Consider the following 112,699-nt stretch of genomic DNA (forward strand, 5'->3'; position numbering starts at 1 on the left):
TTGCTTTGACGGTGGTTGAAGGTTGTCACAAGAAATTGTAGGCGTAAACCCGGGAATCTTTTTTCGACCAATCCCGCCGAAGTGGGGCAAAATCGACAATGTAAGAAACTATGATTTGAACAGTCGGAATTGGCTCAATTAGGAGCGGCGTTTCTAGAAGGTATCCTTTTCGGCGGTTTTATCTATTCGTAGAATTCCATTGTCGGCGGGACCCATGGGCACGTGCTATCTATGAGTCGTCACTCGATGACAGTGCGCCTATCTAAACGTAGACGAGGTTCAGTGGCGATATTCAGCAACGATGCAACTCCCTTGGCAAGGCAAAAGCTGGGAAGTCTACCGGGCCGCGTAGGTAACTAAACTTGGAACCGTTGAGATCAAGGTGGCTTTAGAGTAGTGGGGGATTCACGGTGGGCAGGTGGGCGTTCGAGGCTACAGACAAGAGGAAGACCAGGTTAAAGCAAATGATGCCACTCGCGATCCAGAACACAGTAAAATATGAGACCGAGTAGACCATAGGGAGAGACATGTATATAAAGAGAGTGAATGAGAACCAGCATGCAAAAATACCCCCAAAACGACCGACAGAAAGGAAATATGACACCGTGCCCAAAAAACCCCATGTAGAACGACAAAAGTAAAAAGTAAAAAGGATATACAAGTGCCCCAAGGCGAGTGTAATAAATGATTGTAGGGAAAAGACACATGAGTAGATACAGCACGATCATTCCTCATTCGTTATTGATGGGGGGTGAGGATACAAAGTTGTTTCACCAGAAATGAGAAGACAAGGTCCAAGCACGCTCGGAAAAGAAATCAAGCGACGGACGCATCCCTTAAATATCAGAGAAACCGGCCCCTTTCCGAGGGATGTATCGGTAGTGGTGGCTCCATGGTCCGTATTTCAGGTACCGCATTGACTGCGTATGAGACACCGTCATCCGAAAGATATGACGGTGGTCTTGGTGACATCGCCATTGATCTCCGAGAGCCAGTGTGCGGTGATGTTGGGGTTAATGCTTGCCCGGAACTTTGCCGTCGTATCCAATAGAACTCATTGGGATTAACCCGAACACTATATAGACAGTCTGGTCAGCTTCATGCATTCGCCCAGTGGATTTCATGGTCACATACGAGCATCTCCACAGCCCATAAACTGGCGGTGGCTCCTTCATCCCTGGGATGATATCTGGTGCCTGGGTATTGACTCGTATGGGCTCGCGAGGCATCGCATAGCCCCCGGGACCAGCTATGGACGGTATCCGCGAGAAGTCTGTTGATCCTCTCCTCCGGTCCGAGTCACCACCGCCGGTAAGATCCAAGCACAGCCTGACCAACGAATGGCAGAAAAACATCGTCGTCACAAGAATGATCAATACTAGGAGCACATGCCACTCTTGCTTCAGTTGCAGTTGCTTTGAGAGAGCCAGCCCAAGATCTTTCCAGCATCAGCGTTGAATCGCCATCGTTTCAGGAAGGGGTGTACCCACATACTGATAGTACGATCACGCACATCGTGCACGCAATCATCACCGTAACCAATCGGTTCTGAACACCCTTCCACCGAGGTTTCTGCCACCACCACTTTTTCCGCGGCGACACAGGCTCCCGCTGCTGTGCTTCTGCGTCTGGAATCCGTGTCTCCTCAAGATGTCCGCTTTGCAGCCTTTGTACTGAATAGCGTATTTGCTCCATGGCCTGTGAACTTCGATGCCCTGGTTCCTGTTGTAACGTAGGCGTGCCATGGGTAGTGAAATATCCCGTCGTCCTCGGCGATACCGGAGTGCTCGGGCTAGTCACAAACAATCCACTTGAGCGGTTCGACATCGAGCTTGCCAATGGCGTTCCGACCAGCACGGCCTCGATGCGCCCCATCTCTTGAGTTTGGGGCAGAACCGGTGTTTTGGGCCCACTTCCTGTACTACTCAGAGAATCTCCGCGTATCCGACCATCAAGCCAGGGTCTCATCCCACTCGCACTCTGACCACCGGTCATTTCTATTGGCGCATTGAAGTTGTGGGCCATATCTGGGGGCTGCTGGGTTGTGATCCGGGGAACTTGTGGAGGCGCCATTGTGCCGTGTTGATAAAGAGTACAAAAAACGGATCTGTCGCGCGGAAAAACAGAAGGGCAATGTGAAGATTATTCTGCTGCTTTGCCCGGCCCAGAGATATTCCCCACTCCTGCCCCCGTGAGCTCGGATCCTTTCAAGGTTGTAACTAAGCGCGCCCACTGCAGGTCGAGATGTATGTGTGATGGGTAGCTGCAAGGCCGTTGTGTACGTACGTGTGGGCCAATGACGATGCGAAGGGGGTGCTGACAGCGCGTATCAACGATTCGATGGAGATCGGGTTGTGAGGCGGCGACGAGGACGACGACGGATAAACGAAGGTATCAACTAATCAGCAAAAGCAATTTCACTCCGTCCGGAACACTCGGATACAATTCCGGCAAGCTGTGGTGCTGAAATCGAGATGTATCTCTAGTTGTCGATTACGAAGAAGCAGTTATTCTTCACAAGAGCGCCGTCCGGTGGAGACTCGCTCCCAGAGGATGCAAGTGCGTGTGATTTGATGTAAGAAGAAGAAGAAGAAGAAGAAGCGCCAGTTCTAACATCCAAGGTCCACCGTCCGGGGCGTGTGGGTATGTATTGTTCCTGGGCTGGGTAATCCGGATAAACGGTGTAATGCTGCGCGATTGAAGGAAGGATTTTTGGTATGTGTGCTTCGAGCACGGAAATGAGTGAGAGGTCGGACACCTGGTGTCAACAAAAAAGAGAGAGAACAGACGACGACGACGCTCGAGAAGGAGCGGGGTGATGGTCGAGGAGGTGGTGGACGACGAATGACGGACGTCGGAAGAAGGTGTTTTGGATGTCACAGACAGGCATGGATGAGGTATGCATACAGAAACATGTTAGGGATCTTCAGGGGCAAGTTCTTCTCTGACTGTTTCACACTACTCTGAGGACTTACGCAGGTACGGCGGGCTAGACTCTAGACAACCTTCAACCCGTCAGAATCTGGATGGTCACCTGGAGCTGCTGGAAGACTGGAAGGCAAATTAATGGCATCATCTGGGATATTCCGACATTCTCTCCCCTCACAAAAGTCTTCACGGGTAACGACGAGAACCGCCGCCGGAAAGGGCATGCAGGCATAAGTGCACATAGCCGCAGTATATACCCCTTTTGTCCGCAGCCTTTACACTTCAAACCCTCAGAAAATGCCTAGCCGTAGCACCGGCGTTCAGTTGTTTCACATTGTAGGGGCATCTGTACATAATACAAGAGACGCACCAAGGGACCTTCTAACTAATGTCAACACACAGAATGCTTCAAGAACACATCTGGAGGTAAGCGACTTCCTGCGTTCCATAGCTTCATCCGCTCAACCATACGCGAACCATGGATCAAATCGCCGGCATGCATCGATCCCGCCCGCTAGAAACAAGCTTCTCCTCCTTTCGCTATTTACCCAGCTCGCCAAGAATCAAGCTCTTGTCCGATGATGCCGAGACGACTATAGGAAAGGTGTATCAGCATCAGGTCGGAGATGGGGCGCTAATAAATATGCACTTACTAATAGGTTCCGACACAACTGGCGAGAATCGCATGTCGTTGACTGTGCCTCTGTGGCCGGGCAGCTTGTACAGCAGCTTCTTGGACTCAACATCCCACACCGCCACGCTGCCGTCCGCACCTCCAGCCCCAATCTTTTCACCATTGGGTGACCAACTGGCACGAATCAGATTTTTCTCAATTCCAGCCGGCGCTCCTTCGTATCTGAATCGCAGTTAGAAAGAGGTTCGACGAGGAAACAAAACAATCCGTCTTACGTGTTGATGTTGCGTGTTGAGGCGGCAAACGGGCGGATGTCCCAGGTCTTGACAGTGCTGTCCATGGAATTGGAGAGAAGCGATTGACCGTCCGGTGATACGCCAAGAGACGTGATTGTGTCTTGGTGGCCCCGTAACGTGTACGATATAGCCTTTTTGCGCAAATCCCAAACCTGTGAGACGGTTAGCCTAGCCCTTTGGCGGCACTTCGAGGGGCGGGTAAAGCTACTTTTATATCATTGTCTATTCCACCGCTGAAGATCTCATTCCCTGCCTCGCTCATTGTCAATGCCGTGACAGGAAAGCCGGTCTCGATGTAGTCCACCGACTCTTTCTGCCGAGGATCCCATATCTATGCCACTGGTCAGCAACGGCGTTGAGAGGGGCGCTGCTAGAGAATTGATTACCCCAATAGTTCCGTCATCGCTCCCACTGATCATCACCTCGGGCCCTCGTCGGGCGACATCCATCACATTGATAACATCTTCATGACCCACGTATCTCCGGACCCTGATGCCGCCTTCTATGTCCCAAGATGCCAACAGAGTATCCGCCGACGCCGAGAAAACTATACGGGAGTCTCTTGACCAGTGTAGATCGAGAATAGCTCCTTTATGGCCATTAAGTTCCAGATAATTCGCGCAATCGCCATAGGTTTTCCAAAGCACTGAAAAGCTGGCGCATCAGCATCCGATTGCCGCGTCATATAGGAAGGAAAAAGCGTACGGATTGCACGATCAAAGCCGGCGGATGCGATGTTTTGACCGGTGGGATCGAAGCGCACGGCAAAGACCTCTTTCTACAACCCCATTAACTTGCATTCCAAACACGCAAGACAAAACAAGCGAGCCACAATTACGGAGGAAGACATACCCCGTGTCCCGTGAGCTCCATAATGGGAGCCTGCAGCCCGGATGTCCGAGGAACCTGTAGACGCGCAAGTCAGATTCACTCTCTACGGGCCTGTATTCACGCGATGGGCTGCAACATACCGCTTGAATGAGCGCGCCACCGCTCGCCGACTGGTTGACTACTGATACGGCGGACGAGCTGCTTGGAACAGCATCAGGCCTGGTGCGCTTGACGAGCTGAGATGTGCCGAAGTGTTCGGGCGCCTTGCGCTTATCGACCGACATGACAGCGATCTAGGGTACGCGGTATCTGGGCGATTCAGAAATGCGACGTGGTGGAGGAAGGTTCGCTGCTGGTGATGCAATTCCGACGTGTAGGCGAAAGCTTGTATGCGTGAGGTGAGGCGCGAACGCGGATTTCAGGCGTGTTGGTGAAGAGCGCCTGATGGTCACGCTAAAGCCTATGTTGGACTAGCGTCCGGTCACACTCTCATCGGGTCCTCCTGCACGCCTATTCCAACGTATTATCTATCGCATCCAACTCCATCTCCCTCCAAGTGCCCCCACCTCCCCCCACATTACATCGCCTCCTTGGGGCTCAGAGTTGCTCGACATGTCGTCCACGAAAGCAGCCCGCATCGGCGAAGAGTGAGTTCTACCTTTCCCCGTCGGCTGCTACAGCTGTTCACAGTTAACGAGTTCAAAGGGTTTGGAAGACTAGAATCGACAAAGTGGTTCGTTCGACCCGTCGCATTCCATCCAGCCGTACTGCTTTTCGGTAGCTAAAGCTTTTCCGATTCACAGAACGCCGAGCTGGTCACACTCACCTACGGATCCATCGTTGCGCAGCTATGCAAGGACTTCGAAGGCGACTACATGGAGGTCAACAAGCAGTTAGACAAGATGGGCTACAACATCGGTTTACGTCTGATTGAGGATTTTCTGGCGAAGACAAACACCGGGAGGTGCGCAAACTTCAGAGAGACAGCCGAGACCATCTCGAAGGTATGCACTCATACGCCCACCAGAACAGTTGCATTTAGAGGTCCAGTAGCTACCTCTTGAGCTTCATCTCGCACACACGGATGTGGAAGATGCGGCGAAACCGCTGTTTACCAGTTCAGATGAAGTTCACCTAAAATATGACGACTAACTCTGGTGCTATCAGATCGGATTTAAAGTGTTTCTGAACATCACTCCTACGGTTACAAATTGGACGTCGGATAACAAACAATTCTCTCTGATATTCGACGAGAATCCTCTAGCAGACTTTGTCGAGCTACCGGATGATGGAAGGGCACAGAACGAGCTTTGGTACTCGAACATCCTTTGTGGTGTTTTGAGGGGATCATTGGAGATGGTCGGTACCCCCATGCGCTTGTGTAGCTGACCGCGACCGCAATGTCATTGTCGATTTCAATCACACATGACATGTTGCGCAACCGTCCAGCAACCCCGATACATTTAGCTGACCGTTGTGCTGGTAAATACGAATAGGTTCAGATGCAGGTCGACACACACTTCGCGAGCGACGTGCTGCGGGGCAACGATTCTACAGAGATGAGGGTATCTCTCATCAGGATCATAGACGATGAGTTGCCTCCAGGAGAGGATTGAGCAATTGTCGTTGTTTTGTTGTTGCCGAATCGAATACCGCCAATGAATACCAGTATCATACGAGCTCGGGGGCCACGGGTGAATGCATTCTATTCGTGACTATGATTCGTTCAGACCCATCCGTCTCTCCTACCCAATACGGCCGTGAAGCTTTCAACTGAGGTGCAAACGTTGGGACGACCACTTTACAAGGGAACCCCCAGATAACTCGACGGACGCAGGCTGTAGTTAGCTATGTCGTACATACCGGTAGTGTTGACTTGTGGGGAAACGCGAGACGACGGTCGTCAAAATAAACCCAAGCCCAAGATCGTCCATCGTTGCTTGCCGGCTGACTGCTGCGCCTCGCACCTGATGATTTCCGGCTCCCGAGAGCAGCCCTGAAGTGCCTGCGGGAGCTTGTAGCAGGCTAAAGACATCCGAGGAAGCCCACAGCTCCACGACCACACGCTTACTTGACGATCCGTACGGTGTTGCAAAGCGGGACAGATTCAACCATGTATCTTTCCTAGTGTATCTAGAGTACTACCTCTCAGGAGCAATCATCGGAACGGCAGCGCCCCGCCCTGCTCCGAAAACACCAAACGCACACGGCCGCCACGAAGGTTCGGTTCGGAGCTGTTGAGCTCTGGCCCCTTTCTTGTCATTAACTATTAGATTCTGGGCTTACTTCCCATGTACCTGGATTGTTTACCTGTTCCTGATTCGTTGCAATTGGGATGCTCCTCCATCCTCCGATAACCCACTTACACGTCGTACACGTCTTTTTTTCTTTTCTTTTCGCGTTAAAAACTCAGAGCCAACGATTGTGCGGATGAACAACGAGGACAGCTCTTCCTTCGCGGCCTGTTCCACTCCAGATATCACGCCCACGATTTATGCGTCTCCTCCTCCTTACACGGAGGACTTTCCCCGAGGAGTAGCACGACAAGTGACGAGGATCGAATGTGTGGTGGCATTATGTATTTCCCTGATTTTGTGCTGGCACGTCGTTCCTCTCTCTCTCTATCTCGATCTCATGTGAGCTCCTCATGATCAGTCCAATTGGGGGGTTGGGTCGGTGAAAAAAATTCTTACTCCTACGTGCGCTGCATTCTCACAACCCTAACCCACGACCACCCTCCACCCTCCCACCTCGAGCTCTTCCCCCCCAGGACTCCAGGAGGCTTGCCGGTGCCCTTCGCCTTCTCTCCCCGTTGCACCCCAGCCCGATATCTCCGGATACCTCCCCATCCCATTGACCCAGAACGCGTGGTCGAGAGCAATGTCTCTCCTCTGCGCGCGCTCCCTTGGATGCCGATGCTTCGTCTCCTGCTGCTGCTGCTTCCCTTCCCCCTTCCTTTCTTCTCTTCCCCTTCGATCCGGGTGAACATGGCCACTCCGGTCTCCGGTATATTGTTATTATTCCGCACTAGTCTCGTAGTGAAGTAGAGTACTTAAGCAATAAGTTGTGCCTGTCGTTCCCAGTTAGGGGATGGATGGACGATGGCAGCAGGGTGGATGGTTCGCCCCGTCAAGACAACAACGAAGCGCGCAGCTGGCAGTAGGGAACGTCAACCCAACTCCACTGTTTTACCCACCAGCGGTAAGGCGGTACCGTTACCAATAGTTGACGAAGGCTCCAAGCCCGGAGCCGTCAAAGTCTGAGGAGGCACTCACCTGCGCTCTCACTCTCTCTCTGTCTCTGTCTCTGTCTCTGTCTCTGTCTCTGTCTCTGTCTCTGTCTCTGTCTCTGTGTCTCTGTCTCTTTCTCTCTCTTTCTCTCTGCATCTAGAACGCATCAATTGGCATCGCCCCGTGTGAAGTTTAACCTAACCGTCCGCACTCGAGGCCCACCGACATCAGCAGGAGTAAGAAGCATGTATGATATGTACCGGTAGCATCAGATGCGCCATCTTCTCGCGGGACCGTGGCCACGCACGCAACTACTGTACATACATACAGCGAGGCGTCGTCTTTTCTCCTTCTCTTTGCGCTTTTGTATTTGTTCTCGAAGCCTTGCGCCTGGATTGAACCAGACGAACAACTGCAAGACCCTGAAGAATAATATCAGAAATAATCAAAAGTAATGCGGATTTTCGGTATTTGTGCTGGATTTACCCTGTCTGCTCCACAACCAGACCATACACCCTTTCCCTTTTTCCCCCTTCCCCTAAAGAGTAGTGACGGGGCGCGGATTCAACTTGATCTCTCTCTCGCTCTCTCTCTTTCTCTCTTTCTGACTGAGCGAAGGATCCTACATACACCTGTGAGAGGTACCATACCAGACTCTATGCTCCCCCCAGCCCCTCTAAACACGAGAGTTGCTTGAGCTCTTCCTGGAGTCTCTCTCTTCCTCCTACTGCCTGCCTGTCTGCCTGCCTGCCTACTCCTCCTCTTCCCTCCTCCTCCCTCACACACACACACACACACACACACACACCCTACCCACTGCTGCTGCTGCTGCTGCTGCTGCCACTACTACTACTACCTACTACTACTACTACTACTACTATTACTACTACTACAGCCCCCCAAGTAACCACCCACCAACTACTACCTTACCAACCCGCACCACCAACCCGCCGCTCCCCCCCCCCCATCCCCCGTCCCCCGTCCGTTCACCACCCCCCACTCCTTCCGCCCCCAGGGCCCTTTTCTCCGAACCACAGACAGACGAACAAGCACAGGAAAAAAGAACGCCAGAAGAAGAAGAAGAACATCAGGAAGAAGAAAAAGAAGAACACGAAGAAGAAAGAAGTGAAGATCCAGAGCTGGAACAAGAAGAAGAAGTGACCCGGCGATTATCCTGCCACCTTCCACTATCCCTTCGCCTAGTCTGTCGCCTGCTCTATACCCAGCTCGTTTCTCTCTTGAGAAATCAATATCCAGTACATACAGAGTGTCCCCCATACATACTTCCTCCGCTGTATGAGTACCTGCCTGCTGGTCTCCCATACGAACTACGACTCCCAGAAACGACCTTCCACACTGCCCTTCCTCACGTTGCCTTCTGCTTCTCAGGCAGCAACCAGCAACCACACACCCCATCGCAAACCTTCCCCCCTCCGCAGCAACTACCACAACCCACCCAACCACACCCAAAACTAAAACCAACCACCCGCCATAACTATCCCTCCACTCACACTCCCCTCCCCCCCGGCAACCCTACTCTTCCACCGACCGCGCGGGCGAACTCCCACCTACTCCCACCCCTCGGTCGCTTCAAGCTCGCCAACCCCCTCGGCATTCTCAACCGGTTATTCTGGACGTCTGCTCATCCGTTTCTTGACGCTCCATCGCGACCGGTTCCACCAAGTACCCCCCTCCGTCGGTCGATCGCTTCAATCATCTAATCCGTCCCGACCCTGCCGACTTACACGCTCCCTCCCAACTATACCGCCCAAAAGTAAAAAAAAAACGCACCTTCGTTGTCGGTTCGGTGGCGAAAACTGGCTAACTAAACAGTCCTCTCGCCGAACTCGCGTGCTCCTTTCCGCCAGGACCCTTCGTGGTGTAGCAGCTGCTTACTTCGCGCGACGTTACCGTGCGGTTGCCGCCTGTCCACGTTTCTTTCCCTCGCTGGGATAGGCTCAATTTGCATCCGATCAACGCCTGCATCTGGGTCCTCTGCCTCCTTGTCCTCCTCTTTCTCCGAGCAGCAGTCGCTTGCCGTTCACATCGAGGGCGGCAAACTCGAAATCACGGGCGCCACAGGCGTCGGCTACGTTATCAGTTCGAATTTCCTCTCTCGGTCACCATGAGCCAACCGGATCAGAAACCTCCACAAACTGGCCCGAACATGAACATGAACCTAAACAATATCGGGGGGGTCGTCGGCGGAGCACCAGGCATGGACCACGGCGCGGCTCGCGGTAATACAGGCGCCGGTTTCGACGGACGACAAATGCTGAATACATACATTTACGACTATTTTTGCAAGAACGATATGTTCGACTGCGCGAACGCGTTATTGAAGGCGCCGGATGCGGAAGTCCAGGTGGACGCCAACTTTCGACCCAGTCCATCGCGTAGGCCGCAAAAACACGAAAATGATGGCAATGTCATGAACGGCATCGACGAAGAACCGATGGACGGTGACGGTCAAAGGCAAGACGACGGCGACGAGGCCAAAAACATCAAAGATCTACCACCAGCAAAGGTGCCTACATCTATTTCAGGGTCATTCTTACTGGAGTGGTGGTGTTGCTTTATGGATATCTATTGGGCGCGCACCAAGGGCAACGCATCCATTGCGGCAAACGCCTATGTGAATCAGACGCAGGTTTGTGATCCAAAGCTGGGGAGTGAGGGGAGATGAGGTGGGAGGGAAGGGGGCGTACTTGCAGGATATTCGGATTAACACGATGGTCAGACCCAACAACGGTTTCGGAACGAGCAATTCATGCGGATGAACCCGAACAACCAGGCAGCTCTCATGGGCCAGCAGATAAACTATCCCGCTCGGATGATGCCCGGAGGGATAAATGGTGTGCACGCTGGCCAGGAAGGGACGGGCAGTCCTGGCGACATGGCGCATAAACCGGGTCAACAAGGGCAGCTACAGCGCTCTGTGTTGCAGAAAATGACTGCGGCGGGGAGGTAATTGGAATCTTAAATCCTTCGTGCAGTACATGAATGTCGATCTAACGAATGGGGTTTCGCCCGATGCAGAGGACCACACCAGATGACGCCCCTCGGTCGCCCACAACTGATGCAGCACATGGCCAGCCGGGATGAAATCAATGAGATGAACGGGCAACAAAGACCTCAATCACCGGCGGCTGCAGTTGCAGCTGCGTCGCCTGGCAACAAGCGAGTACGCTTAGAAAATGGACAATATGAGCAAGTCGGGAATGGAAGAGGCGGTACACCCCAAGGCGTTCCCCCAGGCGCCGCGGCACAGAGCGCCACTGTCAATGCGGCCCAGCAGATGTTGATCGCGAACGGCATTAACCCCAACACACTGTCCGCGAACCAGTTTGCGGCCTTTCAAGGTCAGCCTCCTCATTCTCAGCAGCGTTCGATGCAGATGTATGCTCAAAACATGGCTGCAGCTACGGGCAAGAACATCGCGCAGTTGCAGGGTGGGCCCAAGGGAATGCCGCAGAATTCAGGACAAGCAGGATCACCAATGATGCCGCAGACATCAGAAGGCGGCCTTGGTGGAAGCATGAATGAATTCTACGCTGCTCCTGGCGGTGGAATGCGCGCTGGTGGTTTGGGTGGAGCCGGAAACCATGCTCTGCAGGACTATCAGATGCAGCTGATGCTGCTTGAGCAACAAAACAAGAAGAGGTTGATGATGGCGAGGCAGGAGCAGGACAACATTGCCACCCATAACGATGCGAACCGGCCCGGCTATCACCCGAGCATGTCACCCAACAGCCGAGCGGTGCCCTCACCAGGGCCCGGTGGGAAAGCTAGTGGCATGGCGGGAACGCCCAAGATGCCGAATCAAGTTCCTGGCTCACCACTACCCGACGGCCAGATGGGCGGGCGGTTGCAACAAGGGAACTCGCCCGCAGCTGCGGGTTTCAACGGTCCGATGGCGGAAGGCAACCATCCAATGATGTACAGTCAGATGGCCAACAACGGTGCTGGTGTACCCAACGGTGTAGGCATGATGCGACCGCCTGGCTTCGAGGGTCAGATGCAGCCGGGGATGGCCGCGCAGATGAACCCGAACATGCGGGCGCAACAGGCTGGTCGAGGGCAGCCGGCAGGTGGCATGTGGCACCCGCAGCAGCAGCAGATGCAGCAGCAGCAACAACAAGCACAGCAGCAAGCGCAGCAGCAAGCACAGCAGCAAGCGCAGCAGCAAGCGCAGCAGCAAGCGCAGCAGCAAGCACAGCAGCAGGCGCAGCAACAAGCGCAGCAGCAGCCACAGTCCCAGCAGCCCAGCCAGCAGCAGCCCAACCAGCCTCCCCAGCAAGCCGGTACACCGCAGCCTCGCCAGCAGACCCTACCACACACGGCTATGCCTCCTCCTCAAGCACCTGCCAATCCTCCCGGTGCAGGCCGACCAGCGCCGGCTTCTCCGCAGGTGAACAACCAGCCTCCCACCCCTACCCAGACGAACAAGGCAAATCCGAAGGGAAAGAACGCCCCGCAAACCAAAAAGGTATCATTGCGTGTTTGTTCGTTTTGTCTGTTGAGCGCTAATTCTAAAATAGCAGCGACCAAAGAAGGGCGCCGCTCCGCCCACCGCGCCAAGCGTCGTTACGCCAACGACATCAGAGCCGCCGACACCGACAACACCGACGATCCCGCAACACCCTCACTCGTTCAACGGTCCCAACAACGGTCGACCAAATTTCACATCGGGCGGGCCAAATCCATCGGGAAACACTTCTGCTGGACAGTCTGTACAACAGCCCACACCGAACCCCGCGCCTGCGGCGCCACCAGTACCGAACGACCCGATCCAGCCCGCTTCCACTTTTGCTGGCATAGACATGAATGTGGATTTCTCGGGAGACTTTGGCAACGGCGAATCGGATCTTTTGGACAACTTCGATTTTGATTCATTCTTGAATACCACGGAGGATAGCTCTGGCGGACTTGGGTTTGGGGATAACCTGCAATGGGCAGACGGTGGTGAGGTTGCAGGAGACTCGTAATGGGGGGCTACTGGCCCAGGTGTTATGTTTTTGGGCTTTTCCTTTTTTACGTGCTTTATTCTCTTCTTCATTCTCGGAGGCGGCTTTAACTCCTTGGTTCGTTTTCTTATTCTGCATTTAACTTTTTTTTACATGTTCCTTGCCGGACGATATATAAAGTGGCTGGTCTTCTGGGAAAGGTTTTTGCTTTTTGTCTGATTGCTGCTGTTCTTTGCTCAAGTGGTTGCCTCTCTATCTTATCGATTTTTCTTTTTACCCTCAAATGTTCGATTATTTTTTGATTTCCCTCCTCCTCATCCTCCCTCCGCATTTTCTCACCGCGGATGGGTTTATGAGGGGAGGGTGTGAGGGGTGCTTTGTGTGGATTGAAGAACAACCTACCAAACCCTTCGTAGTTGTTTGTGTTTGTGTTTGTGTTGCCGCTTTTTTTTCTTTTTTCCTTGTCTTTTCCACAAAAAAAGTAGGCTTTTATGAGGGAGGGTCATGCTTTTTTTCTTCTTCTTCTTTTTGTGCTTATCTCGCGTGCGTTTGTGATTTTGGCGAGTGAGTGAGGTGGGGTGTATGGCAATTCCTACTGTTGGTGATGTGTATGCTGTTTTGCTGCTTGGGGATCGTGTTTGGGATCGTTCGTCACTGTCACGGGGTTGTCACGGGGCTGTCACGGGGCTGTCACGGGACCAGTCACGGGACCAGTCATGTCCTGTCCTGTCTAAGTCCAGTCCAGTCCACACACGTAAACACGTAAAGTGACTCGGCGGCGGCGGTCTGGTGGCAGAGGTTTGGGGGGTGGTGGAAACTTCGTAGTTACTTTCGTATGGATGGATGGGTGGGGGAATGCAATACCTTTTTATTTTACTTTGCTACATCGGAGAAGGGTAGGTGAGCTATGGCTATGGATGGCTATGGATTTCCGGTCGGTTCGTCTGTAGTACTGGTGGTGCTAGTGTTTTCATTTCATTTCATTTTATTTTTTTTGCTTTTTTGTGTACCATTCGCTCGCCTTTTTTTTCTTCCTTCATTTCCTTGCTTTCTATTGTGGGATAATTCTTCGTTTTATTTTCTCTTCTTTTTTACCTTCTTCATCATCATGTTCTTCTTCTTCTTCTTCATTGACTGTTGCATCGATTGTTGCATACTACGTTGCATTCTACGTTGCGTGCTACCATATCATATCATACCTATCATACCTCACACTTCACTCTGTTTTGCTATGATACTTATCATATCGAGGTTTTGATATGCTGTTCTACCTATACTGTTCCACCTACCTATGGCCCTGTGTGGGCAGATTTGTTGGTGGATTATGTTGCGACTGAGAATGGGAATAAACCTATTCACTGAACCCTCTTATACTCTTTGAAAATCGAGCCATTCCGTTCCTTTATTTGTAGCTTTAGCTCTGGCTTTGGTTTACCTTCTTGGGTTTTGGCTTAAGTTTTGGCTTTGGTTGATGTTTTTGGGCTTGCTTGCTTTTTTGGGGCGGCCGTTGGGAACAGAACACGGCCGTTGGAGAAAACGGGTTGAGATGCGGATGGGATGGGATGATGTGCGGAGGAGGCTAGAAGACCGTGCGGAGAAAGAAGGGTTGTTTGTGTACCGTACCTAGTATGAACCTACTCGGTGCTTGCTGCAACCCGGTTGATGACAGGACACTTGAATTGGTACATACATTATAGGGCACTTCGCCATTGCGTCCTGGAACGTGCTGTTACACATATCTAGTAGATACGGTAGGCAAGATGATGAATGGCGGGTAGACCGTAGATGAGTCGACATATTCATTACGCAGCACTCGCTGGTCACGGGATCTGGTGCAAATGTACCTAGCACCTGCCATGCATCCACTGACAGGTCACAGGAGAAGGGCATAAATCCTTATGTACGTTGGGTTAAACCTAAAAAATAGCATGTACCTTATACTTGGTAGTAATATGCAGAAATGAGAAAGAAAAATGTAAAGAAGAAACAAAATCGTTTGATCGAAACGGTGCTCGTATGATACATGAATGCCTGAATTTAGCTGCTTTATCCTCTCCGGAATATTACTTGCCAGCTAGATGGTTTCAATTCTTGTACTGAAGACGGTCCTAGTCCTCCTGTGCAGCTCTCTTCATCTTCCCACGGCGTTGGCGGGTAGTCCGCCAGCGCTGGACAATTGTTGGATGTGGTTGTTGCAGTCACGCAGCGCGCTCGGAAAGCCATCGTTATTTTTGCTGTCAGCCTTGCATTGCAAGTACGATGGCCAGGGCGCAAGTGCGCAAGTGGCAGCGCCGGGGCCGGGGCCGCCATGTTTCCGGATCCTCAAAACCTGTCTCGACGTCCCGTACCTACTCCAGTGCCAAACGTCATTTCGCGACCCGACCCCGTATAGCCTGGCACGCACGGGTGTGTAGCCCGCTCAGCCTCAAGCCCTGCCGGCTTCTCTGTCGCGTTTAACTATGATAGCCTTGATATGTAGGGAGGGGCCAGGTACTACGTCAGTCTGTGTACCTTAACGTGTTGTAACTTGTCGTTGCAGGGTAAAAGCGACAAACCTCTACGTCATACATCCCCAAGTGCCAAGCCCAGAGCTAAACCCTGGCAGGAGACCTGGCGGAAGACCCTGAGTTCACGATACAGGACGTCATCGATTGCGGACCCTGAAGTGCCTGAAGTGACGGGAAGCATTGACAGCTGTATAAAGAGGTCGTGAATCCCCTCCCCCCCCTCTCTCTCTCTCTCCATCCACACAACCACACAACTATATCCTCTATCTGCACCCAACTACCACACACAAACAACACAAAACTCACAAACAAACAACACAATCACCATGTCCGACACTTTCCGCAAGTCCTTCTCCGACCGCGCCGAGGAGAAGATCACGCCCGACTCTTCCAAGTCGACCATGGACAAGGCCAAGGAGAACGTTACTACCACTGCTGACAGTACGTCCCCCCTCCGAGGATGAATGAATGAATGCTGATGATGCAACAACAGAAGTCGCCGGTGAACTCCAGACCGATTCCTCCAAGAGCACCTCCCAGGCGGGCTTCGATAAGGGCCGCCGCGAGAAGGAGACCGTTGTTGACAAGGTATGTGCTTTCCACTCTTCTTCTTCTTATACTTCTTCTTCGAAGGAAACATAGTACTGACAATCGAAAAGCTCAAGGACGCTGTCGGTCTCGGTGACAAGCACACCACCACTTCGACTACCAATACCAACACTAGCATCTAGACACGATGCGGTGGATGATTGATGATCGATTGATTGATGGAGATACCTGGAGTCTTGTTTTCTTTCTTTTACATTTTTCGTGCCTGCGGCGTAGCCAGTTTTGGGAATTGATTCTGGCCCACTCCTACACGCATCACATACCAGTACTTGGAGGGATTTGTGACTTTGTAAATTGTCGGACGTGAATCAAAAAAAACAATTCGGTTTTCGGGTTTCTGACGGTTGTTGGTTCTCGTCCCGTGCAAATGGCCGTCCAACCGAACCCAACGGAGCCCTGCCAGCCCTGCCCTGCCAGTCCTGCCAGTCAACCCGTATCTCCGGCCCTCGGCCAGAAACGTACTTCCAACCCCGACCCCGCAAGTTGTAAGTTGCAACGCCCCTGCATCTCCAAAGCAAATGGGATATACCAGTAGGGAGACAGGAACGGAGTCCGGACGAACCTTCGTCGGGATTCGGGATTCGGGATTCGGGCGGCCTTCGTTTCCCGGCCGGATCGCCGTGCGTGCGTGGACAGCCACAGATATCGCCACCGCCACTGCCACAGATAACCCCCGCCACAGATAGAGTACCGCCACAGATACCGCTCAGATCGCGCACGGAACGGTGGCCTGGATTCGTTCTTCTCTTCTCCTTCGAGAGGGATATACTTGTTTCCCGCGAGCCCCCCTCGAACTCTAAGGGGTCCATACCTCCCACTCTACTACCTACCGTAGTAGTTGCAGACGCCACCCAAGTTCCAACTACGCTCCGCCCCTTGATCGTCGTGATCGTCGTGACTCGTGAGTGCGCAGCGAATCCTCACCTCCCACCATCTTACCCCCCCCCCCCCCCTCCCGGGCCCGGGCCCCGGAATGCGCAGGCGCAGTATGCTACGACAATTCCGCCCAGACGCGCAGTCATCCTTCTCACTTGTCGCCATATCTAAGATGTACGTGCTATAGAGTGCGTAAGTGGGTAGACGGCGAACTTCCTTCCTTCCTTCCTTCCCTGGCTGGAATCCTGTACTCTATGTAAGTACAATATATATCGCACTCCATTTCATCCAACTTGTCTAACGCGGGTGTCTTGAAGCTTGGACGTGCTCTACATGAATAAGTTGTATGTAGAGCTATTTTAGCCCCCTCCCCCCGCACGCGCACGCGATAGATAAACAAGGAGCGCATGATCCATATCACAGTCTCCAGTCCCCATGAACGTGGAATGAAAGTAGTAAAAAGTAGCGAGCGCGGCACAAGTGAACTCCATGCAATGTATTCACACCCTTCCCATCCCCCCTCCCTCCCACTCCCAAATCCCTTTCCCTTTCCCTCTCCCTTTCCCTCTCCCAACCAAAATCTCTTTTCCTGCCCGCAGCAAAAAATAAATGAAAAAATAAATAAAAAAAACACAGACGCCGAACAGAGAACAACAGAGAACAAGAACAATCATTACAAACTACCGTAGAAGTCCGATAGATAGATAAAAATCAAATTTTTTTTGCTGGAAGAATCATCGTCACACGGGAGTATAGAGTATAGGTAGTAGAAGGTTGGTGGGCGGGTGGTGGGTGGTGCTGGATGGTGGATTAGGCGTGGATGAGAACGTCGACGCCGCCGCTCTTGTGCCATAACGCCAGCGGCACCGCACAGTTTCCGCACGAGTGCTGCACGTCCTTGAACGATTTGACGACGTAGGGGACGCACGGCGCGCACAGGAGGCAGCAGAAGATTAGGGCCCAGAGACTGGTGTGCGTTGGTTAGCATCGCGCCAAACAAACAGACAAACAAGCAAACAAACAAGCGAGCAATAGTAGATTGGGAGCGTACTGGGCGTTATCACCGCTCTGATACGAGCAAGCGGTCAGCGCCCTCGCACCACACGACGGACAATCGACGGGCGCAGGACTCCTCGAGAGCGAAGCGAGCGGCATGGCGGTAAGGAATTGATGTCCCTGGGCGCCGGTCTGCTGCGGCTGCAGGTGGTAGTCGGGCGCCTTCTCGCCGTACATGGGCGCCGGAGTCTGCGATACTGGCATCGGCTGCGATGGGTCGTGCACGTATTGCTGCTGCTGCTGCGCGTTCGGGTCGTGCTGCATGTACGTCTGCTGGTTGGGATCGTGAACGTAGCCTTGCTGGTTGGGGTCTTGGACGTAGGACTGCTGGTTGGGGTCTTGGACGTAGGGCTGCTGGTTGGGGTCGTGTGCGTACGCCTGCTGATTGGGGTCTTGCACGTAGGCCATTGTGATGGGTTGGTTTGGGGGGTTGTTTGGATGGTTGTTTGGGGGTTTTTGTTGGTGGGTGGAGGTGAGTGATGGCTTATGCGTGCGTGTGAAGGGGGTGGGAAGGGGAGAGGAGGCAGAGGGAGAAGGGAGGAGAACACGGAGGCTTTATTGATTCTGCTTGCAGGTGCGGCTGAGCTCGCTGTGCAGCAGGTGCTAGGTACGAGACTTGCATACACGCTCATGCTTTTTTCTTGTGTGTGTGTGTCACATAGACATACACATTGCCATGATTCCGTGGGTGGAAGGGGGTGACTGAACTGGGGGGGGTGCCAATTCGTTGCTTGTCCTCATCCCTCCCGGCGGCCAGCAAATGTCCCTACCAATTCTCCACAGCGCCTGGCGAGAGACAGCGCTTTACGCTTTACTCTGCTCTAGCCCACTCTGTGTCTCGCTTGTTTTGGGTGGTAGGTGGTACCGCATTAACTAATGTCAATACGAGGGGTGTGTTGGAAACGCTGGGGTTGTTGTTGGAGGTAGGAAGTCCGGTGGACGGGTGCCTGGAGCCTGGAGGGTGGGTGGGATCGGGGGGCTCGGGTGTGGCTGGGGCTGCTGCTGTCTGCCTTCCATCGAGTGCGGATACCACATTAGTCAGTTGTCGGTGGTCGGTGGTCGGCGCTCTATGTAGAGTATGATGCTTGATGCAGGCATTGGGTGATCGAAATAGAAACCTCCCCGAATGATGAGTCCACTTCCCCGCCGATCCTGATTCCTACATACCTACAGAACTAGCACTGCAATGACTGCTCTCACCAGACGATTAGTTAATGATCACCTCCAACCCACTCAACGCAAGCAATGCACCTAACTTCCTTACCTCATACCCACCAGACTCACAGAGTACCTGCTTTTCATTTAAGGCTATCTGCACGGCGTATCATAGATGCAAACCCACCCCGCTGCAACACCCGGTGAGGAGCGGAACTGAGCTGCCGAAGTAACCCCCGACAGGGCAAATATTTCATCACGTGACGCGGTGTTCGCGAGATGCCGTTTGGGCTGGCAGTGCACGTATGTAGGACGATTCGTGTGGCGAGAGTGAAGTCATCGGCGGGGTCGGCGTCGTAACTGCTGTCGTACAGGTCCTGTGGCAACTTGCAAGGACGGAGGCGCGGCGTACCGTATCGACGAAACCATCACTCCGCCGCAGGCCCGGCGTTCCCATTCCAGGGGCTCACGTGTTGCACAATCAAGTGCAACATAACCGGAGTACAGACGACTACTATACACTTCTGCTCAGGGCACTGTCCTGGCTGTGCACTCGGCGTCTGTCGCGGTTGGCGCAGCTTAGTTGGTTAACTCAGCCTTCTGCTCGACCGTTAAGCTTAACTTCGCGCTGACTGCAGCCTGCTTAGCATTGTGGTAGCGATCATTACGAGGCCCCCTCGTTGAGGGTCCATGCTGAATTCTTCAACAACTACACTCTTGGCGGGTTCTGACATGCATGCGGTTCGGTTTCTTGGCGACAACTAAACGTGTGCTTGGGATTGAGAAGCTTGGAATTGCGGAGGGAGGTCGGTACTCTAGTTCTGTGAGTCGTCTGCGACCGTCGCGGATTATGGATGCATATTACCACCGAATGATCCCGAATGGATATGAGACCCGTCAAAGCTCGTCCGACGTAGATATATACGATAGTCATAGCGATGTTTTATGGCTTAGCTTGCGATTCTCCAGGAGCCCAAGTTTTCGGCTGAACAGGGTACCAGAACCTATGCGCAGGCTCACATGATTCGCTTTTATATTCCTCCTGATGGTGCATAGATGGAGAGCCTTCCCCACCCCACTGTTCAAATGACTAACCTCTCTATCTCTACTCATAGATGTTTTTACATAGCAGTACGCACCCACCCGCATTCCGCTCTCGCGTAAAGTGTCGACTACGGAACTGCCAGTCTCCGGAATGAACGGGAACGTCGTTGAAGGATCAGTGTATACCAGGTGGTTCTTTATGATTGCCGTGCCACTTGTGATGGTGGTCGTGCTGGCGCTGTGGTGCGGATTTGGGTATGTATGGGGGGATAGGAATACCAAGGCGATTTCGAGTGACATGTTCCATTGCGAACGGGCTGTCATATCATGGAAGTATGTGTGTAAACGATGAATTCGGGTACTTGCTCTATAATCCGAACTTACTCGTGAAGTCATATGAACAGTGATTCTTCGTCCTGAATTGGGTGCTCCAGGGTGAATGAAACGCACAAGCCTGGCTCAAGACAAGTGGTTGTCGATTATTTGGCCATGAATGGAGGCCTCGAGACCTGGATCGAAAAAGCTCTCGATTTCCCATTCTCGCTGGTGCAACTCCATCATATTTAGCGCCTCGTAGAACGGATTGCCGAATTTCTGTATCTCACCGTTGACGGAAACACTGTGGCCCTGAGCCAGACGGAGAGGAGACCACTGACGTCCACCAACAAGCAGTCCTACGCATCACGCTAAAATCCGCGTCTCTACCCCAGACGGAACATCCCGGCAACACCCACCGTCGGCCATGACCACGTTGACAACCTCCCCTTAACCCCTCCAACACCATGCCCAGCACCTCCCACCCATCTACCCCAAACCCGAGGAAGCAGACAATAATCTTCCTAGGAGCCCCTATCCTCGACCGGATTAACCTTGAGGAAAGCAACCTCGAAGACGTCGATACGACCAATCCACGGCGCCCATTATTGACGGCTCCAGACAGCACCAGCGCGCCCAAATGGCGGGTCCTCCACGCCTCGAAGCGGCTCAAAACCGGGTACACGCAATCGTTCACGGCGGACTCGCCGTCCGCCAGCGCGGCCAGCGCAGAACCAGAGCACTCCTACGGCCACACCCAGCGCGGCGACGCCTCGGACGCAGGCGATGATGACTCGGCCTTCCTCTCGACCGCCTCCTCGACCTTCTCGTCATACCTGGACGCCTCCACGATCCTCCCCACCCCCAGCGCGGATCTACCGCTCCCCCCGCTCCCCCCGCTAGATTCCCTAACATCCCTCGACTCCCTCCCGCCCGCCCGCCTCATCTCCCCCGCCAGCCGCGTCACCCTCCTAGTCGGCATCATCGCCATCACGCCCACGCGCACCATCACCACGCGCTACCGCAAAAAGGCCACGGTGACGACCCTGACCGTGGGCGATTTCACGCTCGCGCCCTTCCGTATCGACATCTGGCTCCCGTGCCACCCACAGACCGTGGACGAGATGGAGCTGCGCGCGGTGGTGCAGGAGCTTAGGGTGCTGGATGTCGTAGTGGTGAAGCACTGTCGGTTGGGCGTGTTCAAGGAGCAGATTTTTGGCACGGCGGGCAGTAAGGGCGTGGGTGGGAGCGAGATCTGGGTGCTCCATAGGATTAGGTGCGTTGATACGCAAGAGAGGAGAAGGTGGAAGTGGAGGTGGGGGGAGGGGCTGGTGGAAAGAAGGTTGCAGAGGACGGCGGAATGGGTTACGGAGTTTGGTGGGGGGCCAGAGGTGATGATCGGTGGGAGGGGGAAGGAGGAGGAGATGCCGCAAGATACCCCGGGGAATGTCAGTTTTTGACATGAAGACAGCCAGGCACAGGCTGGCACTCGATTTTCAACGCGAAGAGGGCCCAAGAATGTACTAGTACGTGATCCAATTACCATCCACCATACTTGATACAATAGGTATTACCAAACCAAAACAGAACAGAACAGACGAACGCCCATAATACCAAGTACATTATCTCCTGCCCACACCTATCTACCATGATGCGAACCACACCAAATTCCCAGAAGAAGAAGCAGTAGCGATCTATCAATCCCGATATAAAGCGCGCCCAAAAAGAAAAAATCAAACCAAACCAGTACCAGTGCGAGCAAGAGAGATTAAAACGTAGTAGCTCTCGCAATGGTTCCCTTCCTCTCGTCGAGGTCCCTTTGACGGTGGCTATTCAACTCGGCATCTTTCCAATCCCCCTCACGCCTGACTTCCACCAACCCCGCCTTCTCGAGCCTCTTGCGCTTCACGCCCCAGTCGATCAAGATGGGCAGAAACCGCCAGATATCAAACTGCGGCCAGAGACAGTCGATGAACACGATCTCGGTATCCTTATGGCACTGCCACAGCATGAAATCGCTCAGCCTGCGCACGCCACTAGTGCGCACGACGAGGTCGAGCGGAGGACACCCAGCGGTGAACAGGTGGTCTTCGAGCGTTTGCTGCGTGATGGACTCGAAATCGGTCAGGCCGGGCGTCGCGGTCTTTTCCGACGACGTCGAGGAGTCGCTGAGCCCCGGGGAGCCGGGCGCTGCCGCGTGCACGGACGTGCTGAGCGCTACTACGTCCCGGATCGATGAGGCGATCTCGTGCCGCGAGGTGTACGGGAAGCACACGTTCAGGATCGAGCTGTCGCTGTGTCAGCGCGCACTTTTCCCCCCTCCTACCCTTCACGCAAGACGAGGGCGCTGTGTATGTACATACCGGTCGTTGTTTTTCGTCAACTCGACGGCCTCGTCTATCACCTCCAAGACATCGGGGCGCACCAGTTCCCGCTCGCCGAGGATCCGCAGACTGGCACCGTACCGCTCCAGCAGATCCCCGTGTTGACACAGCTGCAGCAGCTTGATCTTGGCAATCTCCATGAGCGCATTCACCTCGTGCATCGGCCGCTTGAAGTTCTCTATGCTGAACGCGTAGACCGTTACCACTTTCACGCCGGACTTGTAGCACACTTCGAGAATCTATCCTCCCTCCCTCCCGAGGCTCAGTTAACATGCGAACGAACGCAAGGGGGAGGGGGACGGGAAGAAGTGGGGCGGAAAAGGAAAAGGAGAAACCAACCTTCGCGAGAGCTTCAAAGCCCATATTGTGTCCCTCGGCGGTTTCGATGTGGTTCTTGCGCGCGAACCGGCGGTTGCCGTCCATGACGAAGGCGATGTGCTGCGGCACGGGCCCCTGACGCACAGAGTGGATAAAGAGCTCCTTGAGCTGTGTAGACGCCCATTCGATCGGCGGGCTGGAAAGCATCCAGCGGCGCATTCGCGCGGTGGGGAGATCGGACGGCATCGTGCGAGGAGGAGTTGTGTTGTGCTGTGCTGCTGTGTGTGTGTGTGTGTGTGTTGGGGAGCGGAGGTGGTGGTGATGGTGGTGATGGTGGTGATGGTGGTGGTGGTCAGGACAGCTATACACTTTTGTAAAGTATGTGAGCTGCGGACTTGATGTAGGTTGGTGATGGTGGTTTGAGGTGGTACCTACGGGGGAGTGTACACGAGTCGTGCTACGAACGCCAAGGGAGGCGCTGTTCATACATCACATGAAAAACTTCTGACGGAACTCTACGACGGAAGTGGCTTTGCGATTCACTACGTGTCCACGAATCATGGTTGAAGAGAAGGTTGTTCACGGTGATGCAAAAGTCAATCAAGCACGGATTTATTGTCTATGTGTCTAGATAAAGTGCGTGTTGACACGTCTTGCCACCTGGTCGCAACGTCTCCATGTGAAGTGCAATTGCAGGGCCACTCTCAACAGGGCTGACGGGCACTTTCAGGACCGTGTCAGCCGAGCCCCGGAGCCGGTCTCGGTGCAGAGAGTGGCATACATCACAGCCGAGCATTGCCAAATGCCATGGTGCCTCGTGAAGAACTTGAGGAAAATCTGCAAAGCTTCTCAACACGTCAGTGACAGGCCTTTCGACAAACAGCGCGCGTGGGAATTGGGTATTAAAAGAGCAAGCGGTGAAGAGTCAGGGTATCAAAACTAAGGAACATCAAGACGACATTGCTGCCGTTAAGATCGAGGAATTCCATTTTCTCTAGTTTGATTTCATCATAAAAGCCGGGGGAGGAAGGTGACGTGAAGTTTGGAGTTGTGCTGTGCTGCCGGAGGAGGAGTGTATCATACCTTTGACGGGTTGGGTTCCCTAGCCGAACGGACATCGTCAGCCATTCGTGGCCATCATGCGGTGAAACGCAGGTGCTGGGTGGTGAGAAGGAGAAAAGGTCGTGAAGTCCGAAAGGCAAATGAAGGGGAAGAAGCCGGAAGAAACAGTCACTGCGGAAAAAGTGCAAGAAAAGCCCCACCGATCCATGGCCACTAACTAACCCGGAACCGGCCGGTAGATGCCGCTGCTAAACTTAGCCCGGCCGAGTTGACTGTTGAACGGTAAACCCCACCCTGCGAGTACGAGCCGCAACCAGCCATGCTCTACCCCATGGCTGAGAGCATCCATCTCGGACTCGTGCTTTGCTGTCTTTGCGGCTGGGTCCTCAACACGGTACACGGTACATCTCTATCGGAAATCCCCACCGCAGCCGCAAATAGAATCCAAAAATAAGCACCGAGAGTTCCCTCCACTGCCTCCAGTGTCCACTGTCCAGGAGTCCAGGTAGGCATACAGGTACCGTACCTTCTCCGCACTCACAACCCGAGGACTGACTGAAGCCGCAGACCTCAAGTTCCCACTGGGTTACAACCTTTCTACCCACCATCAGCTGCGCCTGGCATCCCGCATCTCGTTCATTATTTTAGGCTCGCCCTATCAAGATGCTGGATCACAACAAGTCATTTCCAGCCTGGCCATGGGGCAGAGAAACAATCAAAACAAAAGAACAAAAAGAGCCTGCCTGCCTGTCGTTCTCTTCATTCTTTACGCCCCGTCGGAATGCCTAACCTTATTTACATTACACGCGAGACCGACGTTAAGGGGTCTGACAACAACAAGTGATATTCTAACCTGACGCCTTCCACTTTGTCTTTGTCTTCTACCTACTTCACTCAGGGCTCGGTCTGTCTCAAGAGCCCACGGTACCATACATGCTGCCGATATCAACCCGCACGATGCCCAGCGTCATCGGTATCCTATTCTGTCTGTTGTTCGTTACTGCGGCCAGAGCGCAGGACATCCTCCTCTTTGGTGACAACGGTCTTCCGGATTGCGCACATGCCTGTGAGGATCTCTACTCGGCACAATATGATTGCCAGAATGTCGTGAACAGCGTAGCTTGCTTTTGTGAGAGCAGCTTTATCACCACGAAGTCGAAGGATTGGAGATGCGATGAGGCTTGCACCATGGAGAGCGAGAGGGAGAAGGTTGTCACCTTTCTGGCGGCAACATGTGGAGGTTGGGAGGGTGTTGAGGTCGAGGAAACTGTCGACAGCAAGGTTGAGGATATTGTCGATCGGAAGGACAATGGCACAGCTGTACCCAGCGGTACAAACTCCACCACGACCGCTACTCCAACTACTACTACTACTACTACTACTACTACTACTACTACTCCCGTCGCTCCCGCCGACGAGCAAGCCGGGAATGAACCAGAAATCCCGAAGGCAACGAACTGGTACTTCCCTATAAGCTCCTCTATAGATCAATCCAAGTGCTAACCTCCCACAGGCCGCGCAAAAACTGGCCTTACTTCCTCGCCATCTTCCTCCTCGTTGCCTTCACAGCCTTGGCCTTCGTCTTCGCTGGGCCAGTACGAAAGTACGCTCGCCACCAGATCGCCAAACACCACACACATAAATCTGGAGAGGGTACCTCACCTTATTGGGAGGCGTCGACGTCCCACCTCTCCAGATTCTCTAGCGAATACCCTCCTACCCGGCACTCGGCTGCACCATCATCACGCGGCGGCAATGCAGCGGTGAGAGCACCTCTACGAGGAGGGAAGGATATCGAGAGGCAACGGCTCTATGAAACCATGAGGCCACAGACTATCGGGGTTTCCACTCCACCGCCTATACGCACGCTATTTGCAACACGAGCGGCGTCGGAGAGCAGTAGGACACACGAAAGCTGGGTGCAGAGAGTGCGGAGGAGATATGAGGAAGGAATGAGATTTTCTGAGAAAGGGTCGAGACTGGCGTTCTGGAGGCGGAGCGGTAGCGAAAAGAACGCCTCGAGCGATGTTGTGTGATTGATGTGTTTCCTGGGTTGGGTTGGTGTTATGGGATGTTTCTCCTTTCAGCGAGGGTGTTCTTGGTTTCTGGGGTATAGTTATACTGGGACTCACACCTATGGTGGGATCTTACGGGTGATATATCATGCTATGCATAGCTAGAAGCTGTTGAATAAAGATCGCCTTTGCGCATGTGGGACAATTTATTTATGCAAGGCATTTGCACACTCCATGTGCCGTCACTCCATGCGATGGTGATTGTGGCAAGCGGGTAATTCACCGCACGCCCAAAAGCAGACAAAGTCAACCCCCCAAGTCCGCCAACCTTGCAGCTAACTACCGCCATTGTAGTTAGAGTCCATTCTAGTTCAGTACTGGTCCTCTGGAGTCTGGATCCTTTCTCAGCCTCAACGCCAAAATTTCTCCCACCAAAATTTTAGACGCGCTTTCCACGCTCGTCACTCAATCCCACTCCCTCCACTCCTACTGGCCCGCTGAACTCAATTTCTCCCCTGATTGATGTATCACGCCCGCCTTCCAAATGCGCCTCCAAGTCCATGTCTACCCCACCTCTGCTGCGCAGCAGTCACGGGCAGCCTGCAGCTTCCTCGAGATTGCAGCGCCCCACTTGACTCTTGAGCAACTGAGTCTGTCGATCTGTCGACGGTACAGAAGGCTGTATCCACACCGCGCGTCGGTCCCCTCCACCCTTCCCCCCACCCGCTTCCATCTTCATCCCTGGCTAACGCCCGGGAAGAGAATTACAAATCCACAAACTCCAGGATAGCGAATGCAACGACCTGGACCTGTCGTACACAGTGTCGGATGTGTTCTCGGACAAGTCGGCAAACAAGGTCGATTCCGTCGTGCGCGTGATCCAGGCCAGCAACCTGCGCGAGTCGAGCATCCCGCCGGAGTCCGCGCTGCGACCGAACTCCTCATGGAAGAGTCACACTGCGTATAAGGGCTCGGTTCTGGGGCCGCTGGACGAGGAGGACCTACTCGACGAGCAGGAGCCGCATGAACAGCGCTCCAGTAAGAGGCAGAAACTGCAGGAGAAGGAGATGGTGGAGGACTCGTTGGAGGAACGCGATGAGCAGGATGGTCCTAATGGGGTGGGCGCGGAACGCTGGTTGGGAGACGATGAGGACGAGGCCGAGCATGATGATGACGATGATGACGATGATGACGATGATGACGATGATGACGATGATGAGCATTCGGTGCTGGAGGATACTTTTCTGCGGATGCATAGTCCTGAGCTGGGCGAAGGGATCAATGGGCTCGCATCGGCTAGGTTCTCACTACCCACCCCCGCCGGCGATGATATCGAGATCGTCAGTGCCTCACAAACGTTCGTTTCCTCCATGCAGCAATCGAACAGCATGAACGGTGGACCTCCAGCCGAGTTGGAGATCAAAGACGAAACCCAATCATCACCTATGTTCCGACGCATAATGGATCCAGTGAGCGCCGGCATAGAATCTCAATCACTGCCGCCCCTGCCACAGATCGAAGTTCCCTCCTCGCAATCGACAAACCGTTTACGCTACAGACCTTCTCCGGTCCCCGCGCAGTCTTCACGCCTCCACAGGAACTTCGCTTTCACCACCAGTAACGGGGCAAAACGGAAGGGCCGCGATATCTATGATTTCCCTTCCACCGACGACGATGTCGAAGAGAATGAAACCCCGCGTCCGCGTATAGGACGCGGAAAGAAGGTCAATAGTGCTAAGCCTACGAAAGCTGTTCCCGAATCACCGTCTGTGCAGCTGGAACACGAGCATCTCACCTCTAGCCAAAAGAAAACAGGTAATGGGAGCGCTCGCAAAGCGCGGATGAGAAGGCCGGCCGCGCAACTTGCTGAGGAGGATCATGTTGAGAAGGGGACAGCCGAGAGGGAGGAGACTGAAGCTATTGCTACCGCTGCCGCTGCCGCCGCCAAGGAACAGGAGCGCCAACAGAAGGAAGCAGCAGAGGCCAGACAGAGAGCTCTTCAAGCTGCCGAAGAGCGCGAGCGTCGGCAAAAAGCTGAGCAGGCGAGATTGGCGAAGGAGGAGGAGGAACGGCTTGCGAAAGAAGAGGCCGAGAAGGTGCGCCTGGCTAAAGAAGAGGCCGAGAAGCAACGTCTAGCGAAACAGAAGGACGAAGAGGCAAAACGGAAAGCCCAAGAGGAGGAGAAGGACCGTCTGGCGGCAGAGGCGGCTGCCGAGGAGGAACCCTTGGTGAAGGAGAAGGCCGAACAAGAACGTTTGGACCAAGAAAAGGAACGTCTTGCAAAAGAAAAGGCTGAAAAGGAACATTTGGCCAACGAGAAGCCTGCCGCGGAACCTGTTGCGGAAAGGAGGGCTGAGGACGGGCGATCAACGATAGAGAATGAAGAGCGGGAACGCCTAGAAAAGGAAAAGCAGGAAGCAGCCGAGGAGTCTGGAACTGATGCCATAAAGAAGCTACAAAACGAGTTGAGGAAGAAGAAGGCTGCTGGGAAAAAGGAGAAGACTCCGAAGGCAAAGGACCGGAAGGCCAACGAGCTCGAAGAGCAGAAGGCGAAGGAGCTCGAAGAGCAGAAGGCCAAGAAGACGAAGGAGCTCGAAGAGCAGAAGGCCAAGAAGACGAAGGAGCGCGAGGAACAGAAGGCCAAGAAGACGCAGGAGCGAGAAGAACAGAAGGCCAAGAGGACAAAGGAGCTCGAAGAGCAGAAGGCTAAGAAGACAAAGGGGCTCGAAGAGCAGAAAACAAAAGAGACAGTTCAGAAAGCTAAGGATCACGAGCAGCAGAAAGCGAAGGGAAAACATGTGAAAGATGAAGTCACCCCAACAGCTACCAAGTCTGAAGCTATGACTGTCAAACCAGAAGTTACGGCAACGAAAAAGCGTGCTAGAAAGGACAGCCTGCCTACTGGGGATGGCAAGATATCTCCGGATGCGAAGGTCTCCAATAAGAAAGTACGGACGCATTCACCCGTAGCTGTACGCCAAAGCCAGTCATCTTCTACACCCTCAGCCGAACGAGATATGGGTCCTCCTCCAGTTCCGAACTCCGCCATGAAACGAAGCAACCTTAAGAAGGAGCTATCTTCCCAAGAGCCCCTGTCAGCCAGCAAAAAGAGAAATTCCGTTTCCTTTGCCGAAAACATGCCCAGCAGTCAAGGGTTTCCTGGTTCCTCGGCTCCAACCATGAGCTCAACCCCTACTCCGATTGCTCGTCCCTTAAAGCGGACACCCATTGTATGTCCATTGCCCGCCGCAACCCCAATGTCCTCTATAAACCCTTCGCTCCGAACTGTCACACCAATTCTCCCTCCCGGCTCTGTCAGACCTTCTGAAAAGAAGGAGGTTGTGACAGCGAGAAAACCGCCGACCCACAAGCCCGAATCTAGTTCTGAATCGGAATCCGAATCAGGATCGGGCAGTGAATCTGAAAACGAGGCAGTTCCCAGGGCGTTGCTGTCAGCCAAAGTCGCCGCTCCTACTAAGCCAAAGGTAAGCAGAAAGCTGCTGGTGGTCGAATCCAACCTAAAGGCCTCCACCAAGAAGGCAAATACTCCTACAGCGGGCTCTGCACCGGTCCCAACAAATAACAACGGTTCCGATGTCGAAATGCAGGATGCTCCTCCTCCTTCCACCGCCCCAGTCTCTTTGAAAGCGACGAGACCAAAGACGCCCTCTGCTACCGCTAGGGTCTCACATGCTGCCCCGGTTGCCAAAAGTGCGCCTCACGTCGTTTCTAGTGACTCGGAATCAGAAGACGACGACGAGATGAAGCCACCTCCGTCAGCGCAGATTTCCAAGTCCGAGCCGCCGCAGAGCTCGCAAGCCTCTAAGTTGGTTGGCGCCAAAAAGCCAGTGGCTGCCACTGTGGCGGATGACTCGGACTCGGGTTCAGACACCGGCTCAGAATCCGATGACCACGATGATGAACCGACTAGCACTAACAAGGCAGCTTCTGCGCTGAATTCCCTTCTTGGAAAAGCCAAATCCACCGCACAGTCGCTCGTCAAGTCGAAAGCGATTTCTCCAGCAATGACCAAGAAGCTCAGCTCCCTTGGAGACCTAGAGAGCCGAGTGAAGTTTGACGTCCGAGAAATTCACCCATCTCAACAGGTAACGCAGCAAGCATCGCAATCCACTCCAAGTTCCCAATCGACAGCCAAAAACGTCAACTCTGTAACGAAACGAGTCATCGAGCCGGAGTCGGAGTCGGAGTCTGGGTCGGAGTCGGAGTCAGCCTCAGATTCTGACAGTGATGCCGACTCAAAATCGAAGGCAGCGATCCCGGACCACAAGAAGGCTGGTTCCAACAAAAAGAAGCCGGCGGGTGCAATGGGATTCGGACGAATATTTTCGGGGGTATGAAGACAATCAATCTCCACAGTCCATAGTGACTGACCCAATACTGCGGAAAGTTATTTGAAGTCCTGTTTCGCTCCTTTGTGTGAACATCTGTGGGGAATGGAGCGTGCATCAAAAGTACTATGTTTTTTTCTCTTCTTCTTTCTTGATTTCTCTTTCCTTTCTGTTTTTCTGTGTGTGTGTCCATTGTGTATTTCTTAATGTGACATTGGAGGCGAAGTGGGCGTCTTTTCTTCCCAGCGGGTTGCTGCTGTAGCTTGAGGCGTACGAAGGAAGTGGGGTTTGCATGCAGGGTGAGTACGAAGATAATGTACCTAGAGTATCTACCAGATAAGGGGTGATGGTTGAACGAAAGTGGCTAGGAACCCGATCGCTCTTCCCTTCATACCTCGATGAGTGATGCCACGTGATGTCAATGTAACAGCTTTCACTTCTGCTTGATCAGAACGCTGGACAGTCACGAGACAATTCATTGTGAGCCTGTGTCTCCTGACTCCGGCCCCTTCCCGGATCATGATGTGGATCTTATTTTGTCTTCATTCCATCCTGTCATGTTTCAAATGGCATTCCTGTGCCACCCGATGTCTCAGCCCGCCTGACGGGGGACGCCCGGGAGATCAATTCTGACAGACACATGCCGGCTAGTAGCTATGATCGATGGCGGGAAATCACTCGGTCCGTGTTTATTTATGTCTTACTGTTGCGTTGTGTTGGAAAGTATGAACAAATATTGTAGATATTGAGACTCGAGAGTCTGAAGGTCTCGAGAGAAGACAGAAAAGAGAAGTGGTAGGCGGCCAGTGCTTCCCGCTGTCATGACTGAGTAACCGACTAAAGAACGAAAGACTAAGAAACGGACGCCTAAGAAACGGACGCCTAAGAAACGGACGCCTAAGGAGCGAACGACTCGATATTTCAACACGTTGCTTGCCGAGTGGCCCGAGTCATTGCCCATGAATGCTTCCGGCCGAAGGGGCGTTATTTGGACATGTCTCCTCGATGTTTCTGGACACCTTATGGAGTATCTGTACTTCCCATACATCCCAAGCTACTGGTAGCTATGGTGGCGAGACCACATCGTGTAAATACTTCTTCGGCCTCAGTTCCTTCCAAATGCCTCACTTACCCAGATCTTTGTTTGTCCCCTGCCGCTCCAATACAGATGATCTGCACAGTGGCAGTATAGAATACAGCACATGTAAGTATGAACCGGCACTCTATCTATATACCATTCTTCACTTTTCCTCTGCCAGGGGTCGAGCAGCTTTCGTGTAACGTGATTTGACATGCAAAATCCGCTGCAATGTTGGGAATCTCTATCCATTCATCCATAGATCTCGGGCATTCCCCTTCACCCCTCTCATCTGTTGTCCCCTCGCCTCATCCCCCCACCCCACCCCCCCGCATACATCTCTGAAAGTCCTCTGTATTCGCATTACTTACCTCTTCTTCACCACCCAGCTCGGAAATCCGCCTGCACCCGCAGAGCAAAGACCTCCACCCGCACGCGAACGTCATTGCTTAGGGTTCCTTGTCCGTCTTGGGCCGTTACCTGAACAGGCGAAACTAGCTCGCTCGCGGGCAACGCTACTCTTAATTGCAACTGCTCCCACCCTCCATTTTTCGCCTCCCTGAGCGCTTTGGCTTGTTCTCCCTCCCCTCCTGCTACACGCACTTCTGTCCTGTCATCTGGACACTCAACTCCAACACCCCCCAGCAGTTGCCGTCGCAGTACCAATCGCGTCTTTCAGTCTCACTGAACCTCGCTACCCTTCCCGCAAGCCGTCTGTTCGCTTTACGAGAGCCAACTCGAGCTCTCAATTGAGTTTGCCAGCCGTTCTTGAACATACCGAAAAGACTAGACACGTCGTTGAGATCGAGCACTATCCGCATCCATCGAATATATATCTGCGGATGCGATTGTCCGATATCGACTCCTTAACCTGGGAACAGTAAGCAAGAACACTTCACACAATTCATTCACACCCGCAAAGTCGTCATGGTGCGCAATAAACACATATCTGACGAAGGTACCTCGAATTCTCGTAGAGAATCGTCGTATCGAGGTCGTGGCCGAGGCCGTGGACGGGGGAGGTACTCTAAGAACTACCGGGGCAACTACCACAATAGCAGCGACCAGTCGGATTACCCCCAGCAGCATTACAAGTCAAAAAATTACGCGGATAACAGATCGTACCCGGAAGACGAGGATCAATACGAGGAACAAATAACTGCCAGAGGTGAAAGCATGGAAGACCTCTACGACGATAGACCTAACCAAGACAACATGGAAGGCGTCAACGAGGGTCGCTCTCTGCAGGATCGCATTTCCATGCCCAAGAACGACCACTATTCTGGTCACGAGGGTGCAGATGATCATGCAATGGTATCGTCTATCTGATATCCCCGTTATCGCGTGACGCGGAGCTCTGATCTGACCCTGTGCGACGTTTGAGCAGGATGATGCGTCGAGGTATGAGAACACTGTTGAGAGCGAGTACCGCACCGGACAACTGCCGCCGGCTCGCGATGATGGTACTGGAGGCGCCAACAAGGAATCCGGCGCCTCGAAGAAAGAAGCAAACCCTGAGGAATTGAGGCAGAAAGTTCTGGAATCGTTGGCAGAGAAGAAAAAGAAAGCAGCAGAGTTCATGAACATGGAGAAGGAAGGAGCATCCATACACAAGGACCAGCCTACTGTCAACAAGGCCACTGGCAGCAATTCCGGTGAGGGCAACGGAGAACCGATCAATCCCGAGAGAGACGCTGCTGTTGATGCACTCTTGGCCACTTTCGGACCGGGCAAGGACAAGAACGGTGCAGGAGAAACCGCCAGCAGGAAGAATTCCGGCACAGATGCTGCACCGATTCACATCTCAGACACAGCGGATGCCCAACAGTCGAAGCATGAACAATACAAATTGGATGAGCCTAGGCCGTCTTCTCGTGGCGATAAAAAACAGGGATCTAGACGGGCCTCGGACTATGGCCACAAATACGATGACCATGACAGACACAGAGACAGTCGAGAGACTCATGGCAGATCCAGAGATCCGTCACTTTCATCCGGCAGACACGACCAACGTGGAGAGGGTCGAAAGCCGTTTGGGTACGACGATGATGAGAGAAGGGGTGGCGGTGGCGGTGGCGGTGGCGGTGGCGGAGGAAGACACGACCCGCGCTACCGCTACGATCGTGACAGATTTGAGGACGCAAATTACTCAAAGGAAACCAAAGGTCCAGGCAGTTCGAGCGGCCGTAAAGCTGTGATTGATCGCTATCAACCCGTCACCGACGATCGCAGGGACCCAAGAGATCCGCGAAATATCAGAGACCCCGCAGGCACCCGCGAAATGGTACCCTTCAGGGGCCCCGAGGGTTCTAGAGTCGATCACTCCAAGGGTGCTTACGGTGCAATGAAGCCTCCACGGTATCCAACTGATCCGAATGTGCAAGATGTTGAGTACAACGGCATAGGCCGGGAGTATCCTCCTGTCTATCCAAGTGCTGCTCCGCGTTATCCCCCACGCGATGACCCCCGGTACGCACCAACGGCGGTGCCTCGCCCTGCCGAGACGGATTATGCGGTCATGTACTACAGAGACCTTACTGAATGGCTTGAAATCACTGGTTACCACGATTACGCTTATCGGCAAATGCACCTTCAGCGCAATCGCGAAGCGCGTGCGCTTGAGGAAAGCCGTTACGCTTTGGAACCTGGATATCCCCCTCGAATCGGTAGGGTTGAGGAATCAGGACTACGAAGCTCTATGTACGCTATGCCTCCTCCCCCGCTCACACCCGGCACCTGGGATGACAGAGAGGCTGCCGCCAAACGAGGTCTTCCTGCAATTCCTCCTATCCGATCGGGTTACCCACCAATGCCTGATGATCGGGGAAGCTACCGTGGAGACGAATTGCTCTCCGGAGGAAAACCAGGTGTGCTTAAGAGGCGCCCTAGAGAAGAAGAATTTGGAGAGCCACCGCATTCTGCCAAATCAGCGCGTCACAATTACGAAAGCTCTCACCGATACGGGGCAGATGGTGGTTCCAGACAAGGAGATGATGCTGGTGACGAAACCGAAGCAGTGCGTCAAGTTCTGTCTCGAAGGATCGCCTCTGCTCGCGATCGAGATGCATCTCCCAGCGCTGCCGATCGAGCTCGGAGGCGTAGCATGAGTCCCCGGGGAGCTTCATATGACGACCACCAGAGGGACTTCTTCAAAGGCAATAGAAGTCCTAATCCATCTCCGAGGTTTGAGCATGGAAGGGGCCGGGCTACTCCAAAATACACGCCCCGGGATGATTTCAAAAAGCCATTCCGTCCGAGGCGCGATTCGCTAGGCGAGTCGTCGGCCCCCTTTGAGAGAAAACCGTATGGCCGTGGCAGGGGAAGGGGCATGTACAAGGACCACATGCAGTACGATAGGAATGAACACCACTTTTACGACAGGAGAAACAACCAGAACATGGGAGAGCTTATGGAGATAGACAGACCTTCCGGATTCCCAGGTGGTGAGCTACACTCTCAAATTTAGTTGGATTCAGCAATAGACACGCAAGTATGGACGCTTACCATCATGCCAGAATCAACGAGGAACTCGGAAATTAGATACTTCATGATCAAGAGCTTCAATCAGGATAACGTCAAGATGGCTCAGCAAGATGTAATGAATTTTCTCAAAGCCGTCTCCGTTATCTCTCATGCTGACCAATGGCTTGCTTTTCACTGGAATAGAACATCTGGGCCACTCAACAGAAGAATGCCGAAGTTCTTGAACAAGCCTTCAAGGAATCCCGTGATGTCCTTCTATTCTTCTCCATCAACAAGAGCGGGAAATTCCAGGGCTACGTGCGTATCCTGTCTAGGTCTCTACCTCGCGAATGAACCGTACTAACTCTACTGATCCAGGCACGTATGGAAGGACTGCCTGGATCGGCACCTGTTCCTATGTGGGCTAAGAACCTGCTTTGGGAATCATCTGGACCGTTCCGCATCAAATGGATATCCATCACTGACATCAGCTTCCATCGTGTGGCCCATCTCAAGAACCGTCTCAACGAGAATCAACCCGTGTTGATTGGACGTGATGGTCAGGAGATCGATCCGGACTGTGGAGCCGCTTTGTGCAAGACCATTGATGAGGCGTCAGCATTCAGGAAGCTCCACGGGGGCAACAATCATAAAAACAACGACGAATAATTTCAGGAGAACAAGGAGCAAGCTCAACGTCACGCTGCATGAAATTACTCCACGTCACTTTTAAATGTCAACAAGTTGTTGCAACAGAAGGGAAATACATTCGGAAGGTATAACTTCGAACTTGTAAGATCATGGTTTTAGGGACTCTTTACCCTCCCAATCGATATGGCGGAAATCGATCGTTTTTGCAGGAGGTTTTATGCCCGGCATCTACTCAATTTACCGCGGTTGGGCGTTCTCCTTTTCATGGAACCAAAGAAAACGGATGGATGGATAGAGTGATTGAGGGAGCGAGCGAGAGCTTCCTTCATTCAGATACTTGTACCGCGAATTTCGCCTCTTGCTTGCTTTCGTTTGGGTTTTGTTTTTTAGTTGTAGTTTCACGTTGTAATTCATCTTTTTTTTTCCTTGCATTTTTTTCTAGGGTCTTGCGATCGCTTCTTGCTTGAATGTACTTTTCTACGGGGCATCGAACTGTTTCGGTGTCATGGTGCGTACCGGTAAGTACGATAATTTACTCGATTCCATTACTTGTAGTAGTTTTGATCGATCACTTACTTACATACTTCTTAATTATTGATGCCGTGTGCTTGAGGTTTGATTGTCAGACGGCTGGAAAAACGAACACTTGCTTTGGTGGGTGACCGTGTGCAGAGCGCAGGACGCAGATGGTTCTTGCTACCCCGTAATACCTGAAGGAGGGCATTGAACCAACGGCCGATCTGCTCTATCGGCTCGCATATGTACCGGCGATCCACACTCAACGAACGGACGAGTGAGGCCAGCGGCTAGCGGCCAACCAAGCCCTCCGAGTCTGACGCACTTGATGCATTTTTTTTTGATTAGACTGTATGTACCCGATCATGAATCATGATATGTAGCCCCAAGTGCAACAAATACTGTCTCCCTCAGGCAGAGTCAGGCCGGGCAAAGGCGGTTGGTCTGTCCGATGGGGTTACCTCATCCTCATCCCCGGCACCCGCAACAACAGAAGGAAAGAAAGATACCTAGGTGAAGGTAATGACGCAAGGGAAGTCGCACAGTTTGCCCTTGACGGCTGGCGCATCTGTTGGGCATCCGCAGCTGCATCCGCATCCGCGTCCTCGCCGCCCTCGCCGTTCTCCCTTCGTATTGTACTTATGTACGGACCTACGGACCTTCCGACCTCCGTCCGTACTCCTCAACAGTTCTGGTACCTAGTTCTGGTACAATTAGAGTTTGGGCTGCATCTTCCGTTCACGAGTCACGGCGATCTTGATTATCTAGACACTTCCACTTCCACGGGCTTCAAGCTTTTTTGGGTTTTTGTTTAATCATTGATTGCATGCGACCTAGTTACTATAGAGTAAATCGTGGCACAATATGCAAAACGCCCTTCAATTTTCAAAGCCTCCCATCCATCTATCCACAACGTGTCACCCGTTGAACCGAGTGACATAATGTGTAAACAAAACTTCCCCCCCCAACCTGACCCCCGGGGTTTTGGTAATGGTAATCATGGGTGATGTCCCCAACAGTGTGCCTATACATATGTCAGCTATTTGAGGCTCTCGTGATGCCGTCTTAGTGGAACTTGGGCTCGGGACCTCGGGTACGGCATCCTGACTACCTACCTGTGTACCAATCATGCATTCCCGTACCGAGCCCCGACGGTACATATAAAATACTGCTCTGCTGATAGTTATGGCAAGATCAAGATACTACCCAGTTTTATCCATCGTCTGGTCGGGACGGCCGTCCGGGCGGGACAGACGGCCAAAACGCCGTCCCGTCCGAGCCTGGGACGGACGGTTGCAAAAGTTGTCCGTCCGGTCCGAGGCGGTGCCGGACGGGGCCGGTTCCCATCCGACGGTAGAGGACGACCGTCCAAGTCAGGTGAATATGATTCAACTGATTGATGATTTCTTAGCACCGATATCCTTCACACCACCGCGTCAGTTCATCCCTCGCCGCTCCAGAAGCTGTGAAAAGTAGCAATATTTAGGCTCGGACGGACGGGACAAAAGTAGTCTGTCCCTTATATCCGCCAACTTGCTGGACGGGACGGGATTAGACTGTAGTCCGTCCCGTCCGACCTTACTGGTGGACTACCTACCGGTAGTCCGTCCACCAGACACCTCCGGAGTCCGGACGGACTGGATGTACCATGTTTGCAGTCCAGTCCCGTCCGTGGGTCCGGACGGACTGGACCGGACTAGGTATGTAGAACACCGCATGCAGGAACACTTTTTGACCTTTGGTGCCGCTGGCTATGGTTCGGGAGAGAGGGGGGGCAGGTTGGGCCCTGTCACGGGCTCGATCGTGCACGCTTTCCAAGTCTAAGTGACTGCTACATACATATCACCGTCGGGGGGCTTCGACTGAGCAAAAGCCGCCACTCTTATAGCATACATAGCCACAACGAAGAGTTCTGGCAGCAGCAGTCTGCACGGAGCGGCCCGGTAGGCAGCGACTTGATGATACATACCTGTAGACTGCGTTCTGTCGAGCACGCACGCAGATTTTGTCACCGGACTGGACTGGACTGGATTGGACTGGATTGGACTGGGCGTCTGATGGGCGGTGAATGATCATTGATACCCCGTGATGAGCCAGACACGGCACAGTATAATACAGCAACCGGTTGGTCGGCCTGCTGAGCACTAACACGGTTTGTACACTCGGGAGGGGGTTGGTCCTCTCATACCCCGCGGAATCCCGAAGAACCGGCTTTTACCAGTTCCATTCCAAGTTCTTCGGTCCTGGAAGCGATCGCCTATCAGCACATGCTATGGGGTAATCTGATAGGTATAGATAGGGCCTAATCTTCCGCTGTCATGCCCCGGATACCGTATCTGCTTCCGCCGAAGCTGTGGACGGCCTGTTGTGTTGTCAGGGCACCCGGTACTTCGCTTTCACCCCGCCCCGCCGGAATCGGACTGATAGGTAGCTCCAAACTTCAATCATTTCGAAACGTAGACCGCCGCGTAGGTATCTGGGAATTAACTTTGAGGACCGCCGATCCAGACCTACATTGGGAATATGGGGGAACCATCTGAGCAAACGTCCTCAACAGCCATCACGCCTTCGCACGCCCACAGCGCCGTCGCCGTCGCCCTCGGGAGATGGAAGCAGCAGCAGCAGCGTTTGTGCCGAGCATCCTTCGTATCCAGATTCGACGGCGACGGCGGCAGCAAAACATTGAAAGTTGAAACCGCCGATGCCGCGAGATCCCCTCCCTCCCCGCAGCGATAAATGCACATTGCACATTGCAGGGCGGATCTGCCAATGAACGTCCGTCGCCTTCGCCAGAAGTCAGCAGCATCAGCAACAGCAGCAGCAGCAGCCGGAAGGGATTGTGTTGTCTGCCATCCACATCCACATCCACATCCACCCACATACATACGGGTCCGCGTCACTGACGGAAGGTATGATAGGTAGGCATCTCTGCCGGTACCGGAAACCACGGAAACCACGGAAGAAGCAAAGACGTCGAGATACCGCCCGGTGTAAATTCCGACGCGTGTACTGGTACATGTCACTTTACAACCTATACGCCTCACAGCGAACTCCTGCTTCCTTTCGGTCCGAAGAGAGCATTCTATCGTACATATGACGGGGGAGAATAGAGGTATTTATGCAGAACCCTCAGCCCCCATCCCGCAGAAGAAGAAGGAGAAGAAGAAGCCAGCTTTGCAAAGGTTCGCAGCGGTGGACACTGATGCACAGAAGTGGATTATGGGATACATCAGACATACATATCATACATACTTCTTCATACATACTTGGTTGTGGGGTCAGGGTGGCCACTAACTAACCATATCTCGCCTGCATCCATGATGACCCATCCCCGCCGCGCAGCAGGTTAAAACTTAACGCTGTCCGCGGACCCGATTCGAGCCCCCCCCCATCACACCCTCTCCTCACACCCTCTCCCCACAGTGCACACCTTCACACCCTCTCCCCACAGTTCAATTCCGCACGTCTATGTATGACATGTAACTAAAGCTTCGGCAGTGCTGTGACTACGGATCGGACACGAGACGACACGAGTCCTCCCTCCCTCCCTCCCTAGCAGTGGCAGGCAGCCTGCCTGTCTTTCCACTACGCTATGTACCCCAAACCTTTCCCCGCAGGGCCGCGCACCGCCGCGCAGCGCAGCACATTGCAGGATTCCGGTCCGTTTTGTGTGTGTAGGCCTGCAGCTACTCCACATACATACGCACACCTACTCTACCACCTCTCCCTCCGTCGCTCCCTCCGTCGCTCCTTCCCCTGTGCCTCCCTCCCTCGCCCCACGCGCTCTAGCCTCAACAGTCCGGTTTGCACTGGACTGCAGATGGGGTGCATGTCCGCATGTCCGCATCTAGCTGTAAGTGCCACTCCCAGAGTCCCCACCGTCCCGGAGCGCGAGATCATCCGCCGCTCGCTCGGCGCTCGCTCGCCACTGGCGCTAGCCCAACTAACCCAGCTATATGTAGATAATGTACAGATCTGGAGATCTTCTCCGGTTCGCCCGCCCGCCGCCTCCCGCTGCCGACAGTGGACGTGGAATTGGAGTGCACTGCCAGTGGATTGCGCTTCCGCACGTCCGTGTGGCCCGTGTTGGGAGGAGGGGGGAGGGGGCATTCCAAAGCTCATCCAAAGCTCATCCATCCAAAGCTCATCCATCCAAAGCTCATCCATCCAAACGCGGGGACTCACGAGTCGTGGACGTGCGGCGGCGGCGGTGAGTGGATGAGGTGAGTGAGGTGAGTGCATGCATACATACCCACTCAAACACATACGACGTACGGAAGTGCTGAAGTGCTGAAGTGCTGCAGCTCGACTCTCGACTCTCGAGGTTGCCGCGGGTGGAAGCCAAAAGGCCAAGTAAGGGGGAGTCGCTGCGATTGATCCTGGAAAACGGTGAGTTGGTGACCACTGACGGCCATTGGCAGCACGTTGGGAGCACGCTGGGAACTTGGGAGCAAGAGCGGACCTCCGTGGATGTATGTTTGTACACACAGCAGACAGACAGATGGCTTCACGATGTCGCTGCGATTGGTTCTGGAAAACGGTGGTCACTGAAGGCCGTTGGCGGCACGTTGGGAGTAAGAGCGGACCTCCGTGGACGTACACACAGCAGACAGATGGATTCACGATAGATTCACGATGGATGGCTTCACGATGGATGGCTTCACGATGGATGGCTTCACGATGGATGGCTTCACGATTGATAGATGGCGATGGGGTGGGGTGTGCTGTAGACAAGTGTTTATTCCACGATGCTATGTACCTAGACTACCGTACCTAGCTACACAACTACCGTGAAGTGTACCTACATACAGCTGTAGCTACTCCCCAGCTCTCTGCAGCTGTAGCAAGCAACAGCAACAGCAACAGCTACCGCACAGCTTAAAGTAGTTTCATTAGACAGATACCTAAACCCCCTATCGATAGAGCGTATGTGCAATGCTCACCCGGCGCTAAACGTCTGTGACCCCAATATGTAATTAATCTACTTATGTAAGAACATGTAGGAAGACCTAGGCAAAGTATCTAAAGTAAACTCCTGCCCCGCTGCCTCCGGTGGGGCGGTGGGACGGTCATGTGGCGAGTGATGAAACATGCGGAAGGAAACCTCGACACATAGATTCACTCATCGGGATGCGCCATGGCGTGCTACTATAACTACATGTGCGGACGTGCGGACCCTGCCCCAGAGCCCAAACGCTTGATGCCTTCGATAGTTGGGCTCGATGGTATGGGGTTATCTTACGTGGCATATCATACACGATGGGGTGTTTCCTGCCTCAAACAGATGGACTGGCGGCGAGAGATCCTGATCCTAATCCTGATCCCGATTCATGTCCGGCGGAGTGGGGCCAGCGCGAGGCAGCGAGGAATATAGCGTTGTTAAGTAGTTACGAGCATGACAGCGATTCAATTCCAGGCAGCAGTTGAGTTTGGCGTGCAGAATAGTTAGGTACGGTAACCAAGTAGGTACCCTCGATGAGCGGATAACCAGTGCTGATCGCAGAATCTTAAACCCAAAAATCCTGCCGTTTGTTGTAGAATATGCATGTACCGGTGCTTGTTGCCGGGTGTGAGTTGTCGGGTCAAAATCGGTTTCACCCATGAGATGAGCTGTGCCGCAGACGATCACCGAATTCCCGTGCGATCGGCCGGCACACGTCTGCTTGACGGGACGACGAAATCGAGAGGATTAATCACGCCAAGTCGGAAGCTCCAAAGATGCAGAAGCACAGAGGTCTAACTCTGTTGCACGTTGACATCATCCGGCAATCTGACGGGGCTGGCTGCGGCGTGTGTGATCGATCCCCATTGCTGAAGCGATTCTTCTTCTTCTCCATCGCCATCATTTTCTTCTTCCACCGTCCGGCAATCGCTTGGCCGCCGCCGCCGCGCGGTACGAGAGTCATGCGTCGTTCGGACCCCGGATGACTACCTTGATGGGGATAAACAGGAGAGCGAGGGCGGGCTTCGTATGTGCCTATGTATCGCTTGCAACACGTAGCATCGGAGAGGAAGGGCAGGGTCCAGACTCCGGCGGAACTCGCTGGGCCGTAGAACGGCACATGGGGTGTGCATATTGCGGGGGAAACAGGCCTAAGCACCAGAGAGGCGGGCGGCGTGCTCTTGTGTCTGGTCTTGTGTTTTGTCTCTCTCGTGTCTTGTCTTGTCTTGTCTCGGTGCTAGGTGCGGGTGGGTCACTTCCCGTGGGTATGTGCGGTGGTGACCTGGGGACACCTTGCCCTTAGCTGAAGGTGCAAGCGGCAGAGCGGTCCTCGGAGAAAGAACGAAAGGAATTGATGAATTTGACCCGGGGGTCTGGTTGGTGTGGTCGGTTTGTGGTTGGCGTTATGTAAAAGCCCTAAGCATTTAGGCCTGCACGTTTGGCTGCATTCGGCACCGATGCTCGCTCGCGCCGCACTTTCTTTTTTCTCTCGCTCGAATCCGCCTCCTTGTATGTAGCCGCAACGTCGGTCGGTTCGTTCAGCCTCCACAGACATCAGCTGACAATGGGACACACACATCACACACATCACACACGCATCACACACACACAACAACACCATTCCCTCCATCGGACGACGACCGGATTGGTTGGTTGGACAATGCGATGGGGCGATGGAGACGGGGGGAATGGAAGGATGGATGGATGGATGAATATGGAATATGGTGGAATCCATTAGCTCACAGGAATTTGATTGGCACCATGGCTGTTGCGAGCTTCCGTGCTGTCCGTACCCTAAGGGAAGGTCGAACGAAAGAAAGAAAGGTGCTGCTTTTGCTCTGCTGGCCACGAGCAGCCGTGTGAAAGCGAAGGCATCCGTAGTCGTGCCGCGCAAACGAGCGAGCGAGCGATGGGGGCGGGTGGCGGGGCGAGTGTCCGACGGTGGGAGGGTGGGTCGTGGCGACTGTCGTCCGCCTGTTCTTGCGCGGCCGTGGCCGGTCCGTCGTCGTGTCGTGATCATTCGTCGTCGTCGGGGTGTGTGCGCGTGCGGTGGTTGGGCTGGACAGTCGACGTCGACACGGGAACGAAGCGAAGCGAAGCATAGCATTCTTTGGCGAGCGTGGCTCTCTTTCTTTTATACATGCGCGAACTGCGGGGGTTCTCCCTATCGACGGGCTACGAATTCCCTATCGCAAGCAGAGCTGTGAGCTGCGAAGGAGACAATTCGGCGACCTCTGCGATAAGAAATTCCAGAATCGATCCAAGCAATCCGCACCCGCGTTCGCCGCAGCCAGAGCGGCGACGATGACGGAAACTGTGTAACGGCGGAAGGAAGCCGAAGTGCGCGGTGGCTGTCCATCCTTCCAGGCCTTACATAACTAGAGTATCGAGATCAGGGAGAGATGCTGGGTTTTTTTGCCGAAAGGGCTCGGGCTGCAACGCTACCTACTCTAACCTTGATTGAAAAAAGCAAATGTAGGGTTGGCGCTAAGTATGGGAGATCGGTGCCGAGAAGGCGGGCAGGGTCTGGCCTGAGGAAAGTCATGTGGAGAAGCTGTGACCTGGCCATGCCGGCTGATTGGCTGCCTCAGACCCCGCCACGGCTACTCTGCTTTGCGAGTAGCTACGCACTCTAGAGTGCTCTAGCAGCAGCAACAGCAACAGCAACAGCAGCATCGCCCAACGAGAGAGCAAGCGTCGACGGCTCCTTGTAGTCCTCATCTGAGGGCCCCAGCCCCAACCAGCCAGCCCAACCAAGCCACGCCATCGGCCAATTGGTCGGAAACGTGCAAGCAGATGCGCCGGTCTGTCGGGGCGAGGCGGCGGCGGTGAGCGTTCGGAGAGTGGGATCGACTTTTGCCTTTCTGGGGGACTCGTCTCTGTTCTTTGTCCTCGTCTCGCGTCACGAGCCCATTCGATTGGAAGATCTCATAATACCATCAGCATCAGCATCAGCATCAGCAATCTCGCTCAATTCATCACACATGCGTGCGTGCGGATGCTCAATGCTCTGCTATGTACCGGTAGTACCATCGACTCACAATGCCTTCTCTCCGCTGCCCCAAAACCCTGCCTTGCAGATCCGTGCCGCCGCCGTCGAGCAGGGTGGGTCGACCGTTCCTCGTTCTGCGATCCACGTGCGGCGTCTGGCGGATTTCCATTAGTCACTGTTATGTAGAAGCGCTTTCGAGGAGGGCGATGCGAAGGGTTGAACCGGTGACGAGTACTACGCAGCCTATGCTTTCAGCTAGGGGATTGGCATGGAGTCAATCCAGATCCGCGTGGTGTCTGCTAGATGCTTTTCAGCAGGAGATCGTTTATTTTCTGCCGTCGTGGTTTCCTTTTCTTCTTTTCTTTTCCTTTTTTTCTCCTTCCTTTTTTTTTCCTTTTTTTTCCTTGGTGCTAGCTGGCAGAGATGGCGTTGAGCCTAACCTACCTTACATGAGTGCGAGTAGAACAGACTCTTGATTTTCCCAGTTCCGGACATGGGGTTTGTGATGGTGGGTTGAGCTTGAACGAGCGCGGAGGAAGACTCTCAGACAGAAAGGGTTTGCATGGGCAGCATAGCGGCATGATGGTTGATGACTGACTGACGGCTGTGTCCGCGATGGCGAACTCGGTGCCTTTCTATTGGACCTTGCTGGACCTGCCATCGGGAGCCGGGTCCCAACGAGCAGCGTCATTGTAAAGGCATTTTTCTTTCTCTGCCTTGGGCTGTCTGTCCATTTCAACGGTGACCGCCTGTGGCCAAACTCACCCCCAAAACCAACTCCTTCTCGCCCCACCCTCCCACGGACTGACACAATCTCCCCAGATCCAACACGAAAACCCCCATACCTGCCACACACCTTTCATCTTCAGCATCTTGCATCAAATCATCGTGCTTACCTTGTAGTTGGAACTACCACTGTTCACGGGACCCACACATCCACACACACATCCACACACACATCCACACACATCCACACACGGCCCTCCCCCCCACACACGCTTTCACACCTTGATCGCTACCTTGAACTTTGATCCAAAACCTACATCTATTAAAGAACCCCCCCCACCGTCCGCCACCATGCTTCCAAACACCCTTCATCAGCATCACCACTTACAAGAAGACGACTCTTCCGGAATCCTACAATCCCTTCAGTCTACCGCTCCCGAACCACCTTCACCGAACACCCTCGACAAACACTTCGTGTTCCCACTCGAAAAACTTCCGCGTAACACTTCCTACCCGCTCAGCATGCCCGTCCACGAGTCTCACATCGCAAAGACCCGGGTGGCTGCCCCAATTGAACGTTTGCCGGTTGAGATCTTTGGTATGTTGTGGGGATCCGCTGCTTTGGTGTCTGGGATCCATACTGACTGGCTCCGACAGATCAAATCATCCCCTACCTCGCCGTTGAAACTCCCACGAATGGTTACACACCGCGAAACCGAGACCTTGCGTCGTGCCTACTTGTGTCTCGCACCTTCTACAATATGACTCTGTCGACTTTGTATGCGCGAGTTACCTTCCCACACTCGTCGATATTCTCCAAGTTCCTTGCTCACATCACCAAGTATCCTGAGTTGGGCCAGCTAGTACGGCGGCTGGACTTTGCTCAGTTTACAGCGGTTGGGCTTGGACGGACGAGGAAGGCGCAGTTTGAGATCAACAACCTCACCCAGGAGACATTGCTGCGGTGCTTGAGCTTGACTCCGAGACTTAGAGAGTTTCTGGCTGTGGAGTCTATGGACATGGACGTCAACGCTGCTGTGATGGAGAAGTTGTTCTTCGATCTGCCCATGCTCCAAGCTGTCGACTTCTGCGGATCCGGCATCACTTCGAGCTTCGTGAAGGATATGACTGCCGTGCTTTCTTCCAACAACCCACGCATGCCTGATGTCATCGGATTGAAGCGGGTTGGGTTCCACGGGTGTAACATCCTGCCCCCGTCGGTGTTTGCTTCGCTCGTGCCGCGTCTTGGAAACGTCACCCACCTGGACCTGACGCATACTGCTGTTACGGACGGCACTCTCCATGCTCTGCCCCACACTGCGAGACTTACCCACCTCTCGTTGTCTAAGTGCAACAGACTTCGCGGACCAGCAGTCGTTGACTTCATCGTCAACCACCCTGCGCTGAAGAATCTCATCTACCTGAATCTTCATTTCGATACTAGCAGATATCGGCTTCTGTCGGTTGCGGACGTGGATGAGCTGCTGCCACGCTTGCCCAAGTCTCTTCGTTCGCTCAACCTCTCCGGCGCGAAGATCAACTCTTCGCACATCCCCGAATTGCGACGTCTGGCCGAGCACCTCGAGGAACTTTCCATTGGCGGTGCTGACCTCACGCTCACGCAAATAAATGTTCTGTTCGAGAAGGGCGAAGAGGATGAGCAGCGTCTGCGCGGCGGACCTCGCCAGTCCACCCTGCGCTACCTTGACCTCACTGGTGTCGCGTCAGTGACACCCGTGGGAATCATCTTAGCGGGCAGCAATGAATCACTCCTCCGTCGTGATACATTCCCGCTTCAAGTTCTCGAACTGAGCGAGAAGGTTACCGATGGACTCAAGGAGCGCTCGGTCTCCGGCAATCGGATGGGCTGGGTGGTGAAGTCTGACAGTCGTCGCCAGTGGTACGTCCGTAGGAGCCCGGGAGTGGCTGCGGGCGGAGACCAATTGGCCAAGGCCATCGGCGAGGATGATGGCAGTAGGCCCTGGAAGATGGGTGGAAAGTGGTGGGGTGCTCGCAAGATTGGAATGGCTGAGGCCGAGCCTACCGGACTCTACGGATACTACTCTTACGGAAAGTGATTTCGCCCGCCTGGATTCATTCTCGTGTTCGGCTGTACAATACCTATCGACTTTTACATACGGGACTGGTCACTTGATCCCTCGGTTTATTTTTCCCCAACCGGTTTTTCTTTTTCATTTGTCGTTTTTGTCTCTTTGCATTGGCCATGAGTTTGCCCGTCGGTTCTGATTGGAGTTCCTGAGGTGTATTGTTTACGTATTTGCTTTCTTGTCGTGATTGCTTTCACCTGCTGATCGGGTGCGCAACATACGTCATTTTTGGTCTCTTTCGGCTTTTCATGGCGGGGGATCGGTAAGGCAGGGCGCATCGGGTTTATTGGATATTTGCTTTTTCTGTTTCTTCGATTTACTTTTTTGTGTTTCAATGGTGGACTCGGAGTTGAGTGTTTCCGCAAATTGAACTGGATGCACCAATCTGGGGTGGTGATTTGCTTTTTACTCTTTGCTTTTTTTTTCGAACTCCAGAGTGTATCGTTTTCGATCACCTGTGAGTGCGTGGGTCATATTATTATTTCTTGTGGTCGTCTGTCTATAGCGAACCGTCGCGAGCGAAATCTAAGTACATATTTTACCTGATGGTCATTGGGCGCATGCGCGTGAGGTGAGGTGGGATGGGATTCGAATAGGCGCAGTGAAGAGCGGGCAAGCCACTCGGTATGATTGGTGGCAATTGTCGGTGGTCGAACGGTGACGCCGGTCCGTCCGTCGTGGCAAGACAGGTAACGGTGCTCAATGCTGGGCTGACGTTTTGTGCGGTTGCGATGGAGTCACGGCGGTTCACACCGGCCTGGAGGCTGGGATTGTTTGTTGCACCGGAATGTCCGCAGGCGCTGAGCGCTCAGTGGACCATTCCTTCCACAGCAACGTCGGTCTCACCCGTCTCACGCATCTGCCTTGATCATCCCGGCCGGGTCGAGTGACCGCACAAGTCCGGAGTCCGGAGGTTATGATACACCCCCCTGGCTGCCATGCTGTTAACTCCGTTCTCTGTGACACCGTTCGCGGATCTGATTAGCAACGCACTGCCAAATTCCGTCCGCAACGCAAGGCAGCCCCACCCTCCCTTCCTCCGTCTGAACACGTAGATACTCCGGAGTTTGCGTCGGAGCTTGTGTCGTATGTAACCGTGTCTTATGTACATACATACGAGGTGGATATTACGGCATTCGGATATAGAATTTAGGGGGGTGTCCGTCCGTGGGCCGTGCCGGTCGGTCGGTGGGTACTTAAGCTCAGCGCAGCTCTGCTCAGCTCTGAAGCGACAATTCGACATCAGATAACTCTCCCTCCGCTACCTACCTGCCTACTTCGTTACCGCATACCAACCCCACCCCACCACACCCCACCCCACCAAACGTCGCATCACACACACACACACACGCACACGTGCACACACACACAATGCCGTTGGCAGCACTCAAGCGTCTCGGCAGCTCACTGCTCACGCCGCGGTCGCAATCGCCCACCGACGGGGCGTCCAAGGTGACGAAGGAGACGCTGTTCCCCCCGATCCCTTCGGACGACGACTGCAACCACGACTGCGCCGCCTGTCCCGTATCCGATGGCACGGGCTCCGGCTACGGCCGCGCATTCGACAAGATCGGCACGGACAGCTCCGACCCGCTATGGGGGCAGGTGAAGGCGTACGGGACGCACGCGATCGTGGCGACGGGGAAGACCGACTGGATCCGCGATGTTGAAGACATCAAGGGCAGTGTTATGGCCGCCCTGGCGGCGAAGAAGAAAGCCGTCGACAACGGCCGCTTGATGATTTCTGCCAGCAATCTGCCGCCGCCGCAGGAGTATTTCGAAGCGCATGGGGGCGAGGGCAGGGACGCCCCGACGGATGTTATCTTATTGCCGGCGTTTACGGTTCTGGAGGGAGTCACGCCCGCGGATGCGGACGAGATTGTCAGGTGCTATATCAACCCCGGGCCGACGAGTAGTACTCTGCTGCCGCCGCCGCCACCTCTAGCCGAGGAGCCCGCCGTCGCGGAGGACACCCCCGCCGCCGACCCAGCGGAAATCGCACCCACCAGCGCCCCCTCCACGACCGCCGAAACCGCGCTCAGCACCACCCTCCCTACCACCCTCAAATCGCACCCGTACCCACACGCATTCCTGATCCTAATCTGTTCTCACCGGCACCGCGACGCGCGGTGCGGTATCAGCGCACCGATCCTCTCGAAAGAGTTTGAGAAGCACCTTCGTTCGGTGCACCTATGGCGCGACCATTCTGACCGGCGCCCCGGCGGCGCCAGCGTCGTCTTCATCAACCATGTCGGCGGACATAAGTACAGTGCCAACGTTATCATCTACCGCAAGGAGGATGGGCAAGGGATTTGGTTGGCAAGGGTCGCGCCCAGACATGTCGAGGGCATTGTTAAGCATACTATCGTGGAGGGAAGGGTTAATACTGAGATGGTTAGGGGCGGGTTTAATAGGAGGACGGGGGCGACGAGTTGGTAGTGTATGTAGTGCTGCAATGGGAGGGGAAGGGAAGGGATAGATAGAATAGATGGGGATGAATTGTGGGAATATGTATAATAAAGATGTCAAAACAGCTTCCAACGGGGGCCGCTACCGAGTGCTCGCCAATGACCCTCATAATCCCTCCTCCCCCTCCCCCCATCAGCACGCACTTTCGATTGATTGATTGACTGACTGACTGGTTGATTGATTGTTCATTCATTACACATTCATCATCTCATAGTAATTTCCTCCTCTCCAGGAGATCTCTCCATCTCTCCGTCCTTCCTTCCTTCATTCCTTCTTTCCTTCGTTCCTTCTTCTCCGGCAGTGGGCGGCGGCGGGGGGGTCATAAACCATCATGTATAGCAGTTAACAGCAAAAACAAAAGCAAAGAGCAGAAAAAAAACAGGCAGAAAAACTCATCGAAGAAGAAAAAACTCATCGAAGAAAAGAAACGAAAAGAAACGAAAAGAAAAAGAAAAGAAAAAAACGCCATAGTTATCACACCCACTCATCACACCCATTTCTACAACCCCACAAGTCAAGTTACAACCCCACAAAAAGTCCCCAGAATCCAGTCCAGGTCATCCATCCATCGCACTATCCCCCTGTTTCCCCCACACTTATTGAGCACAACGCCCAACACACAATTCTTTACATCTGGGAAGAAAAGAAGAAAGGAAGAAAAAAAAGAACACCACCGCATGCAGAATGCAAAGTTTGTCATGCTGATGAAGTCGAAGTCAATGTTTGTTTTAAAAAGAAAAAAACGACGAGAAAAAATTGGATGTCAAAGAGGCCTGTACACTACTCTCGTCTCGCAACCCCAAGATAAAAAAAAACCCGCACAAAAAAACGAAGAAAAAAAAGGGAAGGGGGGATGGGGGTAAAAAAGGAACAAGGAAACAGAAAACGAGTGCGGGGGGTAGTAGTTATAACTCGTAGAACAAAGAAACAAAAAAAAGTAAGCGGCATGGTGGTTGTGCGTTGGATGTGTAGATACATATCCTATTAGTATTCCCATCCGCCCACCAATCCAGGGCTATTCTCTCTGTGTCCGTTCCCCAGATCCAGTCCGAGGCCGAGCTCTAGTTTCGGCGGTGCATCATCCTTCTTCTTCTTGGCCTTGATGGGGCTGGCAGGACGACTGTGTTCGATCCGGGGACCGAAGCGGACGTCGCCAACGTACCACTCGTCCTCGGATGCCGCACGCACCCACGTCTTGAGACCCTCGTGGACAGAGCTGTGAAGCTTCTCCTTGCACGTGCGGAGAGCACCGCCCATAGCACGCTCCCAGCCAGAGTTCTTGAGATCCATGCGGAGATCGTTGCGTTCCTCACGGGTAGCAAGGGATGCAACACAGCCGTTGAGGAGATCCATGTGTACGGCGAGGTAAGACGTTGCCTCCCACTCGACACCACCGACGTGGGCAGCTGCTGGTACTGGTGGCCTTTCCTGCGGAAAGTTGCGCTCCGTGTATGACACCGACTTTGAGATCGGGGGGTTCACAGGTATGATGTTGGAGCCGTGGAGGAAGATCCAGAACACCTCCTTGGTGACGTTGACTACCTCCTTGCACCATCTTCGATACGGTCTGTTGACGTGCGCAACCTCGATAAAGTCCAGCGGACGCTTTTTGGGGTCGGGCTTCTTATCGGCAAGGTAAGAGAGGATCCTTCGCGTGCGGAGGGGTCGCTGCGATGCTGGGGAAGTCTGGAGATGGACGTAAAGAAGCGAAATGATGATTCCTCGGGTGGTAAACTCCGAGGGGCCTTTCTTTTCCTCATCGAAGAGCGAATCGAGCAGCCGTGGAAAGATGATGGAGCCCATTTCAGCCAGTTTCTGCAGGGCCAATGACGCTGTGCACTGTCCCTTCAAACAGAGCAGAAGTTCGTGTAGGATGTTGTCCTCGTGCTCTTCCCTCCATTCCACGCCGAGTACTCGCTCGACCATAGACCAGATAGCCTCCATACCGCCTTGCTTCGTGAACGATTCGACCCATCGTAGCGTCTCGTTACGGAGCACTAGCCGGAGCTTGTGCAAAACCGCAACCTCGACATCTTGCATGTGCTTTTCGTATTGGGGCATCTCTGTATTCTCCGCAAACAACCCATGTCCAAAATTCCTCCTCTTTCCCGCCTCCTTGAGCCACTTTACCCACTCGTCCGGTTGGAGGGTTGCAATCGTGGTCGGTGATGGCGGTCCATGGCCGGGAATGGCAGAGGTACTGGTTGGCGGAAACAAGTTCTTGCCCTTCGCAAACGGATCCTCGGCACCGCCCTTTTGTCGTTTCGTGGGCGAAGACGGCGCCGGAACCACATCTTTATCCTTGCTAGAACCGAATGTCCTGCTCCGGGGCCGTGACCTCTTGCTCGGACTCGCATCGGCGCTATCCTTGCCCTTGGACTTTGGCCGGACGTCCGTGCTCGACCCCGCCGTCTTTGGCCGCTTCCCGAAGATGCCCAGCCCGGAGGATATGACTGAAACGACTGGCGCCTCCTTGGGAGGTTTCTCCATCTGTTTCTCTTTGTGAATGAACTCCTGTTTTACCCGTACATCCAGCCCCCTCATCTTGTCTCTCATGTTTTCCGGTACTCCTCGCGAGTCCTAGTCAAAGGGGGTCAGCGGATGTCTACGAGTGATAAATTGTGAGTACCCACGAGCAGCTTTTCGAAGGCCCTATCGATACCTTCCAAGTCCAGCCCCGCAGACTGCTTGCCGCTGCCTTTGCTCGAGTGCGATCCAGCCGGAGATTCCTGTGCCTTTTTCGGTGGATCCGGAAGTAGCTTTTCCTCCGTGCTTCGGTGTTCGTTACTTTTCCTAGGCGCTCCGATCGAGAAACGATTGGACGTCGCCGAGGGGAAATATGCGCTCTTGGGCCGTGGCTTGGATTCTCGGCCCTTCGAGCTGTCTCTCTCCCTCTGACTTTCGCGTTCGGAAGGCTTGATCAATGCAGGCTCAGCCATGGTGCCACCGGCGCCAAAGTTCCTCTGACTCTTGGGAGTATATTCCGTCGGCGTGTACCTCTTCATGAGCTCTTCCGTCTCCCGTCTCCGCGAGCTCATGTACCGCTCCTCGGACGACATCGACGTCCGTGGCGGGGTTATCAGATGGATTGACGAGTCCGAGTCGTGTGGTGTGAGTCTGGGCCTCCCGTTTCCAGAAGGGTGGAATTTCGGCGGAGCGAACGATGGTTGTTCGGCTGGGGGTCTTCCTCGGTGATCGATGGCATCCCGTGAGACCAACCCGTGTATACTCCTCGGCGAGAGAGGGGTAAGAGGTTCCCTCGGCTGTCTATTCTCCTTGTTGTCCTTGATAAACGACTCCGCCACGTCATTCCTGTCCTGCTTCCTCCGCAACAGGTTGATGTCGATCGCACTCTTGCTCTTGGACGGTTTCTTCGAGTGTGTCGGTTTCTGCGGACTCGTCGATAAAACCTCGGTTTGCGTGCGGTTCGGCGTCATGAGGTCCCTCAACGCGCCAGAGAGGTCGAAGCTGCCCCTCGACGGCGAAGCCGGCGTACTCGGTGACGCATCTCTCTCTCTGTTCCTATCCTCCTTCCGCGACATCATGGACGAGAGGGATATCGACGACATCGACTTCTTGTGCATGCGTTTCTTTCTGTCTTCGCGAGCGAACGGGGCTGACGGCGGTTCCAGGTCGAGCGGAGGCAGGAGCGGTAGCGACGGGTCGATTGGAGGCAGCTGCGGCGCCGCGCTTCCATTGAACATGTAGGTGTTGAGCGGATTGGACGCGGCAACGTCTTCGGGGGAAATGGACGCGGACTTCTTGTGGCCCTTGTGCGGCGACACAATTGCCCTCAGTATTGCCGTCTTCGAGCGTTTGTGTCCCTGTGTGTATGGCGTCGAGGACATCGCAGGCGAATCGTCGGCGGCCATGGTGTGCTAGCTGTTTGGGGGTGTGGGGGGGTGTTCCAGCGTGGAGTCGGGCTGTGGTGTTAAGCGGCGACAGGTTTCGCGAAGAAGGAGAGTGGAAGGTGATATGACAGGCTTTTTTTTGTTATGACTGCGAGTGCGAGCAGGAGATGTTCGAGTAGGAGGCAGGAAAGTTGGAAGTTGGTTCTTCCGTGGTCGGTTGGTAGCGATGGCGGGAAGGAGGGTGGGGAGCTGACGGGGGGGGACCAGAGCTTGCTCGCTCTCAGCCCTCACTCTCAATTGGCAGAGGACAGACGGGGGTTCGGGGGGTGGAAAATGTGAGGATCGAATGGATTGCGAGAAGGAAAACGACAGAACAGAGTGCCACGCCTCCTGTCTCCCTTTCGCGCGCGTTTTTTGGCGAGGAAGCGTGTAGCGAGCGAGACGGATGGACTGGCGAGGATTTTGGCGAAGGAGAAGGGAAGCTCTGTCGATCAGCAGAAGAGGAGGGAGCGTGCTTGCCTGGGCAGCGAGTACGCGGGTATTCGAAATGCAGTTATTACTTGGGCATTGCAATTTGCGTTTGCATCTGCATTTGCTTTTGCATTTGCCTTTGCATTGTTTACGATGCCAGCGAAGCGCCAAAGACACGAGTCGCCGGGGCAACGAAGGCGAGCGGAATGGGAGTGATGCAACGTTGGAATACATAACAACACCCATGTCAGGGACTCAGGATACCTCACGCCCGATGCACACGGCGACCGGCTAAGTATGCGGTGAAGAGGGACAAACGTGCTAGTGATTAGTAGTTGCACTGGACTGGCATACGGATGGTTTACACAGCACCAACGAAGCGGATGCTGGGGAAAACAGGCATGAAAGCGATCTTACGATGTCACCTCTGTGCGGGAAGGTGGTAACTGCGGCCATCAGCCACTCGGGAGCCACACTCCTGCACGCGTCATCACTCGCCCGAACAGGAGAGCCGCTGACCGCATCATCCCGCTGGAGTGTCCGCGTCGCATGCAATTGATGATTAAACAAAAACAAAGCGAAATGCTGGAGTCACGAGTGTCAGTGTTGGTTCCAGCGAAACACGTCATTCCGTATATCCGTGGAATGCCGTACGGCTCCCTGCGGACTGGTTCTTCTGCTGCCTGACACTCGCGCGGGAGTCTGTCGATTGCCCGCAGTGCTGACATTTTTAGCCGATTTGGCCGGCATAATCGCCGACAAGGGAACCCGTATGGATGGAGTAACTGTAATAATAGGCTTCCCTCCGTCTCCTTCGAAACGGGCCAGATGGTCAGCCGTGAGGATACTTCTCCTCAGTCTCCTTCGAAGCGGGCCATCAGTCGATCAGCTATGAAGATACTTCTCCCAGTCTCCTTCTCGAGACTAGCCAGTCAGCCATGAAGACAGTTACTTCTCCCCCCACGCACCTCTGGCTCCACTCGACACCGCTCCCCTCTCCTGTTCTGTGACGACACGGGAAGGCATGACACCGCCGTACCATGAAGCCCCGCCACGACCGCCTCTGATAGGTCATATGCCGGTCCTAGCCCCAGCACTCGCACCCCCTTCCAGACCTTCCCACATTCATTCGTCGATCGTGAGGTGTCAAGTCAAGTCAGAGCCAGCGGCCAACGGCCAACGGCCAACGAACTAGTCGCCGCTCACCCGCATCCGACGACGCCGACGCCGACCGCTACATACGCCGACCACCCCGACCACCCCGCTCAGCCCAGCCATCCGCGATTCCACCTCCACCTCCACCACTCACAACAAAGTCGCCAGCCATCCCTTACCGTTCATCGCGCTAGGCTCAACGCATCGCTTCCCGTCCGTCGTGTCTCACAACTATTTACCTACACCTTACTTATCATAGTTGTCCTACATACAAAATAAAACACTGAACAGCTCGTGAATATCCTACCTGCTTTCCTACTCGTGGCCTAACATGTGCAGCGTCGTGATCGGAGTCTCCCGCTTCCAACGAACTCCGGCATTGAAGTGACAAGTGACAGTACATACAAAACCACCTAGCAGACAGCTCCCACCTCCACCAGCCCACCTCCGCATCCCGCAATCAAGGAAGCGCGCGATACAAAGTATATACATACAGCGTCTTCAGGTCCCTGGCTAGCATACATATTGGGCGAGACGGTTGACAGATCGACGCCTAGGATATCGTCGACCGGACGAGACGTCAATGCCGCCGCCGCTGCCGCCGCTGCTGTTTCACGCCAACCATTATTCCGGTCCCGCTCCACCCCCCACCCACAACTGACAGCAGAAGTAGGAAGTATGTAGGCAGGGCACGACAGAGCAGGACAGGGCAGGGCAGGGCAGGACAGGGCAACAGGCCGAAATGGATTATGGCGCAGTTGGCGCCGAATAGAAACACCTCAAATGTACAAAGGCCAGCGCCGCTGAGAGCATGTGTACAAGACTGCTCCTCCCAGCCCTTCGATTTCACCTCTCCAGTAGCGCACCCTTCTCCTCCTCCCCATTCATGAAACAAACACATCAGCCGTGCGTGCCAGTGCATACTTACCCAGGTATCGCAGCTACCTACCGGCGTACAATTGGAAACCTGTATTGCATCTGGTTCCGACGGACGTCGTGACATCCATCCGACATTGACATCAAACCGTTAGATATGTGCGAATAATCCATGGTGAGGTAAGCGCCGAGCTTGCATGCGTAAGTACGATATTGCTACCCCCCGCCCTCCCGTCTCGAAATCCGTAGTCGAGTGGGCGGTTGCTGGCAATTCGCATTGCCGTCCGGATCGCCTGTGTAGTTATGTGGAGGCAAGTGGTAGTTAGCCCCAAGTATTAGGAGGCTACGATATTCACCCTTGACTCGACTCGACTCGGCGATAAACGTGGATCCTCGTTTTGCTATTGTCGCTGGAGTTCGTAATTGAAAATCATCTCATGCGGGCACCACCATAATTCTGGCAGCAGCTCTGTACATAGGTCCATCCGTTCTACGTGAGCTCGGTATCTGGCAACGACATCGATATGTTGATCATACGTTTTTAGGAGGAATCCGAAGATTCCGAACGAGGAGTCTATACTCTACAGCACTCGTGCCCGCCGCTTCCTATTCTACAAAATTGAGGTCACATGTGGAACGCGATATATGTAACAATGAAGTCAAATCCAACTGAAATTCACACCCAAACGCCCCCTCCCTCCCTCCCCAGCCCATCTAACTCGCCACTTTCCACCCACCTCTACCCCTCACCATCCACCCACCTCTACCCCCACCATCCACTCTCCGGAACCCCTCAGGGTCCCCCCCTCTCCGGGGCCCGCAGGCCCCCTACGGGACCCGTTAGGGTCCCCACCTCCGGGATCTCACGATCCCCCCCCCCCCCTAGGACACCACCCCAGGCCCACAAGGGTTCAAAGGCTAAGCCTTCTCGCCCTTGTAGAGGACCTTCTTGATGACGACTGGAGAGGTGCCCGCCTTGGGAGGCGAGGCACCTTCCAGGTTACCAAACTTGTCAAGGGCCACAGGGCCCTTGGCAAGCCGGCTGCCATCAATTCTGGCCAGCCTGGCCTGGGTAGGTGAATGCGTTTCCGCATCGGAGCCGTTTCCGGACTCCAAGGGGGCCCCCCACCGCACGCCTCTCTTCGGCGGTGTCGGCTCCTTCGGCACGAAGCCGGAGCTAGGGCTTTCGCCCGGACCAAGCTCTACTCCTGTCTCCAGGAGATGGGCCTTGCGCTTCCGCCGCCCATCGGCGGCGGCTTTCGTCTGCAATGCAGCCGTGGGGGAGGGAGGCCGAGCAATCGGCTTCCTCTCCACCTGCCGCTTATGCGGCGTCGGCATGCAGTTGAGGTTGGTGTTTTTCTTCACCAACTCCTTCCGCTCCCTCTCCAGCATGGTTTCCCACGTTAGTGGGCCCGCAGGTCTCGGAGCGGCAGGTGCCAACGAGATGGTTGGCGGCCTTACAGCCGCACGACCACTTCGCCGGACGCCCTCTGTGGCTTGTTTTTTCGCAAGCCCGCCAGAGGGGTCCTCGGCACTGCGTTTCCTCGTCCTGGGACTTGCCCAGGGGCTGGAGGGGGGCACTGCAGACGCGTCGGATACCAACGGCGAAAACGGTGTCGGAGCTCCCTCCACGGGCGGCAAGTAGACAGCCTCAGGAACCTTTCGTTCGTTTGGTGCCTTTACCATTGCCCTTGGGATCTATTTTTCCAGTGTCAGCTATTAATCTTCTAAATTCGTCGGGTAAGAGTGTATACCTTGCTCGTCATCGCCGCCTTTGGTATCGGAAGTGACGACTTGGGAGCGATTCTGGTTTTCTCATCATGTTTCCTGATGAAACTGTCCAGAACTCCCGAGCCCGTCATCTTCGAGGGCTCCTCACGGAGCGCCTCGGTATGCTTCCGTACCAGGTATCCGCGCGCTAAGGCCCGTAGGCGGTCCATGGCCGCTTCTGCGGCCATATGGGCGAGCTCGATGCTCGCCCTCCGTCCATATCTCCTCCGGGTGAGGGAATCCGGCGCCTCCTCGACGTTCGCCTTCAATCGCTTCTCTGGAGGAGTGGACGGACCGTCCACTCCTGCCAGCGGGACATCGACGTAGCTGAGTCTCCGCTTCGGCGATTTACCAGGCGATGTCGAGGAAACGTTCTCCTCGAAGGGACTTGAGGACTCGAGATCACCCACCGACTGCTGCTCCGGGGTCCCCGGAGGCGAGTTGGCGGGTGCCGGTCTAATCCGAGCCTTCATGGGGCTCGAGGACACGAGACCATCCACCGACTGCTGCTCCGGGGTCCCCGGAGGCGAGCTGGTGGGTGTCGGTCCAATCCGAGCCCTCATGGGAGTTGGATTCTGCGGCCGCTCAAGAGCGGCCGCACTAACCGGGGGACTCGATGGAATATCTATTCCATACCCCCCAGCGCCTCTGGCCGGGCTCGAGATCGCGATCCTAGGGGATCCATCTTGGGAGAACAGCCGCGAGGCATGTCTCATCGGACTCGATCCGATAAATCTCCCCATCACTTCGGGCCTCAGGCCCGAAGTCTTGATTGGGGAGAAATCCATGGAATTCCCCGTGATCCGCGACTCATCCCCCGGCCCCCGGGTCTCCTCGTCGCTTTCAAACCCCCCTTCCCAGTCTTTTACGAACCCGGGTTCGACAGCAGCTTGATGTGCTGGGCTTGAAGATCTTCGCTTCACCGGGCTAGACTGGGAAGAGGGGAGCGAAACCGGCGGGAGGAAGGTCGCCGGGCTGGACGGAATTTCCGTCGCGCGTGGTTTCAGCGGACTGAAAACAGGCGACGGAAGAGCAGCCAAATCGACCGAGGGACTCGAAGCTTGCCCAGTCTGTCGCTTGGGAGCGGATGCTCCCGCGACCGGAGTCGCAAACAACAGACTGAACCCGTCTGACGATATCTCGTCATAGGGTCGCTTACGAGGACCCAACGGCGATGACATTGCCTGACCCGGCCCCGGGGCCTGTTTCACAGGACTGCGACCTTTGCCGGCAACCAGCTTACTGGTTGCCGGCGACAGCACCGATAATCGGTGTCCATCTTCCACGACCGAAGATCCCTTCGGAATGGCCAAGATGGATTTCACCGATTTCGATGATCCGCCGGTCGCAGGACTGAACACCTTGATGGGTGTACTGGGCTTCGCCGGTGACTTGACCGGAGAATCCGAACCCATAATGGTGTTCAGTGCCAAGGGACTCCCAAAAGTAGCGTACGGGGTCACCATAGTGACCCCCGCGGGAGTAGACGCTACGATCGGGGTCCCTAATAGGGGATCACTGGCCCAGACAGACCGAGGCCGGCTTGGAGTGGCAAGTGGCAGGGGAGCGTCTGCTCCGCTGACAATGCCGTCCACAGCCGGCCTTGGTAACTTGACCGGGGAAGATCCAGTGTCCTCTCCTCCGTCTTCAAACGAAGACGGGAAGATCTCGTTGTAATTCAACGAGTTGTCCTGCGATGCGATTAGTGTTTGCCAACAATTTACAGATCTATGGGATACTTACAGCAACATGCTGACTGACCCCAATGGTATTCTCGCTAGGAGACCGAGGAACCACAGCGGGCGCCTGATCGGTCAGGCGCCCTTCAGCCGGAGTTGTCACTACCAACTCCGGCTCCACCGCTTCCGGCTCTGCCACGTCTGCTGGCTCCACCGGTTGTGGCTCTGCCACGTCCGGGTTTGCCACTTCCGGCTCCACGGTCTCCACCGCTGGTTCCACGGTCTCTGTCTCCGACTCCGCCGGCACATCAGCCTCGGCCAGTGGTTCTGGCTGAGGCTCCACCTCCTCCGGCTTACTTGGCTCTTCCTCGGGGGCCCCGATCGCCTCGGCCGGTTCCGGCTCCTCCAGTTCAACTTCTGGTTCCGGTTCGTTGGTTGGTGCCTTCTTCGCAGGCGACGCAACCACCACTTCGAATTTCGGGTCCGTTGACCCATCATCCATTTGGATGTCCTCTTCCGGTTCGGGCTCCGGCTGCTTCTTTCCTCTCGCAGCTCTCCCCTTCTTCGCCGGAATATCAGCATTGCGTGGTCCCTTCTTCGTAGGAGTCCTTGAACCTACCACTTTCTTCGCAATGACTTGCTTCGTCACGCCCTTCTTGGCCCCTCGGCCCTTCCCTTTGAGGGCCGCTCCAATTGCTCTCGCATCTTCATCTGAAATCTCCTCATCGTCTTCGCCGGCAACGGTATCTGCAGTCCGTGCGGGAGCAACCTTCTTCGTCAAACGACGTGGTGGTGGAGTCGGCGGCGGCGCAGGGGTAGCACTCTTCGTAGAGCGCATTGAGCGACATGGTGTTGGTGGTGCTGTTGCCGGAGTCGGAGCTCTGATATCGACTCCTGCCTCTTGATCTTGTCCCTCCTCGTTCTTTTCAGTCTTAGATCCTCGGTCCTTCTTCGCACAAGGTCTCGTAGTTGTAACCGGAGTAGCAGCTCTCTTAGCTCTCCCTTTGGTCTTCGACCCTTTAACATTCTGTAGGTCCTCCGCCTCCTTCTCTTCTTCAATTTGGGGTTCAATCTGGTCTTCTTCGTCGACCGGCGCTGCAGTATTCTTCTTCGTCCGAGGTTTCCGCGCTTTACTCGCAGTCTTTGTAGTATCTGTACTCGGAGTAGCCGTAGCCGTACTCGTAGCCGTACTCGTAATTGTAGATGTAGTCTTCTTCTTCGAAGCTTTCGTCGTTCTCGTAGCAGCCATAGCTGTGGCCGTAGCCGTCGTCATAGCCGTAGCCGTAATCGTGGCCGTAGCCGTAGCTGCCGTAGCAGTAGTTCGAGTCGCACGCTTCTGACGCGTCGTCTTCGTCTTCGTCACCGGTTTCTGAATCTGGATATCTTCCTCCGCCTCCTTCTCTTGTTCAATTTGGGTTTCAATTCGGTCTTCTTCATCGACCGGCGCTGCAGCAATCTTCTTCGCACGGGGTTTCCGCGGTTTACTCGCAGTCTTTGTATCTGTACTCGTACTCGTAGTTGTAGCCGGAGCAGCAGCTTTCTTAGCTCTCCCTTTAGTGTTCGACCCTTTAACATTCTGTGGGTTCTCCGCCTCTTTCTCTTCTTCAATTTCAATTTGGGTCTGAATCTGGTCTTCTTCCTCGACCGGCGCTGCAGTATTCTTCTTCGCCCGGGGTTTCCGTGCTTTACTCGCAGTCTTCGTAGTATCTGTACTCGTGGTCATTCTATCGGTACTCGTAATTGTAGATGCCTTCTTCTTGTTCGAAGCTTTCGTCGTTCTCGTAGCAGCTGTAGCCGTACTCGTAATCGTAGTGGCCGTAGCCGTAGCTATATTCGTGGCCGTAGCCGTATCTGCCATAGCAGTAGTTCGAGTCGCTCGAGTCGCTCGTTTCTGACGCGTCGTCTTCATTGTCGTCATCGGTTCTTGAATCTGGATATCCTCTGTCTCCGCCTCTGTCTCGGCCGCAGGCGCCTTCCGTGTGGAGCGGCGAGTTCCCTCCATTGCACGCGGGTCTTGCTCTCTCTCTGGGGGTGAGGGGTATCAGAACTGTCGGGGATTCTCTGATGCGATGCGATTGCGAATTGCGATTGCGATTGCGATTGAGGTATCGAGTGGGCACTCTAGGCGTGGGTATACTTCTCGTGGATGTATGCGATTGTATCGTACTTTGACAATTGTGTGTTGGCGATGAGTTGCTAACAGTGGGTGCTTGTCGAAGTGTCGAAGTGCAGGTGCGGGGAGTGGTGAGGAGCGGGAGTGGGAGTGGGTTGGTGGGTTGTGTGGTGTGTGGTGTGTGGGCGTGGCAGTCGCGATCGTGGTGCGCGTTGTAAACAATCGCGCCAAGACCCGTGATCCAACTGATAGACTCGCGCCAAGACCCGTGATCACCCAGCGGATCGACCCGCGTCGACAGCGCACGCGAGCGAGCGAGCGACGCGCACTTCACATAATTATTACGCGGGTCCAGTGATCGTTCTTTGTGCAAATAGTATCTAGGAGCCAACTGCTCGTATAATCCCTTCACTCGTCTCAACTTTTTTTACCCGTAATGTACAACGAAGACAATGTTGAAAGCAGACAGCATCAGAGCACCGCAATTCGAGCAAGGAGTAAGCAGCCCATAATGAAAAGAGGAAGAAGGAGAGGAAGAAATGACGTTATTCCAAAGAAAAAGAAAGAAAGAAAACCACCCATTTCATCCAAGCAGCCATCCAGCCAGGTCCCATCTCATGAATCTGCCCATACCCATTCCTTCGTTCCAGACATCAAAAACCTATCGGCACACACTCAGACTCACGTACGTCTCTACAAATACTTCTTCGGCGAGCTGTTTCGTCTCTTCTTGTAAATTACGTATGCCACAGCCAACCCTACCTGGACCAACACAACAATCGTCACCATCATGCCGATCTTGGGTCCTCCCGTCGCCAGAACCTGGGTAACACTGTCAGGCACTGAGTAGAGCAGGTTCATGTGATGCTCCTTAAGGGTGTTTCGGAGCTCCTCAAAGTGCTGGGTGTAGTCCTTCGAAGTCATCGCCTGTGCAATCTGCATCGAGATGTTCTCGATGACCTCGAGCCGTGCCTCCAGCTTGTTGATCTGTTCGCGAGGAACATTGGACCCCCGGCTTTCATCTCGCCACTGGTCTTCCTTGTGATGAAGGGTGTCGATTGTGTCGTAGATCATTCCGAGCTGGGTTTGGATTGCGGCAAGGTGGTGAGTCAGGCCCTGCAAGCGGTTGTGAAGATTTGTGAACTGTTCTTCGGCGGATTTGTAATACATGGCTTCGTGATCCTCCTCTCCGGGCTCCGAAAGCCATTCCTCGAAAACTTGTTCATGGGGCGCCTTCTTGGATCCTTTTCCGGATTGCGGCTGCTGCTGTTGCTGTTGTTGCTGCTGAGGCTTTCCCTGTTGCTGCTGCGGCTTGCCCTGTTGCTGGTATTGCTGTTGGTGCTGATCCTTGGGCACTTCGTATCCTCCATGGGGAGCGCCGACAAGGAAGTTGAAAAGCTCGAAGCTGTCGGGAATCTGCGACGTCGCCGCAGTGAGACCGAAGAAGTAACCCTTGGGAAGTCGGATCTTGTCGGTCTGGAAGCACATTTTTCCGTCCACCTCGACTTTGAAGAGGTTGGTATTCTGAGTGACCTTGATCTGAGAAAGCGAACCCTTATTCCGGTAGTCGAAATCGCAGTGTCCAAAGGCAAGAGATGTGGGGTTGTGATGCTTCGAGTAATCCGTCCTCCCATCGTTCAGGTAACCCCTCACTTGCGGGGCGCCTGTGTGCGTATCGACGACCAGAGCCAATCCATCCCAAGGCGGACTGGTGTATATCGTGTCCTGACCCGTTCCGGACCCACTCTTGGAACCCCGCGATGTGTACCACAGGTGAAGAGTACCGCCTGCGCGCTCGCCTCCGGACACTCGGAAATCGGTGGTCAGTATCCACTCGTCGTGGACGTTTGACATCTTGCCCCATACACCCACGCGTTGGTTTCCAGAGACTGGAGGTGTGAGGATCACTCTGTCGCCGAAGAGTTGAGGTGTGCCAAATATCTCGAAGTTCTGGATATTGCGCCGGTCGTCGGATATCCTAGGAGCTGCATGTCAACACATGACCACGGTATAGCAGAGAATCGAACGTACGGATGCCGCGATCCTATAGAGAAATCGGAGTCCACTTCGTATGGTCTATCATCCGCCAGCGCAAAAGCAGCTGCAACAGCAGCCAGCAAGCTCCATTGTAGCTTCATGTTGTGTGGTGGGAGATGGATCGCAACACAAGGAAACAAAGACTAGCACTTGGAATGGGAGAACTGCAGCCGGTGCAGCGGGGACTGGCAGGAGGCAGTAAATCGAGTTGAAGGCACTTCTTCGTGGAAGTTTGAGGTTGTTTCTTGCGGGGTAGTTAGTGGGAGTGGGTGGGACGGTACAAGTATCGCTCGTGGCCTCGCGTTTCGACAGGTGTCCTTAGAGCTTTGGTGGCTGTTCCACACACCAGACGCAATTGACGGGTCGAAATCCCTGCCGTCAATCAGATATGCGAGTCATTGAATACCTAAGTCAGGATTTACCCGGTCTTTGAATGGGTCCCTGCAGCATACCGAGGCAAGAGCTGTGTACTTTACGTACTCCAGTCTCTGAGCATCATTGCAATCCAAATGGCTTGCAACTGCTCAGTCGAAGTGTTTCATCAGTTCCACAGTTGAGAGGATCTTACGGCCGGGCCATAAAGTCAATCGAGCCGAAGCCAAAAACGCCCACATAAGCCAAAACCGACAATGTCAACCTAGGAATATCGGACTAGCATATGGCATGTATGTAGGGTATGTGTACGGCATCTACTCTAATTTGTGGAAGCGGCCTATGCAACGGCCCGACGGCGCCGACACGGATAACATCCCTAGTGAAAAAGGAAGAACCCGAACCACTACCACTACTATACTCGACAATCGATCATCAGAGTGAATGGAAATGAAAGACTTTAGGCTGCTACATAGCTCGAGAAAAGACACTATGACGACTCAACGATTTTAGCCCAGAACATGCGCGCAAAACCCCACCCTCACCAGCAAGAAGGGTTGTTGCTTCGGTCGATGGGACTAGCGCTGTCACCCGGTCAACCACTAATAATCACTCGTCATGCGAAGTCACCCTAGCCCGGTTCTGATAATTTGACAGGAAAGGTCGGGTTTGTGGTCGCCATAGTCTAGCAAGGCCGTATACATACGACAATGAATTGATTCTCTCACGCATAATATGTAGCTTAAAAGAGCGAATTGTAAGCCTGCTGAAAATTACCTGTGACGTGGGACGATAAGCTGCACCAAGCAGTGGAGTGATAGAGTGACGACAGTTGAGCGCTATACACAGTTCGGAATGAATCCGACATTTCATACCATCCGTTTTCAGCATCAGCTGCGGAGTCCTTCCAAGAAAATCAGGTGGTTGATGATTGGCCGTCAACACGTGCTGGCACAATTCATTACAGGCCTCTCTTGCACTGACGTTGGGTTTCGTCTCCGATCGGATCACTCGCCGAAAACCAAACTAGAGGCATTCGACGGCGTTCTGGAAGCGGCTTATCACTGTCTCGCTGGGTTCTATGTCATCACTCGCAAGTCCGAATTCCTGCCGTGGCAGCCGGGGGCGGGCACCAAAAAGGAGCCTACCCGCCGCACCCGGACTGTACTCTAGCTCGCTGCAGATGTATGGGGGAAAGCCCGGGCGTATGTACTCCCTCGTATACATGCGTCTTTGAAATGAGGCTACCAGCGGCATGGACGGCGAGTCACGATCTGTCGGAACACCGGTGAGCAAAAGGGCATATTACCAGCTGCAACTCTTTGGAACAGAATTTACTTCACTTGTAGTTTCAGGATAGCTGAATCTTTGTCCCGGAGCGCAGGGCTTGGAAGTTCGACCAATATCCCGAGACTTGCACGTTTGAATGCTGTGCTTAGCGGATTATCCGTCCGTTCGTCATTCCAAGTCTCGAATGTGTGGATTTCGCTCGGCTTGGATGAAAGACCACCCACATTCCTGGTTTCCGATGACCCATTCGGTTTTCTCGATTGGCTAGAATTGCACCGAGCTGATATCCTGCCATACGCTCTACCGAGAGCGGGCGGGCGCCAGAAAAGCAGGTGAACTGTTCTTTCGCGAAGATTGGCGAGTCACATCCGTGCTTCCGGTAAGGGAATGGTACTAGTAGATGGGGAGGAGGAGGAGGATGAGGCGAAGGAGGCGAAGGAGACGGAGGAGACGGAGGATGCGGAGGAGGCGGAGGAGGAGCAGGAGGCAGGTTAGGGTAGATGTTGATGCAACTCTCAGAGGATGAAAAGAGCACATGACATGCACATCTTTCCATATTAGTCCATTTGTACATATCTTTACTCATTCGCCTCAAATTTGCAAACTCCCATGATCGCTACATACGTGCATGATTACGACCGTGCTCGCGGCTGTCTATCTTCCTAGCTCGAGCCACGCAATGCTCACGTTCCAATGCGCGACATGCTTCCGATTCCGTGGCTTCGTGCTCACCACTATTTCTACATATCGAGTGGATCATGATCAACCACCAGGGCAGCCAGGCTCCAGCGCTGCGGAGACGGAAATAACCAGACGGAGCTCTACTAGAGCAGCAGGTACAAACCTATCATGATTGATGGGAACAATGCTGACGCAAGGAGATCGGTGGTAGAGTAGTCCCTGGCAACCACGTCCCTGGCCATCACTAGTCCTCATTGGGGCCTGTCTCCATTGTGGATTCTCCAGGATCGTTCCTCTGAAAGCGACTGTCCGGTGAATTCTGCACGACCACCACGATATAGGCCGAGAGAACTTCACGGACGATCACCTGGTTTGAGAAAACCCACCGCTGTCCGCCTCCGCAGCCACGGTTCCTGAGCTCATGTGGGCACCTGGGGAGATGGGGGTTTTCTTTGTCTGAGCTGGAGGGGTTCGCCGGAAGTGGTGGCTGCTGCGAACGGGGGGACAATTACTATGATCATACATAGGAGCATACCGTACATATGCTGGCGCACGACGCACGTAGGTGTCCATCCTACGCATCAGCACGGGGGCGGAATTCTTGTCGGCTGAAATTGAGTACCTGATAGGGACGGACGGGAAATGAGGCTAAGCGAACGTACATGAGTGACAAGTGTTCCTGCAGTGACTTTTCAGTTCCGTACCTGCATGAGCTTGTTGCGTTTTCTGCAGTGCAGACGCCACAATTTCGTGATGGAGTAGTAACATACTCTTGGTATGTAGATCGTGTCGGGCAGTGAAACGAAGCCTCAAGAAAGTGCAGATGCCGGTCCCCTGGGGCTATGAGTAAAGTTGCGGGCTCTTTCGCAGCGCCGCACATCGCACAGCGGATGTGCATGCAGCTCAGGTCTGTGTGGTTCTTCCGACGAGCCATCACATTTGCACTTGGGCTTGCGCCCATTGCGCGCTCCGAACGACCGTTAGCTGAGCTCCGGTAGTTCGAATTGCAACTAAGGATTGGGCATGTACCGTGGATAAATCGCTACAGCACATCCGCTCTCGGAGCGCAGTTCGATTGGTGGGGCTTTCTGCGTATTGACTCGGGATCATCCCTCACCAATGAAGGGCGCACCATTTGTGATACATCGTCCGGTCTTTGTCTGTTCCCTCGCCACAGACATTTTTGTTTTCAGAAACCCCATTTAATGGTGTATCGGACGGGCCAACTGGTCTGGAAGCGCGCCATCCGTCGGTGCGATATAGGCAGTATCATAGCATGTTGTTCAAAAAACCGGGCAACGGTTGGCATGTCGCGGAATACCCAAGTAGAGTACCTATCGGTGCAAGCCTGAATGATGCAGACGCTGCGCCTCCGCCCTCGTGGAACGGGGGTCGACCTGCCGCGCCGCCGCTATGGGATTTCCGAGTTAGACTTCAGACATCCACGTGCGACCCAAACGATCCTGACTACTCGGTGTCAGCATCCATGCTCCATCGGCCCAAGCACCCAACTCTGTCTCTGACTCTCCCTTTTTTTTGTTAGGAGCAAAGCTAAGGAGGCTCTCAGGGACCGACCGGATCTCAACGGCGGGATGCTACTACTAGGTGTAGCTAGGTGCGGACTAGGAAAGATCGGCGCTGTTCGCCTCCTTCGGTCCCAAAGATGTTCAAGCTTGGCGGAGAAGAGCGGCGGCTGAGGGAGAGAGGTACGTGGGCTGCCAGAAGCGCTGCAGGAGAATCCGGTCACTGATGCGATTAGGTAGGTACACACAGCACACATACGGCCAGAGCCTTGGGCTTCGAAAAGGGCTCTCGACGAAACGGTTGGATGAGGTGAGAAACCCCGTCCCCACAAAAGGTGTCGAAACGGCAGTTGCCGTAGATGCACACACCCGTCATCATCTTCCCCTTCGATGTGATGATCAAGCCTTGGACGGGGGACCTGTCCAGCACTCCAGCGTCCAGCACTTCAGGACCCAGGCGGGCTATGCTATTCCTGGCAGTTTCGTGCATCGAGCCGAAACAGCCTGGTCGTCCAGCAGCCCCATCCATCTCCACTCCACTGGCAGCCGCGACTCCGGGCTACGTGATACCGAATGATGCGAACCGGAAAGGGCCTCTCGCTTCAGTAGAGTACTTATCGCCGGATCAGCACGGATTCCGAGAATTGGACGGCCTCGCGTGGTATTCGTTCCACAATCGTCGCACTCCGGCATATCCATTGCGGGCCTGCTGGCCCACATGGATACGTATACGACACTCGTCTCTCTGTCTCTCTCTCTCCCCGGTCCCATCGCGGGTACCTGCTGCCATAAGGTGCATTCCTCGTACCAAGGAGAGTCTAATGTTCCCGGAGATGGAACCGGCTGCAAGCCAATGCAAGGCTCCAAATACAGGCCTAAACACACTTGAGTCCTAGCCCCCTCGCCCGCCCATATTAACTGGCCGGTAACCGCTCGTTGAGAGAGAGAGGGAGTGTGAACACGTCGGTGGCTCGCTGATAATCGTACCAACGCTCAAATAAGTAATATCGTCCATTACGACCTCCGAGACTCGAGGCCCGACCACGCAATATTCTTCACCTTTACAGAGTCCTTCTCCGTTTCGCCTCACATCTTCGAAACTTCCTCAGACAAAACAGCGCCCGTCGAAAACACCGCGCACATTCCGGACGGATTCCCATCAAGCCACTCCGTGGATCTAGTCTTAATATCCGGAATTGTCCCGATATCCACGCTTTGCTACGCAACACCAACGGTACCGTACCTATCCATCGTCCAATCTTCACTGCCGCCGCCGCCGCCCCGTCTCCCCGGTTGGTCAATCTGAACGGGCACGCTTCGTATCATACAAACATATATTCTCCAGCAAGCAATTAGACGCTGCCAGCAAGCTATCCCCCTTGACGTGTCGACATCCTGTCGGAAACACGTGGTCAAACAGCGAGACATTCGGCACTGAACTTTCTTCGGTGGTGTCGTCCGGAAATAGGGTAGTCGTTTTAGCTGCAAGCCACAATGCTCTTCGACTCGAACTTTTCGTTTGCTCCGAAACTGTCTCCACCCCGCGAACGGGAGCCTGCTAGCATGCGAACCGTCCGATATGGGGAAATTGTTGGGAGCGGCGATGGCAACATTAGCAGCAGCAGCAGCAACAGCATTAGCCATGATCTTCCACTATCCCCACATTCGATGGCTATCGCGTCTCCCGGATCTCGGAGTCGTTCACGGGCCACGTTTTCCACTGGAGGTATTAAGCAGTTGCATGAGCACCCTGTTCTCCTTTCATCATCCTGCTCGATAACATCAAATTCTTCTACGGCACTGTCAACATTTGACGACTCAAATCCTACAACACCGATCCCAACCTCAACACCACTGCCATTGATTGTAGTAAACGAACCAATACTACAGACGATGAAATTCTTCAAGAGGCGGTCAGCCGACACCAGCAATGACAAGAGCAAAATCAACAAAGACTTCTACAGCAGTGCGGTGCCAATGGATCTCAAACACGCAAAACCGTTGACGATATCCGTCCCTCCGCGAAAAAGCACTCGTAGAGCACCTTCGCAGCCTCCTCGCCAGCCGCCGCCACCACCTCCTCCATCACAACAACAACGACCTCCGATGCTAAGATTAGAGCCTTCCTCACGGCCGTTGCCTGCAGTAAAGACACAAGAGATCAACCGCAGCCTCCTCTCGCCTCTCCATTCGAAGCGAAGCCGCCAGAACTCGCAAACCTCCGATTCCGGAATTCAGATGCTAGTCAACTTTCTCAACGATGACTCGGACTCGGACGAAGAAGAAGACGAGTGCGTAAGCCCAACAACCGAAGCACCTACCCAACTTCCTCGACTCGAGATCCCGATGGCTTCGATCGATGAAGAATGTAGCGAAACAAATAGCGAAACATCCAGTATTTTCGACAGTATTGGACCGGCCACTCCTATATCCTCTCGCTTCAGCAACAACCGAAGATACTCAACAACATCAACCATTCCGACCTCTATTTCGGAAGGCTCTACATATTCCTCCATCCGCAGCGACCGTAAACGGTGCTCCATTGCGTCCTCAAACAGACTATCATTTAACGAGGATGATTTCCCAACCTCGAAGCGCGGTTCCGTTGCATCCTCAAAAAGGCCATCCTTCAATGACGACAACTTTACCGCACCAAAGCGAGGTGCCACCTCCGATGCAACATCCTTGCCGTCTTCCCGTCGCTCATCCGCCACAACATTCTTTTGCCGCGGCAGTCGTAACTCGGTGCTGAGCCGCAATTCTATCGGTTTGGGTTCGATTGCCGCCAGCGACATCGACTTGGAGGAAGGATTGGAAAACAACACGCACTTCCCGGGCATGGAAGAACTCAAGAAACAGATTTCCTGGCTTGCGCTCCGCGGATCCCGTAGTTACGAATCCGAAGAGGAAGCGGAGGATGTCGAGGATGACAGCGAAAATTACCACCACCACTTGTCATCCATGGTACCGCCAAATGGAAAGACTTCAACCAAAACTTCCGCGAGGTCTCCATCGAGGGCGATGCCAACGTCGATACCGCTGTATGCCTTTCCGCTTCCTCCCACCGGCACCGTAATGCAGACTCCTGCGCCCCGAAGGGCAAGACGACGAACCGCCAGCTCCGAGTGCATCGTGCTCGAAGCGCTTGAGGAAATGCGACTAGCGGATCAGAAGGCGTCTTTCGTTCCGACTCCGACTCCGACCCCGACCGTTGCAAAGGTATCGAAACGCAAGCCGCGTCACTCGACCAATAATCCTCGCATCGTCGGCGAGGATTCGTGGGAGACGGCTCTGGTCGGCGACACGGCTGCCTGGGATCGAATGCTCGATGCTAGCGATTTCAATTCCTATGCTTAATTCGTACTCGTACCGAGTACATCTTTTTTTTTCTTTCTCCCTAATACCTATCATTTATCTGGGACTGTCTATGCGTTTGGGAGTTGAAGCGGGTTATGTTTGTCTTTCTGTCTTTTTTTTCTTTATTACTTACCACTGTCTTTCTATTTATTTATTTTCGTTTGTTTTATGGGTTCGGTTTGGGATTCGGTTCGGTTTGGGATTCGGTTCGGTTTGGGGTCCGGTAGGGGGTTTGGTTCGGAGTTGGTGATTTGCGCGAGGTTATACATCCTACATACAACATACCTGTTCTATCTCGGGTTTTTTCTTTACATGATTTGCTTTGCTTTGTTTACTTGAAAGCGGGGGTTTTTAACGGCCTTGGGTGGGTTAGAGGTGGTCACTGGAGAGCTCCTGACATGCACTTACATGATGTATCTTGGGCAGCGTGGGAGTTTGCTATACATACATCTTACGGGAGGGCAAATGGAATGGTGTGTTTTGAGAGAACAATAATTAATTATCGTATGGCTGAATGGCGTGTGAGAGTGAGAAAGAGAACGTCAATTGATTGTCGCATACGGCTTGTTTGCTCTTCTATGGCGACTAATGGCGTGTTTTGTTTGGCTAATCTGCGGGTAAAGTCAGAAGTGCCGAGTGACCAACCGTCCATCCGATCTGCCAAGCGAAGTTAGCCGTTTCCGTCCATCGCCGGATTTGATCTGATAGTTAGATAACCTTAGCAACTATCTCACGACACCTCTTTGCCGCCGTTGCACCCCACATTCCACCCAACGACGAGCGCCACGCCTCATCACTCACAACAACAACAACAACAGTCATGGTACGTCCTCGTCGGCCACTCCACCTCTCGCGGCGGCCGACCGGGAAGAGAAGCAATCCGTTCAATGAGCATGCTAATGCTAATGCTGTACGCACACGCAGCTACCACTCTCGCTCCTCAACGCCGCGCAGGGCAGCCCCATGCTCGTTGAGCTCAAGAACGGCGAAACCCTCAACGGCCATCTCGTCAGCTGCGATACCTACATGAACCTCACCCTGCGCGAGGTCGTACAGACGTCCCCGGACGGTGACCGCTTCTACCGTCTGGCGGAGGCCTATGTGCGCGGAAACAATGTATGCGTGCTTGCTCGCGGCGATGGGATGGATGCGGTGGATGGGGGATGAGACGGTGCTGATACAGCGCAGATCAAGTATCTCCGCCTGCCGGAGGAGATAATAGAAGTCGTCAAGGAGCAGCAGGCGCAGCAGCAACAGCAACACCATGGAGGACGGGGCGGTGGTGATCGCGGTGGAAGGGGTGGGTTCCAGAGGGGTGGAGGGCGGGGGAGAGGCGGGACGAGAGGGGCACGCGGGGGTGGTGGTGGAAGGGCAAGAGGCTAGGAGGACTTGGGCGAGTGCGTGTCAGAAAGAATTGGATCCGCTTGTTTTTTGGCTGGAATCCTGGGATGGATTAAAGGTGTACGGCGTCCGTCGATACTGAGACTTGTTGCGTGAAGTAGGAAGTTCATCCTTGAGATCGACTTTGCTTGTACACCAAGTTGCGAAGTAATATCAAGACCCTTGCACTGGGCTATTCTCCATTGACAATATCTATTGCTACCTGCAGTCTCATGCCGCCGAAGATAGTTACGTGCCAAGCTTCCGGCCAACGGAACCTCATACCGAGCAAGCATGAATCATGGCAAACCCTCACAAGTGGCGACCCCACCAACCATGAAATGATGAACCTCCTCGACTCCTCGTTATCCACCGTCTCTCTTGCACCACCTTCAATTGCGCCCTCTATTCCATACCGTATCTCATGTCGCTGAGACGCACCGTGCACCCCAACACCATCTACAATCTTCCCCGCAGCTTCCGGGGATGCCTCAAATACTCCATCTTGAGCTCGTCGCCACCACCAGCGGGGGAGGCCGGGACCGCCCATAGCCATACGACCGAAGCCGCCCGGAAACGCATTCCACCCGCAGCGGATGGCTGCAATCCAGACGAAGAAGAATCCGCGCTCGCCCGGCGCTTCACCGCGATGGCTGAAGACGCCGTTCTGTCCTCACCGCACAAAACTCCAGACTCCAGCACCACCGCCGCAATATCCGACGACCTCAAGTCCGCGCTTCTATCCCGCGTTGCCGCGGCCGAGTTCAGCAGCACGCACGCACGCGCCATCTCCATCTCCGCGCTCCCCTCCTCGGCGTCAAAACACACGCGGGACCTCGCCGCCACGCGCCCCTGGGACGGCACCGAATCGCAGGAAGACGCCGTGCTCCGCATGCTCACCGATGCGCACAAGCCGCTGCGGCAAAAGCCCATTCCGCAGACTGTCGATCTACGCCCGCACAGCACGTTTGGTCCGCGGCCTGCACGGGCGGAGCGCGTGGCGGGGGCAAGGGACGGCGCGCTGGAGTACTCGCTCACCAAGGATGCCAACTTGTCGTCCGACGAGCGGGCGCAGGTCCGCGCTATGTTCTGTGAGCGGTTCCAGCCGGCTGGCAGGCCCATGGCCGCCGCGAGCGTCTCCGCTCTAATGTCCCTCGCCGACCAGCGGATTGAGGATGCGCGTGCCCGTGGCCAGTTCGATAATATCCCCCGGGGCCAGCCGAGGGTCGAAGATCACAATGCGCGCTCGCCGTTCCTCGATACCACGGAGTACTTCCTGAACAAGATGATCAGGAAGCAGGAGATTCTCCCGCCATGGGTGGAGAAGCAGCAGGAGCTGGGGAGGGAGGCGGAGGGGTTTAGGGTGCGGATCAGGAGTGATTGGAAGAGGAGGGTGGCGAGGGGAATTGCTGCGAGGGGTGGCACGCTGGAAGATATGTGTGCACGAGCGGAGAGGTATGCACAGGCGGAGGCGAGGAGGGTGAAGTTGACACGGGTGGAGAAGATGTTGCAGCTGGGCGAGGAGGTGTCGGAAGAGGAGACGGCGGCGGCGTATGCTCCCGGACCGACAGAGGTCTTCCGAGACGCCGAGTGGGAGAAGACAGAGCTGAAATACAACCAACTGTGCATCGATAATTTGAACTCGCTGTGCAGGAGCTACAATATGATGGCGCCAGAGATCGCTAGGAAACCCATATTCACTCTGGAGAGGGAGCTGGACCGCTGTTTTGCTGATGTGGCACCACAAGTGGCGGAGGAGATACTGGAGAGGGCTAGGAGGCCGGAACTACCGAAGATGACGGTCAAGGGGAAAGAAAGGTCGGGGTTGGTGAGGAGTTTGGGAATTGGGGAGGCACATCAGGCGAAGGTTTATGACAGTGAGAAACCTAATTATGGGTTCAAGGACTTTTGGAAGGATCTGTTTGGGCGGAAGGAGGCTTCTTAGCCTGTATATAGCTGAAGGCTTGAAGTGCGGCTATGAATAGCCAGTTTTACTTGATCTTCAAGCTCTTTTAACGCAAAATATAGTTTCCAACTGCGCAAAGCTGGCTGTGCTATGATATTGATTGAATGCAGTATTCAGAAATGATGGAAAGCTCAGAGCTCTTCCTCCGTCAAAAACGCCGGCGGATCCCAAGCGGACACCCTACCTCAGAGCTCTCCGTGCTGTCAGTGACGCTACTGATCACATCGGTGCTGTCAGCGAAGTTACCGGTCACATCTGTCTGCTCCGTTTGCCCCGTCTGCTTCATCTGCTCCATCTGCTCCATCTGCTTCGTCTGCTTCATCTGCTCCGGCTGCTCCTCCGAATCTTCCACCACCACGGGCCCGCTCACCTCCTGCCACACCCACAGCCCTGAAACCTCCCCCAGTAGCACGCCAAGGAAAATCAGTTCCTCCCATCGAAGGTGTGCGAGCAGTTCCCCCACAACCCGCAGCACAGCCCACAGTGGCTTCAGCAGCGGCGCCCCATTAACCAATATCAACAAGATTTGTATTCCCCAAAACACAAGGCCCTCATCACTGCTATTCAGAATTCTCTCGACGACTCGCGAAATCCTCCTCCATGTGCGCTTGAGGGGGTCTTCATCACTGCCATGCAGAATTCGGTCAACGAACCACGAAACCTTCCTCCATGCGCGCAGGAGGAGACACTTGATCGCCTCTAAGGAGCGTCGGCGGGTGAAGCAGCGGGTGCCGGTTACATATCTCCACGCGAGGATGGTGCGGTACTTCCAAAACTGGAGGGGACAAAATGGATCCTCCCGGCTGCGGCGGCGACGGCGGTTGCGCGGGCGGTTTGAATCTTTGGGTCTCGAGCGAGTTCTTTCTCTAGATGCACGGGCTTCTCGGATCTTCGTGTGGAGGTATTGGAGGAGGCTCATCAGTGTCTACCCCCAACAGCGTAATTACAGGCAGAAAGGTGGTGTGGTTGTGAATCGGAACTCTTCGTCTCCATGTGCTGTGAATACGGTGTGGAGGGACGGAAGTGATGCGGCCCATACTGATCGATATAAGGTATCGTACCCCCTAGGTCATCTTGAAGCTGGAGCTTCATTCAATCCCTCGGGAATGTTCCATATCCGTCCGGCGCTGTAAAGATTCCTTCGTGGGGCTTGGGGAAGATCCTCGACTTGTATTTCCGTGGTCCGAGACACCCTCAGGTAGAACCTTTGCGTTGTGGCCAAGTTGGGATACCATTCTGGGACCGACTGCGTGCACATGAGCTGCAACTGTTGTAGTTAAGAGAATGGAGGAGTTGTTTGTAAGATTTCGTAACGAGTCGATAAACCCGAACATCGTGAGATAGTTATGGAGGGAAAGAGAAAGTGCAATTCCCCATGATGTGCTTAACCGGCGGCTACCAGCGGGCGCGTTCTAGGCGGTTCCGGTGGGAGCCCTCAGATCGCTGACCAAGAAGTTCCTTACAAACACACTTTAGTCGGCTTTTGTCACGTTTTACAAACTCTTACCTAGCATGCAGCGGGCGGCCCGGCTATGTGACAAGGTTCGGTTTTCCCCGCAGCCTCGGAGCGGATTTTAGAGTCAGAGTTTCGGTGATGCGTTGACACCGAGGCCTGATCCGAGGCGTACGTTTAAAGGCCCAGGCCCCACTGGTGTGCATTCCCGAGCGGTTATACGAGCAAGCAGACACCCCACCACCACCGCTACCACCATCATCATCACCACCACCACCTCCTCCACCACCAACGAACGAACTTTACTCGACAGCTCCAGCCAAATACCACATTCAATCTTCGACTTCATCATAAACACAGAATTGACGATATGGCCTCACCACTTTTCAACACAATAGACGAGACCATCGCCGCCTTCGCCGCCGGCAATTTCATCGTAGTCCTCGACTCCGCCGACCGCGAGAATGAAGGCGACCTTCTCATAGCCGCGGAAGACCTGACGACAGAGAAGATGGCGTTTATGGTCCGCTGGACGAGGTGCGTCCGGGCTTTCCCCCCTGCGCTGCAGAGGGAGAGAGAGAGAGAGAGTAGTAGCTAACGGCATTCCCCCACCAGCGGCCTGATCTGCACCCCGCTCTCCCCCGCCCTCATCACCAAGTACAGCCTCCAACAGATGGTCGTAAACAACCAAGAGCCGCACGCGACCGCGTTCACCGTGAGCGTCGATGCGCGGGACCCGACCATCAGCACCGGCATATCCGCATACGACCGCGCGCTCACCGCAAGGAAGCTGGCGGATCCCAACGCTACCGCGGCGGATTTCAGGAGTCCCGGACACATGTTTCCGCTGCGCGCGGTCGATGGCGGAGTGAGGGAGCGGAGGGGTCATACTGAGGCTGCGGTCGAGTTTGCGAGATTGTCAGGGAAGAACCAGGCTGTTTCGATATGTGAGCTCGTGAAGGAGGATGATGGGCTGATGATGAGGCGGGATGAATGCCTGGAGTTTGGTAAGAGGTGGGGGCTCAAGGTGTGTACCATTGAGCAACTGGTGGAGTACATAGAGAAGAAGGAGGGAAAATAGGCGGTGTTTCTGTGCATTGGACGAGAGTTTTGTAGATATAAACCGATCTCTTGTTTTGCTGGGGTTTGTTTTGATATGGAATGCACGAGGTAGACTCGATTACGCACTCCCCTCCGTGTTATATGGTACGTTGAATGCATTCGTCTGTATGTGCGTCTAAACTACTGTACAAGTACACATTTCTCTCTGCACTCAATTCCCCGTTCATGGCATTGGACAGAACCTCGCCGAGGAACCGTGTATGGCCGTGAAATCTCCACCCATACGCCTAATGTACACTGCCCACACCCGCCCACCCTTCCTCCTCTTCTCCTCCTGCCTGCTCCTCTACCGCTTCCTCTTATGGGGACCAACAAGGTTGGCATAGAACCTCGACAGATGGTAATTGATGGTACTCTTCGGTTGCTGGACTTTTTTCTGTTCGCGGATCCTGTCAGCATCCCGGGCTCCCACCTCGGCACATGGGGGGGGACATACCTTTGTGTCCATACAACCTCTCAGCGCCTCCTCCAGCTTTCCGCATCCCTCAATAGTGTAGCCCGACGACGCCCAGCATCCGAGCAGCTGGGACATCACACCCACGCACGGGTTCTGAACTTCCTTGTTCGGGCGGCGCACGCGCAGTTTGGGGAGGGGCGGGAGGCGGGCGACCTGGTGATCGATGTGTTAGCGAGTGCATGGCAGAGATGGGGGGTAGGCGGAAGAAGCATACTTTGTCGCGGACGGCGGCGGCTACTGGCGGCGGCATTGTGGTGGTGGTTGTGAGGTGAGGCTCGAGAGCTGTGGTGGGGGATTCTGTGGGTGGAACTGCTCGTTCGTGAAACTTTGGCGGCTTGGCAGTGTTAGTAAGCATGTGGGGTTGTCACTCGGCTGGATGTTCGGTTGTGAGGATCGTGATATTGCCGGATTTCTGGGGTGAGGGACTGTGCTTTATGATGGACGTGAAAATAACTTGTTTTTGGGATCAGAAGCATTTTGTGAGTTTCGAGAAGTTGCCGAGGGGAGGGAGTATGGATAGGTGAGTACATTGTGCATGGGTTTGCGGTGGGAGAAATGCTGGCCGGTAGGTTTACCAGAGAAGAAGACGTGGTGCGAGGGGAAATGGTAGCGGTTCAAGTGGGCTGGGGCTATATTGACGGGGGACGAGAAAGTGGCAGCAGAACATATCAGAAGAACATGAAGCGAGCAATTCGGCAATTCCACGATGGCATGGTAACATTACTAACTGCACAAGGTATCGTGAAGAAGGTCTCGGCATAAGAACATAACGCCAAACAGTAGGTTCAGTATATAATATGACGGCCAATCGCTTGCAAGTTCTGAGGTACTAGTAAAACAGCGTCTATCGAAACGTTGCATCTCCGCTCACTCCATGGCGATTTACGTGGCTCTCTTCTCAAGCTATATGATTGGCGACATTAGCGACCTACGGCTTATAGCGGGGGGTGGGAGCAGGCAACATACCCTCCAGGCAGAGTTCACAGCAAAGTTGCGGGGGGCTACGACTGCGTCCCTCTGGCCGTACATCGAACCGGTAAGGCGGCGATCACGCTCCATCACTGACACTTGAATTCAGTACGCAGTTCTGAAAGATCGCTATTGGTGGCCAACATACTGTTCTTCGCATCGCAAAGACAACCAAGTTAGCATGTATGGTGTGTATATGTGGAGGGCGGTGTCACAAACAATATCCCACGTATCGAGGCCGTGCCTTCCTCTGTGCTTGTCGGCCTGCAAATAGCGGAGTCCGGACACAGCCTTGACGAAAGCAACCAGTCAATCAACCTCCTCGTCGTCGGAGTCGACACAACGAGCACGGACAACTCACACCACCAGAGAGACCGAACATCTGTAGAGCACCAATATCGCCATCGTTAGCTTCGTTGAAGGATCTCGAACACGTGTTGACGATGAGGACGTACGGTAATTATGATCGCATACGGGAGGAGGGATTCGAACGGGACACCCATGATTGCGGTTTTCTGCGAACAGATATGGATTAGTATTGCTAGCCGTCAAACTGCGGGGATCTCGTACTCGATTCTTGGTGTTCCGGTTTGATTTTGCTCAGAGCTTCTTTCGGTTGCGGAGGTTGGTTCGCAGCGGGTTTCGGCAAGTTGGTGCGGTGCTGTGTGCGAGCGGGAAACCACCCCCCTCCACCGGTATTCTCGCTTATGTCATACTGCCAAGCCAGATGTGCAACGCGGTTTGGTTTGGCGAGTGAGTAGCAGTCTAACCAATTCAAGTTTGTCTCCTGTTGCGTTCGAGTTGCTTCCCAAACCTGCGCTGAGATACCCACACCAGTTCTCACTCATGACAGTTCTCTTCTCGTAAACATTTCCATTCGGCTGCTACCCGTGTTTCTCGACCCCAGCAGCGCTACAAAACGACACGTCTGACTGCAACACCGAACCGCACGCGCTTTCGCAACAACCTTCACTACAACCTGTGACTCGTCCGATCGACCGCAACAATTCGACTTCCCACGCTCTCGAGAGCTTTCGATAGTCTTTCCCACGCGACAGTCACTCGGTACCGTTTTCGCGGTACAAGTGACAAGATAGATCGTGGACGGACACACTTTGCCGGGCATTAAAGGTCCCGAAAGCCACGTGCAACACCCGCCTACCGTCGCATTGTTTCCTCTACCTCTTCCGCATCTTACGCTTCTCGCCGGAGCTCCGATCCCAGATTCAGCTCCGGTTGCTGGACCGGCGCGGGATGTGGCGGTGGGAAGCGTAAGGCAGGAGCGGGCACAGAAAGTGGACATGGACACCGAGATGGACATGCAGGAGGAAATGGGAGGTTCTGAGAAGGGAGGAGAGGCTACTACTCCTACTCGTAATCCTATGCGACTCATACCACCGGCTCAGAAGACTCTCAGAAGGACTCCTCAGAAATCTCCGCGAAAATCACCACAGAAGGCTCCACCGCAGAAGTCGCCGGTGAAAGCTCCACAGAGGGGGAAGGACCCGAGAGTACTGGTATGTTTGGATATGATGACGAGCCGAGCTGAGTGTGGCGGATGCTGACGGTACATTGTGAACTAGAACGAGCTTGAAGAAATGACCAACAGCGCGAGCGACGATAATGCCGACGCTGACGATGATGGTGACGGTGACGGTGACGATGACGAAGATGACGAGTTTGTGGAGGAAGCATCATCTATCGTCTCGGAACACTCCGAAGAATCTGGATCGGAGGGCGATTGGGGTGATGGCGGAGACGACGATGAGGAGAAAGAGAGCAACCATCTATGCATGTGCGCGTCCCTGAGCTCGGCATTTACGAAGAACTGATGAGGCTGATTAGATGTTAGACATTGTCAAGACGACGAGGATCATGATCCAGCGTCCGACTTTGAGGAGCCACTTGGATGTGCTGTTTGTAAGGCATTCTGTACGAATATCATCTCCGAAATGTGACTGCAATGAAAACTGACATTGTATGATTATAGCACATCGGAACTGCGACCGGAACGCGACCGACGCTGGCGGGGTGAAATCTGCTTTTGACGATGGTCGGTGGTCTTTTTTTCGCTAGGAGCGCTAGTCCCATTTGCCTGACGTCTTTTTCTTTGTTCAGAATCCTCCACATGGCGATGTCCCACCTGCGCAGCGAATGGTTTGAGACCGGGGTCCCGTCGGCCACACCCGGAATCGCGAGTCGCACAGCGCAAAAGCCCTCCTAAGGCCAAAGATTTTAGAAGTCTGCGCAAGCGCAAAGCCAATGACATGGATGAAGACGATGCGCCAATCGCCCGACGGCGAAAACGACGAGATAACCCAAAGCAGGTGAATGGAGTCGCCGCCGATGTGGAGGAACATGATAAAGGTGAACCCAACGACATACCGCTCACAAATGGCGCGCGCAAGAGGCGGAAGTTGGTTGGGCCAAAAGTTTCATTGAACAGAGGACCACACCATTTGATTGTTCAAATTGAAGGTCTAAATCCCAGTAAGCTGGAAAAGGCTTGCAAGTTTCCATTGACGGCAGCTACTGCTCTGAAGCGTCGATCAGCTCGAAGCTCGACGCCTATTGCGAAACAAATTGCATCAGCAGCATCGGCGAGCCTGACCGCCTCAACCACTCTCTACCCTATCATACCAGACGATGATAAATCGAAACCATATGGTGGGATTCTCACCGAGAAGGAATCGATTACTAAGGAGACGCTCCCCGGCACATCGGAGCGGACCCGGTTCGATGTAGCTCGAAAGAAGGCCGAAGATGAGCAGAAAATGAGGATCGACTTCATGGAGACCATGAATCCCTACACACATGGACGACGAGAAAGAGATCAGGAAGCCAAACGCATAGGAGAAGCCAGCCTAATCGAGTGCATACACTTTGGCGAACACGAGATAGACACCTGGTATGCTGCGCCGTATCCCGCGGAGTATAGCTTGAATAAAATCCTGTGGATATGCGAGTTCTGCCTGAAGTACATGAATAGTGAATACGTTTGTTGGAGACACAAGGTTGGCCGTCCTCTTCGCGACTCTCGGTCATGAACAATCACCTCGGTTATTGAAGAAGGCCAAAGCTAACGTGTGTTGCCGTTCAGATGAAATGTCCCGCCAAGCATCCACCAGGCGATGAGATCTACCGAGATGGCTCTGTTTCGGTATTCGAGATTGACGGACGGAAACATCCGGTGTACTGCCAGAATCTGTGTCTCATGGCGAAGTTGTTTTTGGGCTCGAAAACGCTGTACTATGATGTACATCCGTTTCTGTTCTACGTGATGACCGAGCGCGACGAATATGGAATGCACCTTGTGGGATACTTTTCAAAGGTACGTTATCCTTGCTACTTTCCTTTTTCGTACCCTATCCCAGAACCGGCAATGCAGGTTGTACGGAGCTTTATTTGACACTTCATCGGGGTGCAGGAGAAACGAGAAGGCAGCCAGAATAACGTCTCGTGTATCATCACATTGCCAATTCACCAGCGCAAGGGCTACGGCAACCTTCTGATTGACTTTTCGTACCTACTTTCCCGGGTTGAGAAACGTACGGGATCCCCCGAAAAGCCTTTTTCGGACTTGGGACTTGTATCTTACCGGAACTATTGGAAACTGAAGCTCTGTTATGAGCTGCGGTACCAGAAAGATGCACTCACCATCGCCGATCTGTCACGACGCACCGGGATGACTACCGACGACATCATATGTGGATTGGAAGCCCTGAATGCACTGATTAGAGATCCTGTGACGGGTTACTATGCTCTGCGTCTGGATCATGCGCTGTTTGAGGCCCTCATTGAACGTTGGGAGGCAAAAGGGTACATCAAGCTAAATCCTAAGGCGTTGGTCTGGAGTCCATACATCATGGGACGATCCCAGGCGGAGCACCTTGATGGCATGCCATTGTCGACGATTGCTCCAAGGGCCGGAGAACAGCCCAAGGACGCCGCAACGGATGAAAACAAACCATCAGAAGATCCGTATTCCATGAATATCGATCCTGCCCTTGTGGGGGTCGGCGCTTCTAACGGCATCCATACCGTCACGAACGGCGAGTCTGTCCACCAGTCGTCGCCAACGCCAGTGTCTCCGTCTCCCCACCAGTCGTCTCACAGGAAGAGGCACCTGTCGTTTTCCCAGCCGCTCATCCCATCCGCTTTCCTTGCCAAGATCCGCGAGATCCCTCCTACTCGCTTCGAGATCGTCCCACTACCTCCGGGCACTCGAGGCCGGCCAGGTGTGCTCAAGGGAACCGGCAGGGGCCGAGGGAGACCTCGTCTTGCCAGTCCCCATGTCCGTGGAATGGGGAAGGGCAGCTACGCAGCCACTCCTACGGCTGAACGCAGGGGCAGGGGCAGGCCGCGTCTGAACGAGAAGTCGGCGCCAGAAAACGTCACTCCAGCTCCAGCTCCACCGGCAATGGCAAACAGCAAGAGGATTGTTGCCAAAGCTCCGCGGATGAGGTCGTTGACGGCGGAGGCGACAAGACCGAGGAGTACGTCGACCGAGGTAAAAATCAGAGGCTTGGGGAAGGGAAGAGAGAAAGGTGTTGCTAGCGTCACCGCGGCGGCAACCAGTACAGTGACCGCATCACCCTCGTCTTCCGGCTCTTCTTCCAGCTCATCGTCTTCGGACGGAAACTGAGAAGCGGCAGGGCAACGGAGGATATGGGGCAACTACCTACTTAGATTTAATGTGCTTCACTATAGTAGGCTTGCCCATCTCTCTTTTAATCAGGTTTCTTTCTTCATTCAAGTTGTGGGCTCTTTCTTTCTTTCGTTTCTTCTCCCGCTTCTAGGTTTGCAGTTTTTCAGTTGGCCGGGTTTGTTTTTTTCTTTTCCGTTCTCTGGAGAGGTATCATCATTTTATTTGCTTTCTTGCATATGTACACGCGCACTCAGCTCGCTTTGGTCCATCCAGTCATGTACTTTTAGTAGTAGAGAGTTCAACTTCATCTACAACCCCACACATTTCCCACGGCGAGTGATCAAGCATGCATGCATGCTCACTTCGCCCTGAGCCGTCTGCGATTAGCGCGCATGACGCCCTCCTCGAATATATCCTCCAGCGACATGCGCACAAAAGGGCTGCAATGGTCCTGCGCCATCTCTGCGCGCTCAATCGTGGAGGAGCAGATGGGACAGCGCAGACGCGCGAATACTCCGTCGATTAGACAGTCTAGGTGGAATAGGTGGCTGCAGTTGTGTAACAGGTGGATCAGTGGCGCGTCGTCTATTGTCGTGCTGCAGCTATCGCAGAGAAGGTTTTGGCGTGAGTCGGAGGTGGTTACCGGTGGCATTGTGGGGTGGGGGAGCTGTAGCCTGGTGGGAGGAAGGGAGGAGAGGAGGGTCGTCGTTTGCGGTTGCTTTTGCATTTGCGTTTGCCCAATTGAAGTCGGAGGCCGCTGGGCTTTTTGTACTCTATACATACTTGAGCCGGACGGAGAAGAGGGCGCGTTCGTGTTGCTCCTCTCATCGTGGTGCGGTGCGCGGGACGCTTGAAGCTTGAATGATCCCTCATGATCCGCAACTCGACACCCGACACCACAACCCTCAGTTCGAATCGGAGGCCGTTCATTCATGCATGCTCACTCTGGCCTCTAGCGGATCGCCGTCTGCATGCTAGTTAGAGGGTTCGGGGATTCATCGCGGCGATTGGTACGTCGTATGTACCAGGAGCTGCCAATAAGTGGTTCCTCACCACCATTACGAATTATAAGCACTAGTCTATATTAGGAGCTCACTAAGCCAGATACAGTGAAATGAGTGAGTGGTTGTGATTAAGTTGTATGGGGGAAAACGCTAAGCTGTATGGGGGAAAAACTGGTGAGGTAGTACACCCGAGTGCACAGCATGCGCAGGTGGCCATGGATAACGGGGTGGGGCGCGCGAGAGCATGGAAGCACGGATCACCAACTGCATAAGTAGTACCTTATGAGGTTAGTATCTAACTATTGGAAAGCATTTGTCTTCAAACCCGCATGGTGGTCATCCGCAATTCCCAGAAGAAAAAAAATATTTACTTATGTACCATTTCCCGTTGTCATGTTGCTTAACTTGCGTTCCCTCACCAAGCTCGCACACGCACCACACACAACCACGCACACGCACGTACCTACGCACATAAGCATAACTTACAACGTTCGTGCCGTGTGTGTGGTTGTGTGTGCATGTGGATGGGAGGAAGGGGGGGTCTGTGGCACGCATCGCACACATCCCACAAGGGCATGGCGACACGACCGTTTGATCAGCATCAGCGTCCATGATAGATACCAGGTTGTCACTTGTCTCAAGGGAGTCTGCATGCACGTTCCCACACCTCATCATCATCGTCGTTGTGACAATGATTGAGGTAGGTAAGAAGGTGCAGTGGTGGTGGGAAGGATAGCTGCGGGGGAGATGGGGGAGGTGGGGGGGAGGGAAGCGCATGTGTGGACTGGCTGGACGCTGACGCAAGAAGAGGGAGGAAAAAGCAAAGAGATCCATCCACCCGCCACTTGTTGGAAAAAGAAAAAAAAGACGGAATTGAACTGAACTGAGAAAAAGCAAATATGAGTACGATATCCACAGCATCGAGTTGGAGTTGGTTGCCCCCGTCATCCCACAGGATGGTCGCGAGAGGACTAACTGGTATGCACACATGAGGGCTGGCGTAATCACAGCCACTGCCGTACTCCAACCGTACCCCACGAGCACGAGCACGAGCACGGCATAACCCCCCCGGGCGCTTCGATTTCGGTAACCGCACTGACTGTCGAATAATCTCTCGAGAACGAGCCGAGTCATGAGCTGTGATGCGAGCCATCCATCATCGCCAGCTGCAGACTACCTAACTATGCTTCCCGACTATTCCGCCACTGCACTATACGCTGCTGCAGCCCCACCATGGTGTCCGCCTGCCTGGCCCGTGCTACTGCTGCTGCTGCTGCTGCTGCTGACGGTTATATTATATTATTGCGCTGCGCTGCACTACATATTGCGGTATTGCTGAGTTCGAGCGGAGTTTCCGGGCGACGAACAATCTACTCTACTCTGGATTGCGGAGAGTAAAAAGTAGGTACTCTAAATACATTTGAGCTCGAGATGGATGCATATCGGATGGAGGGGTGAGGGGTGAGGGGTGAGGGGGGAAGTAACCGTGGGTAAGAAATCTGTTTGGAAGAGCGAATGCCTGCGGACAAGGGCATTGCACGCGGCCAGTGTCGCAATGCGGAAGGCGCAGGGAGCGGGATCGGGGAAACGTTGTGAGGAATATCATTGTATGTATGTAGTGGTGGGCCAGACCAGGTAAGGCCAGGCAACAGTCCTGGATATGGACATATGGATACATACGGGTTGGTATGATGTATCTATCTACTGGGGGAGTCGGGACGGTCCGTTCTCGAAGAGGAAAGCCATGGAGTATTGACGCTCCGCTCCAGCCATAGGTCAGAAGTAGGTAGGTATCGCACGGTATTGACGACCTCGACCTCGAGCTCGGAGCACTGGCGGAGAAAGCACCCGGCCAGGGCAAGCTGATATAGCTATTTTATACCCACCTCCTCCAAGAACTCCTTAGGCCTTTCACATTCCCTTCTGAAAGCTGAAAGCTCTCCTTTTACCGACCTTCTTCGGGAGTGATTTCCCCGGCACCGTGATCCCCCCCTGCAAAGTGACTGCCTTCCCTTTCGAGAGCGAGCAATGTATACATATCCTGTTACCGCTGGTTGAACAACTTAGAGTACCTACCGGAGAATTTTAACTGATAGATACCCTCCCTACCCTACTCGTATAATCCGTGTGCTAGGAAAAATGAACCTAATGTTTGATTTTTGGCCGGCAAATACCTGGTGGGGATTCTGCCCCATATCCAGATCTTACCATCATGAACGGATACCTAGCTTTCCGCTCTCGAAGATGCTCGAAATGCACCTTGTACATATGTTGACATCCTAGGTATATCTACCAGCCGATTGCTGAACGAGTATGTAGAATATGTATCATACATGACTATAGCAGGGCCCTTCGCATCGCCGGGAAGGTATCATAGCAGCAGCAGCAGTACTCCAGCCAACGAGCAGGCCCTGGGCGCTGGTATGACATGTGTGTGTGTGTATATGCGGACCACTCATCGTCAACTTCGAGAGAACCCGATCTCGAGTCTCGCCGCCGGCCTTCTTTCCATGCATCGTCGTGGGCCGCGCAACGTGGTGGTGCATTCACTTATTCACTTGTCTCTCCCTCAATAGCTGCTCTACAGCTCTGCAGGACGCCTGTTCAAGATTAGTTACCTTTCACTGCGGAATCCTTATGTACGTTGGTATGTATGTACGGAAATGTCGGCTGGGTGCAGAATTGATTTTTTCTTGTTGGAGAGCGAGCAGAATGGGGTGCCGGTGGCCACCGTCCACGAGTGGACACTGGAGGCGGTGGAAACAGACTGGCCGGTCACCAAACAACGCAGCGTCCGTCAGAACCAGGTACGCACATAGGTGCGTACGTACAGTCGGCCAAGTTCGAAGTTCGCAGTATTGAACCTGATAGGACTCAGGAGGCTCGGCCGGAAGTGCTGAATCGAGATGGCTTGGGATTTTTCTTTTCCCTTCTTCCAGCTTCGGCCGTCCTCGTCCTCGTCCTCTTTCTCTCTCACTTCCCTAGCTCGAGTCGAGCCATCCAGACGCCCCCAGAAAATTTGCCTCCCGTAGTGCCGCAACTACGCAAGCGGTGCCGTTAAACGGTGAGCCCAAGCAAGCCCTTATACTTAGCTTCGTCACTCCCTGGCAGCCTCCTCCCTCCACCTCCTCCCACACACCTGGTTACCTGGTTCGGGTGGGATATAGTCCACACTCTAGTTCCGCTAGATGTCGACCGACCTGTACGTCAGCTGATACGGAGAGCTCCCCCCGGGTGGAAACTCGGATGGATGTTCATTTCTTTGGTGTGCGGACTGTTTCTCAAGACTCGAGAGTTCCTGGTGGACAGGCTGGCCACTGATTTTGCTTGGGCATTGCTATTGAAGAAGAAGAAGAATGCACAGTGCTCTTTTCTCGGCTCGAGTGTTGTGGTACCTGGGTATTATTGCTGTCGCATGGGATTATGCATACAACCGCGTTAAGCGCGACTACCATGGAAAGCGAGTAAACACGGGACATGACTGCCTGGCAGCACCTGCACATTAAGAAAGAAGTGGTGGGGGCACGCGGGGGACTCAGCATAAATAGTTAGAGGCATTGCCATTGCGCGAAAGCGGTAGTACCGCGGTAACTACTACAAACGAGGGTTTTTTTCCCAAGACTCCAAATGCGTGTTGATGCGTTATAACCACTGGTGCACCGGTGTCCAGAACTGAGACACTGATATGCGCATCATCACGACGAAAACCGGGCGAGAAACGGAGCCCTAAAGTACTGTAAGCTCTGTATGCATATATGCATATGTGTGCATCCTAAAAAAAGGGAAACACCCGCTTCGATCCTCCACGTTCGGCTTCAGCCTGAAATCGAAACATCCCCCATGGATGATAGATATGCATAGGATCATGGGAGGCGTGGACGATCAGCGTGCCAAGTTCCGCTAGGTGAGAATGCGTTCGAATGAACGGGAGGTGTGCAGAGTTTCCACCCTACCGTATGTAGGTTGTACGAGTACTTGTGTGTGTGTGTGTGTGTGTGTGTGTGAGCGGAACGCATGGACCGTGGAACGGCCATAGCGTCTGCCAGCCGTCTGGTGAGTGACACAACACGGTACCTAAGACGTTGGTATGTGCCTGCTTACTCTACTCTGGCAGGCTTGAACTTACACACTCGTATACTCGGAACAGCTTCTAGTCAGCGTCAGCAGGGAAAATGTTCTTTGCTGGCCGGACGAAAAGGAGACTCCGGAGTCCTATGTACTTTCACCGCGACCACCGCCACGAGAGCAGCGTGTCTCGCGGGGAGAGAGAGAGCAAAGTTTCTCCATTTTATATCGGTTCAAATTCGCATCGCTTCGGCCGTCGGGGGGGTTCAGTGTCATGTCGTTGGATGCCAATCAGTGCAGCAATGGCGGAGTTGGATCGTTTTGTGTGATACAAGAGCTAACGTTGACCACGGCCCCATCATTGACGACCTTCAGAAGCTGAGAAGCACCACTATGACCCCCGGTGATAAAACCCCTCACCGATGCCACCGGCAAAGCTCTCTTATCGAACCGTTGTTGAGCCAGAGTCCTGACAGGCAAACACGCCCCCTTTCTATGTACTCCCACCCTCCTCCCGACGAAACTATCTGTTGCACGTTGGGGGCTGCTCGGTTCGAAATGTCGCGCAGTATGTAGAGTATGCATACGATACTTTTGTGGGCATCAAGTATGATACATGTGATATGTACATACCGCTTTGGCAGGATGACAGACAGGCATTGATGATTGCATGCCTTCTCTCCGCGGGAATTATAAGCATTAATGGGGGCATCTATATAGTATGGGAATCGCCGTGTCGGACTACATACCAGTGATGAGCGGCTAAGTATAGTAATCATCATTCATGCCAGGACGCCAATACCTATGCACATATTCGGCAGCAACGAGAATCACCCGCCCCCATCGTGTGGGGTCCCATCTGGCTGCTATCTACTTGGAGGCTCTCCTCCGGTTGTATGTATGTATGTTAGGTAAGTCCATACTACCACATGGCACACACGGTGCGATTCCGGTGAAGAGGTTCGCAGGCAGGCGCGAGGAAGTAAGGGGGCACGGACGGAACACTACTTAACTACGCCTGCGGCTAACTATCGTCTACAGACGACGACGAACGACGAACGACGAACGACGAACGACGACGACGTTGGCGTGGGCAATGCCACTGCTCTATCTACTACATATGGCACCTGTTCGACCGCCGCCTTGGTTATCGTCCGTCGATGGGTGGACTCTTGCCATCGTGCCCCACCGCAGATATCCATGAGTGACACCAGAAGATGGCGACAGAGAACCTGCAACGGCTCCTCGTCGCGGTTGATGCATTCATCCATGCCGCCCATGACCTCCGGGGAGGACGGCTCCAGTCCGCGGCCGGGAATGTACGTGTGATAGGGCATCAGCAGAGAGAGAGAGCGAGAGAGAGGAAGCGGCGTTGCTCCTCCGGGGGGCATCCTCCTGGTGTTGATAGCAGAGCCACAGCTTTTTTTATCTTTTTTATTTATTTGTGTTGCAACCTGGAGATCTCAACACCTCGCTGTTTGGTTTTTGCTTGTTTGCATTTGCGAGACAGGTTTCCAACCCGGTCGATGGCTACCTATTGCACGGGACCACGGTTGGACAGCAACAAGCAACAGCAAGAGGGAGGGAACATGTTCGGTTCGAGCGGCCGAATCCGTGGTCGTTCGTGACACGGTTGCTTTTTTGCGATAACCACGGAATCTTTGACCGTGATTAACGTTTGGCCTTGACATGTTTGCCTGGATGCTCTGCATATCCCCCCATCCCTCCATTCACACATCCTAGCATGTGAGAAACACCTTCCCCCCCCTCTCCTCCCTCCTCCTCCTTCTTCGCTTTCCCTCCCCATCGCCGCCTAGGCCAGAACCAGAACCATCGATCCGGATCGACGGCACGTTTTGTGCCGCCCCACCAGATACCTGAGCATATACCTACATGAGTAGGAGGAATGTGCATGGTCGAAACAGGAATACCCTATAGCCACCCCCCACAGCGCGGCCGTCTCGAAACCTGAAGGCCGCGTTTGGATAATGGATCTCTGCTCTCCGCACTCTACATATGTACTGCATCTTCTCTCAAAGAAGAAGCTTCAACTCCCCAGTCGCCATAACCCGTTTAGGGCATCCTCCCGCGCCGCGATCGACCATGGACATGACCGCGGACCATGGACCATGGACCATGGGCCACGGGGTGTATGTAGATGCGGGTGGGCAAAAGCCGGTTATGGTGCAGACCTGTCACGTACATACATACAGACATACGTGCGTGCGTAGATCCACACAGTACGGTAACTATCTAGAGTACCCGGGAATGTCAAGTGTTAAGGCCAGGGAAGGATGGCTTTTCCACTCTACTCTAGTTTCCTACATACTCGCTATATATCTCTCTCTCCGCTCTACTCTAGTTATAGTAGAGCATGTAAGTATGAAGTAGGTAGGTGCCCAAGTAAGTACCCCAAGTAAACACTATAAGTTACCTACATAGCTGGACAGAGTGCCATATGCCATACCTATGGTCTCGTTGAAACCTGCAGGTGGAACCCTGAACCCAACCCCGCAGACAGCCAGCCCACGGACTGGATTCGGCGTGGCCTCCAGTGCCAGTGCCAGTGCCAGTGCCAGTGCCAGTCGCCAGTGCCCGTACCAGTACCAGTGCGGCGCGGTGCGGTACGCACGGTATGTATGTAGTAAGTTGAGATGTATCTAGCATAGTTACTTTGGTATGTGGGGTGGGGTGGGGAAGTAGGTATTGGCTGAAGCGGCGGCCCAGCATATGTATGGTATGTAAACACCATATGTACTCCACTCGAGTACCGCTCCACTCGAGCGCCGCCCATCCGTCAAAGACCAGGTTCACTCCGCAGCTCTATCGCATCAGAGATTTTATTTCATTTTTTTGAGGGGGTGGGAGGGTGGAGGGTGGAGGAGGAAGGGGAGTGGAGCTGCACGGTATCTACTCTACTACGGAGTAGTAGGTACAGTGTGGAGCTGGAAGCTTCCTGCCGACCGATCAGATCCCGTGAACACACGAGCAGGAAGCAGAAAGCAGGAAGCAGGAAGCAGTATTTACCTATCGATCCATCCATCCATCCATCACTTATTTAGTCTGCTTGCTGCTTGCTGCTGTAGCTCCGAGTCGTCGCTGTGGCGACCCCCCGATTCCCCCGCGCGGACGGACGACTCTGCCGATAGGATGTAGTTAGGTAGGCCAGTCGCAATTCTGCCTGTTTGAAGGCATCTCATTCTCGCACTCACGAATCCCGCAGCTGCAAGCCTGCCTACCTGCCTGCCTCTGCCTGGCGGCGCGGATGTAAAGTTGTTGGGAGCCGAGAGAGCGAGCGAGCGAGGGGGCGAATACTAGTAGTTAGCCCCGGCTACCAATCATAACTGCGGGCCTATGTATGTACGGCAACCCCCGCCCATTCTGTGTATGCATGGTAGATAAGTCGAGTACATGTGTACCGTGTATACATAGGCGGAACGGGAAGTTGTATCAGCAGCAGCAGCAGCAGTCGGACTGGGCTTACTTACATACAGACGGTACGGCAACAGCTTCGATTGCAAAAGTTGCAACCAGGGAACTGGCTGGACTTGCAACTGGGCTGCATGGATGGCTTGAGACATTTATAGCCAAAGATGATGAGCCGCGTATCCTCGGCATCACAACAACACCTCCCACCACCAATACCAACACCATACACAAGTATTGACCCTTCAGAGAGAGAGAGCTCCGTGGCCCGTGGCCCAGCAATCCAAACCGCCTCGGTCGTCGTCTTGTTGTTGGGGGGCGGTAAGGACTGCGAGCGTGCGTGCGAGCGTGCGTGCGTCCGTTGGTTGGTCGTTCCGGTACATACCGTAACTGGGGAAAGCTGGGGAACTGGGGACTGGGGGTGAATTTAAATTTTAGAGTAGAGTGCCTTGATACTAGCTACGGTAGAGTACTATGGCAATTGGCACGATTGTGGTCACTCGCCCGCCCGGTAACTGTGGAGCAAACCTTCGTCCGCATGCCTACTCTACTCTACCTAACCTGTTGCTGCCGCTGCTGCTACCTGTGATAGTTGGATGGATGGATGGACGGGCCCCATCATGCGTACTTCACATACCTGGGTGGGTAAAAGTACTTGGCTGGCTATCTACTGTGCCGCAAGCGCATCACGGCAGCTAACTCGGCCTGGAGGCTGGAATGCCCAATTCCCTTTCCCTTTCCCTTTCCCTTTCCATATACCAACACGAATCCCGGCCGGTTCCAACTCTATGTACAGTACACGCAGACGGGTTAGATGTCTACTATCATACCACATACCCAGTAGAGTACCTAGTACCCATCCTCACCCCAACCCCAACCAAACCATGGATACTCTACATACCTGTTGGTTTTTATGTCTTATGCTATGCCATGCTATCCAGCATTCTCCCCTACATACCTTGCCATGTCTTGCCCTGCCCTGCCCTGCTGCCCAGTGCCCGGTGCCCGCGTCTCTCTCCTCCCGAGTCTCTTCTCGACCAAGTATCCGAAAGTCGTGTTTCAAAGCCCTGACAGGCAGGCAATGCAGCGCAGCAGCAGCAGGTCTCGTTGGATTTCGGGCAGAGACGTTGGCGGCGGAGGAGGCAGAGGACGGACCACGCGCTCCCACTGTCTCTCCCACTGTCTCTCCCACTCTCACTCCCACTGCCACTACTGCTGCCGCATCGTAGACTCGTAGTATCGCGGCCAATCACGCGCGCAGGAATAACGAACGACGGTTCGGGAAAGCCCTGACCCCCCGCTGATTGGTCGGCACGCTTCGATCGTCGGCGCGCTCCGTCCCCGTCTGGGAATCCGGGTCGAGGGCTATACTGAGCGCTCTGCTATGCATACATAAAAACCGTGCATGCCGTGCATACCGTAGATAGAAACCGGTAATCCAGAGGGCGAGAATTCATACTACCGGTACTAGTAGGTGGTAGGATCACTGCAGCGAGGCACGGTCCACCGGCGGGCGGGCTGGCGGGCGAGCGGACGGGTGGGTGGCATGCGTTTGATATGTAGAGCATGGACGGTATGTACGGTACATGATGGCGCCGACGAACACCGAGAACTTGTGGCATGGTTGGTGCTCCTACGGTACATACCGTACTTACTTACCGTACATAAGTAGAGTACCTACCAGTGGTCCCTCGGCTTCGAGGTTCATGGATCACGATTCTTCGCAGGCCCCACGCAGTTTCTCCCCATCCCCCGTTCCCCCGTTCCCCCGTTCCCCCGTCCCTCCCCCCCCCGTCCCTCTCCATGTACTCCACGCGGCGTGTGAGTGTGAGTGTGAGTGTGAGAACGAGAGAGACTGGACTGGACCGGGAAGATATCGAACGACTAACCACGGACGGTACGGTTACTCGGAGGTTGGGTTGGGTTTGGTATGTATGATAGAGATGGATGCTGCTTTCTGTTACAGACTCAGTCTTGCAGTCTTGCAGAAGATCGACGGTGGAGTCCGTTTCGACCCTAGTTATATAGCCCATACATACCGCACATACAGGCAGGCAGTCCTAGCATACATGGGATAGAGTAGGTAGAGTGCTCTAACCACTCTAACTAACCAACTGATCAGACCACCCTCTACCACCTTACTCTGCCTTGCCTTGCTTTGCCTTGCCTTCCCCTTGCCCTTGTGCGGCCGTTATATGTCAAATATATGCCCCCCTCAAAAATTTGAGTGCCAATATCTTCGCTTCGAGCCGGGGGGCGGAAGTGCTGGTGGTGCTGGTGGCGGCGGTGGTGGCGAAGGTGCTGGTGCTGGTTGAGTGCTCGCCCACCGTTTATGATATATCCGTCCATCGACGGTTCCGGGGGAACGCAGTGTAGCCGGCATATGGTATGTGTGTAGGAGGAGAGGAGTTTCCTACGCACCGAACGATCGTGCTTGCAATTGGTCCTTAGTCCCTGGTCCATCTACGACCTACCTAACCTACCTGGATGCTCTCTTTTTTTCTTTTCCTTTCTTTTTCTCCTCCTCCCTCACCTTTCCGGCTACCCAATTGCCCAGCCCAACTGCCCACAATCGTTGGATGACAGACCGGCAGACCGACCGACCGGCCAGTCCGCACCGCACCGCACCGCACCGCGCCGGACCAGGTAAACCAGTAGTCTAGAGTCCTGCTAGGGTAGTGTCGTCCACCGGTTGCTACGGTAGTTACTAAACCAGGTAGAACTAGCTGCTTAGCAGTGCACACACAAACTCGAGACCCATGGGCCATGATCCATCGGCCCGTGGTTATTTCCGCACACGACGGATGAGTGTGACTGGTCACTGGACACCTACCTGGATACCAAGATACCGACCTCTCCGCAGCAGAGCTTCTGTGTGTCCAGATTTCCGCGGGCTCTGGCGCTGACTGGTCACTGGCCATGGCCGCGGCCGGCTTCGAAGTTCGAACCAACAACTGAGCAGGTAAAGGTACCGTAGGCCAATGAGAGAATAACGTTTGGTATTGGATGTTGCGGCACAGAATTAGAGTAGAGTAACAAAAAAAACTCGAATCACTCCTTACCCTAAGCACCTACGGTATTTTGTGTTATGTTATGCGTGACAGAACGCAAAAAAGGAATAAAACATAACAAAAGAGAGAACGAAAGACCGCCAAGCCAAGGGTCACACTGCACCTTACCGCAGCACAGCGTACCGTACCGCGCCGTACCGCACCGCTCCATATCTAACGGTTCCTGTTCGACCCCACGCCACACGCCACGCCACGCCAAAGCAAAGCAAAAAAAAAACGTGGGTGGCTCGGTCGAGAAGGTCCCCATGCTCAGATGGGTTATAGCGTGCTCTAGTCAATCTCTGGATGAGGCCAAGACGATCTTCAGGTTTTCCTGGAAGGGGAGCATGACCACGAGCATATCCACAAGCATACATATGATAGATTGGGGAACGGGGGGACGCTGTGGGCCAGCAGCCGGGCCAGGCAGGTCGGGTTTCTCATCTTTGCTCATCCGGGGTTGCGATTGGACACGGCGGCGAGAGCGAGCGAGCGAGAGTGAGTACTGGGTGCTTGGTAGGTGACTCGAGTAAGTAGAGGTCACTAACTAGCGGGCAGCAAAGGTTCACGGCTCAAAGCTGCAGCATCAGGTTTTGGTGGGTGGAGAAGGGAGGAAAGAAAAGAAAAGAAAAGAGAAAAGAAAAAATAGGTTATAGGGTAAGAGCGAAGAGTGTGAAGAGAGCAAAAGAGAGCGACTGTGCGAGGGTGTGGTCACAGTTGGTGTGGGGGGGAGCGAGGAAGGGAGGGAGGGAGGGAGTGGCAGGATGCCGGTTCATCCAGATGCAATCTGGGATTCGATGAAGGCCGTGCTTGCTGCATCTGCGTTATGGTTTTCCCAACTAGCGTACCGCCGGAGCTTTAGCCGCTGCGAGTACCTGGTAGAGTACGAGCGTTTTGCTCTCTTCCCGCATATGCTCTACCTACACCCTAGATATTTTCTGCACCTTCCGTTCAAACTCAACCAACTTCAGCCCAGTCTAACCCCGGAGTGAGTGGGGCACCGACCCAGATACGATGCAGCACTCGAGCCGACAGACAGACAGATACTCCTCCTCCCGCACGGCCTGTGACTGACTATGGTATTCTCCCCGGCTCACGTACACTCTATAGTACCTACTCTACTCTACTCTACACAAGCAACCACCGTATTCCGGAGTGAGTACACGAGTACCACGAGTATGGTACACGAGGACCACGAGGACCACGAGTAACTCCACGAGCACACGAGTGACTACACGAGCACATACCGTACATGCCGTACATGCCGTACACTGCGCCGTACATACGTTGGTACTATACCCACCTTATGCCGACGACGTCGTGTTCATGCACCGGATGGACGGCGATAGATAACGCCTTCTCCCTCTCCGCTCGCTTTCTTGCGGCAGTTGATGGGCATTTCGTGTGGTGGTTGGCTCGGTCGAGGGTGGGGTGTGCGCGCGCGCGTTTCGCTATCCGGTATCGAAAACGGTTCAGCCTCCATGGAGCTTAGTTGCTGCCTGCTGCTGCGTTGGCGTTAGCCATTTATGAGGGAGTAGTTGGTGAGTAGTGAGCCGTGAGACGTGAGTGAGTGGGTGAGGAGGTGGAGAAAGAGGGCACTTGCTGTAGGGTAAAATAGAGCAGAGTAGGGAAACTCTCTTCTCCGTGGCCGCCCGGCTATCTCTCCATCCATCCATTCCTCCATCTATCCATCCGCTCTTCCGTCGCATCAATCCGACTCGACTCGATCCCGTAGTGCCATCTAAACGGCTGGTTTGGGGGGGGAGAAGTGTATCTACTATAAGGTACGATACGAGGATGCGAGAGGAGCGAGAAGCGCATTCTAAACACCATACATACGGGGTGCGAGAGGAGTGAGAAGCGCATCTAACGACGCTACACACGTACGTACGTGGGTGAGAGGAACGCGAAGTGTCTCACCCTCTCAGGCCAGCCGGTTGTTTGAGACCGCCAACCGATCCGCATGCTTTATTCGCTACCGCTGCATATCCCGCCGGCCCCCATCCTTCGTTCCTAACAGCAACACCCCCAACCATGACCAGACACCTCACCCATATTCGCATATACCCAGATCTCTCACCCCTTCGTCCTCTTCGCCCCCAACAACAGCCAGACCTCCCCTTGCCCCCCTTCCCCCCATGCCAGATTCGACCCCGGGCTGGCGGACAGTAAGACGGAAGCAGGACGTATAGAGTAGCGTTAACTCGCTCCTTTCTTTCGTCTCCACCAATTGCGAGCACAGGCGAAACGGTACGGTACTCTAGAGTGGAGCACACCACATGGCCTTCGCTATTTGCTTGCCTCCCCCCGTTCTGGAAATCTGCATCTTGTGCGCGGCCCTTCTTCCCCGATCTCCCTCCTACGCCATCCTCTAAAGTGCCAAAAACAGCCCCATGGTATATATCGTCATATACATATACACACGCGGCGTGCATGCCTCCCCCCCCCTCAAGCGATATAGGACTCGTGCTGCTCGAATGCAATCGCATCGTCTGGACGAGCAATTCCTGATTCTGCGAAGGGGGCCGTCTGGGAACGTGTGTGGGTGCGGCGGCGGCCGGTATTTAGAAGGTAGTAGTAGCAGCAGCAGCAGCAGCAGCAGCTCCTCTGCAGCAGGTGCAATCCATGACCAGTGGTTCCCTGGTTCCACCCACTCCCCCACCCCCCTCCCCATACCTACTCCATACCTACTACTCCGCCCACTGTTCTGAATGGCCTGGGGAAACCGGGCATCGTGACTGGAGCTGAATCCGACTCGCTGAGCTGCGTGTGCGTGCTCAGCCTCAGGTCAAAATCGGAGAAAAACTGCCTCTCCGCCTGCCTGCCTACCTGCTTGCCTGCCTGCCTGCCTGCCTGCCTGCCTGCCTGCCTGCCTGCCTGCCTGTCTGCTTGCTTCTCCACCCCCCATCGCACCCCGCCAATGGTGTCCATAGGCCCTCGAGTGGTAGACGCACACATGCTCACACGCACGATCAGGATATTAATCGATTAATCCTCCACGTTCATGCTTTCGGCCATCACGGAGCCCATCACATTCACCCACCCACCGCCGCGAAGAAAAGACAAGAAATGAAACGAGAAAAAAAACACGCAAAAAGCAGAATGGAAAAGAACAAGAAGAATAAGAAAATAAAAAAAGAAGGAAAAGGGGAGAGAGGTCAATCCAATTATCGACGACCCCCCACAAAACTGCAACGCAACGACCTGCATTTTTTTTATCTGGAGATGGATCCATTGCATTTCCGCCACAGATAGACGGAAGAGCAGCCCAACAGCCCAGCGATCAGATACACGGCTTATTTTTTTCTTCCTCCCTTGCCGTTAATTCCCTTTCGGGCCAAATCCCGGTTTACCCTGGCTTTTCCATCGCCGTGGTGCCCGTGGCCATGTCTTGCTTTTGTCCAGCCAGGGCCACTTCTTTCTTTGCCGTGTCGACAGACCCTTTTCCACCCTGCCACCCTGCCTGCTCTGCTCTGCTCCGGTCTGCTCTGCTCTGGTCTGCTCTGGTCTGCTCTGGTCTGCTCTGGTCTGCTCTGGTCTGCTCTGCTCTACTCTCCATACCTGCTCACATATTCTACTCTATTATCTACACTCCACTCTATTCTACATACTCTATTCTACTCTACTCGGGTACTCTACCTACTCTACCCTACTTGCTCTACCCTACTCACTTGCACACCACTCACACAATCGTTAGTCGCTGGCGCCAGGATCTTAGCCAGGTGAACGCCGCCGCGAAACAATCCAAACCCTGGCCCGGCCGACTGCACTTCACTGCCTGCCCCCAGTAGCCCTTGTAGAAAGAAGAGTAGAGCACTCTACTAACCGTTCTCCGCTGGGCTTTCCTGCATACTTAGGTCAACCCTACTACTACCTGACATACATACATACCCACCGTCTCCCCTCCTCAACCGCAACCTTCTCTCCTTCTCCGTCGTCAGATCTCTGCCGCTTTCACCTCGCCTGCATCACGACGACCACCAGCACCCCCCGTCGTCCCTTTCCCGGCTTTCTTTACAGCTCCTCCTAACCTGTGTCTGTCCTTCCGCGCCTTTCGTCATTCCCTTTTGCTATCCGCGGCCACCCCCCAAACCCACCGCTCTCCCACCTTTTCAACCGCCTTCGAATCCTCCGATTGCCCAACCCAACCTAACTCAACTCAACTCAACCCAACCCCTCCTCCCCCCCCCCCAAGCCCCCCCTCAAACAGTACAACTCTTCTACGAATTCCGGACTGGATCTCGTCGTTCCATTCCGTCTACGGCTTTCCTGCCTCCACTAACGTTCCTGACGTTACCCCAACTTTGCTCAGGACGCGCTTGGCAGCCCAAACCCAACCTACAGACACCATAAGTAGCTTTTCTGGCCGATCCGGTACCATCCCAAAATACCCACATCGAAAAGGACACTCGGAAACTTAGGAGCGCAAATTTCTTCCTTGAAGAAGAAAAACTAGCTGGAAGGATCTGTGCGCGCGTAACGACAGCCGTCGCTTGAAAGGAAAGGAAAGGAAGGCACCGACACCCCCGTGGGACGATTCTGGGGCTGGACTTGGGATAGCGAACAGAGCAGAAGTCCAACAGGAGAAACGGGGACTGGTAAAGAGTGCCGGAGAACGAGTAGGAAAGGTTCAGGCAGTAAAACATCACACCACACGCACACAATTGAGTCGTAACCCAAGCGCGGGTGTGTGTGCACATGGGCAATTGAAGGAGGACTCTGGATTCATCAATCAGACGATTGACGACTAGAAGGCCTGTCGCCGGAAAAGACTGAGGATCCCATTTTGTCTCTGCGAAGCGTCATATTGCCAACAGTCTCGCGGCAACACACTATCATCGGGTGTTCCGAATTTGTCGCCTTCGGAGAAGTTCATCGAGAACTTTAGGCAACCCTTTAGCCTTGTTATCGTCCCGGGGAGGTCTCGTGATACATCTTTGGACCCCCCCTCCCCTTCACTGCTCTCTCGGAGGTTAGGGGCATAAGGGCGGCACGCCATACAGGTTATCCGGTGAGGAGATCTGGCCATCGGAAGGCAACTACTCGACAGCGGCCAAATCATCCTCCCATCTCCTCGTCCACATCCCGATTGGCTACGGGTGAACAGTTTGATGAACTCTCACACATTCGTCGACGCCTCTTCAAGAGTTGGAAGGCTGAGCAGGTAAACTTCCACCTTCGTATGGGATTCTTCGCGAAGAAAAAAAAAACTGACCCGGAGGTGCAGCGAGGACTATGACTTAATTATACGTCAAGGGCCCGAAAGAGCTCGGGTAGCTGGTGTCAAAGAGAAAGGTAGATGGGTCCCGTGCCACGGTCGGTCTCCGGTCCTAAACTCAACGATGCTGATGGCAATATGATAGATCGGAAACCCGTGGATCCTCCCCCGATCGTTCAGCTCAAAATCAGAGATGAAATGGATCCAGCCCAGTGAGTTTGGTATCCGCTGTTCGACCCGGCAAGTCATTCTGACCATTTTTCCGAATAGAAACTACCTCCAGAGCCCTTACTATTTCATGTGCTGCAATCTTTACAGCGCAGTCCATGATGAACCCACATTGATCCCCCCACATCAAGCATTGGCCGGTACTCTGGTATCGTCCCTGCACAGATTGAAGGACATCGACAATAGCGGTTTGACCCCTGCCAATCCTCCATTTGTGGACTGCTGCTGATGACTCAAAAGACGGTGGATTCTTCGTCTTCGGGGACTTGTCGGTCAAAATCGAGGGGGAATTCCGGTTGAAGTTCAGCCTCTTCGAGATGATGAAGTAAGTACCTCCTGACTGTCCGAGAGGTTTCCACATTACTCACACCTGGACCAGGAATCAGGTGGTTCACATCAAATCGACTACCTCCGAGCCATTCACCGGTAAGCCATACCGCAGTCCCCTTGGTATCGTGTGTATTGGGCCGTCTAATTCTCTTCAGTCTACGCCGCCAAGAATTTCCCGGGAATGTCGGAGTCCACCTTTCTTTCTCGGTCTTTTGGCGATCAAGGAGTGAGACTGAGGATCAGAAAGGAGCCAAGGACATTACTGTGAGTTTTCACCCTACTTATTGGTTACCAATCGTTGATAACTTATTCACAGTAGAAAGCGGCCTCAACCACGACCAGAGGAGTATTCCGCCCGGCCATACAATCCGATGGGTCCCGACCCACGAGTAATGGGAGGCTATCAGCATCCGCCTGTATCCGGGTACTTGACGTCCCCCAGTCATGACTACCCATCTCCATATTCGGACGGTGGGAAAAGGCAGCGTACGGACAATCATGTCAGTCCGCGACATTCAATCGATGCACGAGCGCCAGAACATCAATACATGGCTCGGGCATACGACCAGCAACACCAGCAGCCGCATCCGCAACATCCGCAACATCCGCAGCATCCTCAACATTATCAGCATCCTCAACAACCACAACCACAACACCATCACCAGCAGCAGTCACAGCAGCAGCAGCAACCGCAGCCCTATATGTATCCTCCGGTATCCCAAGGGCAGTATCCCCCATACAGCGGCAACTACAGCCAGCAACCACCCCCACCGCCTCTGCCACCTTCGACACAGTACGGGGCACCGCCACCCTCACCTGTACATTCGCTCCCCGATTCCTCTGCATACGGACAGAGGGCGAACCCAACAGCTCAATCTCATTCTCCTTCACCTTACCATTCGCCCCGGACCCATACATATTCTCAGCAGCGCTCTCCACTTCCTCCGACGGTGGCACCGCAACCATCAACCCAGTTCAGATTTCCTCAACAACCCCTTCCCCACCAAGGAAGTGCACCTCCTCCGATAGCTCCACCACGGATCAACTCGCCTTCTTCAAGAAATCCGCCATCTTCGCATGCGCCATCTTCACATGCGCCATCTCTGCGGCCGCTACATGCTCCATCTCCACTTGGCGGGGGCGGACCACTCCCACAGTCGTCGTCTTTGCCGCCGATGCCGCCGCCGTTACTTTTGGCGGATCAACGACCACCACCTCCACTGTTGCAGCAGTCAAATACAAATCCTGTCTACTTGCCTCCGCTGCTGCAGCTTCCTCCGATGAACTCGGGTTCGCAGATTCCATTACCGGGAGGGCAACGGAACACGATGCCGCCTATGCTGACACAACCGCCCAAGTATCCTGGGCCACCTTCCTCGCAGCAGAAACAGCAATCATCCGCATAGTGTACAGATTATCACGGATTTCCTTGGCAGTCGGTTTACGGAATCATTGAGCGACCCGAGGGGCATTTTGTGCGTTTATTGTTTAATTGGATTTGGGCATCGGATGGGGTTTGATTTCTTATGGCATAAGTTGAATTTCGGAGGGGAGGGGGGAAGAGGGGTGGCAAAAGGTCGGGGAGGGGTGGCAAAAGGTTGGGGAGGTGTATTTTTCTGTCCGTTTCCGTTGTAGATAGAGGGGGGGTTGTGTCGTTATCAGTAGGACGGATTCTTGTGGCTTTTTTTTTATCAACTTTATTTCCGTTTCCTTTTTCCTTTTTCATCATTTGTTTCCCGGGATATGGCGCAGGTTATGACGGTATGGTATGTTATTTATTATGGTATTGCATGAATTCGGAAAGGAAAGTTGAATGAGAGGATTTCGACATGAGGGTTTACGGTGCAGACTTCGGGGACACTACGGGAACTATTGAATTGCTACATACTTCTGCCCTCGAGCAGATATCCACTGTTATTGGTACATCTACAAGTATTCCGTTTATGCTGGTGAAACAGCAGTCTTGTCTGCATGCGAATTCGAATAGGCGAATAGAAAGAACCGTTGGTATCGCGTGAGTACGTACATGAGCCTAATTGTTTGTACAATGCAGCACGAGCATATGCGGTTGTAATATTACCTTATTTCTTGTATGTAGACAAAGCATGTACTCACTCTATGTCCGATACCTTGTTGCCATACCACAGAGCACAGCACAGCACTTGAATATTACAACCCCCATTGCCTCTGCATATCATCATCTTCTCTGCCAATACCCGTCCTCCATTCTCCTCCGTCTTCATTTATAGCCCCTACCCAATTACTTGTTGGAACATACCTACTGTACCGTACGATTACACTTCAACCTCCTCCCACCCCAATATCAGAATAGAAGCAGCAAGCCATGAGCTCTCGTCCAGGCTCTCGTTCGGGCTCCAGTGGACCCGATCAGCCCGTCGTCGACCTCTCACTAATCGGACGATGGGATCCAAAAGACGGCACCAACACGGCCGATGTGATGATATATGCAAAGGCAAGCTCATATGATTCCCCCCCCCCCCCCCCCCAATTGCCCGTTGTCCCCATGCACTTGTTGTGTTCCTGCCGTGCCCTGTAGCTTTCCGAGCTCACACCACACTGGGCAAAACTAGGTTACGCCGCCGCAGCAGCAGCACTCGTTGAGGATCCCCTTCCTGCACCTCCAGCCGTTGGTGCTCCAGTCCACGCTCGTACGTGTCGTCCCCCTGCTGCCCGACGGCACGAGTCCTTGGGGGTCGCCCGGCGTTAGGGCGCTCGGTGTTTCTACCGTGGCTGGAAGGAAGCGGCGGATGCCGAGGGGGGGACCATTGCGGCGTGGGGATGGGGATGGGGAAGGGGGGATGGTGGACGGGGGAGGGGATGGGAGGGCTACGGCTGGTGGTGGGGATGATGCGGAGTCGGTGGGTTCATCTTCTAGTGGGACTGGGACTTCGTTGCTTTCGAATGGGTCTTCGGAGGCACCGTATGATGATGGCAGCCCGGAGGATCCGCTGCCTAATCTCATGCCACCACTTACGTTCGACGAGATGGATCTTTCTTCCGTCGAGGGCTTCGGGGGCGTCAGGCTGGGTGAGGTTGAGGTTGAAGATTCCAGCCGACAAGACAAGACCATCAGTGCAGACGAGCAGCAGGAGGAAGCTTCATCAATAGTGTCCAGTCCATTTCCCGAGCGGGGCCGCTGGCTACCAAGGGACCATGCAGCGTCGACCTCGCCAGAGCCCGGAGTGGCGCCTTTTGCGATGGCCGGGAGGAGATGCGTCAGTTATACCAGGACCTATGACGGTGTGATGCAGCGCGTTCCACTGGGTGCCCATGAGTGGGACCGCATCCAGAAGTGTGCCGAGAGGATTCAGAGGGTTGAGACCCCCGTTGCCACGAGAGATAGAGCGGCCAATGTGGCTTTCACCCCGAGGGTCGATAGTAGAGGGAGGATAATCTCCTCGGGATCGTACAACAGTATCAGGAGCGTGTCGCCTCTAACCGCCCATCTGGCTCAGCGGCTTCAGCATGGTGATATTGATCACTCGGTGGACGAGGAGGAGATGGCAGAGCTGCTGCCTCACGGACACGATGGCCCTGGAGAGTTCAGAGACAAAGTTAGGGGGAAGCTTCGCGGAGTCAGGCATGTGATGTTTTCTGAAGATCGACATTCTGAGTCGGAGTCGGAGGATAAGAACGCTGAAGACGACGAGATTACGATCGCCGTGGAGGACAATTCCCTCGTTGTGTGTTTCCTTCAACACGTCCGTCCAGATCCAGTGGTTATCGAGATACTGCTCAAGGTCAGGCCCATCCTGCTCGGGCAGAACAAGAACTACCATACCTTCATCTTTTCCGGCCTTCCTTACTGTAGGAACCCGGCCTTTTTCGACTTCAGGGTCGACAGAGATGACGAGGAGTGGGTCTTCGATGCGGGCGATCACGACCAGACGGCTACGTTCGAACCTCTCGTTCTCGATGAGCCAAACAGGCTTCGTGGACAACTACATCTCCGGGATGCAACGCCTACCCAGCGCAGCATCATCATGCGGGCACAACGAGTTCCTTCCCATGTCGAGATTTACGGGCATAAGATTCGAAGCAAAACCAACGCTCTGTTCTCGTGGACTCCGGATGGGCATGTCGTGGCGGAGTTCGAGATAAAGGTTTACTTGATTGATGTCGATGTTGCGGACAATGTGGCGCGAAACATGATAAACCTGATACTCGTGAACGGCGTCGATGATCCCAAAGAAATCACAGTAAACTCCGCCTCTGGTCGCCGCGAGAAATTCTCTCTGGAAGGTCCGGTGATGAAGGATGGCGAGGAATTGCAGAGTGCTCGGCTTCTGCAGGTCTCGAGGCTTGTGCGGGACTCCCGAGATTCAATGACGATCAGCTTCCGCAAGGTTCAGGAATCTTTTCCCTGCTATTTTCACATTCCCCTGGTTGAAACCGGCAGTCACCGCGATATATTGGAGCAGATAGTGGTGATTCATGAGCCACGTCTACCGCTGACCCTAGCCTTCACTCCGGATCTGTCGTTCTGGCGCGATCTGGGTGAAGAGAAGGATCTACTGGGTTCGAGGAAGATAACTAGAATAGTTGACAGCTCGGCAATCGAATATCCCAGGGTCTGGGTGAATTCGCTGGAACCCGTCTGTTCAACCGCCATTGCCGTTCTCGGCAAGTTCAGAAACCTTGGGTTCGTCGATAAATTGACGTACCAGATCGAGGAGCACTCGCCGGCGCTCTGGAGCGCACGCAATCCAATTTCTCTCCACTTGCGAATGTCATTTGAAATTGAGGGCCCGGTGAAGAATGGAGCGGAATTGTCGAGGGTGCACAGAGGGTTATTTCAGGTTGAGTTCATCACCATCAATGGCGCCCCGGCTAAGATGGCATTCATGGACGAGGATGAGCTGGTCATCCTTAATCACGGGCATGAGTACGAGACGGTGCCGATGAAGTTCAGCGTTTACTGGGTATCCATGCAACCGCATACCACCGACACGATTGGCGGGGGCAAGATGCTGGAATTCCAACTACCGCGCATCCACGAAAAGTTGGTGGGTCGAGCGGTCTGCAAGTATCCGCATGGACCAGCCCAAATAACCTCAAGGTCACACCTCCTGGATACACCCCCGCCAGACGCTGGGCCCTGGACCGTGGTTTTCACCAACGGAAAGGCTACCCTGTCAGGATTACAGACTTTTAGCAGCCGCATGTACCTTCAGATTCCGGCAGAGTCGTCCCGGTGGCCGCCGAAGTCCCGGGCCGGAAGCATCATCGCCGACGCTGACTCGTTGGCCGAAGGGCTCGTATTTAGGAACTCGGCACACGACGAAGCGTCTTCACTTGATGGCCCGGCTTCCACCACGCGCTTGCCATCCCCTGATCCATCTCCATTTTCTTTCGATGGAGCCTACAGCCCACCGTCAACCTTGCGGCACCTCTCGACAGATTTCGGCCCAAACCCATTCGCAGTGGCCGTGGAACACAAGGACCAAGGCTCCTCCGACGGCCCCACTCCGCAGGAAGAAGCAATGGGGTGTCTCCGTAGAGTCTTCCTCTTGCTTTTGATTGCCGTGACGTTTCTCGGTTGCTACTACTGCTATATGGACCTGGGAGGACAGTCGTTCTGGGCGCCGCAGTCGCGATTCCACCCGTACCAGGCCACGGCGAGATCGTCGTACGAACGCCTGGAGAACTTGCTGATGGAGGGGTACGCGGATATCCTGCATGACGAGGCACCACCACCAACGCAGGATCACTGGAGAGGCATTTATACGCCGGAGCCGCTCTCCGTCGTGCCTGCCACTCCGGATGCGGATGAACCCGCGATAGAGTCGGGGAGTCCGACTGTTACTTGGAGAGACGATGGGGTGATGGCTGGCGAGTACGAGAGCGGCATGGGAGGAGAAGGAGAAGGAGGAGGAGCAGGAGGAGGAGGAGGAGGAGCAGGGGAACCACGGGGTGTGGGATTGTATCGACACGGCTTTGTGGCGCTTAACTTTTGGACGGTGGCAAGGACTTTGTGGGCGCGTTTGAGAGGTTTGTTTTGATTACCTACTCTGATGTGATTTGAATTGGCTTGATGCATAGCTTATTGTGGGGAGCTTTGGTTTGGCATGATGTATATAGCTTACGATGGGGAGCTTTGGTTTGGCATGATGCATAGCATACTATGGGGAGCTTTGATTGAGTGGAATGAGGCTTCTTGATGGACTTTTTCTTCTTTTGTTTTGCTACCAAGTAGATGGCTAGATGGACGAACTTACCTATTTTATTCTTGATGGACATGATTAACATGGCAGGATAGTACTTGGATTGTACTTTTACTCTTACTTATAGTTGCGGGATGCGGGATGGCTCTGAGGACTTTCCCGCTTCATTTCCTCTTTGGGTTTTTTTTATGTTTATGTTTAAAGGGCCAACACTCATGGCAATGGTATGATACCAAATTGGAATGGGAAAAGAAGTGTCCAATTGTTATGCATAGGAAAAGGTCTCGTACATACATGTAACTTTTTTATCCTGATGGGGGAAGGGGAGGGGTTTTTTGTTGATTTTGTCTGGTCCAAACCCACCGAAAGTGACAGAAGATGAACAAGAAAGTGTCATGATGCCCTCAAATCCCCTATGATAGGTATTGAGAGCGAATAGAGTAGAGTATCCAGAGGTGAAGGGGAAGAATTGAATTACCCGAATCCCATAAACGATGAAGAAGGAGAAAGGAAAAAGGAAAAATGAAACGGAAAAGGAAAAAGAAAGAGAAAGAAAGAAAGAAAAGAAAGATGAACAACCTTGAAGACAGATGTGGGGGGCTGGCTGGCTGCTAAACGCACTGAAAGCCAGCCAGCCAAAGAAACAGAATAGGTACTTAGAGAAGTAAGTAGGAAAGAAAAAAACGAAACCCCGGGGCCATGGCATTTTCAGAAGAAAAAAAAGAAAACACTTTGAGATGAAGAAGATTAGGAGAAACAGAACGAACAATACAAGAGAGCGAAGGAAGGAAGCAAGGAAAGGGAAACGAGAGATGCATAATGTGACAAAGACAAACAGCTCACAACCGCGCGCGATAACTACCACCTTTTCTAGAGTAAAAGTGAAAAAAAAACGTATTTGGCAAAATAAGAGGAAGTAGAGATGCAAGAAGAAAAAAAAAGCTGGACTTGAAATTGGAACGTATAAAAACCTATCCGCCCGCCGAAAAGAAAAAAAAGCTGGAGCCTACAACAACCTATTCAACCCTCTCCGCCATCCATCCACCCCTCATTCAACAAAGGCCGAGGAACATCACAACATATCACTCGACTTGTTACAGCCACCCAGTCTCATTGTGCTTACAAACCAGCCAACCCTGTCCAGCCAACCTAAAAGTCGATCAGGTTCTGGTTCTGTTGTTGCTGCTGCTGCGGCTGTCCGAATGGATTTGCGTTGCCGCCCTGGTAGGTCATGCCGGCGGGGCCGGTGTGTGCGGGGACCAGTCTCTGCTGCTGCGGCTGGAGACTAGCACCAAATCCTGTCGTCTGCGGCATACCTGTGAACTGTGTTTGCTGCATCCATGGGTTGTTCCCCGTGGCCTGTGCGGGCGTCGGACCGCGCCTCATTCCGGCTGAATTCACGAACATGCCTGGCGCAGTGTGCTGGGCCGGGATTCTGAGATCACCAGTATTTCCAAACGTATCCAGACCGTTTCCGCCAGCCAACAGTGCCTCCAGTTGGGCGTGTTGGGGATTTATCGGTTTTGCTGGCTGCTGCTGCTGCTGAGTAGGGACAGGAGTCGACGGTGATGAGAACGAGGGCTGCTGGCCAAAGGCAGTCTGCTGGGATTGCTGCTGGAACTGACTGAATGAAGGGGTTTGTGTCCGTTGCTCCTGGAGGGCCGCGAGACTCGGTTGGCCATTGTTCCTTGGTGGCGACTGCGTACCATAGCTCATCTTCGGGGCGAATGGATTGTTTGAACCGGTAGGAAGGGGCACCATCGGTTGCGCCGGCTGCAGACCATTCGCGTAAGGGTTGTTGTTGCCCGGGGACATGTACGCGGTTTGCTGCGGACTGAGGTTACCGCCATTCGCGTACGGATTCTGCGCGGCGAAGCCAGTGGGTTGAGCGACCATCTGTTGCCCATATCCCTGCGGTTGCTGCATTTGCTGCTGCTGCTGCTGCATTTGCTGTTGCTGCTGAAGTTGCTGCTGCTGCTGCATTGCCTGCTGCATGTCAAATCCAGTTGGCTGGGGAAATTGCTGCTGATTCGCAAACTGCCCAGTTGGCTGTCCGTAAACACCATTCAAGTAGCCGGTGTTCTGCTGGTTCATCGGGTTACCCCAGAAATCCACCATCTGGCCTTGCTGGTAGTCTGGCTGCTGCTGGAACGCTGTCTGCTGGTACTGCAACGGCTGAGCTTGCTGTTGAACCGGGGCATCATCGAAAAGAGAGTCTGCGTTAATCTGTCCCTGCTCCTTCTGGGCACGCTCGCGCTCCGCTTCTTCCTTGCTCAACCGGATCGCCTTCGCCAGGTCATCATCGGGGACATTGCTCTGCGACTGTCTCTTCTTGTCTTCCTCCGCCTGGTTCTTGCTCGCCTCAATCGCCAATCTGTATTCCAGATCCTCCTCATCCGTCCTGGCGCTCGGGCCTGGGTTCGAGTGTCTCCGTGGGCGCTGCCGTTCCGACGACCGTCCGGGGTATCCATTAGACGAAGCAGAGTCCTCAATTCCAGACACCCGTGACTTCCACGATTTCCGATCCTTTCGTTCGTTACGCAGGCGTTCCTCGTCGAGCAGCAATGAGGTGAGCTCCTTCGCGGATACCCGAACTGTCACACCCCCACGTCAGCCGCTGCAACCACAATCTATGCAAACGCACATCATCCATACCATTCATTCCCTGATCCTTTCCTTCCTCGTCGACGTACTGGAACTCGCGCAGAGTCTTAATGATGTAAATGTTGTCCTTGGCCCATACAACCACGTGCTCGGAACCTTCGTGCAAGCAGTAGTCCAGCACTTTGAGTGCCTTCAACACGTGCCGCCAATTCTTTCCCTTGTCGTTCAACCGTTTGTCGAGCATGTCCATGATTTCAAAGAAATCTGTAGTCCTAGTACTTATAGCTGAGTTAGTACCGGTTTCGCTGGGCGTGCAAACAGAATGCGACAGGTTGGGAACTACGGGAAACACCTCAGGTGAGTGTGGGGGGAGACCAACGTATCAAACGTCATCCGAGCGATGTCGCTCATCTCTGTTCCCGTGGGACCCCATGGATCATTACTCGTAGCTAGGGTGGCCATCATCAGCAACTATCACTTCTGCCTCGGCCGACAAATCCAGCGTGTGGGAGAGCGCCAATCTCACCATTCCGTACCTTCACCTGGGTGTTCGAGTAACCCTTGGTGACATTCTTGACTGTTCTGATAACCTTAGACATGGTTGCTGTTGTGAGTGCGACAACAGACTACAAGCGGGAGGTGGAGGTGTCGATGGAGAAGGTCGCAGTAGGAGAGGTGGTTGTCGACAAGCGGGAGCGGGGGCGACGGGACAGGGACTGCGGCTCTGCGGATGGTCAATGCTATGCGTCCCTTCGTGTCGTATCTTCTTTCCAACTCCCAGGTCCGGGTGTGGGAAGCGGGGCTGGAAACTGTTGCGTGGCTATGCGACGACGGTCGACCGACCGAGAGTGATGGTGGATAGCTTGGGGGGTTGATGGTCCGACGAGCAGTGTCGCGGGCACGGTAGAAGAGCGGGTGGAGAGAGGGGGTGGAGAGGTGCGGGCGGCTAGGGGGATGGGCGGTGAAGGCGGGAAGGAGGGATATTGCCGCAAGTTTCGAGATGAGGTGTGTGTGGTTTGAGAGTAGGTGTGTATGGGGTGTATCTTTGGTGGTAGTAGTTACTAGTAGTGCAGTACGTAAGTAAAGCTTGGGTCAGGCGAATCCCAAGTCAAGTGCAACGGGAACGGGACCGGTACCTCCTTTTTTTTTCTACGCAAAGGTTCCCCGATGCCCGTGATGTCCGCTCTTCGCTTAATATGTTTTCCGGTTGCCCAGCAACTGTTACGCGTCCACTATGCCGGCAGCCCTTCGGGGAGTTGGGAACTTTGCCGTGCCGGATCCACAGTGTGGCGTGTGCCTGAAGTGAAGTGGCGTGCAACAAACGGCTGCGGCGTGTGGCTGTGGCGGAGCTCTGCTGTGCGTCTTGGCGTGTGCGTAAACTTACTGCTTGGCTGTGCGGTGTTGCGTACTTGTGTACCATTGGCGTACTCGTGTATCATTGCCTTAAGTCCCAGGTGCAACCGGTTACTTTGAAAGATAGCAACCCACCACTGAGTCTCCGTTTCACCTGACTCAGCCAGTTTGAAAGCAGTGGCCTACTTGAAGCCGCTGGATGCACGGCAGGGACGGTTATGGCTGTGAGATTTGATAATACGCGTCCAATGAAGCGTATAAGAAGGTCACGATCCCGCTATTTATCTTGGAGAATTAAATGTACAGAGTGATATTTCATGAACAGATGCATCACGTTGCGGAATTCCCACTGCTGAGATAGACTGGTTACAATCACGGGAACATACAAACGATAGTCCGAATATCACCTTTCTAATTGCATAGTCCATGAGCTTTTAGCTGTCAAATATGCAGCATTAGAGAATCGATACTCACCATAGCAAGCGAGCCGGCTGGCCGGGCCGGCTACGGTCTGCGCGCGAGTGAGGGAAACACCTGACACTCAAGCTTGGAAAGAGCAATAGTCGCTCACTCGTCAACCGCCATTGGGAGTAGATCGATTAGACGGTTCATATGACTCAAGAATACTTGCATAATTGCACAACTCACCATTAGTCCCTTAAGTGAATAGTTTGACCCGAAGACATGTCCCCAATCAAACGCACCTCTGATTCGATCAGCCCACGATAGATAGTAGAAAAAAACGTGCAAAGCCGGGCGGCCTAGCTTCCAAGAGACTCAATGGCGTAGTACAAGTTCCCAGAACGACAGTGGCCAGGTAGAATAAGAGCACAGGAAACATTGGCGCCTACATGAAGCGGAATGTCTCCAGTCGCACTACCGCTCGGATTTGAATCAAGCAATCTCGGAGAATACATATTTACTCGGGAATTTTTTCTTCTCCTACAGTCTCAATTCTACGGTATCGAAAAGAATTATACGCAGTGTTGCAAAGATACGCTTGCTAAAAAGCCGGAAGGACTACCGCAGTTCTTCCGAATACAAATTGTGACGTACTGTCCAGAATACAAGAAAAGTACCAGAGGATTACCTTATGATAGTTCATTGGTATTCAAATGACCGTGGTATTCTTCCCGTATCAATCGTATCCCACTTTTTGCTACTGTTCCTACACACAGGGTCTCCCATCCACTGCCAACCCCGACCTCGATCAGTCCGCAGGCAGCTCCCCTACCCACCGCCTTAGTCTGTCGCGGAAACATATGGAGCGCACCAAAGAAAATACGAATGAGAGTGCCCCCAGCGAGGCGTAACGAAAGGACCGAGTGATCGTAGTGATTCCAAGACTCAGAAACTCCCTACAATGTAGGCCCGCATCCACAAACGCATCCGCACTTCCTGTGGGAACGAGTGTGTTCCTGTGAGTATTCAACTAACCGTTCGCAGGACCGGTGGTGGGTGCTTGGAACATTCGGTGCGGTAGCGGGTCCAAATTCAGGTTTCTTTCCCTCTCTCTCCCTCTTGTACCTGTAGCTCCTGGACCCCAAGATACCACTTCACTCCATCTCGATCGTTCCAGTGAATCACCTCCACAAGTCCTTCCAACACACCCCACCATTTCCCCCTTCTCTATTTGGTAGCTCATTGGGGGTATCACATGCCTTAAACTTTCAGCAAACCATGGTACAGAAATATTGTCATATCCCCCGTATCCTACCATATCCTCCCATATCCACCCATATCCACCCATATCCACCCATATCAATACCATATCAATCCATATCCTCCCATATCCATCCATATCCATCCATATCCTCCCATATCCACCCATATCCACCCATATCGATCCGTATCCTCCCATATCCTCCCATATCACTGTGGATAGACCGTAGACAGGGTCCATCACCAGGGGAAAGTATCCAGCATACTCCGTGACAATCCACAGGGCGTGGAGTAGGGCACCGTATGGAGCTTCCAGCGACAGACCGAAGACGTGGTATGCACCTATCACATGACGGATGACGAGAACGAGGAGGCTACCTATCAAGGCCTAGACGCCGCGGTTCCGCACATCCTGATCCAGAAAACCTCTACATGGGCGGGGGGAATATCATAGGTACAATGCTTCACGGACGGGCAACGTACACAGACGAAGATAATTCTTCAGAGGCTAAACAGCTGAGGTACGCATTTGTGGGTTCAACACGATTAAGAGTGAGGAATGAGGACGTAGATGAGTTGGGTATATATGATACTTTTCGATCTCTGGCATTCACATCTGAGAGTGAGAGTGCTAGATACGGTACAAGGTGTAGAAGCCGACAGCGAATAATGACAGGTATCGCGAGGCAGAATGATCAAAACGACGAGCAGAGCGACTCCAAGGGGAGCGTGACGGTGGTCGCAATGCCGCAATTCCGCAGGCTCAAAGCCGCTCCACGCAATTAGGGGCAGTCTGTGCTAGGTACTCATGTCACAAAGTTACAGCTTCACTCGTTTACTGCCAGAAGGACAGCAAGACAGCAACCTCCCTGTTTACGTGTAGT

The 112,699-nt window shown here is 53.9% G+C and overlaps 36 protein-coding genes across 36 annotated transcripts; 22 read left to right on the forward strand and 14 right to left on the reverse strand.

Annotated features, from left to right (window-relative positions):
- Positions 1 to 370: 370 nt before the first annotated feature.
- BZA05DRAFT_21966 (uncharacterized protein) lies at positions 371 to 2,180 on the reverse strand. The gene is made up of 4 exons (XM_051479703.1): positions 1,852 to 2,180; positions 1,491 to 1,831; positions 1,135 to 1,438; positions 371 to 1,075 (listed from the first exon to the last, which is right to left on the reverse strand). The coding sequence occupies exons 2-4, from the start codon at positions 1,825 to 1,827 to the stop codon at positions 844 to 846; spliced, it is 873 nt and encodes a 290-aa protein (XP_051344722.1). The 5' UTR covers positions 1,828 to 1,831; positions 1,852 to 2,180; the 3' UTR covers positions 371 to 843.
- Positions 2,181 to 3,183: 1,003 nt separating this feature from the next.
- Positions 3,184 to 5,095, reverse strand: BZA05DRAFT_470307 (WD40-repeat-containing domain protein). Its single transcript, XM_051487891.1, has 8 exons — positions 4,830 to 5,095; positions 4,711 to 4,764; positions 4,564 to 4,636; positions 4,245 to 4,504; positions 4,067 to 4,189; positions 3,838 to 4,010; positions 3,582 to 3,784; positions 3,184 to 3,521 (listed from the first exon to the last, which is right to left on the reverse strand). Exons 1-8 carry the CDS (start codon positions 4,971 to 4,973, stop codon positions 3,469 to 3,471), a joined length of 1,083 nt encoding a protein of 360 aa, XP_051344723.1. The 5' UTR covers positions 4,974 to 5,095; the 3' UTR covers positions 3,184 to 3,468.
- Positions 5,096 to 5,170: 75 nt separating this feature from the next.
- On the forward strand, positions 5,171 to 6,403 carry BZA05DRAFT_383422 (NO signaling/Golgi transport ligand-binding domain-containing protein). Its single transcript, XM_051482219.1, has 5 exons — positions 5,171 to 5,336; positions 5,395 to 5,422; positions 5,493 to 5,693; positions 5,857 to 6,048; positions 6,186 to 6,403. The coding sequence occupies exons 1-5, from the start codon at positions 5,302 to 5,304 to the stop codon at positions 6,303 to 6,305; spliced, it is 576 nt and encodes a 191-aa protein (XP_051344724.1). The 5' UTR covers positions 5,171 to 5,301; the 3' UTR covers positions 6,306 to 6,403.
- A 3,641-nt stretch (positions 6,404 to 10,044) lies between these two features.
- BZA05DRAFT_329652 (uncharacterized protein) lies at positions 10,045 to 12,907 on the forward strand (the record flags this gene model as incomplete). Its single annotated transcript, XM_051480499.1, has 5 exons — positions 10,045 to 10,569; positions 10,660 to 10,886; positions 10,959 to 12,010; positions 12,074 to 12,408; positions 12,461 to 12,907. 5 exons carry the CDS (start codon positions 10,045 to 10,047, stop codon positions 12,905 to 12,907), a joined length of 2,586 nt encoding a protein of 861 aa, XP_051344725.1.
- A 717-nt stretch (positions 12,908 to 13,624) lies between these two features.
- Positions 13,625 to 14,251, forward strand: BZA05DRAFT_22063 (uncharacterized protein). Its single transcript, XM_051479717.1, has one exon. It carries the CDS (start codon positions 13,794 to 13,796, stop codon positions 14,142 to 14,144), a length of 351 nt encoding a protein of 116 aa, XP_051344726.1. The 5' UTR covers positions 13,625 to 13,793; the 3' UTR covers positions 14,145 to 14,251.
- Positions 14,252 to 15,485: 1,234 nt separating this feature from the next.
- BZA05DRAFT_22111 (heat shock protein 9/12-domain-containing protein) lies at positions 15,486 to 16,215 on the forward strand. Its single transcript, XM_051479721.1, has 3 exons — positions 15,486 to 15,834; positions 15,887 to 15,981; positions 16,053 to 16,215. The coding sequence occupies exons 1-3, from the start codon at positions 15,720 to 15,722 to the stop codon at positions 16,122 to 16,124; spliced, it is 282 nt and encodes a 93-aa protein (XP_051344727.1). The 5' UTR covers positions 15,486 to 15,719; the 3' UTR covers positions 16,125 to 16,215.
- A 1,473-nt stretch (positions 16,216 to 17,688) lies between these two features.
- On the reverse strand, positions 17,689 to 18,198 carry BZA05DRAFT_330326 (LITAF-like zinc ribbon domain-containing protein; the record flags this gene model as incomplete). The annotated part of the gene is made up of 2 exons (XM_051480530.1): positions 17,689 to 17,845; positions 17,930 to 18,198. 2 exons carry the CDS (start codon positions 18,196 to 18,198, stop codon positions 17,689 to 17,691), a joined length of 426 nt encoding a protein of 141 aa, XP_051344728.1.
- Positions 18,199 to 20,702: 2,504 nt separating this feature from the next.
- Positions 20,703 to 22,196, forward strand: BZA05DRAFT_22147 (uncharacterized protein). The gene has a single exon (XM_051479722.1). It carries the CDS (start codon positions 20,916 to 20,918, stop codon positions 21,906 to 21,908), a length of 993 nt encoding a protein of 330 aa, XP_051344729.1. The 5' UTR covers positions 20,703 to 20,915; the 3' UTR covers positions 21,909 to 22,196.
- Positions 22,197 to 22,216: 20 nt separating this feature from the next.
- On the reverse strand, positions 22,217 to 23,357 carry BZA05DRAFT_329395 (putative undecaprenyl diphosphate synthase-domain-containing protein; the record flags this gene model as incomplete). The annotated part of the gene is made up of 4 exons (XM_051480490.1): positions 22,217 to 22,591; positions 22,670 to 22,736; positions 22,812 to 23,061; positions 23,168 to 23,357. The coding sequence occupies 4 exons, from the start codon at positions 23,355 to 23,357 to the stop codon at positions 22,217 to 22,219; spliced, it is 882 nt and encodes a 293-aa protein (XP_051344730.1).
- A 1,384-nt stretch (positions 23,358 to 24,741) lies between these two features.
- Positions 24,742 to 26,432, forward strand: BZA05DRAFT_22191 (uncharacterized protein). Its single transcript, XM_051479731.1, has 2 exons — positions 24,742 to 25,672; positions 25,726 to 26,432. The coding sequence occupies exons 1-2, from the start codon at positions 25,146 to 25,148 to the stop codon at positions 26,246 to 26,248; spliced, it is 1,050 nt and encodes a 349-aa protein (XP_051344731.1). The 5' UTR covers positions 24,742 to 25,145; the 3' UTR covers positions 26,249 to 26,432.
- A 990-nt stretch (positions 26,433 to 27,422) lies between these two features.
- BZA05DRAFT_383451 (uncharacterized protein) lies at positions 27,423 to 30,944 on the forward strand. The gene has a single exon (XM_051482220.1). It carries the CDS (start codon positions 27,478 to 27,480, stop codon positions 30,583 to 30,585), a length of 3,108 nt encoding a protein of 1,035 aa, XP_051344732.1. The 5' UTR covers positions 27,423 to 27,477; the 3' UTR covers positions 30,586 to 30,944.
- Positions 30,945 to 32,399: 1,455 nt separating this feature from the next.
- BZA05DRAFT_22215 (YT521-B-like domain-containing protein) lies at positions 32,400 to 36,010 on the forward strand. The gene is made up of 5 exons (XM_051479732.1): positions 32,400 to 32,968; positions 33,042 to 35,097; positions 35,170 to 35,249; positions 35,321 to 35,434; positions 35,495 to 36,010. Exons 1-5 carry the CDS (start codon positions 32,582 to 32,584, stop codon positions 35,783 to 35,785), a joined length of 2,928 nt encoding a protein of 975 aa, XP_051344733.1. The 5' UTR covers positions 32,400 to 32,581; the 3' UTR covers positions 35,786 to 36,010.
- A 6,171-nt stretch (positions 36,011 to 42,181) lies between these two features.
- On the reverse strand, positions 42,182 to 43,314 carry BZA05DRAFT_22241 (uncharacterized protein). The gene has a single exon (XM_051479734.1). It carries the CDS (start codon positions 43,243 to 43,245, stop codon positions 42,478 to 42,480), a length of 768 nt encoding a protein of 255 aa, XP_051344734.1. The 5' UTR covers positions 43,246 to 43,314; the 3' UTR covers positions 42,182 to 42,477.
- A 1,980-nt stretch (positions 43,315 to 45,294) lies between these two features.
- Positions 45,295 to 47,064, forward strand: BZA05DRAFT_451260 (uncharacterized protein; the record flags this gene model as incomplete). The annotated part of the gene is made up of 2 exons (XM_051487435.1): positions 45,295 to 45,541; positions 45,601 to 47,064. 2 exons carry the CDS (start codon positions 45,295 to 45,297, stop codon positions 47,019 to 47,021), a joined length of 1,668 nt encoding a protein of 555 aa, XP_051344735.1. The 3' UTR covers positions 47,022 to 47,064.
- A 1,160-nt stretch (positions 47,065 to 48,224) lies between these two features.
- BZA05DRAFT_432909 (Sucrase/ferredoxin-like-domain-containing protein) lies at positions 48,225 to 49,490 on the forward strand (the record flags this gene model as incomplete). Its single annotated transcript, XM_051486237.1, has 1 exon — positions 48,225 to 49,490. The coding sequence occupies exon 1, from the start codon at positions 48,423 to 48,425 to the stop codon at positions 49,488 to 49,490; it is 1,068 nt and encodes a 355-aa protein (XP_051344736.1). The 5' UTR covers positions 48,225 to 48,422.
- Positions 49,491 to 50,504: 1,014 nt separating this feature from the next.
- Positions 50,505 to 53,104, reverse strand: BZA05DRAFT_330141 (armadillo-type protein; the record flags this gene model as incomplete). The annotated part of the gene is made up of 2 exons (XM_051480518.1): positions 50,505 to 52,100; positions 52,154 to 53,104. 2 exons carry the CDS (start codon positions 53,102 to 53,104, stop codon positions 50,505 to 50,507), a joined length of 2,547 nt encoding a protein of 848 aa, XP_051344737.1.
- Positions 53,105 to 56,750: 3,646 nt separating this feature from the next.
- BZA05DRAFT_383470 (uncharacterized protein) lies at positions 56,751 to 57,284 on the reverse strand. Its single transcript, XM_051482221.1, has one exon. The coding sequence runs from the start codon at positions 57,263 to 57,265 to the stop codon at positions 56,792 to 56,794; it is 474 nt and encodes a 157-aa protein (XP_051344738.1). The 5' UTR covers positions 57,266 to 57,284; the 3' UTR covers positions 56,751 to 56,791.
- Positions 57,285 to 59,240: 1,956 nt separating this feature from the next.
- On the reverse strand, positions 59,241 to 61,421 carry BZA05DRAFT_22369 (uncharacterized protein). The gene has a single exon (XM_051479746.1). It carries the CDS (start codon positions 61,322 to 61,324, stop codon positions 59,372 to 59,374), a length of 1,953 nt encoding a protein of 650 aa, XP_051344739.1. The 5' UTR covers positions 61,325 to 61,421; the 3' UTR covers positions 59,241 to 59,371.
- A 381-nt stretch (positions 61,422 to 61,802) lies between these two features.
- Positions 61,803 to 63,813, reverse strand: BZA05DRAFT_366797 (concanavalin A-like lectin/glucanase domain-containing protein). Its single transcript, XM_051481541.1, has 2 exons — positions 63,467 to 63,813; positions 61,803 to 63,413 (listed from the first exon to the last, which is right to left on the reverse strand). The coding sequence occupies exons 1-2, from the start codon at positions 63,571 to 63,573 to the stop codon at positions 62,129 to 62,131; spliced, it is 1,392 nt and encodes a 463-aa protein (XP_051344740.1). The 5' UTR covers positions 63,574 to 63,813; the 3' UTR covers positions 61,803 to 62,128.
- A 1,910-nt stretch (positions 63,814 to 65,723) lies between these two features.
- On the forward strand, positions 65,724 to 66,219 carry BZA05DRAFT_383478 (uncharacterized protein). The gene is made up of 2 exons (XM_051482222.1): positions 65,724 to 65,970; positions 66,016 to 66,219. The coding sequence occupies exons 1-2, from the start codon at positions 65,763 to 65,765 to the stop codon at positions 66,024 to 66,026; spliced, it is 219 nt and encodes a 72-aa protein (XP_051344741.1). The 5' UTR covers positions 65,724 to 65,762; the 3' UTR covers positions 66,027 to 66,219.
- Positions 66,220 to 68,832: 2,613 nt separating this feature from the next.
- BZA05DRAFT_414864 (uncharacterized protein) lies at positions 68,833 to 70,695 on the forward strand (the record flags this gene model as incomplete). Its single annotated transcript, XM_051485278.1, has 4 exons — positions 68,833 to 69,064; positions 69,209 to 69,633; positions 69,747 to 69,865; positions 69,897 to 70,695. 4 exons carry the CDS (start codon positions 68,833 to 68,835, stop codon positions 70,693 to 70,695), a joined length of 1,575 nt encoding a protein of 524 aa, XP_051344742.1.
- A 642-nt stretch (positions 70,696 to 71,337) lies between these two features.
- On the forward strand, positions 71,338 to 72,010 carry BZA05DRAFT_383481 (uncharacterized protein). Its single transcript, XM_051482223.1, has 2 exons — positions 71,338 to 71,518; positions 71,620 to 72,010. Exons 1-2 carry the CDS (start codon positions 71,516 to 71,518, stop codon positions 71,860 to 71,862), a joined length of 246 nt encoding a protein of 81 aa, XP_051344743.1. The 5' UTR covers positions 71,338 to 71,515; the 3' UTR covers positions 71,863 to 72,010.
- On the forward strand, positions 72,011 to 74,127 carry BZA05DRAFT_346655 (uncharacterized protein). Its single transcript, XM_051481198.1, has one exon. The coding sequence runs from the start codon at positions 72,500 to 72,502 to the stop codon at positions 74,018 to 74,020; it is 1,521 nt and encodes a 506-aa protein (XP_051344744.1). The 5' UTR covers positions 72,011 to 72,499; the 3' UTR covers positions 74,021 to 74,127.
- Positions 74,127 to 75,465, forward strand: BZA05DRAFT_383487 (uncharacterized protein). Its single transcript, XM_051482224.1, has one exon. The coding sequence runs from the start codon at positions 74,146 to 74,148 to the stop codon at positions 75,172 to 75,174; it is 1,029 nt and encodes a 342-aa protein (XP_051344745.1). The 5' UTR covers positions 74,127 to 74,145; the 3' UTR covers positions 75,175 to 75,465.
- Positions 75,466 to 75,561: 96 nt separating this feature from the next.
- On the forward strand, positions 75,562 to 76,705 carry BZA05DRAFT_383490 (3,4-dihydroxy-2-butanone 4-phosphate synthase). The gene is made up of 2 exons (XM_051482225.1): positions 75,562 to 76,031; positions 76,110 to 76,705. The coding sequence occupies exons 1-2, from the start codon at positions 75,865 to 75,867 to the stop codon at positions 76,573 to 76,575; spliced, it is 633 nt and encodes a 210-aa protein (XP_051344746.1). The 5' UTR covers positions 75,562 to 75,864; the 3' UTR covers positions 76,576 to 76,705.
- A 197-nt stretch (positions 76,706 to 76,902) lies between these two features.
- On the reverse strand, positions 76,903 to 77,323 carry BZA05DRAFT_440740 (uncharacterized protein; the record flags this gene model as incomplete). Its single annotated transcript, XM_051486623.1, has 3 exons — positions 76,903 to 76,992; positions 77,053 to 77,226; positions 77,288 to 77,323. The coding sequence occupies 3 exons, from the start codon at positions 77,321 to 77,323 to the stop codon at positions 76,903 to 76,905; spliced, it is 300 nt and encodes a 99-aa protein (XP_051344747.1).
- A 441-nt stretch (positions 77,324 to 77,764) lies between these two features.
- On the reverse strand, positions 77,765 to 78,707 carry BZA05DRAFT_383494 (uncharacterized protein). Its single transcript, XM_051482226.1, has 6 exons — positions 78,613 to 78,707; positions 78,498 to 78,557; positions 78,404 to 78,424; positions 78,258 to 78,333; positions 78,040 to 78,140; positions 77,765 to 77,976 (listed from the first exon to the last, which is right to left on the reverse strand). The coding sequence occupies exons 2-6, from the start codon at positions 78,543 to 78,545 to the stop codon at positions 77,956 to 77,958; spliced, it is 267 nt and encodes an 88-aa protein (XP_051344748.1). The 5' UTR covers positions 78,546 to 78,557; positions 78,613 to 78,707; the 3' UTR covers positions 77,765 to 77,955.
- Positions 78,708 to 79,287: 580 nt separating this feature from the next.
- BZA05DRAFT_22530 (acyl-CoA N-acyltransferase) lies at positions 79,288 to 82,864 on the forward strand. The gene is made up of 7 exons (XM_051479755.1): positions 79,288 to 79,559; positions 79,626 to 79,837; positions 79,888 to 79,974; positions 80,033 to 80,095; positions 80,161 to 81,056; positions 81,143 to 81,373; positions 81,470 to 82,864. Exons 2-7 carry the CDS (start codon positions 79,666 to 79,668, stop codon positions 82,685 to 82,687), a joined length of 2,667 nt encoding a protein of 888 aa, XP_051344749.1. The 5' UTR covers positions 79,288 to 79,559; positions 79,626 to 79,665; the 3' UTR covers positions 82,688 to 82,864.
- BZA05DRAFT_22533 (uncharacterized protein) lies at positions 82,864 to 83,606 on the forward strand. The gene has a single exon (XM_051479757.1). It carries the CDS (start codon positions 83,041 to 83,043, stop codon positions 83,542 to 83,544), a length of 504 nt encoding a protein of 167 aa, XP_051344750.1. The 5' UTR covers positions 82,864 to 83,040; the 3' UTR covers positions 83,545 to 83,606.
- A 7,991-nt stretch (positions 83,607 to 91,597) lies between these two features.
- BZA05DRAFT_22609 (uncharacterized protein) lies at positions 91,598 to 92,491 on the forward strand. The gene has a single exon (XM_051479765.1). The coding sequence runs from the start codon at positions 91,782 to 91,784 to the stop codon at positions 92,412 to 92,414; it is 633 nt and encodes a 210-aa protein (XP_051344751.1). The 5' UTR covers positions 91,598 to 91,781; the 3' UTR covers positions 92,415 to 92,491.
- Positions 92,492 to 98,240: 5,749 nt separating this feature from the next.
- BZA05DRAFT_22718 (uncharacterized protein) lies at positions 98,241 to 99,114 on the reverse strand. The gene is made up of 2 exons (XM_051479775.1): positions 98,631 to 99,114; positions 98,241 to 98,573 (listed from the first exon to the last, which is right to left on the reverse strand). The coding sequence occupies exons 1-2, from the start codon at positions 98,933 to 98,935 to the stop codon at positions 98,456 to 98,458; spliced, it is 423 nt and encodes a 140-aa protein (XP_051344752.1). The 5' UTR covers positions 98,936 to 99,114; the 3' UTR covers positions 98,241 to 98,455.
- A 65-nt stretch (positions 99,115 to 99,179) lies between these two features.
- Positions 99,180 to 100,328, forward strand: BZA05DRAFT_22726 (velvet factor). Its single transcript, XM_051479776.1, has 6 exons — positions 99,180 to 99,399; positions 99,463 to 99,665; positions 99,724 to 99,869; positions 99,922 to 100,006; positions 100,061 to 100,107; positions 100,167 to 100,328. The coding sequence occupies exons 2-6, from the start codon at positions 99,535 to 99,537 to the stop codon at positions 100,277 to 100,279; spliced, it is 522 nt and encodes a 173-aa protein (XP_051344753.1). The 5' UTR covers positions 99,180 to 99,399; positions 99,463 to 99,534; the 3' UTR covers positions 100,280 to 100,328.
- Positions 100,253 to 101,579, forward strand: BZA05DRAFT_383514 (uncharacterized protein). Its single transcript, XM_051482227.1, has one exon. It carries the CDS (start codon positions 100,383 to 100,385, stop codon positions 101,415 to 101,417), a length of 1,035 nt encoding a protein of 344 aa, XP_051344754.1. The 5' UTR covers positions 100,253 to 100,382; the 3' UTR covers positions 101,418 to 101,579.
- A 463-nt stretch (positions 101,580 to 102,042) lies between these two features.
- Positions 102,043 to 106,020, forward strand: BZA05DRAFT_432917 (uncharacterized protein; the record flags this gene model as incomplete). The annotated part of the gene is made up of 4 exons (XM_051486238.1): positions 102,043 to 102,466; positions 102,603 to 102,680; positions 102,948 to 105,833; positions 105,889 to 106,020. Exons 1-4 carry the CDS (start codon positions 102,356 to 102,358, stop codon positions 106,018 to 106,020), a joined length of 3,207 nt encoding a protein of 1,068 aa, XP_051344755.1. The 5' UTR covers positions 102,043 to 102,355.
- A 227-nt stretch (positions 106,021 to 106,247) lies between these two features.
- On the reverse strand, positions 106,248 to 107,123 carry BZA05DRAFT_22758 (uncharacterized protein). The gene has a single exon (XM_051479778.1). The coding sequence runs from the start codon at positions 106,900 to 106,902 to the stop codon at positions 106,462 to 106,464; it is 441 nt and encodes a 146-aa protein (XP_051344756.1). The 5' UTR covers positions 106,903 to 107,123; the 3' UTR covers positions 106,248 to 106,461.
- BZA05DRAFT_22762 (uncharacterized protein) lies at positions 107,124 to 109,572 on the reverse strand. The gene is made up of 4 exons (XM_051479779.1): positions 109,327 to 109,572; positions 109,180 to 109,249; positions 108,852 to 109,072; positions 107,124 to 108,790 (listed from the first exon to the last, which is right to left on the reverse strand). Exons 1-4 carry the CDS (start codon positions 109,397 to 109,399, stop codon positions 107,346 to 107,348), a joined length of 1,809 nt encoding a protein of 602 aa, XP_051344757.1. The 5' UTR covers positions 109,400 to 109,572; the 3' UTR covers positions 107,124 to 107,345.
- Positions 109,573 to 112,699: the final 3,127 nt, after the last annotated feature.

Source organism: Tricharina praecox (assembly GCF_024521635.1).
Source record: "Tricharina praecox strain CBS 144465 chromosome Unknown BZA05scaffold_1, whole genome shotgun sequence".
Taxonomy (NCBI): Eukaryota; Fungi; Ascomycota; class Pezizomycetes; order Pezizales; family Pyronemataceae; genus Tricharina; species Tricharina praecox.

Excerpts from the sequence above, each read along its gene's own strand:
- BZA05DRAFT_21966 (XM_051479703.1), bottom strand. The coding sequence starts at position 1,827 with ATGTCGAACCGCTCAAGTGGATTGTTTGTGACTAGCCCGAGCACTCCG. Across the intron at positions 1,439-1,490 it reads CGTGATCGTACTATCAGTAT|ATCTTGGGCTGGCTCTCTCA; the intron begins GTGGGTACACCC and ends GATGCTGGAAAG. Across the intron at positions 1,076-1,134 it reads TATGGGCTGTGGAGATGCTC|TGTTCGGGTTAATCCCAATG; the intron begins GTATGTGACCAT and ends CTGTCTATATAG.
- BZA05DRAFT_470307 (XM_051487891.1), bottom strand. The coding sequence starts at position 4,973 with ATGTCGGTCGATAAGCGCAAGGCGCCCGAACACTTCGGCACATCTCAG. Across the intron at positions 4,765-4,829 it reads GTGGCGCGCTCATTCAAGCG|GTTCCTCGGACATCCGGGCT; the intron begins GTATGTTGCAGC and ends GCGCGTCTACAG. Across the intron at positions 4,190-4,244 it reads GCGATGACGGAACTATTGGG|ATATGGGATCCTCGGCAGAA; the intron begins GTAATCAATTCT and ends CCAGTGGCATAG.
- BZA05DRAFT_383422 (XM_051482219.1), top strand. The coding sequence starts at position 5,302 with ATGTCGTCCACGAAAGCAGCCCGCATCGGCGAAGA. Across the intron at positions 5,337-5,394 it reads GCAGCCCGCATCGGCGAAGA|GGTTTGGAAGACTAGAATCG; the intron begins GTGAGTTCTACC and ends ACGAGTTCAAAG. Across the intron at positions 5,694-5,856 it reads CAGCCGAGACCATCTCGAAG|ATCGGATTTAAAGTGTTTCT; the intron begins GTATGCACTCAT and ends TGGTGCTATCAG.
- BZA05DRAFT_22063 (XM_051479717.1), top strand. The coding sequence starts at position 13,794 with ATGGCTATGGATGGCTATGGATTTCCGGTCGGTTCGTCTGTAGTACTG.
- BZA05DRAFT_22111 (XM_051479721.1), top strand. The coding sequence starts at position 15,720 with ATGTCCGACACTTTCCGCAAGTCCTTCTCCGACCGCGCCGAGGAGAAG. Across the intron at positions 15,835-15,886 it reads CGTTACTACCACTGCTGACA|AAGTCGCCGGTGAACTCCAG; the intron begins GTACGTCCCCCC and ends ATGCAACAACAG. Across the intron at positions 15,982-16,052 it reads AGGAGACCGTTGTTGACAAG|CTCAAGGACGCTGTCGGTCT; the intron begins GTATGTGCTTTC and ends ACAATCGAAAAG.
- BZA05DRAFT_22147 (XM_051479722.1), top strand. The coding sequence starts at position 20,916 with ATGCCCAGCACCTCCCACCCATCTACCCCAAACCCGAGGAAGCAGACA.
- BZA05DRAFT_22191 (XM_051479731.1), top strand. The coding sequence starts at position 25,146 with ATGCTGCCGATATCAACCCGCACGATGCCCAGCGTCATCGGTATCCTA. Across the intron at positions 25,673-25,725 it reads ATCCCGAAGGCAACGAACTG|GCCGCGCAAAAACTGGCCTT; the intron begins GTACTTCCCTAT and ends AACCTCCCACAG.
- BZA05DRAFT_383451 (XM_051482220.1), top strand. The coding sequence starts at position 27,478 with ATGCATAGTCCTGAGCTGGGCGAAGGGATCAATGGGCTCGCATCGGCT.
- BZA05DRAFT_22215 (XM_051479732.1), top strand. The coding sequence starts at position 32,582 with ATGGTGCGCAATAAACACATATCTGACGAAGGTACCTCGAATTCTCGT. Across the intron at positions 35,098-35,169 it reads ACCTTCCGGATTCCCAGGTG|AATCAACGAGGAACTCGGAA; the intron begins GTGAGCTACACT and ends CCATCATGCCAG. Across the intron at positions 35,250-35,320 it reads TCAAGATGGCTCAGCAAGAT|AACATCTGGGCCACTCAACA; the intron begins GTAATGAATTTT and ends TCACTGGAATAG.
- BZA05DRAFT_22241 (XM_051479734.1), bottom strand. The coding sequence starts at position 43,245 with ATGATCACGACACGACGACGGACCGGCCACGGCCGCGCAAGAACAGGC.
- BZA05DRAFT_383470 (XM_051482221.1), bottom strand. The coding sequence starts at position 57,265 with ATGCTGGAGAGGGAGCGGAAGGAGTTGGTGAAGAAAAACACCAACCTC.
- BZA05DRAFT_22369 (XM_051479746.1), bottom strand. The coding sequence starts at position 61,324 with ATGGAGGGAACTCGCCGCTCCACACGGAAGGCGCCTGCGGCCGAGACA.
- BZA05DRAFT_366797 (XM_051481541.1), bottom strand. The coding sequence starts at position 63,573 with ATGAAGCTACAATGGAGCTTGCTGGCTGCTGTTGCAGCTGCTTTTGCG. Across the intron at positions 63,414-63,466 it reads TCTATAGGATCGCGGCATCC|GATATCCGACGACCGGCGCA; the intron begins GTACGTTCGATT and ends TGCAGCTCCTAG.
- BZA05DRAFT_383478 (XM_051482222.1), top strand. The coding sequence starts at position 65,763 with ATGATTACGACCGTGCTCGCGGCTGTCTATCTTCCTAGCTCGAGCCAC.
- BZA05DRAFT_346655 (XM_051481198.1), top strand. The coding sequence starts at position 72,500 with ATGTCGCTGAGACGCACCGTGCACCCCAACACCATCTACAATCTTCCC.
- BZA05DRAFT_383487 (XM_051482224.1), top strand. The coding sequence starts at position 74,146 with ATGCAGTATTCAGAAATGATGGAAAGCTCAGAGCTCTTCCTCCGTCAA.
- BZA05DRAFT_383490 (XM_051482225.1), top strand. The coding sequence starts at position 75,865 with ATGGCCTCACCACTTTTCAACACAATAGACGAGACCATCGCCGCCTTC. Across the intron at positions 76,032-76,109 it reads TTTATGGTCCGCTGGACGAG|CGGCCTGATCTGCACCCCGC; the intron begins GTGCGTCCGGGC and ends TTCCCCCACCAG.
- BZA05DRAFT_383494 (XM_051482226.1), bottom strand. The coding sequence starts at position 78,545 with ATGGGTGTCCCGTTCGAATCCCTCCTCCCGTATGCGATCATAATTACC. Across the intron at positions 78,425-78,497 it reads CGTATGCGATCATAATTACC|ATGTTCGGTCTCTCTGGTGG; the intron begins GTACGTCCTCAT and ends GGTGCTCTACAG. Across the intron at positions 78,334-78,403 it reads TGTTCGGTCTCTCTGGTGGT|GCTGTGTCCGGACTCCGCTA; the intron begins GTGAGTTGTCCG and ends GCTTTCGTCAAG.
- BZA05DRAFT_22530 (XM_051479755.1), top strand. The coding sequence starts at position 79,666 with ATGCCGACGCTGACGATGATGGTGACGGTGACGGTGACGATGACGAAG. Across the intron at positions 81,057-81,142 it reads ACGTTTGTTGGAGACACAAG|ATGAAATGTCCCGCCAAGCA; the intron begins GTTGGCCGTCCT and ends GTTGCCGTTCAG. Across the intron at positions 81,374-81,469 it reads TTGTGGGATACTTTTCAAAG|GAGAAACGAGAAGGCAGCCA; the intron begins GTACGTTATCCT and ends ATCGGGGTGCAG.
- BZA05DRAFT_22533 (XM_051479757.1), top strand. The coding sequence starts at position 83,041 with ATGCATGCTCACTTCGCCCTGAGCCGTCTGCGATTAGCGCGCATGACG.
- BZA05DRAFT_22609 (XM_051479765.1), top strand. The coding sequence starts at position 91,782 with ATGGATGGATGGACGGGCCCCATCATGCGTACTTCACATACCTGGGTG.
- BZA05DRAFT_22718 (XM_051479775.1), bottom strand. The coding sequence starts at position 98,935 with ATGTGCACACACACCCGCGCTTGGGTTACGACTCAATTGTGTGCGTGT. Across the intron at positions 98,574-98,630 it reads TTCCGAGTGTCCTTTTCGAT|GTTGGGTTTGGGCTGCCAAG; the intron begins GTGGGTATTTTG and ends TGGTGTCTGTAG.
- BZA05DRAFT_22726 (XM_051479776.1), top strand. The coding sequence starts at position 99,535 with ATGGGTCCCGTGCCACGGTCGGTCTCCGGTCCTAAACTCAACGATGCT. Across the intron at positions 99,666-99,723 it reads GATGAAATGGATCCAGCCCA|AAACTACCTCCAGAGCCCTT; the intron begins GTGAGTTTGGTA and ends TTTTCCGAATAG. Across the intron at positions 99,870-99,921 it reads GAAGGACATCGACAATAGCG|ACGGTGGATTCTTCGTCTTC; the intron begins GTTTGACCCCTG and ends ATGACTCAAAAG.
- BZA05DRAFT_383514 (XM_051482227.1), top strand. The coding sequence starts at position 100,383 with ATGGGTCCCGACCCACGAGTAATGGGAGGCTATCAGCATCCGCCTGTA.
- BZA05DRAFT_22758 (XM_051479778.1), bottom strand. The coding sequence starts at position 106,902 with ATGCCATGGCCCCGGGGTTTCGTTTTTTTCTTTCCTACTTACTTCTCT.
- BZA05DRAFT_22762 (XM_051479779.1), bottom strand. The coding sequence starts at position 109,399 with ATGTCTAAGGTTATCAGAACAGTCAAGAATGTCACCAAGGGTTACTCG. Across the intron at positions 109,250-109,326 it reads CCAGGTGAAGGTACGGAATG|CTACGAGTAATGATCCATGG; the intron begins GTGAGATTGGCG and ends TGGCCACCCTAG. Across the intron at positions 109,073-109,179 it reads GCTCGGATGACGTTTGATAC|GACTACAGATTTCTTTGAAA; the intron begins GTTGGTCTCCCC and ends TATAAGTACTAG.